Genomic DNA, 144,179 nt, shown 5'->3' on the forward strand with positions numbered 1-144,179 from the left:
CATGAAACCAACAGGACCAGTCTGAGGATAATCTGGTTACCAGCAGACAAACAAACCCTGCAGTCTGAGATGAAGATCAGGATGCTGAAAAGGCAGAGACGGACGTTTCAGCTGAACGGAGATCAGCTCAGTTTGGGCTAACGGTCAAAGGCAGTTCAGCTGGAAGGCAAACAATGCAGCAAAAAAAACAACAGACATCCATGAGCTCAGACGCACTCCAACACTGCGATCAAAGAAAAAAGGCACATGGCGAAAGCGATGATGTGAGGAAGAGGAGGAAGAGGAGGAAAGGTAGCTAAAGAAAGGACAGGGACAGACGGGAGAGTGGAGACTGTTTCAGGGTTTTCTTTTCCGTCTTTAGCAGCGGGCTCAGGTCATCACTGTCACTGTCGCTCTGGGTTTTGGCAGGAGACTACATTCTGGGGTCGGGTCAGCAAGATGAGGGGGCGGGGCCACTCTAGAGTCAGGCGTCACTTCCTGAAGGTCCACAACACCGACACGATCCCACTCCGAAACGATTGAAACCGTACAAACATCAAAAAAGAGACGTTTTCAAGGAGTGATTTAGGAGGGGGAGCTCCATCCTCCATGTTTGACAAATTAAGGTGCAACGCGCGGAGAAAAATAAAATCATGTCCTCTATGGCAGTCTCTTAAAAACAGAGCTGGAAGGAGCAGGAACGCCCCCACTCTCCCAACAACAACCCCTAACTTCTAGCCAAATCCTCCCAGTCCAATATGGTTCCAGCGCCGAGATGGAGAGGCGGGCTCAGAGGCAGGGACGCCCCGTCAGGTAAGGCCATATCTGGCTGTACGGCAGGCAGGCAGGCAGAGGGGAGGGGAGAGGGGGCGGGGTTAATGTACAAAGATGTGCCTCAGTAGCTCGTCAGCAGACGGACGCTGCTTGGTCTCTACGAAGATCCGTTTGAGGAAATCCCTGCAGTGGTCCGACACGTGGGCGGGCAGCACGGGGTTCGTGGGCTGGGTGGCGATCTTAAAGATGGCCGCCATGGCCTCGAACTCCGCCCAGGGGGGACGCTGAGTCAGCATCTCCACAACGGTGCAGCCAACACTCCTGAAAGAGAAACCATAATCAGGATGGAAAAGCTTCTTTTCAGAAATTTAAAGGGACATTTCTGTGTTTTTAGGGCTGGGTTGTATGAGGTACTCCAGAGACGTCAGTGAGCGCTGCACCTTTAAACAGGAGAGCTAGGCTACACAGCGTAGCAGACAGGTGCAGCCGCTCCCCGTCATTTAGCAAGTTTAGGTAGAGGTAGGACAACAAGCTGAATGCTTTTTACCCAGAATGCCCCTGTGTTTGGAACCATGCCAGTTTCAGCTGCGTGCTCTTCCACCTCAGAGCGTCTGATCAGCTGTTTGGGTCTGCAGGAAGACATGACTAAACTAAAACAGCGCTAAAATGAAGTTTAGACCCCAGTAATGATGGCACGGTATACGCCCAGCTTTAGGGCACATAGCTGGGTATTAAAAAAAATTAAAAAAACACACAAGAAAATGATTAACACAATCCCAGAGTTAAAAACTCTGACACGGTTTTGCAGAAAATCAAACGTACTGGAACCTGACGATTGCTAACAGAAGTCATAAAAACCGATTTCAGGTCTGATCGATTTGGTGAGAGGAATTCCCTCCATTATTTCTACACATATTCATTTATTTTTTATTTCCCAGCCCTAGCTCTTCTACTAACACGGCGGTCATAAACCTATCCAAGTCCAGGACTCACCAGATGTCGGCCTTTCTGCCGTAGCCCTCTCCGCTGATCACTTCAGGGCTCATCCAGTACGGGGTGCCGGTCACAGACATGATCCCTGTTCCTGACAGGCAGATGGTCTGCAGCCGCCGACTGGCCCCGAAGTCTCCGAGCTTCACGTTTCCCACCGAGTCACGGAGAATGTTGGCCCCTGAGCAAGAGGAGAAGGTCAACGAGCTGTTAACTGTAGAGCGGTGATACTCAACCTGTGGCTCTTTTATGTCTTCATTTCAGATATTATTCCACCACAAAACCTTACAAAAGGGAAACTATTTTGCACTTTTTCACAGTTTTTTGCCACTTTTATCCAATTTTTCACCCATTTAAGCTACTTGTTGCCATTAAATACTACTTTTTTGCCAATTTCTCCCCATTTTTGCCCAATTAAACTACCTTTTGCCATTAAATACTACTTTTTCCCTACCTTTTTTGCATATTTTTGCCCATTTAAGCTACCTTTTGCAATCACATACCACTTTTTTTCCTACTTTTTTGCCCTTTCTTTACCATTTTTTTCAGTTTTTTTGCTACCTTTATCCCATTTAAGCTACCTTTTGCCATTACATTCTACTTTTTTCATACTTTCTGCCCATTTTTGACACCTTTATGCCACTTTTTTGCCCTTTTTTGCCACTTCTATCCCATTTTTCACCCATTTAAGCTACCTGTTGCCATTAAATACCACTTTTTTCAAACTTTTTTGCCCATTTTTGCCACTTTTATCCCATTTTCTGCCCATTTAAGCTACTTTTTGTTGTGTAATACCACTTGTTCACTACTTTTCGCCTATTTTTGACACTTTTTTTGCAACTTTTCACCCTTTTTTTACCACTTCATCACATTTTTGCCCACTTCACAGTATTTCTCCCCATATTCACCCATATCAGCTATGTTTTGCCATTAAATACCACTTTATTCCTACTTTTTTGACCGTTTTTCCACTCGACTGCTTTTTGCCCACTTTAGTCACTTTTAACTCAGTTTTTTGCTGCTTTTGGACCATTTTTTTTGTTCCCTGTAACTCCTTTTTTTGTCACTTCTCACTCATTTCTGCTACTTTCTGACCCTTTTCTTCTCCATTTTCACCCATTTTTGTTGCTTTTTGACCATTTTTACCACCTTTAACTATTGTTATTGCTACTTCAAGCTGTTTTTTGCCTCTTTAACCACTGAGATTGAGGCTCTTGTAAAGGTATTTTCTAACAGTGTGGCTCTCTGGTTGAGTAACACTGCTGTAGATGCTGATTGTCTGAATTAATTTTATTAATTGCTTTGTTTTTCACTCTCTGTCTGCAGAAACAGGCCAGAATCAGTGACCAAAATCACCTTTGATGTCTCTGTGGACAATCATGTTGCTGTGCAGGTAAGAAACCCCCTCCAGGATCTGCCGGGTGTAGCGGCGCGTCACGTTTTCCGTCAGAGCCCCGTACGACTTCAGCTGGTCCTTGATGGAACCCTTAAAAACCACATTAGAATATCTATTACAATCAAACTACTTCTAATACCTTTAATTCCCTCCTAAAAGTGCCATCTCATGCCCCAGGTTTGACCCTAACGTTGTTGTGCAGACGGCATGAGCACTCACCCCGGGCATGTACTCCATGAAGATGGAGAGCGTTCGCTCCATGGTGTCCCGCAGACAGCCGTAGTACTGAACGATCCTCTCATTGCACAAATTCTTCAGGAGCTGGATCTCACACTCTAGCGCGCTCACCTCCTAAATAAGAGGAAAAGAGAACAAGCTTTGATTAGTTCCTGCTCTTCTCTTACTCTATCTTTGAGTAAACCATAATAACACTCTCACCTTGCTGGTCTCCGGACTATCTGGATCAAACTGGACCTGTTTGACCGCCAGTTCCCGCCCGGTATCAGCATCATAACAGAGAAAAACTCGTCCAAAAGCCCCCTGACCCAGGAGCTTACCGAGCCGCCAGTTAGTCGGGGCGCGCGGAGCTGAAACACATCGTTTGAATCAAACATCTGCAGGATAAACCCCTGACATGCTGTCTCAGGTAAAACCACAGGTGAACTCACAGCGGCTGGGCGGGCTGATGTCCATCACAGACAGGGTAGGAGGAGCAGCAGAGCTAGGGTTGGGTTCGATGTCGCTTCCCCTGCGTGGCCTCCTGGCGGGCCCCGGGGCCTCCTCCAGGTCAGGAGTGAAGACGCTGCTGCCGCTGCTGGTGCTGGGCGACTGCTCAGTGGGGCTGAAGTTCACCGGCGAGCGGAAGCCGTGGACTTGTGTTCGTCTGGCCCGAGGGAAGGTCTTCCTCCCTGCCGAGCAGAAGGAAGAAAGAAGAACGCAAACTCAGACAGATGTCACTCATTCAGCGTTTCTGCTGAGGGTTTTTAGAAGACGTTCCCACCGTCGCTGTAATCATGAAGGCCAAAAGGAATGCCGTATCGTCGAGGATAGGTTCCTCCTTTTCCTGACTTCTCAAACACGGGGATATCATACTCTAGAGGAAGAAAACAGAACACCCGGAACGATTAGAAGAGACGCAACAGTAATGGCTTCCAGCAGCTGCAGGAGCGTCATGTTAACCTGTGGCTGAATCTCCAAACAGAGACGTTACCTGGAAAGTCCTGGTGGTTGTCTGGGTAACTCTGCGCTCGAGGCATCCTGGACTTTGGGTAGTCGCTGCGCAGAAGCAAGAAAAAACAAGTGAAATCACACTGAGCCAATAAAAACATCTTAACAGGCCAAGTTCCATGTTACCATAGGAGCCCTTCTCTGATATCACCTTCACTATTCTTGCATCCATTGAACTTGTGAGTTTTTGGAGAGTTGCATGAGATGGAGCATTGTCATGCATGAAGATCATTTTGCTACAGAAGGCATGGTTCTTCTTTTTGTACCATGGGACTGTCAGCGTTAACGTGTTAATTATAAACCTTACATTCATCACAGTTAACCTATTTTCCCACCTTTTGCCAGTTTTCACCCACTTATGTCATGTTTGGCCACTTTTTTGCCCAAATTCCCTCATTTTTTCATTATAAACCCTTAACTGCATCACAGTTAACCCATTTTGTCACCTGTCCCCCACTTTTAATAATTTTTGGGTTTTTTGCCAGATTTTATTCATCATTTCTGACCCCTTTTGCCAACTTTTTTTTTTACACTTTTAACCAATTTTTGCCACCTTTTTCTCAATTTCCGCCCATTTTTGAATCTGTTTGGCTACTTCTTGCCCAAATTTGCCACTGTTTTTTTACACATCACTTCAACACCTTTTGCCACTTTTCGCCTGTGTTTTCAAATTAATAATTTTTAACCTATTTTTGCCACTTGTTACCCATGTTTGGCCAATTTTAGCCTAATTTTGGCAACATTAAATTAATAAAAAAATGTAACCCATTTTTACCACTTTTGCCTTATTTTGCTACATTAAAATTTTAAAAAGTCACAGTTCTTCTTTTTGTACCATGGAAGAAAGTGGTCAGTCAGAAACGCTATATACTTTGCCGAGGTCATTTTCACAACTTCAGGGACCCTAAAGGGGCCTATCAGCTCTCTCCCCATGATTAAGGCCCAGAACATGACTCCGCCCCCTCCTTGCTGACATCACAGCCTTGTTGGGACATGGTGGCCATCCACCAACCATCCACTACTCCTCCATCTGGACCATCCAGGGTTGCACGGCACTCATCAGTCAACAAGACTGTTTGAAAATGAGTCTTCATGTATTTCTGGGCCCACTGCAACCGTTTCTGCTTGTCCTACACCTTGAGGTTGGTGGGACTCCAGAGGCACCAGCAGCTTCAAATATCTGTTTGCTGCTTTGTAATGGTATTTTAGCATCTGCTCTCTTAATCTGATGAATTAGTCTGGCAGGAACCTTCCTCATTATGCCTTTATCTGCAGGAACCCGTCTGTGCTCTGAATCAGACACTAATGTCTTCACAGTACGATGATCACGCTGAAGTTTTCCTGAAATATCTCATGTTTTCATTCTTTGTCCAAGGCATTGCTCTATTTGAGGCTTTTCAGCAGCAGAGATCCTTTTCTCTCCCATACTGCTGAAACCTGTGGCCTGCTTAATAATGTGGAACATCAAATACAACGATGCAACAAACTAGTCCTCGACTCGGACCAGACCAGCCGAACTGGAGGCGTGGAAACCCCCTTAGGGTCAAGTGCTGTTGGATGCAGGCCTATGAAGCTCAATACTGTAGTCCTTACCTGTCCAGTGGGCTGTCTAAAGACGGACAACTTCCAGACGCAGAGTTTTCTGGACTGCTCATGGACAGCGGGTCCAGCATCTGAAGGAAAGACAGAAAACACATCATCACTGCAAACACAAGCCTCCACAGCGTGCCCTGCTGTATGGAGTCAACAGGGCACAAGAGGGGATTTATAGATTCATACAATCTATAAAACTGTTCTTGATTTATTATAATGACATTTAGAAACTAAAGCTCTGCTTCAGCAAAGCAGTAGCACAAGCCGGTCCCACGTGGACGTACCTGGTCCATGCTCTCAGGAATGAACTCTCCCTCGCTGTTGATGCTGGTGAAGGAGCCGTTCCTCGCCACTTGCTGGAGCGCGTCAGGAATGTATCCTGGAGGAGGAGAACTGCGGTCCGTGGAATGAGAGCCTGAGAATGGATGCAGATTATTGCCTGGTTAATAGACTAGTTTAAGAGTCCTTAGGATCATCTGAGTACATTTTTCTCTGTTTTTTTAACTCATTTAAACATTAATATTAAACATCTCAGCAGACATCAGTCACCTATCAAAGCCAGCATACTCTTCTTGTCAGCCACCCTGAACCCAGTGTTGTCCAGATCCTCATGGGACGGCAGGAGGTCCATGTTGGAGGACGAGTTCTGCAGAAACACATCCAAGAACAGCCTTAGGTGAACATTTAAAGGTCAAAGGGAAATCTAAAAGACTGAGTTAGGGGATGTTTACCACAGGAAGAAGAAAAGCAGCAGTCATGATGCTGTTATCAGTATAGAACTAGAACACCCAGACATGGTCTGAAAGCTGCTGACCTGAGATGAGGTCTGGAGCACCAGAAGGATCTTCAGACTCTTCATGTGGACGCTGCGATCCAGCAGCTCCACGGCCTTGTCCAGGTCATCCTGAGTGGTCAGAGGAATCACCAACTGCCAGAAAGAAAAACAAATTAGGTTTATTTCAATATCAGAGGAACAGAATGTGCTGGCAGCGAGGTTCTCTGGTCTTGTACCTCATTGTTGGTGTAGTGAAGGTCCATCATCTGACCAAAAGCCACCTTAGCTTTAGCCCTCAGGTCGTCCAGCTTGACAGGTCGAGGGAACTGCAAAATCCTGGAGAGGAAGAGCATCCAGAGGTCAACATCTAAAGGTCAGAGCTCCAGAGGTCAACAACTAAAGGTCAGAGCTCCAGAGGTCAACATCTAAAGGTCAGAGCTCCAGAGGTCAACAACTAAAGGTCAGAGCTAACAGCATTAGAGTGATAAATGCTGTTAAAACCTCACCTCTTCTCCCCTTTGAACTCGAACTTCACCCTCACATCGTTCTGTTGGACAGAGGGAACATTAGATTAGTGTTACTCAAAGAGCCAAATTATGAAAAATACCTTTACAAGAGCCTCAGTCTAAGAGGGGAAAGTGGCAAAAACAACTTCAAGTAGCAATAACAATGAGTTAAAGGTGGCAAAAATGGTCAAAAAGAAACAAAAATGGGTGAAAATGGGGAGGAAAAGGGTCAGAAAGTAGCAAAAATGGGTGAAAAGTGACAAAAAATGAGTTACAGGTAGAAACAAATGGTCCAAAAGTGGCAAAAACATGGCAAAAAATGAGTGAAAAGTGACTAAAATGGGCAAAAAGCAGTCAAGAGTGGCAAAACTGGGCAAAACAACAGGAAACAAGTGGTATTTAATGGAGAAAGATAGCTTAAATGGGCAAAAATGGGATAAAAGTGGTAAAAAGAAGTGGCTAATATGGGCAAAAAAAATGGAAAAAGTGGTATTTAACGACAAAAGGTAAATTAAATGGGTGAAAATGGGGAGGAAAAACTGTGAAAAGGGCAAATATGAGATAAAATTGGTAAAAAAGGGTAAAAGTAATAAAAAAGTGTCAAAAATGGGCAAAAAAGAAGGAAAAAAGTGTTTTTTAATGGCAAAAGGTAGCTTAAATGGATGAAACGTGGTGAAAAGAGCAAAAAAGTTTCTGTTTTTAAGGTTTTCTGGGGGAATAATATTAAAAATGAAGACATAAAGAGCCACAGGTTGAGTTTGGCTGGATTAGAGGAATAACGGCGTTAGACAACAAAAGACGAGACTCAGTGCAGAGGAACTGTTTCAGTGACAGGTGGTGGTGAACTTCAGAAACAATTACTACTATTTATTTTCTCACATTTTTAAAATGGTCACTTTTATTTGCAAGCATTGTAAGACCGGGGCTAAGAGCAAAAGCTCCTGTGTTCACAGTGCTACAGGATCTGTGACAGATGTCCGTTCTGCTTGATTTAGAGCAGTCTAAAGCATAAAGCAGGTTTTTAGAGCTCTGAGTTGGGTCAAACAGTAACTCTTACACGCTCCACCACCAGGGCGCTCTCAGAGCAACACTGGATGACGAATGATGATGATCAGAAAGATGATAAGGAACATTAACTCTGAATGGACCATAGTCAGGACAAACCGTCAGGGCAGAGAACCACCTCTCATTCCTCTCAGTGGCTCCTCATGTTCTAGAAGAACACAATGACTGCTTCAACAGAGAGCTTACCTGGTTCTTGGGGGAGGAGGCTTTGGGTTTGCCCAGGTCTGACAGGACCATAGCAGGACGGCTAGAGCGGTGCAGTTCGGCCAAGTCCTGCATGATTGAGTTCAGCGCCTCCTGCTCATCTAAACAACAAAAACATCAGGTTCAATGTTGATATACGGTCTGACAGAAGAGGAAGCCGTGAGACTACGTTAAAAACACACACATACCCATCATCATGGCACAGCGATTGACCCAGGAGGCCAGGAAAGAGGACTCTCCCATCAAAGGGACTCCTTTCTCCTGCAACAGCATAAGGACAACATAAATGCTGGCATGCATACGATCAGGACCCAGGCTAGAGCCTGGAGATACTGGCTGAGATCAGCTGATCAGTAACAGTGACTGGTTTCTGCTCAGAGCAAACAGGAGTGACACTAATGATGCACGGTTAGGTAATAATGTGGGACTGGGATTATACTGGGATCTGTGACTGCTATCATGAGTCTACTCGCTTAGTCATCAATAAAGATACTTTTAAAGTTCTCAACTCAAAACAGAAATGTCACGTAGCATAAAACACAACACCTGACGCTGTTACAGGAAAGAAAATCGATTTTCCTGTGATGACAATAAAGACTGTAAGGCCTTTCTCAGACATTTGTGTAAACCGTCTTTATGCCAGAATAACTGCAGCCTTACGTTATAATCTAACACTGGGCCTATAACGGTAAATTAAGAGATGCACAGATACCAATGCCTACGTTCTTGTAGATGATGTTCACCGACATAATGAGGATGACAGAAGTAGAGAAGAAAAAGACGCACTGATGAATCATCAAGAGGAGGACTAAGAAAACCTGAGGAAAATAAAATTATCTTTTGAAAATTGAAATATGTGGTATAGGTCAAGGATGAATGACATTATCGGCACTGGCAGATATTTGCTTAAAAGGCAAATATCACATTAGCAGATATGAACACGTCTGCTGAGATTACATCTGATAATCTGACTGTGGATTAGGGCTGAACAATCTGCAAAAATAATCTAAGAGCATTTTCTTTTCCCTTATATTGCAGTTTATTATGCAACTATTCTTAGGTCAATCTAAAACATTTTAAACAAATTCAGGCAAGAAATCATTCCATAAATTAGACCATGTGTGTCGAAAACAATGAAATTATTTAGTAACATGAATCTGATTATGAGGGTGCAACAGGGTTTAAGCTATAAAGGAGGAGGCTGGGGTGGAGGAGGGGAAGCTTTAGTCTATAAAGGAGGAGGCTGGGGTGGAGGAGGGGAAGCTTTAGTCTATAAAGGAGGAGGCTGGGGTGGAGGAAGGGAAGCTTTAGTCTATAAAGGAGGAGGCTGGGGTGGAGGAGGGGAAGCTTTAGTCTATAAAGGAGGAGGCTGGGGTGGAGGAGGGGAAGCTTTAGTTTATAAAGGAGGAGGCTGGGGTGGAGGAGGGGAAGCTTTAGTTTATAAAGGAGGAGGCTGGGGTGGAGGAGGGGAAGCTTTAGTGTATAAAGGAGGAGGCTGGGGTGGAGGAGGGGAAGCTTTAGTCTATAAAGGAGGAGGCTGGGGTGGAGGAAGGGAAGCTTTAGTCTATAAAGGAGGAGGCTGGGGTGGAGGAGGGGAAGCTTTAGTCTATAAAGGAGGAGGCTGGGGTGGAGGAAGGGAAGCTTTAGTCTATAAAGGAGGAGGCTGGGGTGGAGGAGGGGAAGCTTTAGTCTATAAAGAAGGAGTCTTTTTACTGAGCATAAGGACTGACAACAAGTTAGTTTTCTAAAATGCTTCAATGCAGCGTTGTCTGATATCACCTGTAAATATAAATTACCCAGCCCTATTAAAATCAACTCCATCTTACCCAGCCCTATCATAATAAACTCCATCTTACCAAGCCCTATTATAGTAAACTCCATCTCACCCAGCCCTATTAAAATCAACTCCATCTTACCCAGCCCTATCATAATCAAATCCATCTTACCAAGCCCTATTATAGTAAACTCCATCTTACCCAGCCCTATCATAATAAACTCCATCTTACCAAGCCCTATTAAATTCAACTCCATCTCACCCAGCCCTATCAAAATCAACTCCATCTTACCCAGCCCTATTATAATAACTCCCTCTTTCCCAGCCCTATCACAATAACGCCATTTTACCCAGCCCTATCATAATACCTCCGTCTTGCCCAGCCCTATCATAATAGCGCCGTCTTACCGAGCCCTCTCATAATAACGCCGTCTTACCCAGCCTTATCATAATTACTCCGTCTTGGCCAGCCCTATCATAATACCTCCGTCTTACCCAGCCCTATCATAATAAGGCCTTCTTGCCCAGCCCTATCATAATTACTCTGTCTTGCCAAGCCCTGTCATAATAACTCCGTCTTGTCCAGCCCTATCATATTAGCGCCTTCTTGCCCAGCCCTATCATAATATCTCCATCTTACCCAGCCCTATCATAATACCGCCGTCTTACCCAGCCCTATCATAATTACTCCGTCTTGCCCAGCCCTGTCATAATAACGCCGTCTTGCCCAGCCCTATCATAATATCTCCGTCTTTCCCAGCCCTATCATAATACCGCCGTCTTACCCAGCCCTATCATTATTACTCCGTCTTGCCCAGCCCTATCATAATTACTCCGTCTTGCCCAGCCCTATCATAAAACCGCCGTCTTGCCCAGCCCTATCATAATACCGCCATCTTGCCCAGCCCTATCATAATATCTCTGTCTTTCCGAGCCCTATCATAATACCGCCGTCTTGCCCAGCCCTCTCATAATAACGTCGTCTTACCCAGCCCTATCATAATACCCCCGTCTTGCCCAGCCCTATCATAATACCTCCGTCTTGCCCAGCCCTCTCATAATAACGTCGTCTTACCCAGCCCTATCATAATACCTCCGTCTTGCCCAGCCCTATCATAATAACTCCGTCTTGCCCAGCCCTATCATAATAACGTCATCTTGCCCAGCCCTATCATAATACGTCCGTCTTGCCCAGCCCTATCATAATAACATTGTCTTACCCAGCCCTATCATAATATCTCCATCTTTCCCAGCCCTATCATAATAACTCCGTCTTGCCCAGCCCTATCATAATAACGTCATCTTGCCCAGCCCTATCATAATACCCCCGTCTTGCCCAGCCCTATTATAATACCCCCGTCTTGCCCAGCCTTATCATAATAACGCCGTCTTGCCCAGCCCTCTCATAATACCTCCGTCTTGCCCAGCCCTCTCATAATAACGTCGTCTTGCCCAGCCCTCTCATAATACCCCCGTCTTGCCCAGCCCTATCATAATGCCGCCGTCTTGCCCAGCCCTATCATAATACCGCCGTCTTGCCCAGCCCTCTCATAATAACGTCGTCTTACCCAGCCCTATCATAATACCTCCGTCTTGCCCAGCCTTATCATAATAACTCCGTCTTGCCCAGCCCTATCATAATAACGTCATCTTGCCCAGCCCTCTCATAATACCTCCGTCTTGCCCAGCCCTATCATAATACCCCCGTCTTGCCCAGCCCTCTCATAATAACGTCGTCTTACCCAGCCCTATCATAACACCTCCGTCTTGCCCAGCCCTATCATAATACCTCCGTCTTGCCCAGCCCTATCATAATTACTCCGTCTTGCCCAGCCCTATCATAAAACCGCCGTCTTGCCCAGCCCTATCATAATGCCGCCGTCTTGCCCAGCCCTCTCATAATAACGTCGTCTTACCCAGCCCTATCATAATAACTCCATTTGCCCAGCCCTCTCATAATACCCCCGTCTTGCCCAGCCCTATCATAATACCCCCGTCTTGCCCAGCCCTATCATAATAATGCCATTTTACCCAGCCCTATCATAATAACGCCATTTTACCCAGCCCTATCATAATACCCCCGTCTTGCCCAGCCCTATCATAATAACTCCATTTGCCCAGCCCTATCATAATAACGCCGTCTTGCCCAGCCCTATCATAATACCCCCGTCTTGCCCAGCCCTACCATAATAACGCCATTTTACCCAGCCCTATCATAATAGCGCCATTTTACCCAGCCCTATCATAATAACGCCATTTTACCCAGCCCTATCATAATACCTCCGTCTTGCCCAGCCCTATCATAATACCTCCGTCTTGCCCAGCCCTATCATAATACCCCCGTCTTGCCCAGCCCTATCATAATAACGCCGTCTTGCCCAGCCCTATCATAATACCTCCGTCTTGCCCAGCCCTATCATAATACCCCCGTCTTGCCCAGCCCTATCATAATAACGCCGTCTTGCCCAGCCCTATCATAATAGCGCCATTTTACCCAGCCCTATCATAATAACGCCATTTTACCCAGCCCTATCATAATAAACCCTCTGCATGCTCTCTCCTGTCTGCCAGCTTTTATTGTCCATCCGGTCCTGTTTCTACCACAGACATGGACTTTGCTACTCTCTGATACCCCGGGTAAGGATCTATAAGCCAAGATGGCCTCTGCTGATTAGAGCTGATCGATTATTGATGATGTGAGAGTCTGATCATCACCTGATCAGTCTGACAGCTCCGTCCAGCAGTGACAGCAGGCTCACACATGTCCTGTAGATGTGGTAAGCTCCTAATAAAGAGGCTAGCATGCTCACTGTCTCTGCCCTCTCTCCTCAGAGTTGATAAACACTGACTCTGTGGCGGCCCGCTTTAATACATGATTAGCCTTCAATTAACGGGCTAGCGGTAGCTCAGTAGCGCAGGCTTACAACTGTTGCTAATCAGTGTAGCATGAGCAGAGAGGGGCTACATGAATGAGTCTACAGCCTGAGGCAATCACAGGCTCGGTTTAATGCCCGTATCTGACTGATAAGGTGAGCTACGTGCTAACTGATAGTTCCGTCTACAGCTAGCTGTCAGGCCAGGGAAGTTGTCAGCTAAGCTAATGCTAACCTAACTAGCCTCACAGCTAATCAGAGCTCTCCAGCACACCCAGCACGGCCGTCAAAGCAGCTCCGACTGGAAATGTTCTCACCAGTCCGGTCACCGGTCACTATCTCACCTGGTAGGTGAGCGAATCCGTGGTCTAGTCCTCCTTCACAGGGCCGGTGACAGGAGCCCCGGGCCCTGCGGAGGAAGCAGGAGGAAGCAGAAGTTTGGTGTTCAGCTCCCAACTTCACTCGAGTCCTGCTGGGCCACGACGACGAGGCCCGATGACTGTCCGCTCGGCCCGCTGGATCTTTGTTCCGGTGTGAGGCCGACAGAGTAACGGGCTTCCCAGCGACGGGTCTCGGCGTCAGTGCGGCGATTAAGGAACGGTTAATCCAGATCTTTGTTTTTGTTGTTCTCTACAGACTGGCTGACGGTGGCTTCGCTCGCTGTCCCCCTCCTGCTGTAAGCTAACGAGAAACACAACGACGGCTACCGGAAGTGGACACATTCCGCTGACAAAATAAAAGCTCAACGTTCCTCGTCGCCCTTATCGCGCGTTTCTTTGCTTTAGGTTGGCGGACATCAACCGGAAATGGAACCTTATCATTCTGGTAAACTTGACAGGTGTCTTCCCCGAAACCTCGTTGGAAAGGTCCAACAAAAACACAACCTGTGATGTCAGGGAAATGTATAAAAGTGCCCCTCTCAGATTTATACACTTTATTGGTTTTAAAAGGCCTTACTGCGACGGAGTGTTAGGGCCACACGAAGAGAAAAAGATAAAAGAATTAAACATTTTTATATATATTGCGGGAATAAAGTCGTAATGATACGAAAGTACTCGTAATATTACGAGAAAAAAAGTTGTAATATCATGAGAAAAAAAGGCGTAATATTACGAGTTTTTTTCTCGGAATATTACGACTTTATTCTCGTAATGTCAAAAAACAACACTTTTTTCCTCTCCGTGTGGCCCTAATACTCCGTCGTACCTTGCCATTAGAGCAAACTAGAAATTAGGCTTTCATCATAGCAACCTTTGACCCTGATACTGACTCGTTTGAACGCAACCTTAATTATTAACCTTAATTATCAAAGAGTATTGAAACACATTTTCTTAAATAAAAAAGCATTTATAATGTGGTGGACAGAATCAAAGCATTGGAGATCACTGAAATTAAAACAATACACAAAAAGAGCTTAAATAAAATATATAAACAGTCATTCCAGGAGGGTTTTGATTCATGATTACACCGAAATATCTACATAGATGGTGATTGTAAATAAAAAAATAAATTTTTCATATTCTTAAAAATATTCCAGGACGTGTTTATCTCTGTTAGGACAGCTGAGCTGAACACAAAAATACTAGCTATCTAAAGCTTTACGCTAGAAATGTTTTATTTTGAAAGGCGGGGCCAATGACGTCACTGCCGGTAGATGGCGATTTCTCATAACACCAAGCCTCGACTGGAAGCTAACGCTCGCTGCATCTACTGCCAGTTGGTTTTAAACGGCGCTCTCAGAGGAAAACCATGTCAGATACGGTGAGACGCCGGTGTAACTAGTCTCTAAGGCTGAAACTGTGCAGCCAATCAGAGCAGAGACAGCCTGGGGGGTTGTTGTTGCTACCTCGGAGCTGCTTATTAAAGATGCTAACTGTTAGCTCCTGTAGCTGCAGGCCCAGAGGCTCACTTCTTATTTAGCTGCTTAGCTTCGTAGCTAACAGTTCTCTGAGTTTATTTGAACAGAGCAGCAGAGAAAACCCGGTGGTGTGGCTAATCTGGGGCCGAAGCGGGCATGCTGTGTCCGGTGTTTGCTCGAGCAGCTAAACTGAGGCCTGTTTATTATTGTCTGTGGCGGTGATGCTTTCTCTTTCTGTTCTGTTCATTTAAGGAGACGAAACCATCCAGCCAGGACGGAGGGGACAAGAAGGACGGAGAGTACATCAAGTTAAAAGTGATCGGCCAGGTACGTCTGAGAGTATGGGCCGGAAATGTTAACCATAGGAGTCTGCAGGTTAGAGGAAGGTAGGGGTCTGTCAGGGACAGGTAAAACTGACATTAACAGTCATACTGTCAGTCATGGTGTTCATTCATGGACTGGCCTTTAAGGACCAACATTCATGCTTCAGTGCTGCAGCTGCACAGTCTCTCTGTCTGTGTTTCTTTAGAGAATCAAATCAAAACAAAGTCTGATGAAGACCAGGGGGGCAGAAACCACACATGCACTTCAGCTTTTCTCTTTCAACCGAGGATATTATCAGCACGACGGTATCATCAGATAGAAGTTGACCCTTAGATCAGGGGGTCAAACTCAGTCACAGCAGGGGCCCAAATCTGAATTTAAGTCTAACCTGGGGGCCTCACAGAGTCCAACCATAACCTGTTACCCTCATTTTCAGAGGTAATGCACTAGGGGGAGAAATACTGATGATAAATGAGTTTGAGATGTAAAATAAAGTCCAAATGCTGACTTTGGCATTTTGAGATGTTCAACGTCTGATGTGGCTGCTCTGTCCTCACCGTCCCACAGGACAGCAGTGAAATCCACTTTAAGGTGAAAATGACGACACATCTGAAGAAACTGAAGGAGTCTTACAGTCAGAGACAGGTAAAGATCTACCAACGATCTGCTTTTGTTGCGATGTCTCGTTAGCTGATTGCACAAGAAGACATGGCTGTGATTGGCTGCTGTGTTTCTCTAACAGGGCGTCCCAGCCAGCACGCTAAGGTTCCTGTTTGAGGGTCAGAGAATCTCAGACAACCAAACTCCAAAAGAGGTAAACTTGTCCCTGGCCCTTGGCTTCCCTGCGTTAGAGCACTGATGCGTCATTAAGATGCGAACTGTACTTTTACTTCCTGTTGGAAACATTTCAGAATGTACTTTAGACTCAGTAAGAGAAGTCCTTTATTATGGACTCATGATAAGACCTGGTCCACGGGGCCCAGACTAAACTTTAGACCAGTGATACTCATCCTGTGGCTCTGTTAGTCTTCATTTAAAGATTATTCCCCAGAAAACCTTTAAAAATGAAGCTTTAAAGATTTAAAGATTTTTGCCACTTTTCATCCATTTAAGCTACCTTTTGCCCTATAATACCACTTTTTTCCTCCTTTTTTGCCCATTTTCACCCACTTTTATTCCATCTTTGTCCATTTAAGCAAACTTTTACCATTAAATACCACTTTCCCCTATTTTATTCCCTGTTTTGCCACTTTTATTAAATTTTTGCCCTTTTTTCAGTTTTTTTTCCTCCCCATTTTCATCCACTTAATTTACCTTTTGTTATTAAATACCACTTTTTCCTAGTTTTTGCCCATTTTAGCCTCTCCTTTTTGCCACTTTAATCCCATTTTTGTCCTTTTTCACAATTTTTTTCCACCAATTTTCACCCTTTTAAGCTACCTTTTGCCATTGAATATCACTTGTTTCCTATTTTCGTTGCCCATTTTCACCACTCCTGACTGCTTTTTGTCCATTCTAGTCATTTTTCACTCATGTTTTTGCCTAGTTTGGACATTTTTTTGCTCCCCATAACTCCTTTTTTTGTCACTTCTCACCCATTTTTGCTACTTTCTGACCCTTTTCCTCCCCATTTTGGCCCATTTTTGCCACCTTTAACTTACTGTTATTGCTACTTCAGGCAGTTTTTGCCACTTGTATCCCTTCTTTTGTCCATTTAAGCTACCTTTTACCATTAAATGCCACTTTTTCTTTATTTTTTTCCAGTTTTTACCACTTTTATTCCATTTTCGACCCTTTACACAATTGCCCCCCCACACCCACCCATTTAAGCTACTTTTTGCCATTAAATACCACTTGTTTCCTTTTTTCTTTTGCTCATCTTAGCCACTCTTGACTGCTTTTTGCCCATTTTAGTCACTTTTTTCTCGTCTTTTTTGCCACGTGTTTGTCACTTTTGGACCATATTTTCTACCTGTAACTCATTTGTTGTCACTTCTCACCCATTTTTGCCGTGTGTTGACCATTTTTGCCACCTTTAACTTACTGTTATTGCTACTTTTAGCAGTTTTTGCCACTTGTAACCTCTTAGATTGCGGCTCTTGTAAAGGTATTTTCCAACAGGTTGGCTCTTTGGTTGAGTATCACTGGGTTAGAGGATGACATGAACCATGTTTTTAGAGAATGAGGGAATGCTGTGTCTCTGTCACTAAACCGTGCCTCACTGTTGTCTGTCTGTCAGCTGGGGATGGAGGACGAGGACGTCATCGAGGTTTATCAAGAACAGACTGGCGGACTTTGGAACGATTAAACCTCCCACATTTCTAAATCTCTTTTCTTATTTTATATTTTATTTTGTATGTATGTACGTATTTTTTGTTCCGTTTCAAACCATCTGGATCAAAACTGACTCTATCAGGGCTTCCATGGGAGAGGGCAGGTGGGTGAACAGAGTGAAGGGTGATGAAGGCAACAGCTGGTTTCTGTAGTGCAGGGATGCTGGTGGTGTTCACCACAGCAACAGCTTTTAAACATGAATTCACACCCACGTTCACATGCAAGTTTATGTTGATTATGTTTGCCTCTCATGTTGTCGTTTGGCGTTTCAGCTTAAGGTAGAACAATTTCCATTAAAGGAATAGTCCACTCAAAATTTAAGACTTGTCGACTCATCTAGGAGCTGTCAGGGATGTTTTCCTGATGTGAGTCAGATTTCTGCAAAGAAATTAAGTCATGTAAACGTCTGTGTTTGGCCATTTAAAGAGCCGTGGATTCTGCAGCTACACACAACCTCACCATCGATCAGGGTACCAGAGTAGAATTTATTCTGAAAGGGCATTTGACCGTATGGAAACCAAGATAACGGCCAGCTGCACTTGTTTTATGTTTCTGGACAGAAACCAAAAAAAACAACAGTGGCCGCCATTTTTCCTTTTCTGGTTTTTGAAATAAAACGAAGAAACACGTTTTTAAGAAAAAGGTTAATTTTGTTTTATGTCTTTTCCTTTTGTTGTTTCACAATAGAGCCGTAAAAAAGCCACAGGTGACAGTCACATGACCCAGAATTCAAGTAAACTTTTCAAAATAAAAACCTGAGTAAGAGAATGGGTGGATGGATGGATGATGGATGAGTGGATGCATTGATGGATGAAGGATGGATGGATGGATAGAGGATGAATGGATGGATGGTTGGATGGATGGATGGAGGATGGATGGATGGATGATGGAGGATGGATGGATGGATAGATGATGGATGGATGGATGGATGGATGAAGCATGGATGGAGGGTGGATGGATGGATGGAGGATGGATGGATGGATGAAGCATGGATGGAGGGTGGATGGATGGAGGATGGATGGATGACTGAAGGATGGATGGATGAAGGATGGATGGATGGATGATGGATGGATGGATGGATGGATGGATGGATGGAGGAAGCATGGATGGAGGGTGGATGGATGGATGGAGGATGGATGGATGGATGAAGCATGGATGGATGGATGGATGGATGGAGGATGGATGGATGGATGATGGAGGATGGATGGATGACTGAAGGATGGATGGATGGATGATGGATGGATGAATGAAGGATGGATGATGGATGGATGGAGGATGGATGGATAGATGGAGGGTGGATGGATGGAGGATGGATGGATGGATGAATGAAGGATGGATGATGGATGGATGGAGGATGGCTGGATGGATGAAGCATGGATGGATGAAGCATGGATGGAGGGATGGATGGAGGATGGATGGATGGATGGAGGATGGATGGATGGATGAAGGTTGGATGGATGGATGGAGGATGGATGGAGGATGGATGGAGGATGGATGGATGGATGGAGGATGGATGGATGGATGATGGAGGATGGATGGATGGATGGAGGATGGAGGATGGATGAAGGATGGATGAAGGATGGATGGATGGATGAAGGATGGATGGATGGATGATGGAGGATGGATGAAGGATGGATGAAGGATGGATGGATGAAGGATGGATGGATGGATGGATGAAGGATGGGTGGATGGATGAAGGATGGATGGATGGATGGATGGATGAAGGATGGATGGATGAAGGATGGATGGATGGATGGATGGATGGATGGATGGATGGAGGATGGATGGATGGATGAATGAAGGATGGATGATGGATGGATGGAGGATGGCTGGATGGATGAAGCATGGATGGATGAAGCATGGATGGAGGGATGGATGGAGGATGGATGGATGGATGGAGGATGGATGGATGGATGAAGCATGGATGGATGGATGGATGGATGGATGGAGGATGGATGGAGGATGGATGGAGGGTGGATGGATGGATGGAGGATGGATGAAGGATGGATGGATGGAGGGTGGATGGATGGATGGAGGATGGAGGATGGATGAAGGATGGATGGATGGATGAAGGATGGATGGATGGATGATGGAGGATGGATGAAGGATGGATGGATGAAGGATGGATGGATGGATGGATGAAGGATGGGTGGATGGATGAAGGATGGATGGATGGATGGATGGATGAAGGATGGATGGATGAAGGATGGATGGATGGATGGATGGATGGATGGATGGATGGATGGAGGATGGATGGATGGATGATGGAGTATGGATGGATGGATGGATGAAGGATGGATGGATTGATAGCATATAGATAATTTTACAGGAGTTCTGGTTAAATGCTGATTAGAACAGTTATAGAAACATGTATAATGTTCCGTAGATCATGCTTTTATTATTTTGACTTTATTTTGCATGTTTTTGTTTTAGCTGATAGAACTTTTCCCTGTCTAAAGTTTCAGAGGATGGATTCATTGGTTTAATGAAGAGGTACAGAGCTTAACAAACGTATTAGACCACCTGTCATATCTGTCTCAGAGACCATCCAGCATCATGAAGTGCTTTAATGTGGACTCTTTCATTTTCAGTCAGCTCTCCACGTTTTACCATTTTGAACAGGAATGAGGAATTTCAAACTGAATTCACCCAAATGTGAGCCGGCTCACTGGCTTCTCTGAGAAGTCAGAAATGAATCAAGCATAACATTCAACTACTAAAACTCATTTTTCTGTTCAGGAATGACAGTAAACTATAATCTGACACATTAATCAGAAATATTCATGTGCTTTACTATTTTTCAGTTTTTTTGTAAATCAGTAAATTGTAAAATTCATGGATAACAATAATAATTCTATTTCAGCATTAAAAATATCATTTGGGTTAAAGAGCTTCTACATGTTGGTGTATTAACCATTGCAGAAACATCAAAATGATGTTGGTAATTAGCAATGCTGTTAATTTAGGGCAGCTGTGGCAGAAACCTGACTGTGGTTAGGGTTAGGGTGGTCTAATATATTTGTTCAGCTCTGTACATTAAATATTTACAGAACTAAATATCATTTAAATCCACAGTAACAGAGCAGTTTAAGGTGAAGTCCAGCCATGAATGACCAGCAGATGGCGCCATGCGTCTCTGTCAGGGTTACCATGCTGCTGTAGTCCAGGACAGTTGTGATGGGGATATTCAGACTTTTACAGTTTAGACTAAAATGTATCAAATGTATTCTCTTACTCAGGCTTTTACTTTGAAAAGTTTAATTCTGGGTCACGTGACCGTCCCCTTTCCCTTCTTTACTGCTCTATTGTCAGACAACAAAAAGAGAAGACATTTAACAAAATTCAACTGTTTTCTCAGAGTTTGTTTCAGTTATAAAAACAAGAAAGGAAAAATGGCGGCCATCGTTGTTATTTTTTTGTTTGTGTCCAGAAATGAAAAATGAGGTCAGCTGGTCATTTCCTTGGTTTCCATATGGTCAAACGCCCTTTCAGAATAAAATCCACTCTGGTACCCTGACCATGACCTCAGTGTTTGGAGAGGATGAGGCAGGTAATCCCAACATTTCTGGAAGCTCCGTCTCTTCAGAGTAGCCTGTAGTGGTCATCTTTGAAGGATAGTAAACTAGTTTAACTGTTGATCATGAATCAGTGGGGACAGCTGCTCATTCCTGCATCTCCTCTTTGATTTCAGGGCATTTACTCTCTGCATCCTAACATTCTTTTCTGTGAATGTGCATGAACAGCCTCTGTGCTTCACATCTGAACAACCACGCCCTCACTAGACAGTAAAGTTGGGATAAAAAGTTGACCTGATACGGAAATCTTTGCGATTCCAACCCCATTTTCCCCGTGCTTTCCTGGTCTGTGTTGTGTTCAGTATTAGTGTGTTTGCCCCGTGTTCCTCCTCTGTGTCTTTTATTGATGTCTGAGGGAGTCTTTCTGTAGTGATATATAGATATATAGCCCTTATGCTTGCTGGCGGTCACTGTTGGAGCTGGGTGGTCCTCTCGTACTTGTTTTACTAACTTTTCTGTTTTTGGAACGAACTCTTCGTCTGCGTGCTGAAAGAAGTTCCTCTAAAGGTTAAGATCAGCAACAGCCCCAAACTCTGCCATCTTTGTGAGAGAAACGTTTGCATGATCAGATGCTGAACTCCTGCGGGAGGAAATAACCAGCCACGTCTGCAGGCAGCGGTTGTTCCTCCTTAGAAACGTCAGGTGAACCACGCCTCTGGGAGTCTCCGTGAAGACGCTCACAGCTGAGGGATCCTAGGAGAACCAGCAGATCCGGGCTCTTCCCAGAGGTGTGCACATAAATATTCCTGTTGCCCATAAAGATGAAACCTAATCTGAATTAGACTTTCCCAACCTGACTGTTCTCTTTCCAGAATGCATCAGGTAACGGCTCAGGTGGACTGGGCGGGGCCTGAGCCGCCGCACTGATCTCAGTGAGTGGGAGGGACTGTTCATATCAGAGGAACATTGATGCAGATGGTTTGAAATTCTGGAGATGAGCCTTTTGCTTTTTTGAATAAAATATTTAAGAAAACAAAAGCAGTGGTTGTTTTCTTACTGGATCTGTAGGAGGAGGTGAAACGTTAACGTCTACATGTAAACTACATGTTTAAAGTCTACATGTTAACGACATGTTTAAAGTCTACATGTTAACTACGGTTTAAAGTCTACATGTTTACAGAGTTAACTACATGTTTAAAGTCTACATGTTAACTACATGTTTAAAGTCTACATGTTAACTACATGTTTAAAGTCTACATGTTTACAGAGTTAACTACATGTTTAAAGTCTACATGTTAACTACATGTTTAAAGTCTACATGTTAACTACATGTTTAAAGTCTACATGTTAACAACAGTTTAAAGTCTACATGTTTATTACATGTTTAAAGTCTACATGTTAACTACAGGTTAAAGTCTACATGTTAACAACAGTTTAAAGTCTACATGTTTATTACATGTTTAAAGTCTACATGTTAACTACAGTTTAAAGTCTACATGTTAACAACAGTTTAAAGTCTACATGTTAACTACAGTTTAAAGTCTACATGTTAACTACATGTTTAAAGTCTACATGTTAACAACAGTTTAAAGTCTACATGTTAACTACATGTTTAAAGTCTACATGTTAATTACATGTTTAAAATCTACATGTTAACAACAGTTTAAAGTCTACATGTTTATTACATGTTTAAAGTCTACATGTTAATTACATGTTTAAAGTCTACATGTTAACTACATGTTTAAAGTCTACATGTTAACTACATGTTTAAAGTCTACATGTTAATTACATGTTTAAAGTCTACATGTTAACTACATGTTTAAAGTCTACATGTTAACTACATGTTTAAAGTCTACATGTTAACTACATGTTTAAAGTCTACATGTAAACTACATGTTTAAAGTTTACATGTTAACTACAGTTTAAAGTCTACATGTTAACTACATGTTTAAAGTCTACATGTCAACTACAGTTTAAAGTCTACATGTTAACTACAGTTTAAAGTCTACGTGTTTACAGAGTTAACTACATGTTTAAAGTCTACATGTCAACTACAGTTTAAAGTCTACATGTTAACTACATGTTTAAAGTCTACATGTTAACTACATGTTTAAAGTTTACATGTTAACTACAGTTTAAAGTCTACATGTTAACTACATGTTTAAAGTCTACATGTCAACTACAGTTTAAAGTCTACATGTTAACTACAGTTTAAAGTCTACGTGTTTACAGAGTTAACTACATGTTTAAAGTCTACATGTCAACTACAGTTTAAAGTCTACATGTTAACTACATGTTTAAAGTTTACATGTTAACTACAGTTTAAAGTCTACATGTTAACTACATGTTTAAAGTCTACATGTTAACTACAGTTTAAAGTCTACATGTTAACTACAGTTTAAAGTCTACGTGTTTACAGAGTTAACTACAATTTAAAGTCTACATGTTTACAGAGTTTACTACAGTTTAAAGTCTACATGTTTACAGAGTTAACTACAGTTTAAAGTCTACATGTTAACTGCAGTTTAAAGTCTACATGTTTACAGAGTTAACTACAGTTTAAAGTCTACATGTTTACAGAGTTAACTACAGTTTAAAGTCTACATGTTTACAGAGTTAACTACAGTTTAAAGTCTACATGTTAACTGCAGTTTAAAGTCTACATGTTAACTACAGTTTAAAGTCTACATGTTAACTACAGTTTAAAGTCTACATGTTTACAGAGTTAACTACAGTTTAAAGTCTACATGTTAACTACAGTTTAAAGTCTACATGTTAACTACAGTTTAAAGTCTACATATTTACAGAGTTAACTACAGTTTAAAGTCTACATGTTAACTACAGTTTAAAGTCTACATGTTAACTACAGTTTAAAGTCTACATGTTTACAGAGTTAACTACAGTTTAAAGTCTACATGTTTACAGAGTTTACTACAGTTTAAAGTCTACATGTTAACTACAGTTTAAAGTCTACATGTTAACTACAGTTTAAAGTCTACATGTTTACAGAGTTAACTACAGTTTAAAGTCTACATGTTTACAGAGTTAACTACAGTTTAAAGTCTACATGTTTACAGAGTTTACTACAGTTTAAAGTCTACATGTTTACAGAGTTAACTACAGTTTAAAGTCTACATGTTAACTACAGTTTATAGTCTACATGTTAACTACATGTTTAAAGTCTACATGTTAACTACATGTTTAAAGTCTACATGTTAACTACAGTTTAAAGTCTACATCTTAACTACATGTTTAAAGTCTACATGTTAACTACAGTTTAAAGTCTACATCTTAACTACATGTTTAAAGTCTAAATGTTTACAGTTTACTACAGTTTAAAGTCTACATGTTAACTACAATTTAAAGTCTACATGTTTACAGAGTTAACTACAGTTTAAAGTCTACATGTTTACAGAGTTTACTACAGTTTAAAGTCTACATGTTTACAGAGTTAACTACAGTTTAAAGTCTACATGTTTACAGAGTTAACTACAGTTTAAAGTCTACATGTTTACAGAGTTAACTACAGTTTAAAGTCTACATGTTTACAGAGTTAACTACAGTTTAAAGTCTACATGTTTACAGAGTTAACTACAGTTTAAAGTCTACATGTTTACAGAGTTAACTACAGTTTAAAGTCTACATGTTTACAGAGTTAACTACAGTTAAAGTCTACATGTTTACAGAGTTAACTACAGTTTAAAGTCTACATGTTTACAGAGTTTACTACAGTTTAAAGTCTACATGTTTACAGAGTTAACTACAGTTTAAAGTCTACATGTTTACAGAGTTAACTACAGTTTAAAGTCTACATGTTTACAGAGTTAACTACAGTTTAAAGTCTACATGTTTACAGAGTTAACTACAGTTTAAAGTCTACATGTTTACAGAGTTAACTACAGTTTAAAGTCTACATGTTTACAGAGTTTACAGTTTAAAGTCTACATGTTTACAGAGTTAACTACAGTTTAAAGTCTACATGTTAACTACAGTTTAAAGTCTACATGTTTACAGAGTTAACTGCAGTTTAAAGTCTACAAGTTTACAGAGTTAACTACAGTTTAAAGTCTACATGTTAACTACAGTTTAAAGTCTACATGTTTACAGAGTTAACTACAGTTTAAAGTCTTCATGTTTACAGAGTTTACTACAGTTTAAAGTCTACATGTTAACTACAGTTTAAAGTCTACATGTTTACAGAGTTAACTACAGTTTAAAGTCTACATGTTAACTGCAGTTTAAAGTCTACATGTTAACTACAGTTTAAAGTCTACATGTTTACAGAGTTAACTACAGTTTAAAGTCTACATGTTAACTACAGTTTAAAGTCTACATGTTTACAGAGTTAACTACAGTTTAAAGTCTACATGTTAACTGCAGTTTAAAGTCTACATGTTAACTACAGTTTAAAGTCTACATGTTAACTACAGTTTAAAGTCTACATGTTTACAGAGTTAACTACAGTTTAAAGTCTACATGTTAACTACAGTTTAAAGTCTACATGTTTACAGAGTTAACTGCAGTTTAAAGTCTACAAGTTTACAGAGTTAACTACAGTTTAAAGTCTACATGTTAACTACAGTTTAAAGTCTACATGTTTACAGAGTTAACTACAGTTTAAAGTCTTCATGTTTACAGAGTTTACTACAGTTTAAAGTCTACATGTTTACAGAGTTAACTACAGTTTAAAGTCAGTTTATAGTCTACAGTTATAGTCTACATGTTAAGTAGTCTACATGTTAACATGTTTAAAGTAGAACATGTCAGTTTAAAGTCTACATGTTTACTACAGTTTAAGTCTAGACTGAAGAAGCTGCTGGTTTGTCTACATGTTTAACTACAGTTTAAAGTCTACACTGTTTACAGAGTTTATTACATGTTTACATATAACTGTATGTTTACAGACGACTACACTGAGAAAAGCATCTACAGACTACATTTTTTTTTAAAGTCTACATGTTAACTACAGTTTAAAGTCTACATGTTAACTACAGTTTAAAGTCTGATTTTAACTACAGGATCCTTCTTTGATCTACAGTTTAAAGTTCTACAGTTTAACTACAGAGTTCTACATTTGATCTACAGAGTTCTACATGTTGATCTTAAAGTTCTACATGTTAATCTACAGAGTTTTGACATGTTAACTACTTAAAGTCTGACATTTAACTCTCAGTTTAAAGTCTGACATGTTTACAGAGTTAACTCAGAGTTCTACATGTTGATACAGAGTTAACTACAGTTTAAAGTCTAAAATTCTGACTTTAATTTCAGAGTTCTGACATGTTTGATCTCAGAGTTCTGACTTTGATCTCAAAATTCTACTTTAATTTCAGAGTTCTGACTTTGATGTCAGAGTTAACTACAGTTTAAAGTCTACATGTTTACAGATTCTACTTTACATGTTTACAGAGTTAACTGACAGTTTGATGTTTACAGAGTTAACTACAGTTTAAAGTCTACATAATTTCAGAGTTCTGACTTTGATCTCAGAGTTTGTTTACAGAGTTAACTACAGTTTAAAGTCTACATGTTTACAGAGTTAACCACAGTTTAAAGTCTACATGTTAACTACAGTTTATAGTCTACATGTTAACTACATGTTTAAAGTCTACATGTTAACTACATGTTTAAAGTCTACATGTTTACTACAGTTTAAAGTCTACATGTTAACTGCAGTTTAAAGTCTACATGTTAACTACAGTTTAAAGTCTACATGTTAACTACAGTTTAAAGTCTACATGTTTACAGAGTTAACTACAGTTTAAAGTCTACATGTTTACAGAGTTTACTACAGTTTAAAGTCTACATGTTAACTGCAGTTTAAAGTCTACAAGTTTACAGAGTTAACTACAGTTTAAAGTCTACATGTTAACTACATGTTTAAAGTCTACATGTTTACTACAGTTTAAAGTCTACATGTTTACTACAGTTTAAAGTCTACATGTTAACTGCAGTTTAAAGTCTACATGTTAACTACAGTTTAAAGTCTACATGTTAACTACAGTTTAAAGTCTACATGTTTACAGAGTTAACTACAGTTTAAAGTCTACATGTTAACTACAGTTTAAAGTCTACATGTTTACAGAGTTAACTACAGTTTAAAGTCTTCATGTTTACAGAGTTCACTACAGTTTAAAGTCTACATGTTTACAGAGTTAACTACAGTTTAAAGTCTACATGTTAACTACAGTTTATAGTCTACATGTTAACTACATGTTTAAAGTCTACATGTTAACTACATGTTTAAAGTCTACATGTTAACTACAGTTTAAAGTCTACATGTTAACTACAGTTTAAAGTCTACATGTTAACTACATGTTTAAAGTTTACATGTTAACTACAGTTTAAAGTCTACATGTTAACTACAGTTTAAAGTCTACATGTTAACTACATGTTTAAAGTCTACATGTTAACTACAGTTTAAAGTCTACATGTTTACAGAGTTAACTAGAGTTAAAGTCTACATGTTTACAGAGTTAACTACAGTTTAAAGTCTACATGTTTACAGAGTTTACTACAGTTTAAAGTCTACATGTTTACAGAGTTAACTACAGTTAAAGTCTACATGTTTACAGAGTTAACTACAGTTTAAAGTCTACATGTTTACAGAGTTAACTACAGTTTAAAGTCTACATGTTTACAGAGTTATCTACAGTTTAAAGTCTACATGTTTACAGAGTTAACTACAGTTTAAAGTCTACATGTTTACAGAGTTAACTACAGTTTAAAGTCTACATGTTTACAGAGTTAACTACAGTTAAAGTCTACATGTTTACAGCGTTAACTACAGTTTAAAGTCTACATGTTTACAGAGTTAACTACAGTTAAAGTCTACATGTTTACAGAGTTAACTACAGTTAAAGTCTACATGTTTACAGAGTTAACTACAGTTAAAGTCTACATGTTTACAGAGTTAACTACAGTTTAAAGTCTACATGTTTACAGAGTTTACTACAGTTTAAAGTCTACATGTTTACAGAGTTAACTACAGTTTAAAGTCTACATGTTTACAGAGTTAACTACAGTTTAAAGTCTACATGTTTACAGAGTTAACTACAGTTTAAAGTCTACATGTTTACAGAGTTAACTACAGTTTAAAGTCTACATGTTTACAGAGTTAACTACAGTTAAAGTCTACATGTTTACAGAGTTAACTACAGTTTAAAGTCTACATGTTTACAGAGTTTACTACAGTTTAAAGTCTACATGTTTACAGAGTTAACTACAGTTAAAGTCTACATGTTTACAGAGTTAACTACAGTTTAAAGTCTACATGTTTACAGAGTTAACTAGTTTACGGTGCTGGAGAAAAATCTTGGAGACGTCCCTGCAGCTATGGCTCTGTTAAAAAGTAGTGCCCCTTCCTAAGTTTTGATTGGTTGCACATTAGTCACATGCCTCTGAGTCACACCACACTCAGAGACCTTTACCACCACACAGCAGGAAATGAAAATGTGTTTATTGCTTCAGAGTAATGTTAAAATCAAGGTTATCATGGCTCAGATTTAGGACCCCTCCTATCCTTCTCGTCCTGCCAAGCCTCCAAATCAAACACACACTCCTTGTTTCTGTACAGCAGTGAGAACACACTTCCTGTTTATTTGCATGTACAGAACACTTGATTTGCATTAGAGAAATATTGAAAAATAACATGTAGTTATATAATATGATTGTACATGAGTAAGTCTGAATGTTAACAGTCCTTAATGACAGATACAACAGAACATCAGCTTTAGAGCTGCAGAAACAAACAGGAAGTTAGACTGAAGAAGCTGCTGGTTTGGAGGTTAACTGATCCCAGAATCATCACTGCAGAGTTTATTTACTAATATAACTGTATGTACGGAAGACGACTAGGGCCACTGAGAAAAAGCATCTGACAGACTTTTTTTTTTTCCTTGTGAGAAAAAAGTCAGAAGTCTGACTGTAATCTTAGGAGTCTGATTTTGATCTCAGGATCCTTCTTTGATCTCAGAGTTCTGACTTTGATCTCAGAGTTCTGACTTTGATCTCAGAGTTCTGACTTTGATCTCAGAGCTCTGACTTTGATCTCAGAGTTCTGACTTTGATATCAGAGTTCTGACTTTGATCTAAAAATTCTGACTTTAATTTCAGAGTTCTGACTTTGATATCAGAGTTCTGACTTTGATCTAAAAATTCTGACTTTAATTTCAGAGTTCTGACTTTGATCTCAGAGTTCTGACTTTGATCTCAAAATTCTGACTTTAATTTCAGAGTTCTGACTTTGATGTCAGAGTTCTGACTTTGATCTCATAATTCTGACTTTAATTTCAGAGTTCTGACTTTGATCTCAGAGTTCTGACTTAGATCTCAAATTCTGACTTTGATCTCAAAGTTCTGACTTTGATCTCAGGATTCTTCTTTAATCTTTGACTCTGATCTCAGACTTTTTTCTCACAAGAAAGCAAAAATGCATCTCAAATGTTATTTTTCTTTCGCCCTAACCGTCTTTCTTAAGTAAGAACATATCCATTCATGCTTTTACATTGATGTTTAAATTAACCTTTATTGACAGAGACAAGCGTTCAGGAAGTTTTACAGCTCCACAGTTACTGCAGATATAAAATCTGCCACCTGTGTCCTTTACGACATTTCCATAAACGGCCTTTGTCTTCCTTCCTTTATCCGTGTTATCTCAGTTTCTGGGTCAGTGGGTCTCAACTGATGGGTCAGGTCCAGGAGTGGGTATTGGAGCTGTTTTCAGGTGGTCATAAATGTACCAGGGAACACCTCTTAGTCTAAACACAGGTGTTCAGGAGACTCATACTCTGGGTTATCTTCACCTCTGAGGTGGTCTTAACACAGGTGTTCAGGAGACATACTCTGGGTTATCTTCACCTCTGAGGTGGTCTTAACACAGGTGTTCAGGAGACATACTCTGGGTTATCTTCACCTCTGAGGTGGTCTTAACACAGGTGTTCAGGGGACATACTCTGGGTTATCTTCACCTCTGAGGTGGTCTTAACACAGGTGTTCAGGAGACTCATACTCTGGGTTATCTTCCCCTCTGAGGTGGTCTTAACACAGGTGTTCAGGAGACTCATACTCTGGGTTATCTTCCCCTCTGAGGTGGTCTTAACACAGGTGTTCAGGAGACTCATACTCTGGGTTATCTTCCCCTCTGAGGTGGTCTTAACACAGGTGTTCAGGAGACTCATACGCTGGGTTATCTTCCCCTCTGAGGTGCTCTTAACACAGGTGTTCAGGAGACTCATACTCTGGGTTATCTTCCCCTCTGAGGTGCTCTTAACACAGGTGTTCAGGAGACTCATACTCTGGGTTATCTTCACCTCTGAGGTGGTCTTAACACAGGTGTTCAGGAGACTCATACGCTGGGTTATCTTCCCCTCTGAGGTGCTCTTAACACAGGTGTTCAGGAGACTCATACGCTGGGTTATCTTCACCCGTTGGAGCCCCCCGGTCATCAGTCTCAGGTTCTGCAGGTACAGATCTGTCCAGGTGAAGCTCCTCCCTCTGGCTGCTCTGAGGCGTCGGCCGTGACCTCACCGGTATTCTGTAGCTGCAGAAGATAATCCCAGAGATGACCATGAGGATGCTCCCCGCCATCCCCACCCTGATGCCGCCGCCCACTTGCTGAGAGTCAGGAGCCGGGGGCATTTTAAACCTAGCAGGAAAGTCTACCGTCTGATTGGTCACCACTGAGTGTATGTTCCACAGCAGAGGGATCAGCGCCATCACCGCCGCTAAGAGACTCAGCACGCCGGTGATGAGGAACGCCAGACGGATGAGCGAGTTCCTCTCCATCCCAAAGTAGATGTTCCTCATGGCATAAACCCCTCCGGCGTTTCCACAAAGCCCCACCAGGACAGAGAGGAGCATGAGGACCTGACCCGCCGCCATCTCCGGGGGCGTGAAGGCCTCGCTCAGCCTGATGTCCTCACAGTGCATGACCAGGAAGCCGGGGGTCACCACGGTGTGGCTGTTGAAGCACGCCCTCCAGATGCCCACCCAGGCCACCCCCGAGCTGATCACCTCCGTGTCGGAAACACGCCACACCCTCCACTGGACGAGTCCTGGCGCCACGGCCATGAGCGTCCAGCCCATGAAGCCCAGCCAGAGGGCAATGAGCTGGGCGTGGGCGGTGTGGGCCAGGTACGCCATATCAGCAGGGGCACTGAAGATCCTCAGGGGTGGGGGGTCCCACCATGATGGTCATCATCAGAGGAAAAGTCCAGAACACCACCTCAGATCCAGCCAGAGGATCACTGATGGAGGTCGTTTTTCCCCTGATGCTTCACTCTCCTGGTAACCCGGCAACCAAGCTCCTGCAGGTCCTCCTGGGACAGAAACACAGTTTATCAACTCCTAGTTTATCCAAAACCCTGTGGTGAGTCCTTAGTGCCCTTTATTGTCCCCTTTTATTGTCCTGCAGGAGGAAATGAGTGAGGCAGCAAAAGCACACAGAGGATAATCCACATGATGAGAACAGCAGCAGTAAAGTTAGCATGGCTCTGTCAGCTCAAGGTCTGAATTTATTCAACACTTCTACCTCCTCCTGAGCTTTATTCTGAAAATCATTTCAACACTTCTACCTCCTCCTGAGCTTTATTCTGAAAATCATTTCAACACTTCTACCTCCTCCTGAGCTTTATTCTGAAAATCATTTCAACACTTCTACCTCCTCCTGAGCTTTATTCTGAAAATCATTTCCTACTTCTTTAAGACCAGAGGGATCTGATCCATCTGAAAACCCAGACTTGTCTCTGGAAAGGAAGTAGTTCAGTCCAAAAGGATGTCCACTAATCTTCTGAAGGTCCTGATTCTGCAGAAAATCCAGACCTGGATCCGGTTTAGAGCAGGCGCTGGTCAGTCTAAGGGAGTCCGTTTATTTTGAAATTTCCACATAAATTTCTGAATTTATTGGATTTTTATCTCCAAAATTCACAAAAAGAAAAAAATCTGTGATGATTTTCAGACATCTTAAATATTCCATAAAAACATTCCTTCAAATTTCCCCAAAATTCCATCTAATAAAAGCAAATTTCCTCAAATTTCAAAGTAAATTTCCTCTAAAATTTCATATCAAATTCTCATATTTTCAAATGAAAATTTGGATTAAAAATGCCTTAAAATTCCCTGAAAAACCCCAAACATCCAGTCAAACTTCCAAACTGCCAGGAAAAATGCCTCAAAGTTTAATATTTCTTTCAAAACCTCCATGAAACTCTCAAAAAAATGTCCAAACACTTCCTAAAATTAGATCAAAAATTATCAAAAAAAAAATCCCTGAAATTTCCATGAAATTCCTGACCAATTCTTAGAGAATTCTCCTTATTTCAAAACAAATTCCCACCTTAAACTCCTTATCAAATTCCCAAGAATTCCGTTTACTTTTCCCCCCAAATGTCCAGAAATTGTCTGAAATGTCCACCTACCTGTGTTCCTCAGATCCTGGATCTGGACTTGGCCCCGGCCTTGAGCACAGACTGAACCTCTGAAACTGACGGTTTTTAAAGGCAGCACTTCCTCCACTAACCCGGCTCAGCTCCTAGTCCTGCTGTCAATGATTAACAGTTTTTATGCTCCGATGGAGGAGGAAGGACTTTTGTTACAGTAATACTGTTGACATGGATACGCTTCCTGCTTCCAGCCCTCCAGGTTCTCCTGGTTCCACTGAGGAACAATAAAGCCTTAGACACCTCCAGGTTCTCCTGGTTCCACTGAGGAACAATAAAACCTTAAACACCTCCAGGTTCTCCTGGTTCCACTGAGGAACAATAAAACCTTAAACACCTCCAGGTTCTCCTGGTTTCAATGAGGAACAATCAAACCTTAGACACCTCCAGGTTCTCCTGGTTCCACTGAGGAACAATAAAACCTTAAACACCTCCAGGTTCTCCTGGTTCCACTGAGGAACAATAAAACCTTAAACACCTCCAGGTTCTCCTGGTTCCACTGAGGAACAATAAAACCTTAGACACCTCCAGGTTCTCCTGGTTCCACTGAGGAACAATAAAACCTTAGACACCTCCAGGTTCTCCTGGTTCCACTGAGGAACAATAAAACCTTAGACACCTCCAGGTTCTCCTGGTTCCACTGAGGAACAATAAAACCTTAGACACCTCCAGGTTCTCCTGGTTCCACTGAGGAACAATAAAGCCTTAAACACCTCCAGGTTCTCCTGGTTCCACTGAGGAACAATAAAACCTTAAACACCTCCAGGTTCTCCTGGTTCCACTGAGGAACAATAAAACCTTAAACACCTCCAGGTTCTCCTGGTTCCACTGAGGAACAATAAAACCTTAAACACCTCCAGGTTCTCCTGGTTTCAATGAGGAACAATAAAACCTTAAACACTTCCAGGTTCTCCTGGTTTCAATGAGGAACAATCAAACCTTAAACACCTCCAGGTTCTCCTGGTTTCAATGAGGAACAATAAAACCTTAAACACTTCCAGGTTCTCCTGGTTTCAATGAGGAACAATCAAACCTTAGACACCTCCAGGTTCTCCTGGTTCCACTGAGGAACAATAAAACCTTAGACACCTCCAGGTTCTCCTGGTTCCACTGAGGAACAATAAAACCTTAGACACCTCCAGGTTCTCCTGGTTCCACTGAGGAACAATAAAACCTTAAACACCTCCAGGTTCTCCTGGTTCCACTGAGGAACAATAAAACCTTAAACACCTCCAGGTTCTCCTGGTTCCACTGAGGAACAATAAAACCTTAAACACCTCCAGGTTCTCCTGGTTTCAATGAGGAACAATAAAACCTTAAACACCTCCAGGTTCTCCTGGTTTCAATGAGGAACAATCAAACCTTAAACACCTCCAGGTTCTCCTGGTTTCAATGAGGAACAATCAAACCTTAGACACCTCCAGGTTCTCCTGGTTCCACTGAGGAACAATAAAACCTTAGACACCTCCAGGTTCTCCTGGTTCCACTAAGGAACAATAAAACCTTAGACACCTCCAGGTTCTCCTGGTTCCACTAAGGAACAATAAAACCTTAGACACCTCCCAGGTTCTCCTGGTTCCACTGAGGAACAATAAAACCTTAGACACCTCCAGGTTCTCCTGGTTCCACTGAGGAACAATAAAACCTTAAACACCTCCAGGTTCTCCTGGTTCCACTGAGGAACAATAAAACCTTAAACACCTCCAGGTTCTCCTGGTTCCACTAAGGAACAATAAAACCTTAGACACCTCCAGGTTCTCCTGGTTCCACTGAGGAACAATAAAACCTTAAACACCTCCAGGTTCTCCTGGTTCCACTGAGGAACAATAAAACCTTAGACACCTCCAGGTTCTCCTGGTTCCACTGAGGAACAATAAAACCTTAAACACCTCCAGGTTCTCCTGGCTCCACTGAGGAACAATAAAGCCTTAGACACCTCCAGGTTCTCCTGGTTCCACTGAGGAACAATAAAACCTTAGACACCTCCAGGTTTTCCTGGTTCCACTGAGGAGCAATAAAACCTTAAACACCTCCAGGTTCTCCTGGTTCCACTGAGGAACAATAAAACCTTCGACACCTCCAGGTTCTCCTGGTTCCACTGAGGAACAATAAAACCTTCGACACCTCCAGGTTCTCCTGGTTCCACTGAGGAACAATCAAACCATGCAGAGACAGAGAAGCAGCAGGCTGACGTTAGAATAATAAAGGACTCAAACTAAAATCCTCTCCTGGTCTGTAGAAAGGAAGTCCAGCTGTCACGCCCTCCTTACCTCCCACTCCTCCGCTGTCTGATGAGGCGAGGATTCCTTTCTGCTCGTCTCTTCTCTTAAACCTTGCCCAACCAAAGCAGTCAGGGACGAGTGTGGGTCAAAGGTCACAGGTGGATCTAAGGATGAGAATGGGAACCAGGGGCCCTGAATGCATCTCAGCATGAGGGTATGGACCAAATGTCCAGAAACTTCCAATGAAACTCCAAACATATCCCCAAAGTTTCCATGAAAATACATGAAGATTTACAAGCAAATTCCCCAAAATATTCAAACAAAATTCCCTAAAAGTTCTGTGTATAGTTCCTAAAATTTCTTGGCAAATTCTCCCAATATAAAAACAAATTCCCGCCTAAAACTCCTTATCAAATTCCAAAGAATACCATTTATTTTTTCCTCTCCAATTCCCAAACGTATTCCCCGAACATCTCCCCAAAGTTTAAAATTTCTCCCAAAACATCCAGTGAAACTCAGAAGTATCACACTTCTTTATCCCACTGAAAACTTCCATAAATAAGCCCTAAAATTTCCATGAAAATTCCTGAAAAATTCAAGGCAAATTCTCCTAATTTAAAAGGAAATACCCACTTAAAACTCCTTATCAAATTCCCAAGAATTACATTTACTTTCCCCCCTCAAAGTTCCCCAAAAATTTGTTTGAAAAATTTCAAGCAAATCCCACAAAATAATCAAATTCCTTAAAAGTTCCATGTAAATTCCCTAAAATTTCCATGTAAATTCTCTAAAATTTCCATGTAAATTCCCTAAAATTTCCGTGTAAATTCCCAAAAGTTTCCACATTAATTCCCTAAAGTTTCCATGTAAATTCCTGAACAATTCAGAGCAAAAAAACCCAAAAGCATTCAACTAAAGCCGTCTGTAAGACCTGAACATTCATTGTCATCCTCCTTACTAAATCCACAGAAACAGCGTGGAGTGTGGATGAAATCCTACTAACCTGTGGATATACACGCAGCCCTGGCCTCAAAAATCTACTCAGGGAAAATAAAGACAGCATCACACCAGTGCTGAGTTAACCCTTTATTGCTCTGACAGTTGTTGTAAGTTTGCACTGCATACATGATGAGTGGGCCGTACACGGTACCCAGAGGCACGTCTTTAACTGTTTCTGTAGGGCTCCAGATCTCAGAGGAAAGTTCAAACACTAACACCTCAGTAGAAAAGCTCCATCAGCCTGGAGACGCTCAGACCATCCTGAGGTTTGAGGATGGAGCTCAAGCTAAAAGCACCAGCTGATGTTCAACCTGCAGGCTCATCCACACATGACCAGCAGGGTTCTCATGTTCTAGTGTAAATGTAAGACTCTCACTCCAAAACCATCAGCCTGTCCATGTAGATCTGCAGAGTCTCACTCCAAAACCATCAGTCTGTCCATGTAGATCTGCAGAGTCTCACTCCAAAACCATCAGTCTGTCCATGTAGATCTGCAGAGTCTCACTCCAAAACCATCAGTCTGTCCATGTAGATCTGCAGAGTCTCACTCCAAAACCATCAGTCTGTCCATGTAGATCTGCAGAGTCTCACTCCAAAACCATCAGTCTGTCCATGTAGATCTGCAGTCTCAGTCCAAAACCATCAGTCTGTCCATGTAGATCTGCAGAGTCTCACTCCAAAACCATCAGTCTGTCCATGTAGATCTGCAGAGTCTCACTCCAAAACCATCAGTCTGTCCATGTAGATCTGCAGAGTCTCACTCCAAAACCATCAGTCTGTCCATGTAGATCTGCAGTCTCAGTCCAAAACCATCAGTCTGTCCATGTAGATCTGCAGTCTCAGTCCAAAACCATCAGTCTGTCCATGTAGATCTGCAGTCTCAGTCCAAAACCATCAGTCTGTCCATGTAGATCTGCAGAGTCTCAGTCCAAAACCATCAGTCTGTCCATGTAGATCTGCAGAGTCTCACTCCAAAACCATCAGTCTGTCCATGTAGATCTGCAGTCTCACTCCATCAGTCTGTCCATGTAGATCTGCAGTCTCACTCCAAAACCATCAGTCTGTCCATGTAGATCTGCAGTCTCAGTCCAAAACCATCAGTCTGTCCATGTAGATCTGCAGAGTCTCAGTCCAAAACCATCAGTCTGTCCATGTAGATCTGCAGAGTCTCACTCCAAAACCATCAGTCTGTCCATGTAGATCTGCAGAGTCTCACTCCAAAACCATCAGTCTGTCCATGTAGATCTGCAGTCTCAGTCCAAAACCATCAGTCTGTCCATGTAGATCTGCAGTCTCAGTCCAAAACCATCAGTCTGTCCATGTAGATCTGCAGAGTCTCACTCCAAAACCATCAGTCTGTCCATGTAGATCTGCAGTCTCAGTCCAAAACCATCAGTCTGTCCATGTAGATCTGCAGAGTCTCACTCCAAAACCATCAGTCTGTCCATGTAGATCTGCAGTCTCAGTCCAAAACCATCAGTCTGTCCATGTAGATCTGCAGAGTCTCACTCCAAAACCATCAGTCTGTTCATGTAGATCTGCAGTCTCAGTCCAAAACCATCAGTCTGTCCATGTAGATCTGCAGAGTCTCACTCTAAAACCATCAGTCTGTCCATGTAGATCTGCAGTCTCACTCTAAAACCATCAGTCTGTCCATGTAGATCTGCAGTCTCACTCTAAAACCATCAGTCTGTCCATGTAGATCTGCAGTCTAAGTCCAAAACCATCAGTCTGTCCATGTAGATCTGCAGTCTAAGTCCAAAACCATCAGTCTGTCCATGTAGATCTGCAGAGTCTCACTCCAAAACCATCAGTCTGTCCATGTAGATCTGCAGAGTCTCACTCTAAAACCATCAGTCTGTCCATGTAGATCTGCAGAGTCTCACTCCAAAACCATCAGTCTGTCCATGTAGATCTGCAGTCTCAGTCCAAAACCATCAGTCTGTCCATGTAGATCTGCAGTCTCAGTCCAAAACCATCAGTCTGTCCATGTAGATCTGCAGAGTCTCACTCCAAAACCATCAGTCTGTCCATGTAGATCTGCAGTCTCAGTCCAAAACCATCAGTCTGTCCATGTAGATCTGCAGAGTCTCACTCCAAAACCATCAGTCTGTTCATGTAGATCTGCAGTCTCAGTCCAAAACCATCAGTCTGTCCATGTAGATCTGCAGAGTCTCACTCTAAAACCATCAGTCTGTCCATGTAGATCTGCAGTCTCACTCTAAAACCATCAGTCTGTCCATGTAGATCTGCAGTCTCACTCTAAAACCATCAGTCTGTCCATGTAGATCTGCAGTCTAAGTCCAAAACCATCAGTCTGTCCATGTAGATCTGCAGTCTAAGTCCAAAACCATCAGTCTGTCCATGTAGATCTGCAGAGTCTCACTCCAAAACCATCAGTCTGTCCATGTAGATCTGCAGAGTCTCACTCTAAAACCATCAGTCTGTCCATGTAGATCTGCAGAGTCTCACTCCAAAACCATCAGTCTGTCCATGTAGATCTGCAGTCTCACTCCAAAACCATCAGTCTGTCCATGTAGATCTGCAGTCTCAGTCCAAAACCATCTGTCTGTCCATGTAGATCTGCAGTCTCAGTCCAAAACCATCAGTCTGTCCATGTAGATCTGCAGAGTCTCACTCTAAAACCATCAGTCTGTCCATGTAGATCTGCAGTCTAAGTCCAAAACCATCAGTCTGTCCATGTAGATCTGCAGTCTAAGTCCAAAACCATCAGTCTGTCCATGTAGATCTGCAGTCTCAGTCCAAAACCATCCGCCTGTCCATGTAGATCTGCAGTCTCAGTCCAAAACCATCCGCCTGTCCATGTAGATCTGCAGTCTCACTCCAAAACCATCCGCCTGTCCATGTAGATCTGCAGTCTCAGTCCAAAACCATCCGCCTGTCCATGTAGATCTGCAGTCTCAGTCCAAAACCATCCGCCTGTCCATGTAGATCTGCAGTCTCACTCCAAAACCATCCGCCTGTCCATGTAGATCTGCAGTCTCACTCCAAAACCATCCGCCTGTCCATGTAGATCTGCAGTCTAAGTCCAAAACCATCAGTCTGTCCATGTAGATCTGCAGAGTCTCACTCCAAAACCATCAGTCTGTCCATGTAGATCTGCAGTCTCACTCCAAAACCATCAGTCTGTCCATGTAGATCTGCAGTCTCAGTCCAAAACCATCTGTCTGTCCATGTAGATCTGCAGTCTCAGTCCAAAACCATCAGTCTGTCCATGTAGATCTGCAGAGTCTCACTCTAAAACCATCAGTCTGTCCATGTAGATCTGCAGTCTAAGTCCAAAACCATCAGTCTGTCCATGTAGATCTGCAGTCTAAGTCCAAAACCATCAGTCTGTCCATGTAGATCTGCAGTCTCAGTCCAAAACCATCCGCCTGTCCATGTAGATCTGCAGTCTCAGTCCAAAACCATCCGCCTGTCCATGTAGATCTGCAGTCTCACTCCAAAACCATCCGCCTGTCCATGTAGATCTGCAGTCTCAGTCCAAAACCATCCGCCTGTCCATGTAGATCTGCAGTCTCAGTCCAAAACCATCCGCCTGTCCATGTAGATCTGCAGTCTCACTCCAAAACCATCCGCCTGTCCATGTAGATCTGCAGTCTCACTCCAAAACCATCCGCCTGTCCATGTAGATCTGCAGTCTAAGTCCAAAACCATCAGTCTGTCCATGTAGATCTGCAGTCTCACTCCAAAACCATCCGCCTGTCCATGTAGATCTGCAGTCTCACTCTAAAACCATCAGTCTGTCCATGTAGATCTGCAGAAACGTCACTGAGAGGGGAGGATGCTCGTAGACAGCAAAGGTTTAAACAATGATCCTAAAACAGACTTTAAGAATCAAACTCTTCATTTTAGAACAAAATACGTCAGGAGAGGAAATAAATTAGTCAGCATTAAAGCTTCAAAAATACTACAATAAATAATCTAAAAGTTTAAAAACAAAGAAAATTCAATAGAAACCCGTCCAGAGTCAGCAGTGAGCAGTAACAACGACAAACAGCAGATCATTCCAGGGTGGAATCCTGTAGATCATTCCAGGGTGGAATCCTGTAGATCATTCCAGGGTGGAATCCTGTAGATGAAGATGCTTTTATAATATCATTGGTTTAAACTTTAGCAGAGGGTTCAGAGGTCAAAGAGGCGTGTCTTTGATCAGGATGGTCATTATTCTAAACAGAGAGGGTCCTGTAAACTCTGAGTCTGCTAGATGAAGTAGAAAGACTAACTTTTAGAGTTTGACATCAGATTTTGGCCAAAAATGGTCAAATGGATGTGAAGTCTGAGCTGTGAGCTTCAGTGGTAACAGTAGCATTAGCGTGCTACATGTAGCATCCCCTCAGTAGCAGCTGTCCTCTAACCATCGGACCAGCGGCCCGCTCAGACTACGACAGCGTGGGTCTCTGGTCCAGAGGCACACGGACCGGCGGCCCGCTCAGACTACGACAGCGTGGGTCTCTGGTCCAGAGGCAGACTGTCCACCAGGCACTTCAGCTGCTCCTCGCCCAGCTTGATCTTGTCCTCTAGCTTGCGCTGCTCGATGATGAGGGCCGACTTCATCTTGACAAAGTGGCGGTAGTCGTCCAGGCTCTCTGGGTCCAGGTGCTCCTCCATGATGCCGGACACCAGACGCTCACGCCGGTCCAGGTTCTCCTTCAGCTCCTTGGCGTCTTCGTGCTGCCGCATCAGCAGCTTACGCTTCTCAGTCAGGGTTCGCTGAGGAACGACAACAAACACTGTGATAAACGAAGTTCTTCTTTTGTTTTGTTTATGATTATTATTGTTTATTTTGTGTCTTATTTTTGATGTAATCAATCAGATTTATCATTAGACGTTGATTATTTGTGGAATTATTTAATATGCAAATGTATATTATGTGTAAATATGTAACGCATGCTAACAGTTAGCATGCTAACAGTTAGCATCAATATTGAGAACTGCCTGGTACTGGTACCTTCTCCTCCGGCGGGGCCTCGTCCTCCAGGCTGTTGAGGGCGTTCTCCACCCGGGCGAGCCGCCCCGACAGCGACAGCAGCAGGCTCACCACCTTGTCCAGGTCGCCAACGAACATGCGGAACTTGTCGAGCTGGTTGGGCTGACAGAGACGCTGCACGGTGGCCTCCACCTCGCGGCCCAAAGCCTCGTTGTCCTCCACGTCCTCCTGCAGGCTCTGCCGCGCCTCCCGCAGCACCTCCAGCTTCCCCGCCAGGCTGGCGATCAGCTCGTGCTGCAAAGCAACGGAGCAAAAGCATGCCATAAGGAGACAGGAAGTCATCCTGAGGGAGGCAGCTTTTATATGGACAAAAGTATGTGGCCACACCTGTCAGACCCACAGGTGTATAAATCATCCCCTAGACCAGTGGTTCTCAACATGGGGGTCACGAGACACTCAGAGGGTCTCCGGAATATTTTTAAGATTACACAGTTGCCAAATTTTCCCTGCTTTCATCACTTTTACACACAGATTTTGACGATATTGCCACATTTTTGCCACTTTAAAGCCATTTTTTGTCCACTTTAAACCTTTCCACCAAATTTATGCCACTTCCACCTATTAATGCCTCCGTTAACCCATTAATGCCACTATCAACCACTGTTTACGACAATTATTAGCCATTTTAACCACATTTCACCCTTTGCTATGCACATTTTCTGCCACTTTAATCCCGTTTAGGACACTCTTGTATCCCCTTTTACCACTTCTTATGCCAGTTTCTGCCACTTCAACCCATTTCGCCAAAATTTTTTGTTCCTTTTTTGCCACTTCAATCTTGTTTTTGCCACTTTAACCCATTTCGCCAACTTTATTTGCGTATTTTTTGCCACTTTTATCTGATTTTTGCCACTTTAACCCATTTCGCCAGCATTTTCTGTTTATTTTTTTGTCATGTTTATCAAATTTTTTGCCACTTTTATCTAAATTTTGCCACTTTTATCTCATTTTTGCCACTTCAACCCATTTCTGCTACTTTCAGAATCCCATTTCACCTCCTTTTGCCATGTTTAACCCATTTTAATTCTGTTTTAAGGAAAAGGGATTTACATTTTTTGAGAAGGCTGTTTACCACAGCACAAAAGAATAAAAACAATTTTTAAAAATTTGATAAGGGATGTTGTTATCCAGGTTAAATATCAAATATGGTTATCACAGCTTAACTTTTCAATAGACCATGGTTTTGTTGACCTCCATGGGTCCCCAGTTTGGCTGGGTCCCAGTAAGCTCCCCCCGTATGGACGGCCTTGTCTCCACATGACTACTCTATAATATTCATGGCTGTGTTCAGCCACCTGCAGGTCCAGTGGGGGTCCCTGGTCTCTGGCACCTTTATTTTGGGGGTTGCTGGCTGGAGAGGTTGAGAACCCCTGGTCTAGACATGCACTCTCCATTTACAAACATCTGTGATCCTAAATGGGTCACTCTGAAGAGCTCAGTGGGGGCCTCCATATGGATCTGAATACGGTCTCCTTACAGTCCCTTCGGCTGAGTGAGTTCTACCTTTTTACTGGCCAGGTCCACGTCCAGCTCGTCCTCCGAGTCCTGCTCCTCCAGCTGCTCCTGCATGTCCTTCATCTTGATGAGGAGCTCGGCTTTGGGAGCAGACGTGTTGTAGTAGGAGGAACTGGGGACCAGGGAGGATGTGGCTGATACAGACAGGTCCTCCTCCTCCCTCCTGACACATGCACAGGGCAGAAGAAGAAGAAGAAACAGCTGAGCAGGGTTCTGACGCTTCTTCTTTGTGGTAAAAGCAGTTCAAGTTATTACTAGTATGAAAAACTAGTATGAGATTCTATGACACATCTGTCCACTAGAGGGCAGGGTGGTCTGGAGAACAAACCTTAAACCTTCCTCACCTGTCCATGCTCCTGGGGGATGAGGTGGGCAGTCTGGACCCTGCAGAGGCCCTCCTGCGCTGGTGGGCCCCCTCCAGGATCTGCTCCTCTGAGGGGAAGAGTCCCTCCATCAGGTCCATGGTGGTCATCCTGCCACTTTGGTCCAGGATATCCACCAGGGACTTGTCTTTACCCATGATGTCCCTGGCCAGCTCCTCTCTCTTGGCGTCCTCCTCCGAGCTCGTCTCAGCGAGGGGCTCTCGGACCGCCGTCGGAGCCGAGTCCTGGACGGCCCGCTGGCTGTGGGCGGTGAACGGAGACGAGGCGGGGCGCTCTGTGAGGCTGAGGGTGGGGATGTGAGGCAGCAGGTCTAGGACGCTGCAGGTCTCCAGGCTCTGAGGGAGGTAGGCCCGGCCCTGTCGCTCCAAGCTGCTCTCGGTGTGGATGATCTTAACGGGGACTTTCCTGACCGGACTGTTCACGTCCATCTCAGCTGGAGGCTTCAGGTCATCGTCTGACCTGGAAAAATGTCAACATTAGAGCGGATAATAATCTCATCTTCATCTTTTATTTCCTGTCTGGATATTTCTGGTCTTTCTAGAGTTTCTTTTCCCTCGCTGGTGGGATAGCAGCAGTTATTCAGAGTAAATTCTAACAAAGCTGTGTGAGGCGTAAACATCAAACATCTCGCCTCTCTAAACTTGTTTCCCTCCATGCTGAACTTGTTTATCTGCAACGATTATTCAAAGCCTTCCCGGTGAAACAGAAGAGAAAGGCTTACATAACGAGGGGCGCTGAGGAGACCTGAAGCACTCGGTCTAAGCAGCTTACCTCAGCTGTGAGTCCTCCTGCACGAACAAGGCCGGCGGTTTGTCCGTGAGTCTCAGCGGTGCGAACTGAGGCGAGGGAGACCGCGCTCCATCTGCCGGCGTCCAGGAGGAAGACTGGGACATGGAAGACAGCGTCTGCTCCTTCTCCTCCTCCTTGCTCTCCACGATTTCTCCTCTCGAGTCTGCTCTGACGGGGACAGGGGAGCTGGCCAGGGCGGGGCCGCCAAACGCGGCGTGCTGCTTGGTGTCGGAGCCGGGGGTGGCCAGAGGCTGCAGGTCTGCCGGGGCGCCAGGGAGAAATTCCTGGGAGCAGGATGTGGTTTCCGGGCCTAAATGGGACTTGGGCGGCGGCAGGAGGCTCTTAGTTTGTGGAGGCTGGGATGGGAGCTGGGAGCCTGGGCTGGGACTGAGGCCGCGAGGGCCTGTGGGGAGCGCGGTGTGGGAGGGACTGGCAGTGTCTGCTTTGGTCCCGTGGTCAGAGAGGCCTGGGACTTGGCCCTCCGTCCTGGGGACTGACAGGGCAGACTGCAGGCTGTGGTCAGGCTGGTACCGGAGCTTGCTCTCTGACGTTCCTCTGAAAGTCAAATAGAGAGAAAAATCAGTCTAACCTCTGAACAACACGTTCCCTCCACAGTCTAACCCAGAGTCACTCAACCCTGCTCAACCAAAGAGAGCAAGACCCGCAATCTGAGAGGTGAAGAGTGGCAGAAACAGCCTGAAGTAGCAAGAACAGTAAGTTAAAGGTGGCAGAAACAGCCTGAAGTAGCAAGAACAGTAAGTTAAAGGTGGCAGAAACAGCCTGAAGTAGCAAGAACAGTAAGTTAAAGGTGGCAGAAACAGCCTGAAGTAGCAAGAACAGTAAGTTAAAGGTGGCAGAAACAGCCTGAAGTAGCAAGAACAGTAAGTTAAAGGTGGCAGAAACAGCCTGAAGTAGCAAGAACAGTAAGTTAAAGGTGGCAGCAATGGTCAAAAAGCAACAAAATGGGTGAAAATAGGGAGGAAAAGTGGTAAAATTGGTGAAAAGGTAATAAAAAAGTAGTATTTACTGACAAAAGGTAGCTTAGATGGGCGAAAATGGGATAGAAGTGGAAAAAAAATGGTCAAAAAGCAACAAAATGGGTGAAAATGGGGAGGAAATGGGTCAGAGAAAATGAGTTACAAGTAGCAAAAAATGGTCCAACAGTGGCAAAAACATGGCAAAAAAAGAGAGAAAGTGACTAAAATGGGCAAAAACTAGGAAACAAGTGGTATTTAATGGCAAAAGGTAAATGAAGTGGGTGAAAACGGGGAGAAAACCTGGTGGATAAGGGCAAAAAATGGATAAACGTGGTAAAAAAGGGTAAAAGTTGCAAAAAAAAGTTTCAAAAATGGGGAAAAAGTAGTAACATAGTGGTAAATGATGGCAAAAGGTAGCGAATAGAGCCAAAAAAAGGATAAAAGTGGTAAAATTGGGCAAAAAGGTAATAAAAGTGGTATTTAATGACAAAAGGTAGCTTAAATGCTTAAATGGGTGAAAAGTGGTAAAACAGGTGAAAGAGGGCAGAAAGGTTTCTCTCTCTTAGGTTTTCTGGGGGAATAACATTTAAATTCAGACATTAAAGAGCCACAGCTTGAGTTTCACTGCTCTAAACTCTTGACTTGTTCTCTGGAGAGCCTCTCAGCCTCGCGTGAAGCCGTGTCCTGTAATTTCAGACAAGCTTCTCTCGTCTTTGTTGACGTTCCCAGAAGTTAGAAGCTTTTTTTCTGAACAGGAGCTTTCAAACATGACATCTATGAAATTATATTTGAACCGTTTCCCAGAAGAATGCCAAGAGTTGTACTGCTCCTGTTTAACAGGAGGAAATGAGGCATCAACCCGACCTCACCAAACAGCAGCTGTGCAGGAAAACAGGCCTGGATCTGAGCATGCTCACTGACACCAGCCTGACTGGTTCACTCTAAAAGCCAACAGAACAGAAACAACACAGAAGAGACGCTAGACCCTCTTCAGAAATATGAGCTCATTTTTAATTTGATGGCAGCAACACTTCTCAGAAGTGTTTTTAACGCAGTGGCCCCTGAGGGCCCCCATGGGCCCCTGAGGGCCCCTCCAGCCTTGGCCCTTCCTCTCAGACTCTGTTGATGATATTATGGACTGGAGATGGAGGAGATTCAGAGTCTTCAGGAACATTTTTCTGAAATTGTTCCTCAGTTTTTAGACTCAGTTTCTCAGGTTGGTGAACCTCTGCCCATCTTTACTTCTGAGACACCCTGCCTCTCTAAAATGCTCCTTTTATACCCAGTCATGTCACTGACCTGTTGCCAGTTAATGTTATTAGCTGTAAAACGCTCCTCCAGCTGTTTTTCACCAGTAACACTGAACTTTTCCGGTATTTCGTGGCCCCGTCCCAACTTTTCTGAGATGTGTTGTGCAGCTTTGAGGAGACGTTATTCTCAAAATTGTACTGAGTGGACTAAGAAGTTGTTCTCTACTCCAGGAAAGGCCATGAGTCATGACTTATTCATTCAAACAGTCAGACTGATGTTCGCCATGAAACAGGAAGTAGTTTTTCCAGCGTAGAACCGTGAATCTTAGCAGAGTGGATCGGAATGTAATGTAAATAAATCACACACAGAAGTCATTAAGCCACATCCATGTCCAGAAAGGGGTGGAGTCAGACAGCTCATTACCATTTAAAGCCACAGACACAGAAACAGCTGGTTCAGAGGTTTACAGACATGCAGAAATAAAATACTGGAGTGTTTCTACAGCAGGCATGTTTCAGGACCTCTGAGACGATACAAACTGGTCCTTAAGGGTCAAACATGTGACCTTTAAAAGGCAGAGCAAGCACAGCTTTGTCTTGTGAGTTTTGATCCCATGCAGAAAAAGTTCTGTCTTATCAAAAGGTTCTAAAAGTTAAAGTTAAAAGTTCTTATCAGCTCTCTGTGAACTGTAAATTTACATATTTATGGATCAGATTAACCCCATGAAGGCCTGACTCATGCAGAACTTTACTAAGTTGATATCAATCCCCTCCTTTCTCATTCAAACATTGTGCTAAGACTCATGGCTCTATGAGTGTTTTCATGCTCTGGAATACACTTCCTGTTTCCTGGCGAACAAAAAAACGCCATGACTGTTGAAGGGTTTATTATATTAGGATCTGCAGATCGTGTTAGGTTTAGTGACAGAGGTCACTGCTAGCTCAGAGAACGCTCCCTGAGCTCCGCCAACAAAGAAGAAAACGTGCGTTAAGGTCATCATTGAGCTAAGAACGCCATATTAGAACACTGCTCTCAGTTCCTCCAGCAGCTGAAGGATCTCTGACCCACCCTGTAAACCTGGGAGTTGTTTACTGTTGACTTAAACATGATCTCTGACTGATGCAGGTTAGTTTGAGGAGGGAGCTAGAGTTACAGAAGATGAGGTTATCCTTTTAGCTGAAGGAAACTGAGACAGGCTCCCTCTTTGCCCTGGAGTCTCACCACTCCAACAGATTCCACCTTCACATGCTACTCGCCACTGTTCCTGTGTGATGGATGCTCAGAAACCAGCTGTGTTCCCTGTTTTATTAGGTTTCATTTACATGTACACTGGAGGTTACACTCACCTGCTGTGGCCGCTCTGCTGGCTCTGAGGGTCTCTCCATGAAGAGGCATTATTCTGCAAAAACAAAATCAAGAGTGAAAACATCAGAGAGAAGCTCCCTGTTATCTACGGACTCATCTCTACAGGGGTTGGCATTTTTAGCATAAGTCTTAGTCTGTAGTCTGAGCTGTATTGACCAATCAGGGAGCAGCAGGGCCCTCAGGTGTTGACAACAATAAACGCTGTTTGATCGCTGACTTCCTGTTGATGGTGTTCTTCTGATTTATCCGTCCACATAAACAGAAACTAGCTCCAGATAAAAACAACATTTAAAAAACTGCTCTTTTCTGCTGCGTTTCCCACAGAATGACGCAAAACCCTGGGTGGTAGGGGCGGGTCATTCTGGGTGGTAGGGGCGGGTCATTCTGGGTGGTAGGGGCGGGTCATTCTGGGTGGTAGGGGCGGGTCTTTCTGAGTGGTAGGGGCTGATAATTCTGGGTGGTAGGGCTGGGTCATTCTGGGTGGTAGGGGCGGGTCATTTTGGGTGGTAGGGGCGGATCACTCTGGGTGGTAGGGGTGGATCATTCTGGGTGGTAGGGGTGGGACATTCTGGGTGATATCGGAGGATCACTGTGGGTGGTAGGGGCAGGTCATTCTGGGTGGTAGGGGCGGATAATTCTGGGTGGTAGGGGCGGGTCATTCTGGGTGGTAGGGGCAGATAATTCTGGGTGGTAGGGGAGGGTCATTTTGGATGGTAGGGGCGGGACATTCTGAGTGGAAGGGGCGGGTCATTCTGCGTTGTAGGGGCGGGACATTCTGAGTGGTAGGGGCAGATAATTCTTGGTGGTAGGGAAGGGTCATTCTGGGTGGTAGGGGTGGATAATTCTGGGTGGTAGGGGCGGGTCATTCTGGGTGGTAGGGGCGGGTCATTCTGGGTGGTAGGGCTGGACCATTCTGGGTGGTAGGGGCGGGTCATTCTGGATGGAAGGGGCGGGTCATTCTGAGTGGTAGGGGCGGGTCATTCTGGGTGGTAGGGGCAGATAATTCTGGGTGGTAGGGGAGGGTCATTTTGGATGGTAGGGGCGGGTCATTCTGGGTGGTAGGGGCGGGTCATTCTGGGTGGTAGGGGCGGGTCATTCTGGGTGGTAGGGGGGGTCTTTCTGAGTGGTAGGGGCTGATAATTCTGGGTGGTAGGGCTGGGTCATTCTGGGTGGTAGGGCGGGTCATTCTGGGTGGTAGGGCTGGGTCATTCTGGGTGGTAGGGCGGGTCATTCTGGGTGGTAGGGCTGGGTCATTCTGGGTGGTAGGGCTGGGTCATTCTGGGTGGTAGGGCGGGTCATTCTGGGTTGTATCGGCGGGTCATTCTGGGTGGTAGGGCTGGGTCATTCTGGGTGGTAGGGGAGGGTCATTCTGGGTGGTAGGGCGGGTCATTCGTGGTGGTAGTGGCGGGTCATTCTGGGTGGTAGGGCTGGGTCATTCTGGGTGGTAGGGGCGGGTCATTCTGGGTGGTAGGGCGGGTCATTCGTGGTGGTAGTGGCGGGTCATTCTGGGTGGTAGGGCTGGGTCATTCTGGGTGGTAGGGCTGGGTCATTCTGGGTGGTACGGCGGGTCATTCTGGGTGGTAGGGCTGGGTCATTCTGGGTGGTAGGGCTGGGTCATTCTGGGTGGTAGGGGAGGGTCATTCTGGGGGGTTGGGGTGGGTCATTCTGGGTGGTAGGGCTGGGTCATTCTTGGTGGTAGGGCTGGGTCATTCTGGGTGGTAGGGCTGGGTCATTCTGGGTGGTAGGGCTGGGTCATTCTGGGTGGTAGGGCGGGTCATTCTGGGTTGTATCGGCGGGTCATTCTGGGTGGTAGGGCTGGGTCATTCTGGGTGGTAGGGCTGGGTCATTCTGGGTGGTAGGGGCGGGTCATTTTGGGTCAATCTATGTTGATTGTAAATGGCACTGTGTCACTTCTTCTCTTTCAGGTCCTGGGGGGGGTGGGGGTGGTGGTGGTGGTGGTGGTGGTGGTGGTTTGGGGCTTTGCTTTTCTTATGTACGTGGGGGGGGGTGGGGGGGCTCCAAGTAAAAAATAGATGGAAAACACTGATTTTGAGCAGTGGTTCTCAACCTTGGGGTCGGAACCCCATTGGGGGTCGTGAGACACTGACAGGGGGTCTCCAGATGCCTTAAAAACAACTAAGAATATCTTTTAAATTACACTGTTGCCACTTTACACCATTTTTGTCAAATTTTAACCCTTTTTCATGAATTTTTAACACCATTTTGACATTTTAAACTCATATTTTCCATTTAAAGCCCATTTGTGTCAATTTTAAGTCCTTTCCACCATTTTTTTCTGCCATTTTTTGTCACTTCTTAACCAATTCCTGCCACTTTATTTCCACTATTAACCACTTTTTACCCCCCTTTTTGCTCATTTTAACCACAGTTATCCCATTTTTGCCAGTTTATATCAATTTTTCATCCCAGTCCACTTAATTTCCCTAAATTTTTTGCACTTAAAAGCAATTTCAGCCACTTTGTAATCCACTTTAACCACTTTTTTCTGCCAATTTAATCAATTTCTGATTGTTATTTTTGGCCAATTTTATCTAATTCTTGCCACTTTTAACCCATTTTTGTCCTTTAAAAACCCAATTTCAACATATTTTCCACCATTTTTTGCCATTATTCACTAATTTAAGCAAACGTTCACCCATTTTTAATGTTTTCAAAAAAAGTTGTTTTCATTTATAGAAGGCTATTTACTACACAAATGAAGAGAAAGATAGATAACCTCCCCCTTTGTCCCTCTTTATGGACGCCTTGTCTCCTCATGACTGTTCTAGGATGTTCATGGCTGTTCAACCACCTTCAGGTACCCCGGTCTCTGCCACCTTTATTTTGGGGGTCCCGGGCTGAAAAGGTTGAGAACCACTGATTTAGAGGAGGCCTCCCATGCATGGATGCTGATGGATTTAAAGAAGAAGAAGAACAAAATAGCTGCAAATATACCTGGGCAACCAACCCAAGTTTGGTCAGTAACTAGCGAGCACATTTACCGAGAAATGCTACTTCACCTTCTGGACGTTTAGCATTTCTGAGTTCCACTAGAGAGAATTAAAATGTTCTACTTTCCATCTATTTTAATAAATCCCTGGATCTTTATGGTGTCGTGTGTTTTTAAAGAAGCTTATTTAGATCATAGGGACTCTCTCTGATGCAGGACCATTTAGTTGGAATTCTATGATCTGGAGATGTGAGTAAACCTACTGGGAAGTTAACCCTTAACAGTAAGCAAAGCTAACTACTCCATTTAAGTCCATGCTAAGTTTGTAAATAAAGACTTGTCTGAGTGGGTTCTACCTCTACAGCATGCTGTTGTTCTCACCTGTGAATAGAAATCTGCAGACGGAGAGGATCGAGATCTCTCGTGGATGCACACCGCCTTCTCTTCAGCATCTGTGTCTAAGATGTTCTCCGCTGAGTGGTACCTTCCTTGCGTCCTGGCCTCCGATGACTTCTTCTGTTTATTCCACGTGGCCTGGTACTCAGCGAAGGTCCCGAGCCTCTGCTGATCCAGTGGGACCCGTGTCTGTCCAGGGCTGAGGAGAACGTGGTCTAAGACTGGCTCAGGTTCTCCAGAGGGAACTCCCTCCTGTTTGCCCGTCTCTTCAAGGTCTGTGTTTGAGTTTGTGCCCTGACTAGACTTCAGCACGGGTCGAGAAAAAGCAGGTTTGGAATCAAAGAACCTCCTCGGCTCTCCTAAAGACCCTGTTTGAGGTTCCCCCTCCACTCCTACTTTGTCTATCTTATCCGGCTCTGAGAAGGAGTGCGTCCTCTTGGCCAGGGGAAAGCGCTTGCGTCCTCTTATGCGTCCATTGAAGGCTTTAACCACCGGCGCCTCTGGTCCAAGAGGCTCCAGGTCTCGTCTCTGGAAGGAGGTAGCCTGGAGGACTCTGGCTTGTGCCTCTTTCAGGTGGTCTTTGTAGGTGTTGGAGAAGGAGACACCTGAAGATGTGGAATTCTCTTTGGATCTCCACTCCTCCGTCTCCTCATCCTCGGCGTCACATGTCAGGGTTGCGGCACTGCGGCTCTTTTGGAGCTGCGCTCTTTTCTGCTGGATCTCGTTGCGCAGGGTGGTGGCGTACCGGTCACTGCGTCGGTTTGTTTTTCCGTTACCGCCGGCCATGGCGTCACTGGTCTCCTGGTTGGGTATGACGCCTGCGCCTGGGGCTGGCGGCCTTTCAGCCAGAGTCCGACTCTCCTGGGCCAAAGAGTGAAGAAGGGGGGTTTTCAGGGGGGATATTCTGTGGTCCTCCTGAGGCACCCACGGGTCTTGGTGCCTTGGAAAACTGACCTTATAGTCATTATTTGGAGGTACTGGGAAGTTTCCCTCAGTTGCCTGTGCAGCATCTTCAGGGCTGTGACTCTGAGCAGATAAATCAGAGGTTTTGTGGTCAAAATAAATGCTGTTCCCCACATGGGAGGCACTGTTGCGCTCCTTGTTTTCAGTATAAGGCATCTGGGCCTGAGGTAGAGAGTACTTCGCCTTACTGCTTGTCTTTAAGGAACTTGGGAAGCCTGGTTCGTTGCTGTTGGGCCAGTAGGGTTTTTCCCGCCTTGCATGGAGCTCAGCAGCCTGAATTGAACGCTTGCTCGTCAGGTAGCTCCTGCCGTGTCCTCCGTTCTCCAGGTTTTGGTTTGTGGCTGAACTTGCCATTGATGCTGTTGAATGTCGGGCATGTTTCCGACTGAAGGTGTTAGTGGGCAAATCCTGCAGGCTGCGATAGTAGCTTCCTACACTCTGGATCTTGGTTGGTGGAGCTGACCTGGTCTGCAGATAGAGGGGGCTTTCATCACTGTATTGCCTCTGGTGTGCAGGTAGACTGGTGTAGGTAGACTGTCGGATGTCGTTGCTGGACAGAGAGAAGAGTTTGTTGGGATAAAGCTGGTTGTGGTTGAGATCAGCTGCTGTGCTAGGATGGAGAAAGTCTTTGGTTGGCAGGGGGTTGAAGCTCCGTCTGGCCTCTGACGTTTTGTCCTGTTGGGCTCTGAGGCTGTTCTGGTTGGGGTTTTCCGTTAGTTTTTCAAAAGACCTGCCATGGGCTTTAGTTAGGCTGCTGGGCCCTTCAGAGTACGGGAACACCTTCGTTGCAGCAAAACTGTCGCTACGCAGGGGAGGCGGTGGCGGAGGAGGAGACTGGGACTTCTTCTTCTCTGGGACCTGCCACACTGGGCCGATGCTGGCTTTCCCTGCAATAGACACCCTGCAGGCAGGCTGCTCCTCCCTCGGCCCCTCCCAGCCGCCGCTACCCAGCGTGGGCTGAAGGTACCTGGGCCGCTCGGCGTGCTGCGGCCCCTCACTCAGAAAGCCTTTAAAGAAAATGCTTTCAGTGCTGGTGCCCTTCCTGGCAGATGTGCCCTGCTCATGAAAAGGAGGGCTGGAGCCGCTAGAGAAACAGCTCAACGCAGCGTCCCGCTTTCCTCCCGGCTCTGCACAGCTGTTGTATTTATTCGGCGAGAGACGACCTGGAGGGAAGGGATGAGACGGACGCTCTAGTTTCTCCATGAGGTTCACTGAGCTGGTCTGGCTGGTTAGCTGCTGGTTTTCCTGGTTCCCTGAAGTCGTCGAATCTTTTGGCCTGAAGAGTCATCAAGTAAAGAAGAAAATCAGCAACTTATAAGGTTTGCACTGCATACATCCACCTTATTAAACTCATAGATGAGCTAAAACTCACCCAGCTTCATGTTTTGGCTGCCACACTGGTGCTGGAGAGGCCTCTTTCCTGGCTGGCTCTGACTCCTCTTCTGTCAGCTTGGACGAGTGCCAAGACTGGGGCCGTGAGCCCGGATCATTCTTCCTGAAAGACAGAGAGGCAACAAACACTTTCAGCAATCACAGGAATTATCTGACAAAGCAGCTTCTTTTCCAGCCTCTCTTATGAGCTGACAGGTTTGTGTAGGTTTTAGTAATCCCAGTGGAGTTCATCAAACCATGCATTATCAGGGATTAACAACCAATTTAAGGCATTTAGATACCAAATGACTGCACTTTACCACATGTGTGCAGACTCTGCATCAACAATGTGTCTTCTGTGACGACCTGATATCAGGACATGAGCCCGCCTCTTATGCAAACAACAGCCCCTACATCGTTTCTCTGTATCCCCACATGCTGTGTGCAGTGACGCTGCTGCTGATAACAATGAATAAAGGCCAATTAGCAACAGGCTAACAGGCTAGCAATGCCTCTTTAACAGCTTTTCTCCCTTACTCTGTCATTAACATGCTTTAAAAGAAAGATTCGATTAACTGTTGAGCAAATCTATCTTGTGGGGAACAGGTTAGACTGTGATGACAACTGGGGCCAAGACTGGTCTGTATATAAAAGGAAAGGATGGAATGTCATCCTTAAAAAAAATGAAGGGCTTTAAGTATGACATCATCTTCAAAAAGTAAAAGGCTTTAAGGATGACATCATCTCCAAGGATGGAATGTCGTCCTTTGAAGATGATGTCATTTTTTTAAAAAACATAAAAAGGTTTTAAGGATGATATCATCTTCAAAGAATGACATTCCATCCTTTGAAGATGACATCTTCCTTCAAAAAAACGTAAAAGGCTTTAGTATGACATCATCTTCAAAGGATGGAATGTGTCCTTTGAGATGACATCATCCTTCAAAAAAAGTAAAAGGCTTTAAGGATGACATCATCTCCAAGGATGGAATGTCCTCTTTTGAAGATGATGTCATCCTTTAAAAACATTAAAAGGCTTTAAGGATGACATCATCTTCAAAGACAGAGGATGGAATGTTCAGTAAGCTGGGAATGTTGGGGGCTGTTTACCTCCATTTTTGCCCAATAGTAAGTATAGAGGAGCCTTTTGAACAGCTTTTCTCCCTCATGTTGTCACAACTTTTGAAGGACACACTGATAATGTTTAGGCAAACACATCTGTGAGGACTGGTTGAATTAAAATGACAATTCAAGACGACGGGTTATGAAGGAGTCGTTATGTCCTGTTATGCTTCTGTTTCAGAGACAGTTTCCTTTCTTCATATTTTTGTTGTTTTTTTACATGGTTTTTATTGTGAGCCAGCACATGTTGCACCAACATAACCAGTCTAGTCCAAATGGAGGCATCCCAGATCACCTCCACCTGCAGTCTAAGCTAATAGATATCAAACCGTGTTTAGAGCACAATGAGGTGCGTTCACACAAAGCAGTAAGGATGGTATCTGAATGCACAAATCAGACATAAATCCCTGATAATGCATTGTCTAAACAGGGTCATAATTTTCCCTCAAGCGTGTGGCATATAAAATGTCACATTTTTCATCCTTCAGATACCCAAATATATGTGCAAAAATTTAGAGAAAGTGTGATATTAATGATAAATCCTCCTTCCAACACCCATTTGTAGATTAACCACTGACGTTCATGTTCTGCTTTACTCACTCCAAACTTGTACCTACCCTTTGAAGCGGTTTTTCCTGGAGAGCATGTAAAAGAAAAACAGCATGTTTATAAGAGTATACACCTCCACAGAGCTCAGGATATCAGAAATACCAATATGAGTCAGTTTAATGACATTTGAGCATAAAAAACTGCACTTTTCATCTGTGAAGGATAAGTCCAGCTACATGCTAATCACAGCTAAATGATATTTGGATCTGACAACCAGCTAAGCACGACAGGAGACTACATAACCACAGCTCACTAAGGCTCTCTACAAACCACATCAGGGTAAGGCTAGCTGACGGTACCTCATGGAGCTTCGCAAAATCTTGGTGAGAAAGCTCCTCGCTACGTGAACCTCGGTTTCTGACGGCATGGTGCGTGGCGATACAACATCAACCATTTTAGCCCTGAGCAACGTGAGCGGAGGAAGAGGAAGAAGGAAAGAGCAGAACACGTTAGTCAAAGAGATGGAAACAGAGTTAAAGATGAGCAATAAAGCCTTAAAAGAAAACTAGATAAAGAGTTATTTCACTGCTCTGATTTCCTGTCAGCTGCAGCCTGTGAGCCGTCTCTTATTGTGAAGGAGACAGAGCTGTCACGGCCATATGGCCCAGATGGAGATTAGCCGATTAGCTTTCAGAAAAATTAGACAGATGGGAGACAGATCTACATGTGGCTCTAAAGACCACCAAGACCCTCCTCTCTCTCTCTGACCTAAAGCTTTACTGTGGAAATAGAAAGAAGCAGTCCATGCTGGATAACAAATCCACTCTCTAAGATTATCAGAACATTAAATACTGGGTAACACGGATTCATTTACACTGATGTAGTTTATGTTAGCACTGATTCATTTACACTGATCTAGTTTAACACTGATTCATTTACACTGATGTAGTTTATGTTAGCACTGATTCATTTACACTGATCTAGTTTAACACTGATTCATTTACACTGATGTAGTTTATGTTAGCACTGATTCATTTACACTGATGTAGTTTAACACTGATTCATTTACACTGATGTAGTTTAACACTGATTCATTTACACTGATCTAGTTTAACACTGATTCATTTACACTGATGTAGTTTAACACTGATTCATTTACACTGATGTAGTTTATGTTTGCACTGATTCATTTACACTGATGTAGTTTAACACTGATTCATTTACACTGATGTAGTTTAACACTGATTCATTTACACTGATGTAGTTTAACACTGATTCATTTACACTGATGTAGTTTATGTTAGCACTGATTCATTTACACTGATGTAGTTTATGTTAGCACTGATTCATTTACACTGATGTAGTTTATGTTAGCACTGATTCATTTACACTGATGTAGTTTATGTTAGCACTGATTCATTTACACTGATGTAGTTTATGTTAGCACTGATTCATTTACACTGATGTAGTTTAACACTGATTCATTTACACTGATGTAGTTTAACACTGATTCATTTACACTGATGTAGTTTAACACTGATTCATTTACACTGATGTAGTTTATGTTAGCACTGATTCATTTACACTGATGTAGTTTATGTTAGCACTGATTCATTTACACTGATGTAGTTTAACACTGATTCATTTACACTGATGTAGTTTATGTTAGCACTGATTCATTTACACTGATGTAGTTTAACACTGATTCATTTACACTGATGTAGTTTATGTTAGCACTGATTCATTTACACTGATGTAGTTTAACACTGATTCATTTACACTGATGTAGTTTAACACTGATTCATTTACACTGATGTAGTTTATGTTAGCACTGATTCATTTACACTGATGTAGTTTATGTTAGCACTGATTCATTTACACTGATGTAGTTTATGTTAGCACTGATTCATTTACACTGATGTAGTTTATGTTAGCACTGATTCATTTACACTGATGTAGTTTAACACTGATTCATTTACACTGATGTAGTTTATGTTAGCACTGATTCATTTACACTGATGTAGTTTAACACTGATTCATTTACACTGATGTAGTTTATGTTAGCACTGATTCATTTACACTGATGTAGTTTAACACTGATTCATTTACACTGATGTAGTTTATGTTGATTCTAGAAAAAAAGGCTCAGTAAAAACAGTTTACAGTAAGAACCACTAACTAATAACCACTAGATAATTCAAACCTTTCCACAGAATGGGCCAGTCCTTTTAAGGGCATGTGATTGGGCCCTCCCCATGTGTAATGGACCAGTAGCATTTTAGCTAGCATCCTGGCTAACAGATCTCTTATTCTGGACTGAAATGGTGTATATATTAAGCTACTATTTGGTCTGGTGTTGAAACTGTTTAATTGTGCCACTTTTTAACTGCTTTTCACCGTTTTTAAAACTAATTTTTGTCACTCGTAACCCATTTTTGACCCTTTTGACCTATTTTCAACACTAATCTACGTTTATTGGCACTTTTGATTCAATTTTGTTTATTTCAACCTGATTTCTTTATGTCTTTTACCACGTTTCACTCTTTTTTAAAAACTTTTAACCCATTTGCACCCTCCTTTTTTGCCACTAATCACTAATGTTCCTCTTTTTTTAAACAAATAACCACTTTTTGCCACTTATTTGTAACTTTTAACCCATCTCAGCCTCTGTTCCACTTACTTCTTATTTTCAGCAGATTCACTGCCACCTTTAACACCTATTTATCACTTCTAACCCACATCCACCCCTTTTTTCACCACCATGAGCTCATTGTTGCTACTTTTATCCTCTTTTTATCTCTTTAAACCAAGTTAAACAACTGTCTTTGTACCACTTTTAACCCATTTGACTTTTTTGGGCCATTTTTGCATTATTTTGTAAAGTTGTTACAGCTTCTTCTCATATTTATAATGGTATCCTGACATCATACATTACTTTCCATATGGATTAGTTCAGTGTACCCATCCACGTTGTTATCATTTACTAAACAAGGTTAATTCAGTTTGATCAACAGGGCTTTAACGATGACATCATCTTTAAAGGATGGATCATGTCCTTTGAAGATGATGTGATCCTTTTAACAACATAAAAGGCTTTTAGTATGACATCATCTTCAAAGGATAGAATGTTGTCCCTTGAAGATGATGTCATCCTCTAAACAACATAAAAGGCTTTATGGATGACATCATCTTCAAAGGATGGAATGTTGTCCCTTGAAGATGATGTCATCCTTTTAACAACATAAAAGGCTTTATGGATGACATCATCTTTAAAGGATGGAATGTCGTCCTTTGAAGATGATGTCATCCTTTTAACAACATAAAAGGCTTTATGGATGACATCATCTTCAAAGGATGGAATGTTGTCCCTTGAAGATGATGTCATCCTCTAAACAACATAAAAGGCTTTATGGATGACATCATCTTCAAAGGATGGAATGTTGTCCCTTGAAGATGATGTCATCCTCTAAACAACATAAAAGGCTTTATGGATGACATCATCTTCAAAGGATGGAATGTTGTCCCTTGAAGATGATGTCATCCTTTTAACAACATAAAAGGCTTTAAGGATGACATCATGTTTAAAGGATGGGTCGCGACCTTTGAAGATGTGTTTACATCATGAAAAAAGCTACGTTACTACAGCATTAATAAAAAACATTATTATTCATCTTGATTTAGAGTAATAAACTGAATTATACAGTCCTTTTTGTTGTATGTGTAATTTGTTGGTATTTCACCCTAACCTAACCCTCGTAATACTCTGGCAGTTGTTCAGTAATTGGGTTGTATTTTTTACCATACAGTCATGGACAAAAGTATTGGCACCCCTGGAATTTTTAAATACGCCATTTCTCCCATAATTTGTTGCAATTGCAAATGTTTTTGGTATACACGTTTATTTCATTTACGTACGTTGGAAAAACACAAAAAAGCAGAAGAAAAAAGCCAAAATTGTCATAATTTGGTCTGGATTTTCTGGAAACACTCCAGGGGTGCCAGTACTTTGGTCCATGACTGTAACTTAACCCCTGATATACTGTAGTGATTGTCTGGTAGTTTGGTGGTATTTTACCATTAAGGTAACCAGAGGATTTCCACAGATTAAAAACAGATACTTTGTTATTATTACTAGGTAAAACTCCCTAAACATGACCATATTTCTGAGTTATTTCTTGGTAAAATGACATTACTAGTTAATTTCCACATGATAATGAGAAGTTTCTATATTTTTTAATAAACTACATTCATTACTACTGTACAGGACTATTATTATCTTAAAAGTAGGTAATTAGGCCCACTAAAATTAACCAAATAAACCTTGACTGAATGACTGAGTGTTTTTCTTAATTCCATGGTCTCTGTTTCTCAGACGATGGCGTTCACAGTCCCCTGAGTTCACACACAGTCACATTTCTCAGCAGAATGAAACTGGGGTTGCCCTGATCAAACTTTAACCCTGTCCTGCCAGGACGGAGACAGCATTCTTTCAGCAGAGGAATGCTGGGAGGAATTCCCTCTCTTCTATGTTTGCTATCGTCAAGGATTCTGAGAATCAGCGAGTATCTGGAACGATGACAGGGGGCACATTCTTCAGACTTTCTCACCAAACTTCACCTGCTAAAGATCTCTTATCAGTGGGAGTATGTGTTCAAACATCTCTGAAGGAACACTGCCTTCATCCACAGGGGCTGGACGGTACCAAAACTCCCACCCTGGTATCTCATGTCGTATAGAAACACATAAGAACAGAACAGAGGCAGTGAAAGTCAAACCCACAGTGTAGCAAAAATGGTGAAAACAGTCAAAGAAGTTTCCCTTTTTTAAGGTTTCTGGGGAATAATATTAAAGATTGAGACGTAAAAGAGCCACAGGCTGAGTATCTCTGATTTACATAATAATGTTGACCGAAATAGATCATCGACACGAATGCTTCTTCTTCTATTGTTTTCTAATAAAGCAAAGAGCTTTTAGCTGCGCCACCTGGTGGTAGAACCACATTAACATGAGGGTAAAACACACCTTTAGAAGCTGATAATCGTTGCTCGGGTTCTTTAAAGGAATAATGAACACATTGCCCATCCCTAGCTCAGCTTTCCTAGGTGCAGTTTGAAGCAGAGCCTTGTAAACATCAGTTCTCCAGCTAAATGGAGCGTTTTCTGCTGGTCTAACTGGTCAAAGAGAGAGAGGACTTTCAGCCCCTCCTCTTTGATTTTAGCCAAACAGAGAAAAATGTGAGCTGTAGGTGTGAGAGCCAGTTTAAGAAGCTTTAGACTCATATTTAACCTCTGAATGTTCCCTCCCTCCGCTCAGGCTGACACACATACGGCCGCTCCTGTTGCCTCCAAACAAACTGGTCAACAATGAAAATGCAAATGTCACTCTTTCTAAAGCGCTGAGGGGCTATTGTCAGGGGATACAGCTGGTCTGTCACAGATATGCCAGAGGAGAGGGGGCGCCACCGTCCTCTCCCAGGATAAACCAGCTGAAATAAGGCCGGGTTCATCGCAGAGACCACCTAAACACAGCAGACCAAGCACACCTGTCCCCACACCACTGATAGACCACCTAAACACAGCAGACCAAGCACACCTGTCCCCACACCACTGATAGACCACCTAAACACAGCAGACCCAGCACACCTGTCCCCACACCACTGATAGAGACCACCTAAACACAGCAGACCCAGCACACCTGTCCCCACACCACTGATAGAGACCACCTAAACACAGCAGACCCAGCACACCTGTCCTCACACCACTGATAGACCACCTAAAAGCAGTCAAACTCTACCTGTACCAGCTCCTTAGAGAGTTTGGTTGGTTCTGAGAGAGACTTCCTCAGAAAGGGTTCAGAGCACCTAAACACAGCAGACCAGAGCACACCTGCTAACTCCATGACCTAGACCACCTAAACACAGCAGACCTAGCACACCTGTCCCCACACCACTGATAGACCACCTAAACACAGCAGACCCAGCACACCTGTCCCCACACCACTGATAGAGACCACCTAAAACAGACCCAGCACACCTGTCCCCACACCACTGATAGAGACCACCTAAACACAGCAGACCCAGCACACCTGTCCCCACACCACTGATAGAGACCACCTAAACACAGCAGACCCAGCACACCTGTCCCCACACCACTGATAGAGACCACCTAAACACAGCAGACCCAGCACACCTGTCCCCACACCACTGATAGAGACCACCTAAACACAGCAGACCCAGCACACCTGTCCTCACACCACTGATAGAGACCACCTAAAACAGACCCAGCACACCTGTCCCCACACCACTGATAGAGACCACCTAAAACAGACCCAGCACACCTGTCCTCACACCACTGATAGAGACCACCTAAAACAGCATACCCAGCACACCTGTCCTCACACCACTGATAGAGACCACCTAAAACAGACCCAGCACACCTGTCCCCACACCACTGATAGAGACCACCTAAACACAGCAGACCCAGCACACCTGTCCCCACACCACTGATAGAGACCACCTAAACACAGCAGACCCAGCACACCTGTCCCCACACCACTGATAGAGACCACCTAAAACAGACCCAGCACACCTGTCCCCACACCACTGATAGAGACCACCTAAAACAGACCCAGCACACCTGTCCCCACACCACTGATAGAGACCATCTAAACACAGCAGACCCAGCACACCTGTCCTCACACCACTGATAGAGACCACCTAAAACAGACCCAGCACACCTGTCCCCACACCACTGATAGAGACCACCTAAAACAGACCCAGCACACCTGTCCCCACACCACTGATAGAGACCACCTAAACACAGCAGATCCAGCACACCTGTCCTCACACCACTGATAGAGACCACCTAAAACAGACCCAGCACACCTGTCCCCACACCACTGATAGAGACCACCTAAAACAGACCCTAATACCATGTTCACACCACTGCCAGTTAAAATGAGACCACCTAAATACAGACCCAGCTGATCCTGGACATCTCTGCACTGGTTTCTGACTCATCTGTTCAACACCTGTCCCACACCACTGATAGATACCACCTAAAACAGACCCAGCACACCTGTCCCCACACCACTGATAGAGACCACCTAAACACAGCAGACCCAGCACACCTGTCCCCACACCACTGATAGAGACCACCTAAACACAGCAGACCCAGCACACCTGTCCCCACACCACTGATAGAGACCACCTAAAACAGCATACCCAGCACACCTGTCCTCACACCACTGATAGAGACCACCTAAAACAGACCCAGCACACCTGTCCCCACACCACTGATAGAGACCACCTAAAACAGACCCAGCACACCTGTCCCCACACCACTGATAGAGACCACCTAAAACAGACCCAGCACACCTGTCCCCACACCACTGATAGAGACTACCTAAACACAGCAGACCCAGCACACCTGTCCCCACACCACTGATAGAGACCACCTAAACACAGCAGACCCAGCACACCTGTCCTCACACCACTGATAGAGACCACCTAAACACAGCAGACCCAGCACACCTGTCCTCACACCACTGATAGAATAAAAGCAGTCAAACTCTACCTTACCAGCTCCTTAGAGAGTTTGGTTGGTTCTAAAGAGAGGAGACTTCCTCAGAAAGGGTTCAGAGCAGAAACAACAGAGCCAGAGAGGACTCTGCTAACTCCATGACCTCCCAGTATGGACGCACACAAACACTCTCCTCCGTGTGCTGTGGAGGAGATTTCCTCGGGGATTATAAAGGGGGATTTCAGGCTAGAGGGAGGAGTTATTGTCCTGCTCAGCGTCCTTGCTGTAATCTTGTGTTTGGGCTGTAAGTGGCTCGACCTGCAGAGCTGCTGGAGCATGATCAGGCACAGCGGCTCATATCACAGTGGCTTAAAACCAGAGCTGGAAAACTGAAATATTCAGAGGTAAAACTATAATTCAAATGATCTTGATTGGCCGGTTTGCATGCAGGAGAGAAAGTCAGAGGATCAGGAATGAATATCTGCTGAAGTAAACAATGTGATCCCTGAGTGTTAGACCAGATACCCATGCTAACTATGACTTAAGACCAGTTTATATTGGTCTCAGAGGTCCTGAAAACATGTCTGCAGTAAAAACTCTCCAGTATTGATGTCTGCATGTCTAAAACCTCCTCAGTTTCAGCCCTGCTCAGGACCAGCTGTTTCTGTGTCTGTGGCTTTAAATGTTAATGAGCTGTCTGACTCCGCCCCTCTCAGGAAATGCATGTGTCTCTCCTGATCCTCCTCTCAGCTGATCAGGAGAGGAGGGCGGAACTTCTTCCAAGCAGGGAGGGCCAACTGAACCTGGGGGCGGGGCTAACTCCCCACATGACATCATGAGGGAAAATCTGAGAACGGCTTGTTTCAGCAGATTTTCTGAAAGCTGGGGAAAGAGAGGAGGATTATTCTGAGTCTTGGGGGGACTGTGGACAGACCAGGGACACACAGAGTTCTGTGAGCTTTAATGTGCAGTCCCAGAGAGTCCAGAATGATGGCTGACCCCCTTTTTCAGGAAGCTGTGTACTTTATTTGCTGGGTTGGTTTAACTTCATTTCATCTGAGCGTAACAAAGCATGGATATGACCCTCAGTGCTGATGCCTCTACCTGCTGAAGGTGAGGTCTCTACTGTCTCTACTGTGGCTGTGAGTGGTGGTCAAAGGAGCAGCTGTAAAAACTGGAACTCTAGCTAAGCTCTCTTAATGTGATGATCACATTAAAGCACCTAGTTCATAGTTCAGTTTCAGGCTTTTATTGTGAAAGAGCCATGTCACAAATGAACATGTATGACTTAAACATGCTAATATTCCATGTTCACAATGCTGCCAGTTAAAATGAAAAGCAGACTGAGAATAAGAATCCAAGCCTGATCCTGGACATCTCTGCACTGGTTTCTGACTCTTATCTGTTCAAACCAGGCCGATATGAAACCTGAAACCACCACAACACATTCCATCACCGCTGTTTATTTCACTACGCTGTTTTTCTGCTGAACATCTACTTCAGTCAGGAAACACAGACAGGAATGTTTGGCTTTGAGAGATACCAGCCAATGTCAGGCTGAGGACGGGGAGGAGGGAGGCACGGACCGGGGGAGGGACTCCTCCACGGAACAACTCCTCCACCTGGGGACGAGGCAACCTCTGAGAGTCCAGAATACAAATCAGGACTGTTTGACATGAAGCTAAAGTTCACGTTATCCAGAGCTGAGTGAAGGTGGAGCTCAGACCCATCATCTAAAATCACTGCGAGCTAGGGCTGGGCCACATGGACCAACAAATACACAGCTCTGTTTCTACTGATACACAACATGGACCAACAAATACACAGCTCTGTTTCTACTGATACACAACATGGACCAACAAATACACAGCTGTGTGTTTCTACTGATACTTGTTCATACATTTCTCTTTCATCATAGAGTCATCCTTTAACCAGCACCAGCCTGTTGTTAGAATTACCTCTCCTATAATAAAACAGCTACCTGTTGCCATTAAACGTTTTTCATTTTACGTTTTTCCTTCTTTTTAGCCCATTTTTGTTTCCTAAGGAGAAGGAGTCCATGCAATGATTCCCCATCCAGGCTTAATACTGTAAACATTTTACCCTGTGGTCTAGACCTATTTTAGTGTTGGCAGCTCTAACCGTGACATTTTACTGAGCATTCAGACATTAAAAAAATCAACCAAACAAACTACATTTTCTTACCTTTAATCTCATATATACATGAAAAAAACAGTATCTAGAAAAAGTGACATATTCCCAAGGGGGAGTCCATCTAGGTTAGCTCTGGAGTGTTTACTGGAGTTTTAACATCAGTTTATCACTGTGATTGATTTCATCCATTACCTGGATGTTAATGTCTGAACTCAGACAAGAGCAGAAATTCTTGACACCCTGCCTCATCCCTTTCCTCTGTTGAAACTGTTTACATATAAAAGACATCACAATAAACCTTCACTCCTCCAACAGAAAAGTCACCATCTTTAGCTCTTATACACCTTCCTCTCTCCATCACTGCTCCGTCTCCTCATCCTCCAATCAGAGCGCTCCGTGTTGACACGTCTTGCCAACTCACCAACAGCAGCCTGTGGGGCCATTTGTGGCCCCGTGACCTCTAAACAGCACAACACAATAGAAAGTGCCAGAGTCATCACAGCTGGGCTTATCAGTGTGTCACTGCAGGCCGGGAACACGACAACAAAACCAGGACAGAACCACACATCCTGGATGGAACACAGGAACCATGAGACATGTAGAACCTGAGAGAACACAGGAACTATGAGTCATCTAGAACCTGAGAGAACACAGGAACTATGAGACATCTAGAACCTGAGAGAACACAGGAACTATGAGACATGTAGAACCTGAGAGAACACAGGAACCATGAGACATGTAGAACCTGAGAGAACACAGGAACTATGAGACATCTAGAACCTGAGAGAACACAGGAACTATGAGACATCTAGAACCTGAGAGAACACAGGAACTATGAGTCATCTAGAACCTGAGAGAACACAGGAACTATGAGACATCTAGAACCTGAGAGAACACAGGAACTATGAGACATCTAGAACCTGAGAGAACACAGGAACTATGAGACATCTAGAACCTGAGAGAACACAGGAACTATGAGACATCTAGAACCTGAGAGAACACAGGAACTATGAGACATCTAGAACCTGAGAGAACACAGGAACTATGAGACATCTAGAACCTGAGAGAACACAGGAACTATGAGACATGTAGAACCTGAGAGAACACAGGAACCATGAGACATGTAGAACCTGAGAGAACACAGGAACTATGAGTCATCTAGAACCTGAGAGAACACAGGAACTATGAGACATCTAGAACCTGAGAGAACACAGGAACTATGAGACATCTAGAACCTGAGAGAACACAGGAACTATGAGACATCTAGAACCTGAGAGAACACAGGAACTATGAGACATCTAGAACCTGAGAGAACACAGGAACTATGAGACATCTAGAACCTGAGAGAACACAGGAACTATGAGACATCTAGAACCTGAGAGAACACAGGAACTATGAGACATCTAGAACCTGAGAGAACACAGGAACTATGAGACATCTAGAACCTGAGAGAACACAGGAACTATGAGACATCTAGAACCTGAGAGAACACAGGAACTATGAGACATCTAGAACCTGAGAGAACACAGGAACTATGAGACATCTAGAACCTGAGAGAACACAGGAACTATGAGACATCTAGAACCTGAGAGAACACAGGAACTATGAGACATCTAGAACCTGAGAGAACACAGGAACTATGAGACATCTAGAACCTGAGAGAACACAGGAACTATGAGACATCTAGAACCTGAGAGAACACAGGAACTATGAGACATCTAGAACCTGAGAGAACACAGGAACTATGAGACATCTAGAACCTGAGAGAACACAGGAACTATGAGACATCTAGAACCTGAGAGAACACAGGAACTATGAGACATCTAGAACCTGAGAGAACACAGGAACTATGAGACATCTAGAACCTGAGAGAACACAGGAACTATGAGACATGTAGAACCTGAGAGAACACAGGAACTATGAGTCATCTAGAACCTGAGAGAACACAGGAACTATGAGACATCTAGAACCTGAGAGAACACAGGAACTATGAGACATCTAGAACCTGAGAGAACACAGGAACTATGAGACATCTAGAACCTGAGAGAACACAGGAACTATGAGACATCTAGAACCTGAGAGAACACAGGAACTATGAGACATCTAGAACCTGAGAGAACACAGGAACTATGAGACATCTAGAACCTGAGAGAACACAGGAACTATGAGACATCTAGAACCTGAGAGAACACAGGAACTATGAGACATCTAGAACCTGAGAGAACACAGGAACTATGAGACATCTAGAACCTGAGAGAACACAGGAACTATGAGACATCTAGAACCTGAGAGAACACAGGAACTATGAGACATCTAGAACCTGAGAGAACACAGGAACTATGAGTCATCTAGAACCTGAGAGAACACAGGAACTATGAGACATCTAGAACCTGAGAGAACACAGGAACTATGAGACATCTAGAACCTGAGAGAACACAGGAACTATGAGACATCTAGAACCTGAGAGAACACAGGAACTATGAGACATCTAGAACCTGAGAGAACACAGGAACTATGAGACATCTAGAGCCTGAGAGAACCCAGGAACTATGAGACATCTAGAACCTGAGAGAACACAGGAACTATGAGACATCTAGAGCCTGAGAGAACACAGGAACTATGAGACATCTAGAGCCTGAGAGAACACAGGAACTATGAGACATCTAGAACCTGAGAGAACACAGGAACTATGAGACATCTAGAACCTGAGAGAACACAGGAACTATGAGACATGTAGAACCTGAGAGAACACAGGAACTATGAGACATCTAGAACCTGAGAGAACACAGGAACTATGAGACATGTAGAACCTGAGAGAACACAGGAACTATGAGACATCTACAACCTGAGAGAACACAGGAACTATGAGACATCTAGAACCTGAGACAGCACAGGAACTATGAGACATGTAGAACCTGAGAGAACACAGGAACTATGAGACATCTACAACCTGAGAGAACACAGGAACTATGAGACATCTAGAACCTGAGAGAACACAGGAACTATGAGACATCTAGAACCTGAGAGAACACAGGAACTATGAGACATCTAGAACCTGAGAGAACACAGGAACTATGAGACATCTAGAACCTGAGAGAACACAGGAACTATGAGACATCTAGAACCTGAGAGAACACAGGAACTATGAGACATCTAGAACCTGAGAGAACACAGGAACTATGAGACATCTAGAACCTGAGAGAACACAGGAACTATGAGACATCTAGAACCTGAGAGAACACAGGAACTATGAGACATCTAGAACCTGAGAAAACACAGGAACTATGAGACATCTACAACCTGAGAGAACACAGGAACTATGAGACATGTAGAACCTGAGAGAACACAGGAACTATGAGACATCTACAACCTGAGAGAACACAGGAACTATGAGACATCTAGAACCTGAGAGAACACAGGAACTATGAGACATCTACAACCTGAGAGAACACAGGAACTATGAGACATGTAGAACCTGAGAGAACACAGGAACTATGAGACATCTACAACCTGAGAGAACACAGGAACTATGAGACATGTAGAACCTGAGAGAACACAGGAACTATGGGACATCTAGAACCCTGAGAGAACACAGGAACTATGAGACATCTAGAACCTGAGAGAACACAGGAACTATGAGACATCTAGAACCTGAGAGAACACAGGAACTATGAGACATCTAGAGCCTGAGAGAACACAGGAACTATGGGACATCTAGAACCTGAGAGAACACAGGAACTATGAGACATCTAGAACCTGAGAGAACACATGAACTATGAAACATCTAGAACCTGAGAGAACACAGGAACTATGAGACATCTAGAACCTGAGAAAACACAGGAACTATGAGACATGTAGAACCTGAGAGAACACAGGAACTATGAGACATCTAGAACCTGAGAGAACACAGGAACTATGAGACATGTAGAACCTGAGAAAACACAGGAACTATGAGACATCTAGAGCCTGAGAGAACGCAGGAACTATGAGACATCTAGAACCTGAGGGAACACAGGAACTGTGAGACATCAAGAACCTGAGAGAACACAGGAACTATGAGACATCTAGAACCTGTGAGAACACAGGAACTATGAGACATCTAGAACCTGTGAGAACACAGGAACTATGAGACATCTACAACCTGAGAGAACACAGGAACTATGAGACATCTAGAACCTGAGAGAACACAGGAACTATGAGACATCTAGAACCTGAGGGAACACAGGAACTATGAGACATCTAGAACCTGAAAGAACACAGGAACTATGAGACATCTAGAACCTGAGAGAACACAGGAACTATGAGACATGTAGAACCTGAGAGAACAAAGGGACTATGGGACATCTAGAATCTGAGAGAACGCAGGAACTATGAGACATCTAGAACCTGAGAGGACACAGGAACTATGAGACATCTAGAACCTGAGAGAACACAGGAACTATGAGACATCTAGAACCTGAGAGAACACAGGAACTATGAGACATCCAGAACCTGAGAGAACACAGGAACTATGAGACATCCAGAACCTGAGAGAACACAGGAACTATCAGACATCTAGAACCTGAGAGAACACAGGAACTATGAGACATGTAGAACCTGAGAGAACACAGGAACTATGAGACATCTAGAACCTGAGAGAACACAGGAACTATGAGACATCTAGAACCTGAGAGAACACAGGAACTATGAGACATCTAGAACCTGAGAGAACACAGGAACTATGAGACATCTAGAACCTGAGAGAACACAGGAACTATGAGTCATCTAGAACCTGAGAGAACACAGGAACTATGAGACATCTAGAACCTGAGAGAACACAGGAACTATGAGACATGTAGAACCTGAGAGAACACAGGAACTATGAGACATCTAGAACCTGAGAGAACACAGGAACTATGAGACATCTAGAACCTGAGAGAACACAGGAACTATGAGACATCTAGAACCTGAGAGAACACAGGAACTATGGGACATCTAGAACCTGAGAGAACACAGGAACTATGAGACATCTAGAACCTGAGAGAACACAGGAACTATGAGACATCTAGAACCTGAGAGAACACAGGAACTATGAGACATCTAGAATCTGAGAGAACTCAAGGAACTATGAGACATCTAGAACCTGAGAGAACACAGGAACTATGAGACATCTAGAACCTGAGAGAACACAGGAACTATGGGACATCTAGAACCTGAGAGAACACAGGAACTATGAGACATCTCTTACCTGAGAGAACCCAGGAACTATGAGACATCTAGAATCTGAGAGAACTCAAGGAACTATGAGACATCTAGAACCTGAGAGAACACAGGAACTATGAGTCATCTACAACCTGAGAGAACCCAGGAACTATGAGACATCTAGAACCTGAGAGAACACAGGAACTATGAGACATCTAGAACCTGAGAGAACACAGGAACTATGAGACATCTAGAACCTGAGAGAACACAGGAACTATGAGACATCTAGAACCTGAGAGAACACAGGAACTATGAGACATCTAGAACCTGAGAGAACACAGGAACTATGGGACATCTAGAACCTGAGAGAACACAGGAACTATGAGACATCTCTTACCTGAGAGAACACAGGAACTATGAGACATCTAGAACCTGAGAGAACACAGGAACTATGAGACATCTAGAACCTGATAGAACACAGGAACTATGAGACATCTAGAGCCTGAGAGAACACAGGAACTATGGGACATCTAGAACCTGAGAGAACACAGGAACTATGAGACATCTAGAACCTGAGAGAACACAGGAACTATGAGACATCTAGAACCTGAGAGAACACAGGAACTATGAGACATCTAGAACCTGAGAGAACACAGGAACTATGAGACATCTAGAGCCTGAGAGAACACAGGAACTATGGGACATCTAGAACCTGAGAGAACACAGGAACTATGAGACATCTAGAACCTGAGAGAACACAGGAACGATGAGTCATCAAGAACCTGAGAGAACACAGGAACTATGAGACATCTAGAACCTGAGAGAACACAGGAACTATGAGACATCTAGAACCTGAGAGAACACAGGAACGATGAGTCATCAAGAACCTGAGAGAACACAGGAACTATGAGACATCTAGAGCCTGAGAGAACACAGGAACTATGAGACATCTAGAGCCTGAGAGAACACAGGAACTATGGGACATCTAGAACCTGAGAGAACACAGGAACTATGAGACATCTAGAACCTGAGAGAACACAGGAACGATGAGTCATCAAGAACCTGAGAGAACACAGGAACTATGAGACATCAAGAACCTGAGAGAACACAGGAACTATGAGACATCTAGAACCTGAGAGAACACAGGAACTATGGGACATCTAGAACCTGAGAGAACACAGGAACTATGAGCCATCTAGAACCTGAGAGAACACAGGAACCATGGGACATCTAGAACCTGAGAGAACACAGGAACTATGAGACATCTAGAACCTGAGAGAACACAGGAACTATGAGACATCTAGAACCTGAGAGAACACAGGAACTATGAGACATCTAGAACCTGAGAGAACACAGGAACTATGAGACATCTAGAACCTGAGAGAACACAGGAACTATGAGACATCTAGAACCTGAGAGAACACAGGAACGATGAGACATCTAGAACCTGAGAGAACACAGGAACCATGAGACATCTAGAACCAGAGAGAACACAGGAACCATGAGACATCTAGAACCTGAGAGAACACAGGAACTATGAGACATCTAGAACCTGAGAGAACACAGGAACTATGAGACATCTAGAGCCTGAGAGAACACAGGAACTATGAGACATCTAGAACCTGAGAGAACACAGGTCCTGTTCTTATTTTTTATGACTACAAAAACAGAAATGGTCTGATCCATCAATCGCTGTCATCATCTTGAAGCATCAACTCTTCAGCTCCATCAGCGCTGACAGATGTATAGAGTTTCTGACTGACCACTTTATTCATGGTACAAAAAGAAGAACCGTGCCTTCTGTAGCAAAATGATCTTCTTGCATGACAATGCTCCATCTCATGCTGCAGAGAATCCCTCTGTGTCATTGGCTGTTATGGGCATAAAAGGAGAGAAACTCATGGTGTGGCCCCCATCCTCCCCTGACCTTTAACGCTACTGAGAACCTTTGGAGCATCCTCAAGCTAAAGATCTATGAGGGTGGGAGGCAGGTCACATCAGAACAGCGGCTCTGGGAGGATATTCTGACATCTGAGAAAGATGAAATATTCTTCATATTAATGGGATGATCACAGCCTTAAATATGATAATACTGACCAGCATATTTTATCGTTAGGTTTTTTTAAATTTAATGAATAGTTATTATAGCGCCCCTACAGGAAACGAGGAAAACGCTGACATTTATAGCAAAACTATTTCCATGAACATCCAAACAAATTTCCATGAATATTCCTAACATTTCAAACGACCAAATCCCTCGTCAGTTCCTAAAAATGTACAAATATATTTCCAAAATCTCCATGAAAATACCTCAAAGTTTCAAAGTAGAAAAAAACAAATGTACACACATTTTCAAACTTTCCATGAATATGCCTTAAACTTTTCACCAATTCTAAAAATCATCAAACAAAAAAAAATATCCTATAACTATCCAAACTACCTATGAGAGTCTCAGCAGTATTCTAAGTTAGCCACAAAATTTCCATAAAAAATTCCAAGCAAATTCCTCAAAATATCCAAATTCCTTAAAATTTCCATTAAAATTTTTGAACATTTTCAAGAAAATTCCCCAAAATTTCAAAGAAAATTCCTCCAAACACAGCTAAAAGAACAAACAATTCCCCCAAGCATGCAAAGAAACTCCTAGAAATTTCCATGAACATTCTTGGACATTTGACAGGACCAACCCAACCTAAAGCCCGGTCAGAAATCTACAAATACATTTCCAAAATTTCCATGAAAAAAAAAGTCTCATAGCAAATTCCCCCCAAACATTCCAATCAAATATCCAAAAATTAAATTTTCATGAAATTTCCCAAAAGTTTAAAGCAAAAAATCAAATCAGTTTTTGAGAAATTATAAATGAATTTCCCAAACTTACATGGAAATGCCTAAAATTCCAAACAAATTCTCCTAAACATTCAACTAATTTCCTAAATTCCAATGGAAACACTAAAATAATTTATATAATACTTTCCCCCAACATTCCAATAAAACTCTCCGCAAGATTGGAGTATAAGTCTAAAATTTCCATGAAAACCTCACAGTTTCAGCAAACGCTCCAAAACATCCAAACAAATACCCACAATTCATTGCTCCCCAAAATACTGATGGAAACGTCAACATTATTCCAAGGCAAATGATTGAAAATCTTAAAGAAAATTCCACCCAAACGTTCTCATTCATTTTACAAAAACATTCCCTAAACTCCATGAAAAGAACAAACAATTCCCCTTAAGCATCCAAAGAAATTCCCTGAAATTTCCATGAACATTCCTGAACATCTGAAAGGACCAACCCGAGCTAAACCCCTGGTCAGAAATCTACAAATAAATGTGAAAAATCGTAAAAGCGTGATAATGTGTGGTTTTAGTGGGTTTAAAGGGGCATTCTTGGTCCCAGACAGACTGAGTGGGTAGAGAAGGTCCACAGAGATGATTCTAGATCCGTTACAGGTTCTGATGTTAAAATGTTCTAGTTCTATTCCAGAACATCTTCCTTCAACATTTCAGTAGTTAGCACTGAGAGGGTCAAAACAAACAAAAAGGAGCTGAAAAGCCTTAAAACGGCCTCAGCGCCCTCTGTGGGTTAAAGACGAGGTGAATCACAGCGTCCCAGTTATTCTGGTATTTTGACACAAAGGTCCCTGAGTGAACAGGTCTGGTCTAGACCAACGCTGGACCAGCCTGATGAAAACATTAGCTCACACCTGTGGATCATGGACTCCTCTGACCAGCTCTTTAAATCTGCAGCAGCCGTGGTTTCACTTTTAATCTCCTGTCTACTGAAACTGTAAAAATCTGCCTGAACACATGCAAACATTCAGCTCCATGGGCATTCCCATGCTGACACTGCTGTTCTATGAAAACTGGAGGATAAATCTCAGATCCAGACACTCACGTACATCATTCTACCTACAGACTCAGGCCGTGTTTTCTGCTTCTTAAATCTTAAACTGAGATGTTGATCTGGACGTTTACAGTAAATGTGACTTTAGAAAAGAAGAACAGGATGTTTTTGAGAACAAGCTCTGAGAATAACGGCCTTCAGGGTCACCTCGACAAAGCTAGAACCCACTGACTGCTCCTCATCTAATCCCATTGGTCAGAATCTGAATGACTGAATCTGAGGACAGGAATAAAGCGGCGTTCGGGATGGAGGTAAAGAGAGGAGGAAATACCTGGCCGTGAAAAGGTGCTCTCTATGGTCTAAAGTCCCGACATGTCCAGAGAAAGAGCGCAGACTGAGGGCCCACTCTGCTCTGAAGCCAAAGCCCCTGAAAACAATGAGCTCTGCTGATACGGCCTATCCCAGTAAGCAGAGTCACCTCACCTAGGCAACATGGACCGTACCACTTCTTCTGGCACGGGGGAGGACCAGTGGGCCGTGGCAGCTCTGAGGGGGACTCCACTATGTCTCACAGCAGCATTTTAACAGTGCCACTATGGATAAGAGCCAGCGTCTCCTCTCTGAGCCCGTTTCTGCTCAGAGCTTTCCAGAACACACTCCAACACTTCTAAAGGCCACCTCTCCCTCCTGTGGACTCTGCCCACTCTGCAAAGCTGAGCACACGCCTGTGGCTTTGCAGCTAGTAATTGGATTCAGGCTTTAAGACTCTGCTGGTGAGTATATAATTCTGACAGGACGGGACATGAGCTGCACATGTAGTAAAAAGGCTTTAAGAAGCATCAGGTTATTCCTGGACACAGGCCCAGAATAAAACTTTCTGTAATGGACTCATCCATGCAGCTGTCAGCATGAGGGCTGAAGATTTCATCAGAAATCAGGAGTCTGAGATGTGATCACCTCTAAAATGTAAAAAACGACAGCACAGCATGGGCCAAAAGTCACAAACCATTAAAAACAGCAGCACAGCATGGGACAAAAGTCACAAAAACAACAGCACAGCATGGGACAAAAGTCACAAACCATTAAAAACAACAGCACAGCATGGGACAAAAGTCACAAAAACAACAGCACAGCATGGGACAAAAGTCACAAAAACGACAGCACAGCATGGGACAAAAGTCACAAAAACGACAGCACAGCATGGGACAAAAGTCACAAAAACAACAGCACAGCATGGGACAAAAGTCACAAAAACAACAGCACAGCATGGGACAAAAGTCACAAACCATTAAAAACAACAGCACAGCATGGGACAAAAGTCACAAAAACAACAGCACAGCATGGGAAAAAAGTCACAAACCATTAAAAACAACAGCACAGCATGGGACAAAAGTCACAAACCATTAAAAACAACAGCACAGCATGGGACAAAAGTCACAAAAACAACAGCACAGCATGGGACAAAAGTCACAAACCATTAAAAACAACAGCACAGCATGGGACAAAAGTCACAAACCATAAAAAACAACAGCATAGCATGGGACAAAAGTCACAAAAACGACAGCACAGCATGGGACAAAAGTCACAAACCATTAAAAACAACAGCACAGCATGGGAAAAAAGTCACAAACCATTAAAAACAACAGCACAGCATGGGACAAAAGTCACAAACCATTAAAAACAACAGCACAGCATGGGACAAAAGTCACAAAAACAACAGCACAGCATGGGAAAAAAGTCACAAAAACGACAGCACAGCATGGGACAAAAGTCACAAACCATTAAAAACAACAGCACAGCATGGGACAAAAGTCACAAAAACAACAGCACAGCATGGGACAAAAGTCACAAAAACGACAGCACAGCATGGGACAAAAGTCACAAAAACGACAGCACAGCATGGGACAAAAGTCACAAAAACAACAGCACAGCATGGGACAAAAGTCACAAAAACAACAGCACAGCATGGGACAAAAGTCACAAAAACAACAGCACAGCATGGGGCAAAAGTCACAAAAACAACAGCACAGCATGGGACAAAAGTCACAAAAACAACAGCACAGCATGGGACAAAAGTCACAAACCATTAAAAACAACAGCACAGCATGGGACAAAAGTCACAAAAACAACAGCACAGCATGGGACAAAAGTCACAAAAACAACAGCACAGCATGGGACAAAAGTCACAAACCATTAAAAACAACAGCACAGCATGGGACAAAAGTCACAAACCATAAAAAACAACAGCACAGCATGGGACAAAAGTCACAAAAACGACAGCACAGCATGGGACAAAAGTCACAAACCATTAAAAACAACAGCACAGCATGGGAAAAAAGTCACAAACCATTAAAAACAACAGCACAGCATGGGACAAAAGTCACAAACCATTAAAAACAACAGCACAGCATGGGACAAAAGTCACAAAAACAACAGCACAGCATGGGAAAAAAGTCACAAAAACGACAGCACAGCATGGGAAAAAAGTCACAAACCATTAAAAACGACAGCACAGCATGGGACAAAAGTCACAAAAACAACAGCACAGCATGGGACAAAAGTCACAAAAACAAAATCACAGCATGGGACAAAAGTCACAAAAACAACAGCACAGCATGGGACAAAAGTCACAAAAACAACAGCACAGCATGGAACAAAAGTCACAAAAACAAGAGCACAGCATGGGACAAAAGTCACAAAAACGACAGCACAGCATGGAACAAAAGTCACATACCATTAAAAACAACAGCACAGCATGGGACAAAAGTCACATACCATTAAAAACAACAGCACAGCATGGGACAAAAGTCACAAAAAAAACAGCACAGCATGGGACAAAAGTCACAAACCATTAAAAACAACAGCACAGCATGGGACAAAAGTCACAAAAACAACAGCACAGCATGGGACAAAAGTCACAAACCATTAAAAACAACAGCACAGCATGGGACAAAAGTCACAAAAACAACAGCACAGCATGGAACAAAAGTCACAAACCATTAAAAACAACAGCACAACATGGGACAAAAGTCACAAAATTGACAGCACAACATGGGACAAAAGTCACAAAAACGACAGCACAGCTAGAACAAAAGTCACAAAAACAACAGCACAGCATGGGACAAAAGTCACAAAAACAACAGCACAGCATGGGACAAAAGTCACAAAAACGACAGCACAACAAGGGACAAAAGTCACAAAAACAACAGCACAGCATGGGACAAAAGTCACAAAAACGACAGCACAACAAGGGACAAAAGTCACAAAAACGACAGCACAACAAGGGACAAAAGTCACAAAAACGACAGCACAGCATGGGACAAAAGTCACAAAAACAACAGCACAGCATGGGACAAAAGTCACAAACCATTAAAAACAACAGCACAGCCTGGGACAAAAGTCACAAAAACGAGAGCACAGCATGGAACAAAAGTCACAAAAACGACAGAACAGCATGGGACAAAAGTCACAAAAACAACAGCACAGCATGGGACAAAAGTCACAAACCATTAAAAACAACAGCACAGCATGGGACAAAAGTCACAAACCATTAAAAACAACAGCACAGCATGGGACAAAAGTCACATACCATTAAAAACAACAGCACAGCATGGGAAAAGTCACAAAAAAAACAGCACAGCATGGGACAAAAGTCACATACCATTAAAAACAACAGCACAGCATGGAACAAAAGTCACAAAAACGACAGCACAACAAGGGACAAAAGTCACAAAAACGACAGCACAGCATGGGACAAAAGTCACAAACCATTAAAAACAACAGCACAGCATGGGACAAAAGTCACAAACCATTAAAAACAACAGCACAGCATGGGACAAAAGTCACAAAAACAACAGCACAGCATGGGACAAAAGTCACAAAAACAACAGCACAGCATGGGACAAAAGTCATAAACCATTAAAAACAACAGCACAGCATGGGACAAAAGTCACAAACCATAAAAAACAACAGCACAGCATGGGACAAAAGTCACAAACCATTAAAAACAACAGCACAACATGGGACAAAAGTCACAAAAACGACAGCACAGCATGGGACAAAAGTCACAAAAACAACAGCACAGCATGGGACAAAAGTCACAAAAACAACAGCACAACATGGGACAAAAGTCACAAAAACGACAGCAAAGCATGGGACAAAAGTCACAAAAACAACAGCACAGCATGGGACAAAAGTCACAAAAATGACAGCACAGCATGGGACAAAAGTCACAAAAATGACAGCACAGCATGGGACAAAAGTCACAAAAACAACAGCACAGCATGGGACAAAAGTCACAAACCATTAAAAACAACAGCCCAGCATGGGACAAAAGTCACAAACCATTAAAAACAACAGCACAGCATGGGACAAAAGTCACAAACCATTAAAAACAACAGCACAGCATGGGACAAAAGTCACAAAAACAACAGCACAGCATGGGACAAAAGTTACAAACCATTAAAAACAATAGCACAGCATGGGACAAAAGTCACAAAAACAACAGCACAGCATGGGACAAAAGTCACAAACCATTAAAAACGACAGCACAGCATGGGACAAAAGTCACAAACCATTAAAAACAACAGCACAGCATGGGACAAAAGTCACAAACCATTAAAAACAACAGCACAGCATGGGACAAAAGTCACAAACCATTAAAAACAACAGCACAGCATGGGACAAAAGTCACAAACCATTAAAAACAACAGCACAGCATGGGACAAAAGTCACATACCATTAAAAACAACAGCACAGCATGGGAAAAGTCACAAAAAAAACAGCACAGCATGGGACAAAAGTCACAAAAATGACAGCACAGCATGGGACAAAAGTCACAAAAACAACAGCACAGCATGGGACAAAAGTCACAAACCATTAAAAACAACAGCACAGCATGGGACAAAAGTCACAAACCATTAAAAACAACAGCACAGCATGGGACAAAAGTCACAAACCATTAAAAACAACAGCACAGCATGGGACAAAAGTCACAAAAACAACAGCACAGCATGGGACAAAAGTCACAAACCATTAAAAACAACAGCACAGCATGGGACAAAAGTCACAAAAACAACAGCACAGCATGGGACAAAAGTCACAAACCATTAAAAACGACAGCACAGCATGGGACAAAAGTCACAAACCATTAAAAACAACAGCACAGCATGGGACAAAAGTCACAAACCATTAAAAACAACAGCACAGCATGGGACAAAAGTCACAAACCATTAAAAACAACAGCACAGCATGGGACAAAAGTCACAAACCATTAAAAACAACCGCACAGCATGGGACAAAAGTCACAAACCATTAAAAACAACAGCACAGCATGGGACAAAAGTCACATACCATTAAAAACAACAGCACAGCATGGGACAAAAGTCACAAACCAACACTGTTTTTAGTTTTAAGTTGTTAAAATCAGAGACAAACTCTGACAGTACGGTGTTTTAGGTCAGAGAGAATACAAACTAACAGTCATGGCTGATTCTGAAGCTTCATGAGACGTTAAGACTGTATCCTTCTTCATATTTTATTTTTAACTCCTGAGAAGCCAGCCTTAACTTTCCTAAACCATCCCACCTTTGTTTCAGTGTGGATGTAGTACCACAAACACCCAGAGGGTGGCGCTAACTGCACCATGATTAGCCTCAGCTAACACTGATGGAGCAGACAGAGACCTGATATGACCTGGTAAATTATTAAAAAATTTAATACTATAGTTAATAAAAACATTTTTTTAAGTATTCCATAAAAATAACCCCAAATTCCTTCATAAATTCCAAAAATATTTCAGTTAAACGTTTTTTAATAAAGCCTGAACATTCCACTAAAAATCTCCCCAAATTTACAATCATCCAAATTAATTTCCATGAATATTCCCAACATGTCAAATGAATGAATCCCTTGTCAATTCCTAAAAATGTAAAAAATAAATTTCCCAAATCTCCATGAAAATACCACAAAGTTTAAAAGCAAAAAAAAAAAAAAAAATCTCAAAAGTTATGAATACACCTCAAAATTTTCCTGAAAATGCCTTTAACTTTCCAAAAGCATCCTAAGGTCCTATACCTACCCAAACCACCTTTGGAAGTCTCAAAACTATTCTAAGAAAGCCCCAAAATTTCCATTAAATTGTTTTAAGAATTCCAAGCACATTCCTCAAAATATCCAAACAAATTCCCCAAAATCTCCATGAAAACTACTGTAAAATTCCCCAAATTTCCATGAAAATTCCTCAACATTTGAAAGGATCAACCTGACCTAAACTCCTGGTCAGAAAATCTACCAATACTGAAATACCCATGAAAAAAACCTGAAAATTCCCCCAGAAAATTTGAATCAAATACTCAAAAATTGCAAATAAATTTCCCCAACTTCTATGAAAATGCCTTTAAATTTCCACATAAATTTCCCAAATGCCGACCTTTTCCCAACCTCTCCCAATAATTCAGACATACAGTACGTCCAAAATTCTCATGAAAATCCCTAAAAACTTGAGAGCAAATTCCCCAAACATCTAATCAAATTCTAAAATGTCCCTAAAATTCCTGGACATGTCAAAGCAGATTTAAACAAAATACTTTAACCTTCAACATTGTTTCTGGAGAATTCTGCCAACAGTTCTGAACGATCGCTGTGTTGTAGAAACTCTAACGTCCTCATCACCCGTGCAGGGTCAGGGGAGGTTAATGGATCACTGTGGAGCAGGCTGTTATTCCTGTAATATAAATAAAGTATAATTTAATTTAATTTTAGGTATTACATTTTATATTATAAATTATATTATGAATTTAATATCTATTATCATTTATTTATTCAGTATTATTTTTTGAATTTATTATTTTTGTTTATTATTTATGTATTATAAATTGATCAATGTAATATTCACTTATTTAATATTATAAATTATATTTTTATAAATATATTTACTAATATTATAAATATAAAATTAAAAATACTGTAAAGCAAAATCTCTAATATTCTATTTCTGTAATAAAGTATATTTAAATATTAATTTAGCCTGCATGGATTCTTGGGTAATCTGCTGAATAATAAATAGTAACATCTCCAGCTGTGCTTTGGAGAGCCTTTGGTCTGACTGCTTCATGTTAAAGTTCAACAATAACGCTGGTGAATATTGAAGCGTGTAATAAATCCTCTCCTCCTGGGTCTAACGTCCTCTGACTACAGTCTAACAGAAATCTAGACCCGGAGGACGGCCTGGTCCAGGACTCTGAGCTAAAGTGGGGCTGCTCTGAGGCTGTGAATGTTTGGTCTAACGTCCTCTCAGACTACAGATATCAAGACATGGAGGACGGCCTGGTCCAGGACTCTGAAGTAAAGAGGACGGCCTGGTCCAGGACTCTGAAGTAAAGAGGACGGCCTGGTCCAGGACTCTGAAGTAAAGAGGACGGCCTGGTCCAGGACTCTGAAGTAAAGAGGACGGCCTGGTCCAGGACTCTGAGCTAAAGCGGGGCTGCTCTGAGGCTGTGAATGTTTGGCAGGTCAGTCTCCTACCAGCTGACAGAGGGGACTCCTCTCTGTCTCATTTAGGAGTCATTATCTCCACTCTGAACTAACACTGTTGGCTGCAGCTCCCCCGCCTCCACAAAAGCCTCTTTTGTTTCAGCCCGAGGGGCGAGCGAGGCGCCGGGGGCCTTCTGAGAGGCTGCCAGGCTCCGTCTGGACCCTCTCTAGTATCTACTGTCAGGGTACCTGCGAACCACCAGGGTCAGCGTCTTATGAGAGCTCTTCACCAGGCAGATGGCTTCCTGTCGGGAGCCGCCGAGGGGAACGGCGTTCACGCTCACCATCTGATCGCCGGCCTGGAGGCGGGCCGATGCTGCCACGCTGCCCTCCTCCACCTGAGAACACAGATCAGAGCACAGGTGTTTGAGACTATTACATAAGAGCCGTAAACATTCATGCTGAGGTGAAGCAGAGCATATTTGTGCTCCCAGCATCAGCTCAGTCAAACCTCTGCTGTCCTCCTCACAGATCAACTCTTCTTTGTTGGTGTTTATCTGCTGCAGAGCCTCAGGACGCGCTGGCTCTGCTTCAGACACTCAGGCTTTTCTGTTTTCATTCTAAGTTTCTTCAGCAAACTTTGTTGGACTCTTAGCTTCAGGTGATGAAGATAGAAATATTAATTTAACACGTAGCTCCTGTGGATCCTGTTCCACCCTCATCATCAGCCGACGGCAACCTGAGCTCTCATTAAAAATTAAACCCTGCAGTGCCTGTAACCTGATGTAGCAGCCAGGTAGCGCTCAGGTAAAACACGTCTATGACTCCAGCAAGGACAGATAGGGGCAAAAACTAGGAAAAAAGTGGTATTTAATGGCAAAAGGTAGAATAAATGGGCAAAAACTAGGAAAAAAGGGGTATTTAATGGCAAAATGCAAATTAAGTGGGTGAAAATGGGGAGAAAAAACTATGAAAAAGGGCAAAAATGGGGTAAAACTGGTAAAAAAAAATGGGTAAAAAGGTTTTAAAAAATTGTTAAAAATGGGAAAGTAGGAAGCTAGTGGTATTTAAGGTCAAAACATAGCTAGAATGGGCCAAATGGGATAAAAGAGGCAAAAATTGGAAAAAAGTGGCAAAATTGGGCAAAAAGGTAGGAAAAAGTGGTATTTAATGGCAAAAGGTAGCTTAAATGGATGAAAAGTGGCAAAAAATGGTGAAAAGGGGAGAAAAGTTTCCCTTTCTAAGGTTTTCTGGTGAAAAAAAAAAATTAAAATTAGGACATAGAAGAGCCACAGGTTGAGTATCAGTGGATTAGACCATCTGTACGAATCTCATGTCAAAGGGAGCAGATACCGATACAGATATCACTCATATTTTTAAATATCATGGAGTGTTTATTTTCTCACATACTGAAGAATGAATATTTTACCAAAGACGGACTTCGTTATAAGCATGCCTCCTCTGTCCACACCTATCCCTACTGGCTAGGATCAAAAGCATCATCTCTACATTTATTTGGAAAGGAGACCAGGATTGAAAATCACATCCTAGCCAATCAGACCCTGCTGTGGGCGGGACTTAGGTGAGACTGTGAAGAGAGTAGACACATCTCACAGTGGTGCCGAAAAAGTCTTTTTAACAGTTAATCTTGTGAATGGTTTTTTTAAAATAAGCAATAAAGATAACTGGCAAAATTTTAACAATCAGCCAATAATCCGCCAATAATCAGCAAATAATGCACCAAAAACAAGAAAATAACCAGTCAATAATCAGTTAATAATCAGCCAATAATCCACCAAAAACTAGAAAATAACCAGTCAATAATCAGTCAATAATCAGCAAATAATCCACCAAAAACCAGAAAATAACCAGTCAATAATCAGCCAATAATCCACCAAAAACCAGAAAATAACCAGTCAATAATCAGTCAATAATCAGCAAATAATCCACCAAAAACCAGAAAATAACCAGTCAATAATCAGTCAATAATCAGCCAATAATCCACCAAAAACCAGAAAATAACCAGTCAATAACCCGCCAATAATCAGCAAATAATGCACCAAAAACCAGAAAATAACCAGTCAATAATCAGTCAATAATCAGCAAATAATCCACCAAAAACAAGAAAATAACCAGTCAATAATCAGCCAATAATCCACCAAAAACCAGAAAATAACCAGTCAATAACCCGCCAATAATCAGCAAATAATGCACCAAAAACCAGAAAATAACCAGTCAATAATCAGTCAATAATCAGCAAATAATCCACCAAAAACCAGAAAATAAACAGTCAATAATCAGTTAATAATCAGCCAATAATCCACCAAAAACCAGAAAATAACCAGTCAATAACCCGCCAATAATCAGCAAATAATGCACCAAAAACAAGAAAATAACCAGTCAATAATCAGTTAATAATCAGCCAATAATCCACCAAAAACCGGAAAATAACCAGTCAATAATCAGCCAATAATCAGCCAATAATCCACCAAAAACCGGAAAATAACCAGTCAATAATCAGCCAAAAATCCACCAAAAACCGGAAAATAACCAGTCAATAATAAGCCAATAATCCACCAAAAACCGGGAAATAATCAGCCAATAATCAGTCAATAATCCACCAAAAATCAGAAAAGAACCAGTCAATAACCAGCCAATAATCAGTCAATAATCCACCAAAAATCAGAAAATAACCAGTCAATAATCAGCCAATAATTAGCCAATAATCCACCAAAAACCAGAAAAAAACCAGTCAATAATCAGTTAATAATCAGCCAATAATCAGTCAATAATCCACCAAAAATCAGAAAATAACCAGTCAATAATCAGCCAATAATTAGCCAATAATCCACCAAAAATCAGAAAATAACCAGTCAATAATCAGATAATAATCAGTCAATAATCAGCCAATAATCCACCAAAAACCAGAATATAACCAGTCAATAATCAGCCAATAATTAGCCAATAATCCACCAAAATCAGAAAATAACCAGTCAATAATCAGATAATAATCCGTCAATAATCAGCCAATAATCCACCAAAAATCAGAAAATAACCAGTCAATAATCAGCCAATAATTAGCCAATAATCCACCAAAATCAGAAAATAACCAGTCAATAATCAGATAATAATCAGCCAATAATCAGCCGATAATCCACCAAAAACAAGAAAATAACCAGTCAATAATCAGCCAATAATCCACCAAAAACCAGAAAATAACCAGTCAATAATCAGTCAATAATCAGCCAATAATCAGTCAATACATAATAAATAACCAGCAAATAATAAGTCAATAATAAGTCAATAACCCGCCAATAATCAGCAAATAATGCACCAAAAACCAGAAAATAACCAGTCAATAATCAGTCAATAATCAGCAAATAATCCACCAAAAACCAGAAAATAAACAGTCAATAATCAGGCAATAATCAGCCAATAATCCACCAAAAACCAGAAAATAACCAGTCAATAACCCGCCTATAATCAGCAAATAATGCACCAAAAACAAGAAAATAACCAGTCAATAATCAGTTAATAATCAGCCAATAATCCACCAAAAACCGGAAAATAACCAGTCAATAATCAGCCAATAATCAGCCAATAATCCACCAAAAACCGGAAAATAACCAGTCAATAATCAGCCAAAAATCCACCAAAAACCGGAAAATAACCAGTCAATAATAAGCCAATAATCCACCAAAAACCGGGAAATAATCAGCCAATAATCAGTCAATAATCCACCAAAAATCAGAAAATAACCAGTCAATAACCAGCCTATAATCAGTCAATAATCCACCAAAAATCAGAAAATAACCAGTCAATAATCAGCCAATAATTAGCCAATAATCCACCAAAAACCAGAAAATAACCAGTCAATAATCAGTTAATAATCAGCCAATAATCAGTCAATAATCCACCAAAAATCAGAAAATAACCAGTCAATAATCAGCCAATAATTAGCCAATAATCCACCAAAATCAGAAAATAACCAGTCAATAATCAGATAATAATCAGTCAATAATCAGCCAATAATCCACCAAAAACCAGAATATAACCAGTCAATAATAAGCCAATAATCAGCCGATAATCCACCAAAAACAAGAAAATAACCAGTCAATAATCAGCCAATAATCCACCAAAAACCAGAAAATAACCAGTCAATAATCAGTCAATAATCAGCCAATAATCTACCAAAAACCAGAAAATAACCAGTCAATAATCAGTCAATAATCAGCAAATAAGCCACCAAAAACCAGAAAATAACCAGTCAATAATCAGTCAATAATCAGCCAATAATCGACCAAAAACAAGAAAATAACCAGTCAATAACCCGCCAATAATCAGCAAATAATGCACCAAAAACAAGAAAATAACCAGTCAATAATCAGTTAATAATCAGCCAAAAATCCACCAAAAACCAGAAAATAACCAGTCAATAATCAGTCAATAATCAGCAAATAATCCACCAAAAACCAGAAAATAACCAGTCAATAATCAGCAAATAATCCACCAAAAACCAGAAAATAACCAGTCAATAATCAGTCAATAATCAGCAAATAATCCACCAAAAACCAGAAAATAACCAGTCAATAATCAGTCAATAATTAGCAAATAATGCACCAAAAACCAGAAAATAAACAGTCAATAATCAGTCAATAATCAGCAAATAAGCCACCAAAAACCAGAAAATAACCAGTCAATAATCAGTCAATAATCAGCCAATAATCCACCAAAAACCAGAAAATAACCAGTCAATAACCCGCCAATAATCAGCAAATAATGCACCAAAAACAAGAAAATAACCAGTCAATAATCAGTTAATAATCAGTCAATAATCCACCAAAAAACGGAAAATAACCAGTCAATAATCAGCCAATAATCAGCCAATAATCCACCAAAAACCGGAAAATAACCAGTCAATAATAAGCCAATAATCCACCAAAAAACGGAAAATAATCAGCCAATAATCAGTCAATAATCCACCAAAAATCAGAAAATAACCAGTCAATAACCAGCCAATAATCAGTCAATAATCCACCAAAAATCAGAAAATAACCAGTCAATAATCAGCCAATAATTAGCCAATAATCCACCAAAAACCAGAAAATAACCAGTCAATAATCAGTTAATAATCAGCCAATAATCAGTCAATAATCCACCAAAAATCAGAAAATAACCAGTCAATAATCAGCCAATAATTAGCCAATAATCCACCAAAATCAGAAAATAACCAGTCAATAATCAGATAATAATCAGCCAATAATTAGCCAATAATCCACCAAAAACCAGAATATAACCAGTCAATAATAAGCCAATAATCAGCCGATAATCCACCAAAAACCAGAAAATAACCAGTCAATAATCAGTCAATAATCAGCAAATAATCCACCAAAAACCAGAAAATAACCAGTCAATAATCAGTCAATAATCAGCAAATAATCCACCAAAAACCAGAAAATAACCAGTCAATAATCAGTCAATAATCAGCCAATAATCAGTCAATACATAATAAATAACCAGCAAATAATAAGTCAATAATAAGCCAATAACCAGCCAATAAGCAGCAAAAATTTAGCCAATAATCAGCCAATAATCCACCAATAACCAGCCAATAAGCAGCAAAAATTTAGCCAATAATCCACCAATAACCAACCAATAAGCTGCAAATAATCGGCCAATAATCAACCAAGACCCGGCCAAGAACTGACAAATTACAGGCCAATAATCAGCCAAGTTCGATTTCTTAGATCTAACATACCTGGATTAAAACAATGCCTGATCTGAATTCACGCTCTCTATCGGACGTCTGAATTCACTCTCTCCATCGGACGTCTGAATTCACGTTCTCAATCGGAAATCTGAGTTCACGCTCTCTATCGGACGTCTGAATTCACGCTCTCTATCCGAACATCTGAATTCACGCTCTCTATTGGAGACGTCTGAATTCACGCTCTCTATTGGACGTCTGAACTCACGCTCTCTATGGGACGTCTGAACTCACGCTCTCTATTGGACGTCTGAACTCACGCTCTCTATCGGACGTCTGAACTCACGCTCTCTATCGGACGTCTGAACTCACGCTCTCTGTTGGACGTCTGAACTCACGCTCTCTATCGGACGTCTGAACTCACGCTCTCTATCGGACGTCTGAACTCACGCTCTCTATCGGACGTCTGAACTCACGCTCTCTGTTGGACGTCTGAACTCACGCTCTCTATCGGACGTCTGAACTCACGCTCTCTATCGGACGTCTGAACTCACGCTCTCTGTTGGACGTCTGAACTCACGCTCTCTATCGGACGTCTGAACTCACGCTCTCTGTTGGACGTCTGAACTCACGCTCTCTATCGGACGTCTGAACTCACGCTCTCTGTTGGACGTCTGTACTCACGCTCTCTGTTGGACGTCTGAACTCACGCTCTCTATCGGACGTCTGAACTCACGCTCTCTATCGGACGTCTGAACTCACGCTCTCTGTTGGACGTCTGAACTCACGCTCTCTGTTGGACGTCTGAACTCACGCTCTCTATCGGACGTCTGAACTCACGCTCTCTGTTGGACGTCTGAACTCACGCTCTCTATCGGACGTCTGAACTCACGCTCTCTGTTGGACGTCTGAACTCACGCTCTCTATCGGACGTCTGAACTCACGCTCTCTGTTGGACGTCTGAACTCACGCTCTCTATCGGACGTCTGAACTCACGCTCTCTGTTGGACGTCTGAACTCACGCTCTCTGTTGGACGTCTGAACTCACGCTCTCTATCGGACGTCTGAACTCACGCTCTCTATTGGACGTCTGAATTCACGCTCTCTATCCGAACATCTGAATTCACGCTCTCTATTGGAGACGTCTGAATTCACGCTCTTTCAGACGTCTGAATTCACGCTCTCTATCGGACGTCTGAATTCACGCTCTCTATTGGACGTCTGAACTCACGCTCTCTATTGGACGTCTGAACTCACGCTCTCTGTTGGACGTCTGAACTCACGTTCTCTATTGGACGTCTGAACTCACGCTCTCTATCGGACGTCTGAACTCACGCTCTCTATCGGACGTCTGAACTCACGCTCTCTGTTGGACGTCTGAACTCACGCTCTCTATCGGACGTCTGAATTCACGCTCTCTATTGGACGTCTGAACTCACGCTCTCTATTGGACGTCTGAACTCACGCTCTCTATTGGACGTCTGAACTCACGCTCTCTACCGGACGTCTGAATTCACGCTCTCTATCGGACGTCTGAATTCACGCTCTTTCAGACGTCTGAATTCACGCTCTCTATCGAAAGTCTGAATTCACGCTCTCTATCGGACGTCTGAATTCAAGCTCTCTATTGGACGTCTGAACTCACGCTCTCTATTGGACGTCTGAACTCAAGCTCTCTATTGGACGTCTGAATTCACGCTCTCTACCGGACGTCTGAATTCACGCTCTCTATCGGACGTCTGAGTTCACGCTCTCTATCGGACGTCTGAGTTCATGCTCTCTATCGGACGTCTGAATTCACACTCTCTATCGGACGTCTGAATTCACGTTCTCTATCGGACGTCCGAGTTCACGCTCTCTATCGGTAGTCTGAATTCACGCTCTCTATCAGACGTCTGAGTTCATGCTCTCTATCGGACGTCTGAGTTTGTGCTCTCTATCGGACATCTGAATTCACGCTCTCTATCAGACGTCTGAGTTCACGCTCTCTATCAGACGTCTGAGTTCATGCTCTCTATCGGACGTCTGAGTTCGTGCTCTCTATCGGACATCTGAATTCACGCTCTCTATCGGACGTCTGAATTCAAGCTCTCTATTGGACGTCTGAACTCACGCTCTCTATTGGACGTCTGAACTCAAGCTCTCTATTGGACGTCTGAATTCACGCTCTCTACCGGACGTCTGAATTCACGCTCTCTATCGGACGTCTGAGTTCACGCTCTCTATCGGACGTCTGAGTTCATGCTCTCTATCGGACGTCTGAATTCACGCTCTCTATCGGACGTCTGAATTCACGTTCTCTATCGGACGTCCGAGTTCACGCTCTCTATCGGTAGTCTGAATTCACGCTCTCTATCAGACGTCTGAGTTTACGCTCTCTATCGGTAGTCTGAATTCACGCTCTCTATCAGACGTCTGAGTTCACGCTCTCTATCGGTAGTCTGAATTCACGCTCTCTATCAGACGTCTGAGTTCATGCTCTCTATCGGACATCTGAATTCACGCTCTCTATCAGACGTCTGAGTTCATGCTCTCTATCGGACGTCTGAGTTCGTGCTCTCTATCGGACATCTGAATTCACGCTCTCTATCAGACGTCTGAGTTCACGCTCTCTATCAGACGTCTGAGTTCGTGCTCTCTATCGGACGTCTGAGTTCATGCTCTCTATCGGATGTCTGATTGGATGTCAGAGTCTGAAGCGACTGGTCGACACAGAGGGATTCAAACAGAAGCTAAAAGTGACCCTGAGGTGTAATATGTCACACTTCTGTGAGGTATAAAAAGGCGCTGACATGTTCTGGCGTGGCGTTCCCATGAGGTCAATGTTTCGGACACAGGTGAGAGGCCCTGAATTCTGCACCACAGCTCTAATTGACCTGAAGCTCAGAGCACACAGGCTTTAAAACAGGAAGTCATCATTTGAACCCTACACTGGTGTTATCATTCTGGTTTATATTTATATTAATCTGGTTAAATTAATATAATATCAGGGATTGCTGTTTTCAAACCTCTACATTTGCAGGAATTTCTCTAAAAACGTCCACATGCTGAGTACGAGTCAAGGCGTTTTTGCCTAAAATGGTTTATCTGTTTGTTGCAGTGCTGATAAACTCTGATGTTCTGCAGTCCTACTTTCAGTGACCCTCCGTGCTCGTGCCTGAAACGATCACCGACTAAAGACTCTTCCACACCTTGGTGATGACCAGAGGCTCTCGGTGCTCGGTGCCCCCCCTCAGGGTGAAACCCCAGGGTGCGTTTCCTCTGAGCGACACCTCCACCAGCTCTTCACCCTCCTCCTCGTCTTCCTCGTCTCTCCTCTGCTGCCCCGTCCCTCTCCACGTGTCCGCCTCTCTCCACCACCTCATCCTTCCTGCTGAAACCCTCAGATGGTCCCGGTAGTCCACGGCATCCATGGTGCTTCTGGTCGGCTCTCCATCAGCATGAGGCCGGTCTGAAACACAGAGTTTTTACCCGTTTATCAAGTGTTTATCGAGCGTTTCTAACCCTCAGGGGGAGTAGAGGAAATAGTTCACCTCAGGCTGTTAGGGACCAGAAATGGCCGCGTACATAAATAACAATAACAACAATAAACATTCATATTGTTCCAGATTATTCTGCATTATTAAAAAAATCTGATCATAAATATCACATATGATTAATTTTTTAGAAATGCCAGTTAAGTGCAAAAACCCTTGATGCCAAAAACACCCCAAATATGTCAGATTTGTCATATTCTGCAGGTAAATTAGATTTCTGATTATCACAGCAGTGGATATGTAATAATGAGCAACTTTAATTATTGTGTATTTTATTTCAACATTTAAGTAAATTGTTACACTAAGGTTGTTCATGATTAACAATGGACACCATACATAAATAACAATAAAGATAATTTACTTTTCAAAAGGAGAAAACACTTTCTTTGTATTAATTTAAACCCATAGGAGCCCACAGCTGTTTCTCCTCATAACTGAATTAAAGGAGGATGTACCACAGACTCAGTGGAGCACAGACATCTGACCTAAAATATCCTATCTGTAATGTCAGGATAGCAAATGTTACTTACACGGTTCATTTATTATCTATTACTGGAAACAAACGTATTTATTTATACAGCACAAGTCAAAATCAATGAGATTTAACAACCTACATCATTTTAAGGTTTTTTTTTCCAACACATGGGCCCTCCACAGTCCTGATTTATTGATGGCATCAATGCATGCATGCTGAATCAGCAAAACGGGTGCTTTTTAACCACTTTTCACCACTGTTCATTTATGACACGTTTGACACTCTATGCCCATTTTTTACACTTTTATTTCACTTTTGAACCCAATTTTCCTACTTCATCTAGCCATTTTTACAACCTTTTGCCATTTTCCACCCACTTTTGCCACTTTTCTCCTTTTCTGCCTGTTTAAAAAATGTCTGCTAATGTGTTTTGCTTTTAACCGTTTTTCCCCACTTTGAACACATTTTCGCCACTTTTTGACCTGTTTTTATGAGTTTAATGGCTCTTTAACATATTTTCGCCACTTTTTGACCTGTTTTTATGAGTTTATTTGGCTCTTTAACATATTTTCGCCACTTTTTGACCTGTTTTTACGAGTTTAATGGCTCTTTAACACATTTTCGCCACTTTTTGACCTGTTTTTACGAGTTTAATGGCTCTTTAACTCATTTTCACCACTTTTTGACCTGTTTTTATGAGTTTATTTGGCTCTTTAACATATTTTCGCCACTTTTTGACCTGTTTTTACGAGTTTATCTGGCTCTTTAACACATTTCACCACTTTTTGACCTATTTTTACGAGTTTATCTGACTCTTTAACATATTTTCGCCACTTTTTGACCTGTTTTTACGAGTTTATCTGGCTCTTTAACACATTTTCACCACTTTATTACCTGTTTTTACGAGTTTATCTGGCTCTTTAACACATTTTCACCACTTTTTGACCTGTTTTTACGAGTTTATCTGGCTCTTTAACATATTTTCGCCACTTTTTGATCTGTTTTTACGAGTTTATCTGGCTCTTTAACACATTTTCACCACTTTTTGACCTGTTTTTACGAGTTTATCTGGCTCTTTAACATATTTTCGCCACTTTTTGACCTGTTTTTACGAGTTTATCTGGCTCTTTAACACATTTTCACCACTTTTTGACCTGTTTTTACGAGTTTATCTGGCTCTTTAACATATTTTCGCCACTTTTTGACCTGTTTTTACGAGTTTATCTGGCTCTTTAACACATTTTCACCACTTTATTACCTGTTTTTACGAGTTTATCTGGCTCTTTAACACATTTTCACCACTTTATTACCTGTTTTTACGAGTTTATCTGGCTCTTTAACACATTTTCACCACTTTATTACCTGTTTTTACGAGTTTATCTGGCTCTTTAACACATTTTCACCACTTTTTGACCTGTTTTTACGGGTTTCAGATTGGACCTGATCATAAATACCGACTACTGATTAATTTTTGAGACATTTAACCCTTTAAATGCCAGTTTAAGTGCAAAAAAGGATTTTTTTTCATACAATTTTAAGATCACAGCAGTTACTTTAATGTCCTCTGGTTGAATAATTGATGATGCTGAACATTTTCTTGTTAGATTTGTTAAATTGAACCATTCTGATATTTTATTATGAAGATGGGGACTATTAGAAACCAGTAACAGAGCTTTAAAGTGCAGGAGCTGGTATTAAACAGTGATAGCATTCATTATTAAAAAAGTAAAAAGCATCCTTCTTTAAGAAGTTGAAGTTTGAAATATAAATAAATAATCCTCTGACAGAACAGCAGCAGTAATAATGCTAAAAACAGCAGGTTAACAGCCCTTTAAGCTAGCTTACATTATATTTATTTTAATATTTTATTACATTTAATAATTTAACAAACACAGAGCCGATTAAAGCCACTCACAGATGTTACACTCAGTTTAATTCTGATAACGAACCTCAGGCTGGAGACCGGAGAGAGGAGACGGAGAGGACGGGTACCGCTGTCAGCTCCAACAGGTTAGAGTTAGTCCAGAGACCAGGTTAGAGTTAGTCCAGAGACCAGGTTAGAGTTAGTCCAGAGACCAGGTTAGAGTTAGTCCGGAGACCAGGTTAGAGTTAGTCCGGAGACCAGGTTAGAGTTAGTCCAGAGACCAGGTTAGAGTTAGTCCGGAGACCAGGTTAGAGTTAGTCCAGAGACCAGGTTAGAGTTAGTCCGGAGACAAGGTTAGAGTTAGTCCGTGTTACAGGTTAAAGTTAGTCCGTGTTACAGGTTAAAGTTAGTCCGCGTTACAGGTTTAAGTTAGTCCGTGTTGCAGGTAAAAGTTAGTCCGTGTTGCAGGTTAAAGTTAGTCCGTGTTGCAGGTAAAAGTTAGTCCGTGTTGCAGGTTAAAGTTAGTCCGTGTTGCAGGTTAAAGTTAGTCCTAGTCTTCACTCAGACAGCTCTAAATTCAGCCTTACAGAGTAGAAGTGTGCCTCCTCCTCGGCAGAGATCCAGACCCTCTATCCTCCCCACATCACCGTCTGTTTCTCAGCTCCATCACCACTCCGTCTGCAGCTGCAGCTGATGATGTCACCGCGCCATCTAGCGGTGACGTGCTGCGTCATCAAGCTAAGTGTTGCCTTCAGGTGCTCCTTTCGGTGTTTGACTTTGTGGTGAAGTTTAAAAAAATCGGAATATTTTTCACTCACGTCTCCTTTGTCCTCTGGGCCAAGATTATTATAGTTAACTAAAAATAACTAAATAACTCAAACTAACATGATAAAAACATTTTAACTTAAACTGAATAAAAACTAAAACTTCAACAAAAAACGAAAAATCACCTTATTCCTAGCCCCCATGATTCTTTGCGTGAAATATGGGCGCACAAACATTCAATCATTTTTAGAATTTTAACCCTTTTAATGCCAGTTTGATTATTTGAAATATTTCATTTTTTTACTGCAAACAAACAAACAAACAAACAAAACAAACAAACAGAAAAAGTGAATTATTTTCCATATAATAAACAGTAGAAAGATGGGGCTTTGGGGGTGATGAGAGTCTTGGATGGGTCAAAGATTAGCAACAAAACTGAATTAATTGCATTAATATTTTTTAGGTAATGTCAGAAACACCCTCACACCTTGGAGGCTAAAATGCCCCCATTGACTTCCATTAAAACCAGGTTTTATAATCTCACTGTCACTGCAGTATAAAATCATGCATTCTTTAATGTCAGCATTTCAATGTGAAGGAGTCTAGTGAAATTTGACATTTTTACCGTATTCCACCAGATTCAACCGTTTCCTCATTGTAGGACCATGCACCACATTCTTTGATTTTTGCCCGTTATTTTATGGAGAGTTTTGTGTGAGTTTAAAGGGTTAAAATTCTGAGAATTATTGAATGTTTGGTAGTTTTGAGCAGGTCTGAAGTTGTTAAAGAGATTTATTTAAAAAAGTAGAAAAAATACTGATGTATGGTGATTTAATGACCGTTATTTATATGTGTACATTTTTGCCTTGAAGATGTCCAGAGGGTAGAAAACTAGAGGAGGGTTAAAGGGGTCAAATACGTGACCTTTAACACCCGTCTCTTCAGCGTTGACGTTTTAACCCAGAGAAATCTAAAGGAGACAATCAGATGTTTGCAAATGTTTGATTTATGAACCTCCAACATTCCTGCTCTCAGAAGAGGAAATATGAACACATCTAATAAATAAATGTTCCTCCTGGTCTGACTCAGGTCTACAGGAGTGAGAGTCTGAGTGAGTGAGTGACTCTGCAGCCTCAGAGAGGACCTGGGTGTGAGTGACTCTGTTTTCATGTACACAGGAGCTCAGACCTGAAGTGTAAACATGACAAGGCCGTCCTGTTGAACAGGTGTCAGAAACCTGTGATTTTCTCACTGAGACATGGCTGTTGGAGCGTCTCTGTGCTCCAGTCACTCTTTAAACCATCAGCAGAGACTTTCAGCATCCTAGACATGCCAAACCAGACTGACATCCCTGGAAACATCCTAGAGTCTGTTTGGATTAATGAAGAGCATGGAGAGGCAGAATTCTTCCTCATCAAAGGATCAAAATGATTTTATTTTAACGTTATTGTCTGAACCAGCTTTGGATCTAAAAGTCTAACAGTCCTCTATGACATATTCACTCTCAGAGTCCATGAAAGGCAGCTCTTTAAACTGGATCTCCATCTCCCAGCAGACCTGCAGGACCTGGATCAGGATGTCCTCCGACATCTTCTGGGCAAAATCCACCATGGGTTTGTTGAGCGGCTCTGCTGGACTGACGGGGCTCGGTCCTTCTAGGACCTCCTGTAGAAAGTTCTCTGTTTGGTGTTTGTCCACGATGTTCTCCTTCTGCTGGTCTGAACAGGCTGGAAACCAGCACCTGGATTCTTTAGCTCCCATTCTCACCAGATACTGGAGGAAGAGTCTACTCTTCAGTAGCATCTCACCATCATCATCTTCACGGCTGCAGAATCATCAAAACAGACATAAATGTGAGGTTTATGGTGTTTCTGATTTCCAACAGCTCCACGTAGAAACACCTTCACTGAGCTCACCATTCAGAGACGGACGCACTAAAACCAACATAAACATTAGACATGTTTGTGATTGTTTACCTCCTGCTCTGTGCTGCAGCTCCTCTCTGGACGTCCAGACGCTCATTTAGAGGATTCTTCAGCCATCAGCAGCCGATCAACAAGCAGCTGAACCAGTTTCCTCTGGGTGCAGGCTGGAGGGAGGAGCAGTCCATCCAGTACCACCCAAAACACAACAGAGACCGCCCTCATTGTCCCTCGCTCTCCACCTCACCTGCAGAGACTGTGGAGGAACTCAGCTGTGTAGGAAGGTATGTGAAAAAGGGGGTGGGGCCTCCAGGACCCTGACAGAAAGGGTTTATCAGCGTCCAGTCTCTGGTTTATCAGGGTCCAGTCTCTGGGTTTATCAGGGTCCAGTCTCTGGGTATATCAGGGTCCAGTCTCTGGTTTATCAGGGTCCAGTCTCTGGTTTATCAGCGTCCAGTCTCTGGTTTATCAGGGTCCAGTCTCTGGGTTTATCAGGGTCCAGTCTCTGGTTTATCAGGGTCCATTCTCTGGGTTTATCAGGGGCCATTCTCTGGGTTTATCAGGGTCCATTATCTGGTTTATCAGGGTCCATTATCTGGTTTATCAGGGTCCATTATCTGGTTTATCAGGGGCCATTATCTGGTTTATCAGGGGCCATTATCTGGTTTATCAGGGTCCAGTCTCTGGTTTATCAGGGTCCAGTCTCTGGTTTATCAGGGTCCAGTCTCTGGTTTATCAGCGTCCAGTCTCTGGTTTATCAGGGTCCAGTCTCTGGGTTTATCAGGGTCCAGTCTCTGGTTTATCAGGGTCCAGTCTCTGGTTTATCAGCGTCCAGTCTCTGGTTTATCAGGGTCCAGTCTCTGGGTTTATCAGGGTCCAGTCTCTGGGTTTATCAGCGTCCAGTCTCTGGTTTATCAGGGTCCAGTCTCTGGGTTTATCAGGGTCCAGTCTCTGGGTATATCAGGGTCCAGTCTCTGGTTTATCAGGGTCCAGTCTCTGGTTTATCAGCGTCCAGTCTCTGGTTTATCAGGGTCCAGTCTCTGGGTTTATCAGGGTCCAGTCTCTGGTTTATCAGGGTCCATTCTCTGGGTTTATCAGGGGCCATTCTCTGGGTTTATCAGGGGCCATTATCTGGTTTATCAGGGTCCATTATCTGGTTTATCAGGGTCCATTATCTGGTTTATCAGGGTCCATTATCTGGTTTATCAGGGGCCATTATCTGGTTTATCAGGGGCCATTATCTGGTTTATCAGGGTCCAGTCTCTGGTTTATCAGGGTCCATTATCTGGTTTATCAGGGTCCATTATCTGGTTTATCAGGGTCCATTATCTGGTTTATCAGGGTCCATTATCTGGTTTATCAGGGGCCATTATCTGGTTTATCAGGGGCCATTATCTGGTTTATCAGGGTCCATTATCTGGTTTATCAGGGTCCAGTCTCTGGTTTATCAGGGTCCATTATCTGGTTTATCAGGGTCCATTATCTGGTTTATCAGGGGCCATTATCTGGTTCATCAGGGGCCATTATCTGGTTTATCAGGGGCCATTATCTGGTTCATCAGGGGCCATTATCTGGTTTATCAGGGGCCATTATCTGGTTCATCAGGGGCCATTATCTGGTTTATCAGGGGCCATTATCTGGTTCATCAGGGGCCCATGGTGACCCCCTTAAAGCCTGTTGTATCATATTTGATACAGACAATTATGAATAGTCTATCTAATCAATATGATCATCAGTTACTAAAAAAATTCGAAACACAATCTGATAAATGATAAAAATGCCCTAAAGTAGATTATCAGTTACCAAGAACACCTAGTGTCAAATACGATTCAACCAAATAAATATGTTAAATTTTACGGAAATTTGGATTTTTTTTATTTCAGTAGAAAGTTAAATAAACATTTCATTTCCTAAAAATGAGATTTTCTAGCTCTAATTTGTGTTCTCAAGCTTTAATGGGTTCAACGTAACAACTAAGAATTCTTAAAAGACTAAAAACTAAGTTCTTGTTGCAGTCAGGACAGTGACAGTGGGAAAAATGTGTTCTGAATAAGTATTATGATATGCATTGTTATGTCTTGTTAACTAAGTAATTGTCTTTTTCTGTTTAAAATATCTAAATCACATTCATTTAAATCTCCTCATTAATGTGAGTCAGATCTGGTCATAAATGTGAGTCAGATCTGGTCATAAATGTGAGTCAAATGTCATAAATGTGAGTCAAATGTCATAAATGTGAGTCAAATCTGGTCATAAATGTGAGTCAGATCTGGTCATAAATGTGAGTCAGATCTGGTCATAAATGTGAGTCAGATCTGGTCATAAATGTGAGTCAGATCTGGTCATAAATGTGAGTCAGATCTGGTCATAAATGTGAGTACATTTGCTGTTTCTCTCCAGGTCTTCATGAATGAAATGGTTTTTGAAGCTGCTTTCTCTTTAAATCTCTCCTCTGATAGAAAAAAAAAAGGGCCTCCTAGCAGCCAATCATAGAGTCCTGTTCTGCAGGGACAGACTCATATCAGCCAGCGTCACTGCACTGACCTCTTCTTCTCTCCAGGATGCTCCTCTTCCTCGGCCTCTTCGTCTCCTTCTCTGCGACTTTCTCCATGGAGATGAACCAGACCTCCAGGCTGCTGGCGGAGAGCGGGGAGCAGTGTTCGGCCTGCGACTTCCGGGAGCACAGCAAGCAGATGAGGCTCCACAGCATCAAGTCCCAGATCCTGAGCATCCTGCGGCTCGAGCAGGCTCCCAACATCAGCCGGGACATGATCCGCCAGCTGCTGCCCAAAGCGCCTCCTCTGACGCAGCTGCTGGACCAGTACGACCCGCGGGTGGAGGACGAGGACCACGCCACGACGGAGACCATCATCACCATGGCCACGAAGCGTAAGATAACCTGAAGTCAAGGTTTTCATCCTGTGTTTGAGACTGTACTAGACGTGCGTAAAAAGATGATCCGTGTGTAAAACCTGTGCGTAAAGTTGGTTTCCATGTCGGCTGGTGGAGGCTGTTTCACTCTGAATGGACCTGTTTGTCTGTTTATTTATTTACAGACCATGAAAAACGTTTCCTTTCAAAGTAAAAGCTTGCTTTAGTTTGGTCTGTTAGAATATTTTTATGACTGGAGACCATAAATGGAGCTTTTTTCATGGTCCACAACAACCTTTATGTCTGGAGCTCTGCAGTAAAGGTCATAAGGTCAGGCTGTATTCTCCCTGGATCATCTCTGTTTTCTGAATGATTAATGCTGAAATGTTTTCAAGTTCTAGACCAGTGTTACTCAGCCTGTGGCTCTTTATGTCTTCATTTAAATAATCCTCAGACCTTTAAAAAGGGCATTTTTCTCCCATTTTCACCATTTTTGCCACTTTTCATCCATTTAAGCTACCTTTTGTCATTAAATACCACCTTTTCCTACTTTTGTCCAATTTTGATGGCTTTTTTGCTACCTTTTTCAAATTTTTGATGATTTTTTTGGTAACTTTTTTTTCATTTTTTTGACCACTTTAATCCCATTATTGCCCTTTTTCATTTTTTTCTCCCCATTTTCACCTTCTTAATTCACCTTTTGTCATTAAAAACACATTTTTCTACTTTTTTGTCCAATTTCTGGCACTTTTATCCCAATTATTGCCACGTTTAGCCCATTTTCACCCATTTAAGCTACCTTTTGCCATTAAACAACACTTTTTCCTGTTTTTTGCCAATTTTTGTCACTTTTTTCCAATTTTTTGACCACTTTAATCCCATTATTGCCCTTTCTCATTTTGTTCTCCCTGTTTTCACCCACTTAATTTAATTTTTGCCATTAAATAACACTTTTTCCTACTTTTTTGCCCATTTTTGCCATTTTTTCCCCAATTATTGCCACATTTAGCCCATTTTCACCCATTTAAGCTACATTTTGCCATTAAATACCACTTTTTTTCAACTTTTTTCCAATTTTTGACACTTTTTCCAACCATTTACCCATTTTTTTTTACCACTTTTGTCCCATTTTTGCCCTTTTTCACAGTTTTTCTCCCAATTTTTAGCCACTTAATTTACCTTTCGTCATTAAATACCACTTTCTGGCCATTTTAGTCATTTTCCTCTCATTTTTTTTGCCACTTTTGGACTATATTTTGCTCCCTGTAACTCATTTGCCACCTTTCCTCCCCATTTTCACCCATTTTTTTGCTTTTTGACCATTTTTGCCTCCTTTAACTCATTGTTATTGCCTCTCTAACCTCTTAGATTGTGGCTCTTGCAAAGGTATTTTTATTTTTAGGGTTGAGTAACTCTGACTTAGACAGATCCACCAGCTGGGTCATTCATGTCTTCTCCTTTCTAGCCAATCCGGTAGCCCAGGACGACTTGTCCTCCTGCTGTCTCTTCAGCCTCAGCCCAAAGATCCAACCCAAGAACATCCTGCGTGCTCAGCTGTGGGTCCACCTGCGGCCTGCCGACATGGTCACCACCGTCTTCCTGCAGATCTCGCGCCTTAAACCGGGGAGGGAAGGGAACAACACGCGGGTGAGAGTCCGTTCTCTGAAGATCGACACGGACGCCGGCGAGGGCTCCTGGCAGAGCATTGACATCAAGTCCCTGCTGCAGGCGTGGCTGCGACAACCAGAGACCAACTACGGCATCGAGATCAACGCCTACGACTCCAATGGAGAAGATCTGGCGGTCACCTCAGTGGAGCCTGGGGAGGAGGGACTGGTGAGTGCAGGGCGCCATCTTACATTAAGATGATCCAATAAAAGCCTTCCTGCTGCTTTAAAGATGATTCGCTTTTCTTCCCAGCAACCGTTCATCGAGGTGAAGATCCTCGACAGCCCAAAGAGATCGCGCCGAGACTCGGGCCTAAACTGCGACGAGGAGTCTGCAGAAACTCGCTGCTGTCGCTACCCGCTCACTGTGGACTTTGAGGAGTTCGGCTGGGACTGGATCATCGCACCCAAACGCTACCGGGCCAACTACTGCTCCGGAGAGTGTGAATTCATGCACCTGCAGCAGTACCCGCATGCTCACCTGGTGAACAAGGCCAACCCCCGGGGCACGGCGGGACCCTGCTGCACGCCCACCAAAATGTCCCCCATCAACATGCTCTACTTCAACCGCAAGGAGCAGATCATCTACGGGAAGATCCCGTCCATGGTGGTGGACCACTGCGGCTGTTCCTGAGGAGGATGGGAGCTGATCAGAACCATCCCCTTCAACCCGGGGGTCAGGGATAAACCAGAGGATAGGCCTGCTTAGGTTGTCTCTAAATATGCATGGCTTTAGCCCATTTACTCTAGAAAAGACTCAGAAATAAGGGGCCAGCTATACTAAACTTATATTTCCACACATCATGCATGACTTAAACCCTCAATAAGAACCAATCCTGCTCCGAGCACATGTTCCAGAGTGGAGGATACCCAGACTCCTGCTGCCCCTGCCCTCCTGTCTTATGAAAACGTGTCCTGACTTGAGCCTTGACCAGAACAAACCCTGCAGGGCGTCTTCCATGTGTGCCTTTATTTTAAAAAACATGAACCGTTTGACTCTGAGCTGCCAGATCATCCTGCCCTGCTCCCAACGCTTGTTTGCAAACTCCTCGCTGTGATCTGTGCTCAAAAGCAACACGCTGATAGAAGAGAAAAAAGCCGTCTTTAAGGAGGAAGCTGGGTTTGACAGAGCCTTCTGGAAGAGGAAGGCTAAGGGACGTAACAATCCTTCAGAATAAAGCTGGCCATAACCGAGAACTTAGTGTTTGAGGTCAAAGGTTGTAGCATCAGTCACATGTCCATCCCATTATCAGGATGATTCTAACAACATCTCTAACCAGCGTCCTCATGAATAAACGAGACAGGAACGTCTGAAGAAAATACTTTTCTGATGTCTGAGGAAGATTAAAGGCCTTTACTTTCATTTTAGACAGTTCTTTTGTAAAGTTGAAATGTTTTTCACATGAAGAAGTAGTAACAGCGTGGTGATGGATCAGAAAACCTAGAGAATGGACCCCTAAAACCCCAGAGAATGGGCCTGTAAAACCCTAGAGAATGGCCCCCTAAAAGCCAGAGCATGGCCCCTAAAATCCCAGAGAATGGGCCCCTAAAACCTGGAGGAAGGGCCCCTAAAACCTAGAGAATGGGCCCTAAAACCTAGAGAATGGGCCCCTAAAACCCAGAGAACAGGCCCCTAAACCTAGAGAATGGACCCCTAAAACTCCAGAGAATGGGCTCATAAAACTCCAGAGAATGGACCCCTAAAACCCAGACAATGGGGCCCTACAACCCCAGAGAATGGGCCCATAAAAACCCAGTGAACGGGCCACAAAATCCCAGACAACTGGCCCCTAAGAACCCAGAAATTGGACCCCTGAAACCCCAGAGAATGGCACTTAAAACCCCAGAGAATGGACCATAGAACCCCTTTGAATGGGCCCATAAATCCCCAGAAGATGGGCCCATAAAACCCCAGACAATGGGCCTGTAAAACCCTAGAGAATGGCCCCCTAAAAGCCAGAGCATGGCCCATAAATCCCCAGAGAATGGGCCCGTAAAAGACAGAGAATGGGCCCCTAAAACCCCAGAGAATGTGCCCCTAAGACCCAGAGAACAGGCCCTTAAAACTCTAACCCTACCCCTAAAACTCCAGAGAATGGGCTTGTAAAAGACAGAGAATGGGCCCATTAAACCCCAGAAAATGGGCCTGTAAAAGCCAGAGAATGGCCCATAAAACCGCAGAGAATGGGCCTGTAAAACCCCAGAGAATGGGCCTGTAAAACCCCAGAGAACAGGCCCATAAAAGCCAGAGAATGGACCATAAAACCCCAGAGAATGGGTCCATAAAAGCTAGAGAATTGGCCATAAAACCCCAGAGAATGGGCCCATAAAAGCCAGAGAATGGGCCTGTAAAACCCAGAGAATGGGCCTGTAAAACCCTAGAGAATGGCCCCCTAAAAGCCAGAGCATGGCCCATTAAACCCCAGAGAATGAGCCTGTAAAACCTAGAGAATAGGCCCATAAAACCCCAGAGAATGGGCCTGTAAAACCCAGAGAATGGGCCCATAAAACCCCAGGGAATGAGCATGTAAAACCCAGAGAATAGGCCCATAGTACCCCAGAGAATGGGCCTGTGAAACCCAGAGAATCGGCCCATGAAACCCCAGATAATGGTGCCCTAAAACCAAGAGATCAGGCCTCTAAAATCCCAGAGAATGGGCCCATTAAACCCCAGAGAATTGGCCCGTAAAACCCCAGAAGATGGCCTCCATAAAACCCTAGAGAATTGGCCTGTAAAACCCAAGAGAATGGGCCTGTAAAACCCCAGAGAATGGCCCCCCTGAAAGCCAGAGAATGGGCCATAAAACCCCAGAGAATGGGCCCTTAAGAACCCAGAGATTGGACCCCTGAAACCCCAGAGAATGGACCATAAAACCTCTTAGAATGGGCCCATAAATCTCCAGAAGATGGGCCCATAAAACCCTAAACAATGGGCCTGTAAAACCCTAGACAATGGGCCCCTAAAACCCAGAGAACAGGCCCCTAAAACTCTAACCCTACCCCTTAAACCCCAGGGAATGGGCCCGTAAAAGACCGAGAATGGGCCCATAACACCCCAGAGAATGGGCCTGTAAACCCCAGAGAATGGGCCATAAAACCCCAGAGAATGGGCCCATAAAACCCCAGAAGATGGCCCCCATAAAACCCCAGCGAATTGGCCTGTAAAACCCCAGAGAATGGGCCTGTAAAACCCCAGAGAATGGGCCTGTAAAACCCCAGAGAATGGGCCTGTAAAACCCCAGAGAATTGGCCTGTAAAACCCCAGAGAATGGGCCTGTAAAACCCCAGAGAATGGCCCCATAAAAGCCAGAGAATGGGCCTGTAAAACCCCAGAGAATGGGCCCATAAAAGCCAGAGAATGGGCCATAAAACCCCAGAGAATGGGCCTGTAAAACCCAGAGAATGGGCCCATAAAAACCCCAGAGAATGGGCCTGTAAAACCCAGACAATGGGCCCATAAAACCCCAGAGAATGGCCCCATAAAAGCCAGAGAATGGCCCATAAAACCCCAGAGAATGGTCCTGTAAAACCCAGAGAATGGGCCCATAAAAACCCCAGAGAATGGTCCTGTTAAACCTAGAGAATGGGCCCATAAAACCCCAGGGAATGAGACTGTAAAACCCAGAGAATGGGCCCATAAAAACCCCAGAGAATGGTCCTGTAAAACCTAGAGAATGGGCCCATAAAACCCCAGGGAATGAGCCTGTAAAACCCAGAGTATAGGCCCATAAAACCCCAGAGAATGGGCCTGTGAAACCCAGAGAATGGGCCCATGAAACCCCAGATAATGGTGCCCTAAAACCCAGAGATCAGGCCCCTAAAATCCCAGAGACTGGGCCTGTGAGACCCAGAGAATGGGCCCATAAAACCCGAGAGAATGGGCCTGTAAAACCCAGAGAATGGGCCTGTAAAACCCCAGAGAATAGGCCCATAAAACCCCAGAGATAAGGCCTGTTAAACCCAGAGAATGGGCCCATAAAACCCTAGGGAATGAGCCTGTAAAACCCAGAGAATAGGCCCATAAAACCCCAGAGAATGGGCCTGTAAAACCCAGAGAATGGGCCCATGAAATCCCAGATAATGGTGCCCTAAAACCCAGAGATCAGGCCCCTAAAAACACAGAAAATGGACCCCTACAACCCCAGAGAATGGGCCCATAAAACCCCAGAGAATGGGCCAATAAAACCCCAGAGAATGGACCCCTAAAACCCAGACAATGGGCCCCTACAACCCCAAAGAATGGGCCCCTAAAACCCAGTGAACGGACCACAAAATCCCAGAGAACTGGCCCCTAAGAACCCAGAGATTGGACCCCTGAAACCCCAGAGAATGGCACTTAAAACCCCAGAGAATGGACCATAAAACCCTTTAGAATGGGCCAATGAATCCCCAGAAGATGGGCCCATAAAACCCCAGACAATGGGCCTGTAAAACCCTAGAGAATGGCCCCCTAAAAGCCAGAGAATGGCCTATAAAACCCCAGAGAATGGGGCCGTAAAAGACAGAGAATGGGCCCATAAAACCCCAGAGAATGGGCCCCTAAAAACCAGAGGAAGGGCCCCTAAAACCTAGAGTATGGACCCCTAAAACTCCAGAGAATGGGCCTGTAAAACCCAGAGAATGGGCCCATAAAACCCCAGAGAGTGGGCCTGAAAAAGCCAGAGAATGGCCCATAAAACCCAGAGAATGGGCCTGTAATACCCCAGATAATGGTGCCCTAAAACACAGAGATCAGGCCCCTAAGATCCCAGAGAATGGACCTGTAAAACCCAGAGAATGGGCCCATGAAACCCCAGGTAATGGTGCTCTACAACCAAGAGATCAGGCCCCTAAAAACACAGAGAATGGACCCCTTAAACCCAGAGAACGGGCCCCTAAAACCCAGAGAATGGACCCCTAAAAACCCAGACAATGGGCCCCTACAACCCCAAAGAATGGGCCCCTAAAACCCAGAGAACAGGCCCCTAAAACTCTAACCCTACCCCTAAAACCCCAGGGAATGGGCCCATAAAAGACAGAGAATGGGCCCATAAAACCCCAGAGAATGGGCCTGTAAACCCCAGAGAATGGGCCATAAAACCCCAGAGAATGGGCCCGTAAAACCCCAGAAGATGGCCCCCATAAAACCCCAGAGAATAGGCCTGTAAAACCCCAGAGAATGGGCCTGTAAAACCCCAGAGAATGGGCCTGTAAAACCCCAGAAGATGGCCCCCATAAAACCCCAGAGAATTGGTCTGTAAAACCCCAGAGAATGGGCCTGTAAAACCCCAGAGAATGGGCCTGTAAAACCCCAGAGAATGGGCCTGTAAAACCCCAGAGAATGGGCCTGTAAAACCCCAGAGAATTGGCCTGTAAAACCCCAGAGAATGGGCCTGTAAAACCCCAGAGAATGGCCCCCTAAAAGCCAGAGAATGGGCCATAAAACCCCAGAGAATGGGCCTGTAAAACCCAGAGAATGGGCCCATAAAAACCCCAGAGAATGGGCCTGTAAAACCCAGAGAATAGGCCCATAAAACCCCAGAGAATGGCCCCCTAAAAGCCAGAGAATGGCCCATAAAACCCCAGAGAATGGTCCTGTAAAACCCAGAGAATGGGCCCATAAAAACCCCAGAGAATGGGCCTGTAAAACCCAGAGAATAGGCCCATAAAACCCCAGAGAATGGCCCCCTAAAAGCCAGAGAATGGCCCATAAAACCCCAGAGAATGGTCCTGTAAAACCCAGAGAATGGGCCCATAAAAACCCCAGAGAATGGTCCTGTTTAACCTAGAGAATGGGCCCATAAAACCCCAGGGAATGAGCCTGGAAAACCCAGAGTATAGGGCCATAAAACCCCAGAGAATGGGCCTGTAAAACCCAGAGAATGGGCCCATGAAACCCCAGATAATGGTGCCCTAAAACCCAGAGATCAGGCCCCTAAAATCCCAGAGAATGGGCCGGTAAAACCCAGAGAATGGGCCCATAAAACCCCAGAGAATGGGCCTGTAAAACCCAGAGAATGGGCCCATGAATCCCAGATAATGGTGCCCTAAAACCCAGAGATCAGACCCCTAAAAACACAGAAAATGGACCCCTACAACCCCAGAGAATGGGCCCATAAAACCCCAGAGAATGGGCCAATAAAACCCCAGAGAATGGACCCCTAAAATTCAGACAATGGGCCCCTACAACCCCAAAGAATGGGCCCCTAAAACCCAGTGAACGGACCACAAAATCCCAGAGAACTGGCCCCTAAGAACCCAGAGATTGGACCCCTGAAACCCCAGAGAATGGCACTTAAAACCCCAGAGAATGGACCATAAAACCCCTTAGAATGGGCCCATGAATCCCCAGAAGATGGGCCCATAAAAACCCAGACAATGGGCCTGTAAAACCCTAGAGAATGGCCCCCTAAAAGCCAGAGAATGGCTTATAAAACCCCAGAGAATGGGCCCATAAAAGACAGAGAATGGGCCCATAAAACCCCAGAGAATGGGCCCCTCAAACCCAGAGAATAGGCCCCTAAAACCCAGAGAACAGGCCCTTAAAACCCCAGAGAGTGGGCCCCTAAAAACCAGAGGAAGGGCCCCTAAAACCTAGAGTATGGACCCCTAAAACCCCAGAGAATGGGCCTGTAAAACTCATAGAATGGGCCCATAAAACCCCAGAGAATGGCCCTTAAAACCCCAGAGAATGGACCATAAAACCCCTTGGAATGGGCCCGTACATCCCCAGAAGATGGGCCCATAAAACCCCAGATAATGGGCCTGTAAAACCCTAGAGAATGGCCCCCTAAAACCCAGAGAATGGCCCCTAAAACCCCAGATAATGGGCCCTCCAAGGTTCTGATCTATTTACCATTTCAGTAATGTGTGTTGGATCAGTAGCATTGGTGCTAGCACCCTGGCTAACAGTTAGCTCATGTTTTAGCTCTAGCGTGTCAGACTAGTTTTGAGTTTGATGTTGAAATCGTTTGATTTGATGACTTTTTGACACCTTTTCACCACTGTTTCCAACAGTTTTTACCCCTTGTAACTAATTTTGACCATGCTTTTTTCCACTCTAACCTAACTCGCCAATTATCTTCTCTTTTAAACATTTTGGACTTTTTTTTGCCACTTTTAGTCTTTTTTTGCAATGTTTAACTTATTTGCACACATTTTGTTCACTTTAAATACAAATTGTGAATTTTTTTTACCACTTTCCTCCTTCTTTGCCAATATGTGCCACTCTTAGCCCATTTCAGCCATTTCTTGCTACTGTCAATCCAAATACAACACTTCCAATCATTTTTGGCTGCTTCTTTAATATTTTTAGCCCATTTTTGCAGCCTTGGTTGCTAATGTCAGCCCTTATTTTGCATCTTTTTAGGGCTAATTTTAGCCCATTTTTGCAGCCTTGGTTGCTAATGTCAGCCCTCATTTTGCATCTTTTTAGGGCTAATTTTAGCCCACTTTTGGCACTCTCTGGTCCAGCCTCAGGTGGAGGTGTGTGGAATCAAATACTCTAGTACCAAAAAGATTCTGATTTTAATATTTTTTCAGAGATTCTGTTTACATCACCCCTCTAATGAACAAAGCCTCCGTTCCTAGTCAGGATGTGGTCTCAGGTCCAGTCCTCCAGGATGTGGTCTCAGGTCCAGTCCTCCTCACTGGTTAAAGAGAACATGCTGCAGGCTCCAGGAGGGTTTTTTTAATCCATCAGCTGATGACAATGTGAGGGCAGGACCTGTGATCTCAGAGGGAGGTTTGATCTGGATTTGAAGCTGCGTGCAGATGTCCTGAGTGTTGATGTGCTTCACGGGGGTTTCTGACCCAAAAGTCTTTGTTGGAACAGAACATCACGCTCATGTTTGTCATCCTGCCTCGTGAACAAAATGTCCAACAAGCTAACGGGGCTCTCTTTGCTTAGCTGTCCTGCTGTAAAGCTTCAGATGTTTAGGGAATGTTTGTTGAGATTTTAGAAATGGAGAGTGAATCCGCTTTGTGTGAAAAACTGAAGATGGAGACCTCCACAAGGACCAGGTCTGACGATGCCCAGGGTTTGGCTGTTAACATATACTCCAAAACTGCAGAATAGTCTTTATGCAACTTTATGATATTAGTGCCTTCATCAGTGATGATGATGATGATGGTGATGATGGTGCCACAGCATCACTAATAAAACTAGAATTAAGGTTTAATGTGACCTAATGTAAACCTGGATTGTAAAGGGTGTCTTTGGACAGTCTTTTAAGGAAATGTTTCAGCAGTGGACTGATCCAGTGATGTTAAAAAACACTACATACATTAAAAAAGAAGGGTTAAAGGGATTTTTGGAAATATTCCTGCTTATCAGTGCAGCAGCAGATCTACATTCACATTAGAGGAGAGTGGACAAAAGGCTTTCATATTGTTTTTAATGTCAACTTTCTGCCACAGGGTGGCGTCAGTGTAACAATGTTTCCAACTGGTGTAAATTAAACTCTGCATTTATGTACAGAAGATGATTAGGGCCAAAACTACAAAACTTTTTGTTTTTGTATTCTCAGGAAAAAGTCAGATTTCAGAGTGAATTTTAAAAACTCAACTAATGTTTCAGGATTCTGAAGAAAAAAAGTGACAGAACTCTAAGTTTGATATCAAAACTCTGACTTTGATCTCATAATTCTGACTTTGATCTCAGAACTCATACTGTGATCTCAGAATTCTGACTTTCATCTCATAATTCTGACTTTGATCTCAGAACTCTAAGTTTGATGTCAGAATTCTAACTTTCATCTCATAATTCTGACTTTGATCTCAGAACTCAGACTTTGATCTTAGAGTTCTGACTTTGATCTCAGAACTCATACTGTGATCTCAGAATTCTGACTTTCATCTCATAATTCTGACTTTGATCTCAGAACTCTGACTTTGATCTTAGAGTTCTGACTTTGATCTCAGAACTCATACTGTGATCTCAGAATTCTGACTTTCATCTCATAATTCTGACTTTGATCTCAGAACTCTGACTTTGATCTCAAAATTCTGACTTTGATCTTAGAGTTCTGACTTTGATCTCAGAACTCATACTGTGATCTCAGAAGTCATACTGTGATCTCAGAATTCTGACTTTCATCTCATAATTCTGACTTTGATCTCAAAACTCTGACTTTGATCTTAGAATTCTGACTTTGATCTCAGGATTCTGACTTTGATCTCAAAACTCTGGCTTTGATCTTAGAATTCTGACTTTGATCTCAAAATTCTGACTTTGATCTCAGGATTCTGACTTTGATCTTAGAATCCTGACTTTGATCTCATAATTCTGACTTTATCACAGAACTCTGACTTTGATCTCTGAATTCTACTTTGATCTCTGAATTCTGACTTTGATCTCATAATTCTGACTTTGATCTCATAATTCTGACTTTGATCTCATAATTCTGACTTTGATCTCTGAATTCTGACTTTGATCTCATAATTCTGACTTTGATCTCTGAATTCTGACTTTGATCTCATAATTCTGACTTTGATCTCAGAACTCTGACCTTGATCTCATAATTTTGACTTTGATCTCATAATTCTGGCTTTGATCTCATAATTCTGACTTTGATCTTTGAATTCTGACTTTGATCTCATAATTCTGACTTTGATCTCAGAACTCTGACCTTGATCTCATAATTCTGACTTTGATCTCATAATTCTGGCTTTGATCTCATAATTCTGACTTTGATCTCAGAACTCTGACTTTGATCTCAGGATTCTGACTTTGATCTCATAATTCTGACTTTGATCTCATAATTCTGACTTTGATCTCAGAACTCTGACTTTGATCTCAATTCTGACTTTATCACAGAATTCTGACTTTGATCTCTGAATTCTACTTTGATCTCTGAATTTTACTTTGATCTCTGAATTCTGACTTTGATCTCTGAATTCTGACTTTGATCTCAGAATTCTGACTTTGATCTCTGAATTCTGACTTTGATCTCATAATTCTGACTTTGATCTCTGAATTCTGACTTTGATCTCATAATTCTGACTTTGATCTCTGAATTCTGACTTTGATCTCATAATTCTGACTTTAATCTCTGAATTCTGACTTTGATCCAAGAATTCTGACATTTCTCTGTCAGAATTTAAGAAAAAGTTGAATCTCAAACACATTGATTTTCAGTGGCTCTAATCGTCGTCATTTATTGATCCCTTTTGTGTTTAGGCTTTTGCATCCTTTGAAACACAGACCCACCCCCTGACTGTTTCTTATACAGTCTGTGGTTCATTCCTCGTATTTGTGTATGAATGATCACACTTATATAAAAGACACTTATCTGTGAGCATGTTTATAGCTCTAGATGACTTGTACTTTTATAAATCATAACTCATTTATGTAAGTAACTAACCTTGCAAAGCAGATGGACACGCCCGTTTCCATGTTTCTCTCTGGTGAATCCATCTTCTTAAGCTCCCATCTGAAACGTTTTGGCCCAGTTAGAAAGTGACAGGACCAATCAGTGATGAGGGGCGGTACTTTCAGGCGCAGCAGAGTCGTGACGTAAACAAGCAGCAGGAAGAGCTGGAGGAAGAGATTAGCGTGGATGCTGCTAAAGCGCCAGTTTATCAGAACTTGACGACATTTCTCTGTTAAAAGAAGAACAAAGAACAGCAGTGAGCTGATTTCTTTAAGAACCACAAAAGTAGAGTACTGACATGTCTATAGTCGCCATGTTTCCCCTTAATCCTTAGTAGCTGCGCACGCGCAGCTCCATAACTGCTACGTCACGTGTTTGTTGCTCTTATTGGCCCGTAGGGCTGTGATAGACAGGATGTCCATCCAATCACACTCCGGATTTTTTCAACTCCTCTGCCTTTTCTCAAACGTTTCCTATTGAAGCTTTCCCATCCGTCTGGGCTGTCAGGTTAGTAAGTTACAGGATTTATATACGTTTAAAATGTTCCTGTTCTCAGACTAACTGTTAATGAGGCATTTGTAAATAGTTCCTTTTTATGTGTTGTCCAAACTCTTACACTTTATTTCTTTTCTGCTGAATAAAAAGTTATTTTCTTGTCAACATTTAGTTGTTCATTCTAACTCTATAGTAGTTATGGATTTCAAAATATCATTTTATTACATGTTCAAACAAAGTGACAATACAACCTCTTGGATTTATCTTATTTATTTACTTTTTATTATCGTTATTGTTATTATTATTATCATCATTATTATTGTAGTTGTTGTTATTATTACTACTTCTTTTCTTAAAACCAAAGATTAAAATGAATATAATCACACATTAGCAACAAAGAAGGCCGCCAAGGTGACTCTATTAATGGAAATGAAGAAGAAGAAGAAGAATGCGACAGCAACAAACGGTGACGTCTGATGGAAAAGGTAAATCTGATCAGATATTCTGGAGGATTTCTCTAGAAGACCACGTGTTTGGGTGTTTAAAGTCTTATTTGTTCGTTCTGAGTCTGTCTGACTCGGTTAAACTCGTGCTAGTTGTATTTTAAATGGAGACATGCTCGGACTTTGGCTTTACCGACAGGTGTCGGCAGTTAGCTAGCCTCCTCTTCTTCGTTGGTGTTTGCCGCTCTTGTTCGTCTCGTCGTTGACTGTGTTGACAGCTCGCCGGAAGTCAGCAGCGGCTTTGTGTTTTCCTCCCATCAGCGTCGCTTCTATCTGACACTTTTACCCGAAATACATTCCTGTCCGAGCATTTGGACACCCTAGAATCAGAGATAAATGCCAGGAATGGAGGAATTCCACAACGGAAACGAGGTTTGTCCTGGAGCTGATGTGTTTTTAGAGGAGCGATGGAAATCAGCGAGCTAGGAGAAGTTAGCCTCCCTGCTAGCCTCCATCATTCAGACTCAGCCAGTCTGGATGAAGAAGCGTTTAAAAACACCTCAGATTTATGTCAGACTGAGTCAGAGTGCTGTCTCAGTGTTCAGAGTATTAATAGAGCAGTGATAATGATAGTTTATCTATAATCATTGTTAGTGTCAGAGTGCTGTCTCAGTGTTCAGAGTATTAATAGAGCAGTGATAATGATAGTTTATCTATAATCATTGTTAGTGTCAGAGTGCTCTCTCAGTGTTCAGAGTATTAATAGAGCAGTGATAATGATAGTTTATCTATAATCATTGTTAGTGTCAGAGTGCTGTCTCAGTATTCAGAGTATTAATAGAGCAGTGATAATGATAGTTTATCTATTGTCATTGTTAGTGTCAGATCTGCTGTCTCAGTGTTCAGAGTATTAATAGAGCAGTGATAATGATAGTTTATCTATCATCATTGTTAGTGTCAGAGTGCTGTCTCAGTGTTCAGAGTATTAATAGAGCAGTGATAATGATAGTTTATCTATAATCATTGTTAGTGTCAGATCTGCTGTCTCAGTGTTCAGAGTATTAATAGAGCAGTGATAATGATAGTTTATCTATCATCATTGTTAGTGTCAGAGTGCTGTCTCAGTGTTCAGAGTATTAATAGAGCAGTGATAATGATAGTTTATCTATCATCATTGTTAGTGTCAGAGTGCTGTCTCAGTGTTCAGAGTATTAATAGAGCAGTGATAATGATAGTTTATCTATAATCATTGTTAGTGTCAGATCTGCTGTCTCAGTGTTCAGAGTATTAATAGAGCAGTGATAATGATAGTTTATCTATCATCATTGTTAGTGTCAGAGTGCTGTCTCAGTGTTCAGAGTATTAATAGAGCAGTGATAATGATAGTTTATCTATAATCATTGTTAGTGTCAGATCTGCTGTCTCAGTGTTCAGAGTATTAATAGAGCAGTGATAATGATAGTTTATCTATAATCATTGTTAGTGTCAGAGTGCTGTCTCAGTGTTCAGAGTATTAATAGAGCAGTGATAATGATAGTTTATCTATAATCATTGTTAGTGTCAGATCTGCTGTCTCAGTATTCAGAGCATTAATAGAGCAGTGATAATGATAGTTTATCTATAATCATTGTTAGTGTCAGAGTGCTGTCTCAGTATTCAGAGTATTAATAGAGCAGTGATAATGATAGTTTATCTATAATCATTGTTAGTGTCAGATCTGCTGTCTCAGTATTCAGAGTATTAATAGAGCAGTGATAATGATAGTTTATCTATAATCATTGTTAGTGTCAGATCTGCTGTCTCAGTATTCAGAGTATTAATAGAGCAGTGATAATGATAGTTTATCTATAATCATTGTTAGTGTCAGATCTGCTGTCTCAGTATTCAGAGTATTAATAGAGCAGTGATAATGATAGTTTATCTATAATCATTGTTAGTGTCAGATCTGCTGTCTCAGTGTTCAGAGTATTAATAGAGCAGTGATAATGATAGTTTATCTATAGTCATTGTTAGTGTCAGATCTGCTGTCTCAGTGTTCAGAGTATTAATAGAGCAGTGATAATGATAGTTTATCTATAATCATTGTTAGTGTCAGAGTGCTGTCTCAGTATTCAGAGCATTAATAGAGCAGTGATAATGATAGTTTATCTATAATCATTGTTAGTGTCAGAGTGCTGTCTCAGTATTCAGAGTATTAATAGAGCAGTGATAATGATAGTTTATCTATAATCATTGTTAGTGTCAGATCTGCTGTCTCAGTATTCAGAGTATTAATAGAGCAGTGATAATGATAGTTTATCTATAATCATTGTTAGTGTCAGATCTGCTGTCTCAGTATTCAGAGTATTAATAGAGCAGTGATAATGATAGTTTATCTATAATCATTGTTAGTGTCAGATCTGCTGTCTCAGTATTCAGAGTATTAATAGAGCAGTGATAATGATAGATTATCTATCATCATTGTTAGTGTCAGATCTGCTGTCTCAGTGTTCAGAGTATTAATAGAGCAGTGATAATGATAGTTTATCTATAGTCATTGTTAGTGTCAGATCTGCTCTCTCAGTGTTCAGAGTATTAATAGAGCAGTGATAATGATAGTTTATCTATAATCATTGTTAGTGTCAGATCTGCTGTCTCAGTGTTCAGAGTATTAATAGAGCAGTGATAATGATAGTTTATCTATAGTCATTGTTAGTGTCAGATCTGCTCTCTCAGTGTTCAGAGTATTAATAGAGCAGTGATAATGATAGTTTATCTATAATCATTGTTAGTGTCAGATCTGCTGTCTCAGTGTTCAGAGTATTAATAGAGCAGTGATAATGATAGTCTATCTATAATCATTGTTAGTGTCAGAGTGCTGTCTCAGTGTTCAGAGTATTAATAGAGCAGTGATAATGATAGTTTATCTATCATCATTGTTAGTGTCAGAGTGCTGTCTCAGTGTTCAGAGTATTAATAGAGCAGTGATAATGATAGTTTATCTATAATCATTGTTAGTGTCAGAGTGCTGTCTCAGTGTTCAGAGTATTAATAGAGCAGTGATAATGATAGTTTATCTATAATCATTGTTAGTGTCAGAGTGCTGTCTCAGTGTTCAGAGTATTAATAGAGCAGTGATAATGATAGTTTATCTATAATCATTGTTAGTGTCAGAGTGCTGTCTCAGTGTTCAGAGTATTAATAGAGCAGTGATAATGATAGTTTATCTATAATCATTGTTAGTGTCAGATCTGCTGTCTCAGTGTTCAGAGTATTAATAGAGCAGTGATAATGATAGTTTATCTATAATCATTGTTAGTGTCAGATCTGCTGTCTCAGTGTTCAGAGTATTAATAGAGCAGTGATAATGATAGTTTATCTATAATCATTGTTAGTGTCAGATCTGCTGTCTCAGTATTCAGAGTATTAATAGAGCAGTGATAATGATAGTTTATCTATAATCATTGTTAGTGTCAGATCTGCTGTCTCAGTGTTCAGAGTATTAATAGAGCAGTGATAATGATAGTTTATCTATAATCATTGTTAGTGTCAGAGTGCTGTCTCAGTATTCAGAGTATTAATAGAGCAGTGATAATGATAGTTTATCTATAATCATTGTTAGTGTCAGAGTGCTGTCTCAGTGTTCAGAGTATTAATAGAGCAGTGATAATGATAGTTTATCTATAGTCATTGTTAGTGTCAGAGTGCTGTCTCAGTGTTCAGAGTATTAATAGAGCAGTGATAATGATAGTTTATCTATAGTCATTGTTAGTGTCAGAGTGCTGTCTCAGTGTTCAGAGTATTAATAGAGCAGTGATAATGATAGTTTATCTATAGTCATTGTTAGTGTCAGAGTGCTGTCTCAGTGTTCAGAGTATTAATAGAGCAGTGATAATGATAGTTTATCTATAATCATTGTTAGTGTCAGATCTGCTGTCTCAGTGTTCAGAGTATTAATAGAGCAGTGATAATGATAGTTTATCTATAATCATTGTTAGTGTCAGATCTGCTGTCTCAGTGTTCAGAGTATTAATAGAGCAGTGATAATGATAGTTTATCTATAATCATTGTTAGTGTCAGATCTGCTGTCTCAGTTACCGAGTATTAGTAGAGCATTGATAATGATAGTTTATCTATAGTCATTGTTAGTGTCAGAGTGCTGTCTCAGTATTCAGAGTATTAATAGAGCAGTGATAATGATAGTTTATCTATAATCATTGTTAGTGTCAGATCTGCTGTCTCAGCTGAGTTTTAATGATGACCCTGTTAACATGACTTAGACCCATCAGATAAAGCTGCAGTGACTCACTGGTGTCTGTTGTTTCCTTCAGGGCTCCTTTAACTCAGATGAGGCTGAAGGCATCGTCAAAGAGGTGAGTTATTCCAGTGATACTCTCCCTGTGGCTCTTTTATGTCTAAATCTCAAATATTATTCCCTGGAAAACCTTAAAAAGGAGACTTTTCCTCAGGATTATTCATCGCAGTTTGTTTCCCAAACTTCAGCAGCAGGCTTTAATTGTCAGCCTTTATTTTTGTCTGTATATGTCCATCGCCTCTGTTTGCAGGTTGTTTTTTTTTTACCCTTTTTGCCACTTGAATCCCCCCTAATCCTAACCCTTTTTCACCAGTTTTTGCCACTTTTATCCTGCTTTTTGCAAATTGCATGTTTTCCCTTTTGCCACTTTTTCCCCATGTTTTTTGCCATTAACCTGCATGTCACTTTTCACTCATTTTCCCTCCTTTTTGCTGCTTTTTGACAATTTAAGTCACTTTTCACTCATTTTCCCTCCTTTTTGCTGCTTTTTGACAATTTAAGTCACTTTTCACTCATTTTACAACCTTTTTGCTGCTTTTTACTAATTTCAGTTATTTTTCACTCATTCCTTACCAAGTTTTTGATGCTTTTTTACCATTATTGCCACTTACAAGTCATTTTTTTGTCACATCTCACCCATTTCTGCCACTTTTTCTCCCCATTTTTGTCACTTTTCACCCAGTTTTTTCCACTTTCTGCCCATTTTTCCCCTGTTCGCCCATTTTTGGCTACTTTTTGCAGCTTTTTCACCTACTTTTCCAGTTATAGCTTATTTTATTGCCACTTTCACCCACTTTTCACCTCTTAGATTGTAGATTATGGCTCTTGAGTTTCCCTTTGAGTTGGGGTTGAGTAACACTGATCTATAACATCGTTATTCAGAGTATTAGCTTCACTCTAACTTTGAATAATTGAATATATACTGTGCATATGATGTTATTATTTTTTTAACTAGTATTTTTCCTGTAAGGACGGCTTTTTCCATGAGTTCTGTGGAAAAACCTTCACTTTCAGCCTATCCAGACAGTATTTCAGTTTTGTGATTATATTGACTCTAAATGCAGATCACTGACTCTTAAATGTTTGCACAACGTGTAGAGCAGAGCATCCCTGCTGCTTAAAGGTGGTGTTAAACTGGTATTATGACTCATGGATGGAGGAGTACATGGAGGACCAGTCTACATGAACATCAGAGGACCAGTCTACATGAACATCAGAGGACCAGTCTACATGAACATCAGAGGACCAGTCTACATGAACATCAGAGGACCAGTCTACATGACCATTAGAGGACCAGTCTACATGAACATTAGAGGACCAGTCTACATGACCATTAGAGGACCAGTCTACATGAACATTAGAGGACCAGTCTACATGACCATTAGAGGACCAGTCTACATGAACATTAGAGGACCAGTCTACATGACCATTAGAGGACCAGTCTACATGAACATTAGAGGACCAGTCTACATGAACATTAGAGGACCAGTCTACATGACCATTAGAGGACCAGTCTACATGAACATTAGAGGACCAGTCTACATGACCATTAGAGGACCAGTCTACATGAACATTAGAGGACCAGTCTACATGACCATTAGAGGACCAGTCTACATGAACATTAGAGGACCAGTCTACATGACTATTAGAGGACCAGTCTACATGACCATTAGAGGACCAGTCTACATGAACATTAGAGGACCAGTCTACATGACCATTAGAGGACCAGTCTACATGACCATTAGAGGACCAGTCTACATGAACATTAGAGGACCAGTCTACATGGCCATTAGAGGACCAGTCTACATGAACATTAGAGGACCAGTCTACATGACCATTAGAGGACCAGTCTACATGAACATTAGAGGAGCAGTCTACATGACCATCAGAGGACCAGTCTACATGAACATCAGAGGACCAGTCTACATGAACATTAGAGGACCAGTCTACATGAACATCAGAGGACCAGTCTACATGAACATTAGAGGACCAGTCTACATGAACATTAGAGGACCAGTCTACATGACCATTAGAGGACCAGTCTACATGACCATTAGAGGACCAGTCTACATGAACATTAGAGGACCAGTCTACATGACCATTAGAGGACCAGTCTACATGGCCATTAGAGGACCAGTCTACATGAACATTAGAGGACCAGTCTACATGACCATTAGAGGACCAGTCTACATGAACATTAGAGGACCAGTCTACATGAACATTAGAGGACCACTCTACATGAACATTAGAGGACCAGTCTACATGACCATTAGAGGACCAGTCTACATGACCATTAGAGGACCAGTCTACATGACCATTAGAGGACCAGTCTACATGAACATTAGAGGACCAGTCTACATGAACATTAAAGGACCAGTCTACATGACCATTAGAGGACCAGTCTACATGACCATTAGAGGACCAGTCTACATGAACATTAGAGGACCAGTCTACATGGCCATTAGAGGACCAGTCTACATGACCATTAGAGGACCAGTCTACATGACCATTAGAGGACCAGTCTACATGACCATTAGAGGACCAGTCTACATGAACATTAAAGGACCAGTCTACATGACCATTAGAGGACCAGTCTACATGACCATTAGAGGACCAGTCTACATGGCCATTAGAGGACCAGTCTACATGACCATTAGAGGACCAGTCTACATGACCATTAGAGGACCAGTCTACATGACCATTAGAGGACCAGTCTACATGAACATTAGAGGACCAGTCTACATGACCATTAGAGGACCAGTCTACATGACCATTAGAGGACCAGTCTACATGACCATTAGAGGACCAGTCTACATGACCATTAGAGGACCAGTCTACATGACCATTAGAGGACCAGTCTACATGACCATTAGAGGACCAGTCTACATGACCATTAGAGGACCAGTCTACATGACCATTAGAGGACCAGTCTACATGAACATTAGAGGACCAGTCTACATGAACATTAGAGGACCAGTCTACATGAACATTAGAGGGCCAGTCTACATGACCATTAGAGGACCAGTCTACATGAACATTAGAGGGCCAGTCTACATGACCATTAGAGGACCGGTCTACATGACCATTAGAGGACAGAGGACCAGTCTACATGACCATTAGAGGACCAGTCTACATGAACATTAGAGGGCCAGTCTACATGACCATTAGAGGACCAGTCTACATGAACATTAGAGGGCCAGTCTACATGACCATTAGAGGACCGGTCTACATGACCATTAGAGGACCAGTCTACATGAACATTAGAGGGCCAGTCTACATGACCATTAGAGGACCAGTCTACATGAACATTAGAGGGCCAGTCTACATGACCATTAGAGGACCGGTCTACATGACCATTAGAGGACAGAGGACCAGTCTACATGACCATTAGAGGACCAGTCTACATGAACATTAGAGGACCAGTCTACATGAACATTAAAGGACCAGTCTACATGACCATTAGAGGACCAGTCTACATGACCATTAGAGGACCAGTCTACATGAACATTAGAGGACCAGTCTACATGACCATTAGAGGACCAGTCTACATGACCATTAGAGGACCAGTCTACATGGCCATTAGAGGACCAGTCTACATGAACATTAGAGGACCAGTCTACATGACTATTAGAGGACCACTCTACATGAACATTAGAGGACCAGTCTACATGACCATTAGAGGACCAGTCTACATGACCATTAGAGGACCAGTCTACATGGCCATTAGAGGACCAGTCTACATGACCATTAGAGGACCAGTCTACATGACCATTAGAGGACCAGTCTACATGACCATTAGAGGACCAGTCTACATGACCATTAGAGGACCAGTCTACATGACCATTAGAGGACCAGTCTACATGACCATTAGAGGACCAGTCTACATGGCCATTAGAGGACCAGTCTACATGAACATTAGAGGACCAGTCTACATGACCATTAGAGGACCAGTCTACATGACCATTAGAGGACCAGTCTACATGAACATTAGAGGACCAGTCTACATGACCATTAGAGGACCAGTCTACATGACCATTAGAGGACCAGTCTACATGACCATTAGAGGACCAGTCTACATGACCATTAGAGGACCAGTCTACATGACCATTAGAGGACCAGTCTACATGAACATTAGAGGACCAGTCTACATGACCATTAGAGGACCAGTCTACATGACCATTAGAGGACCAGTCTACATGACCATTAGAGGACCAGTCTACATGACCATTAGAGGACCAGTCTACATGACCATTAGAGGACCAGTCTACATGAACATTAGAGGACCAGTCTACATGAACATTAGAGGACCAGTCTACATGAACATTAGAGGACCAGTCTACATGAACATTAGAGGGCCAGTCTACATGACCATTAGAGGACCAGTCTACATGAACATTAGAGGGCCAGTCTACATGACCATTAGAGGACCGGTCTACATGACCATTAGAGGACAGAGGACCAGTCTACATGACCATTAGAGGACCAGTCTACATGAACATTAGAGGGCCAGTCTACATGACCATTAGAGGACCAGTCTACATGAACATTAGAGGGCCAGTCTACATGACCATTAGAGGACCGGTCTACATGACCATTAGAGGACCAGTCTACATGAACATTAGAGGGCCAGTCTACATGACCATTAGAGGACCAGTCTACATGAACATTAGAGGGCCAGTCTACATGACCATTAGAGGACCGGTCTACATGATCATTAGAGGACAGAGGACCAGTCTACATGACCATTAGAGGACCAGTCTACATGACCATTAGAGGACAGAGGACCAGTCTACATGACCATTAGAGGACCAGTCTAGTCTACATGAATGTTTTCTCCTGTGTTCTGGTCTCAGAGGGATTTTTAGAAAAGTGCAGAGCAGTGTTTACTCTTTAGTTCGTCTCCTCAGGCTGAGCAGCACCCTGTGACTTTCACATGACTGTAAACTTTGAGCCTCTGTCTTATGAAATTGTGTGTGTGTGTGTGTGTGTGTGTGTGTGTGTGTTCCTCAGTGTATCGAGGGCGTGGTCGGCAGTGACGACTACAGCCAGAGTCAGGTGAACAAATGGACCGCCAGCATCGTGGAGCGCTGCCTCACTCAGCTGGTCAAACAGGGGAAACCCTACAAGTACATTGGTACGTGTAGAAGCTGTCCTGGAGACGCTTTTATTTAGACGGGGAATGAAATCAGCTGATTATATCAAAGCGTTATACAAGTGTTTGTGTAAGACATTTAAAAATAGAGTCACGGTTAAAGCCAGTGTTTGTTGTGGCTGTTTCTCTGCAGTGACGTGTGCTGTGATGCAGAAGACAGGAGCAGGCCTCCACACAGCTAACTCCTGTTACTGGGACACGACCATGGATGGTAAGCTCCCATCAGGATCTCAGGCTCCTCCCTAAACCCTAAACCCTAAACCCTGAGCCTGAGCCATGACCCTGAGCCCTGAGCCTGAGTCCTGAGCCCTGGTTGACTCCACTGACTGCACCTGGAAAGTGACTGAGTCCAGGATTCTGCAGGGCTGAGGTGGTAGAGACAGGAATGGGACAACCCCGTGTTTCTGGTTGACAGTGGCCATCTTGCAGAGCTAAAAACAAAGATAAATCCTCACCTTCAGACCCGTTTAGTCACTGTTTTATATAAATACTTACAGGAAAAATACATATTTTTTGCGATGCCAACCCCTGTTGTGCCTTACACGTTTTTTGTTTTCAGTTTTGCTCTTTTCACTTCACTTTTATAGGGTCATGTCACAATGCAATGAACTCTGGGTAATTCCCTCCTGCTAAGTCTGCAGAGATGCCCTCTCATGTAAAGGCTGCATTAAGGGCTCAAAGGTCTGTGAGAGATCCCTCACACACTTTAAGATCTGACAGTGGGACGGTCCTAAGCGGTCTAAAGTCAGCGAGTGTGGACATTAAACCTGGGCCATCATTCACTAAATACACAGGGTGAACTCTGCCACTAGGGGGCACTGTCTCCTAACTAAAGCAGATGATGGATCGGTTTAAAATCCCCTTTTCTTTAGCCCTGATGAAAACCTCACAGAGAAGATTCAGACTGTGCTTACACTAGGGCTATGGATGTGACGTGGCTTAAACTAGGAGGCAGCAAGGAATTCTGGGTCATATTTTCCTCCCACCTTTGGTAAGAGCTGGTCCAGTGCAGAGGTCACGTTAACTGAAAATTCTCTGTTAATGATGGAGTTTTTGAAAGGATGATGGTAAATTTAGTAGGCTGTCTGTCATCCTGATGGACGGAGGATCCCAGCACACTCTCACACACACCCACACACACACACACCCACACACACACACACACACAGCTTTTCTATTCTGATGTTATTGAGCCTATCAGGATGATTGCTCTCACAGCCTGCAGAGTCCGTCCCTCACTTAGACTCTGTAGATTGGGCCTGGTGGAGGAGCTTCAGAGGGATCCAGCTCTGGTCTTGGTCGGCACGCTTTGACTTAGTTCAGCTTTAAGCATAGCCCACGATGCACCATCAGCTGTTTACCTTATCACCTAAGGAGTGACAGTCACTGAGCAGATGGATGTTCTAGACCAGTGATACTCAACCTGTGGCTCTTTTGTCTTCATTTTAAATGTTCCCCACAAAAACTTTATAAAGAAACTTTTTGCCCTTTGTCACCACTTTTGCCACTTTTCACCGATTAAAGCTACCTTTTGCCATTAAATACCACTTTTTCCCTACTTTTTCTACCTTTTGCCATTAAATACCAATTGTTTTATACTTGTTTACCCCTTTTTCTTACCACTTTTATACCATTTTGCCCTTTTTCACAGCTTTTTCTCCCCATTTTCACCCACTTAATTTACCTTTTGTTATTAAATACCACTTTTTCCTAGTTTTTGCCAACTTTAGCCACTTCTTTTTGCCACTTTTATCCCATTTGTGCTATTTTTCACCATTTTTTCACCGCTTTTCACACATTTATGCTACCTTATGCAATTAAATCCCACTTATTTCCTGTTTTTTTGCTCATTTTTATCACTCTTGACTGCTTTTTGCCCATTTTAGTGACTTTTTACTCTTTTTTGCCATGTTTTTGCCTTTTTCATTAATTTAAGCTACTTTTTGCCATTGAATACCACTTGTTTTCCTACTTTTTTGCCCATTTTGCCCTTTTTCAGTGTTTCTCCCCATTTTCACTCACTTAATTTACCTTTTGTCATTACATACAACTTTTTTCCTATTTTTTTTCCCATTTTTGCCTCTTCTTTTTGTCACTTTTATCCCTTTTTTTTGCTATTTTTCACTATTTGTTACCATTTTTCACCCATTTATGCTATCTTTGCCATTTAATACCACTTGTTTCCTATTTTTTCCCCATTTTTGCCACTCTTAACTGATTTTTGCCCATTTTAGTCACTTTTCACTCTTTTTTGCCATATTTTTGCTACTTTTGGACAGTTTTTTGCTACCTGTAACTCATTATTTTGTCACTTCTTACCCATTCTTGCTACTTTCTGACCCTTTTCCTCTCCATTTTCACCCATTTTTGTTGCTTTTTGAGCATTTTTGCCACCTTTAACTCATTGTTATTACTACTTTGAACTGTTTTTACCATTTCCACCACTTAAATTGTGGCCCTTGTAAAGGTATTGTTCATCATTTGGCTCTTGGTTGAGCAGGCTTGAGTAACACGGGTGTAGACCATCAGATGTGGAGCTGAGACACTGAACCTTCACGTGTTTAGCTCTTGGTGCTGAACCCTCTGCTGTTAGATTCTCTAGTTTACTGATCGTGATTATTCCTGTGTTGATGAAATCTTTGTCTGCGTTGACAGGAAGCTGCACGGTGAGATGGGAAAGCCGCACCATGTACTGCGTGGTCAGCGTGTTCGCTGTGGCCGTGGCATAAACGCGCGCCCACGCCATCACTACCACCAAAGGAGGGGTGCAGGGTGTTCCTGCGACCAGCAGGGGGCCACCAAGTGCCACAGAGTCCACACCCACACAGCTGAGAGGAAGAGGAGCTGTGTGTCCAGCCTTCAGATGCATGTAAACATCCTCATCATGTTAATGTATTTATCTTGTTATGTCACTGCAGTGCTTTAAACCTTCACATTCAGCCTGACAGCACGCAGCAGTCTGCACAATCAGCCTCATTCTTCTTCTGCATCTTTATCTGCATCATGCCAACCAGGAAAGGAGAGAATTTTTTAACAGAGCGGGAAAATAAACATGAAGAGATTTATCAACTAACGGCTGGAGACTCTTCTTTCATCCCTTCCTCTTTATGACTCGTGTTTTTGTCTTTGTCCCTCTTGTCAGAAAGGTAAACCCATATATTAGACCTGTCACACATGGAGTGAAACCTTTCAGCCTTTATTTCTTGAAATGTTGATGATTATGGCTTACAGATGAGAAAACCCTCAGGAAATGAGAGAGTTGTGAAAAAGAAGGTGTCACACCCTAACCAGCTGATGAACTCCAAACACCTGCAAAGGTTCCTGAGCCTTTAGATGGTCTCAGTCTGGGCCAGTAGGATCCACAATCATGGGGAAGACTGCAGACTGGACAGATGTCCAGAAGACAGTCACTGACACCCTCCACAAGGAGGGTAAGGTCAAAGGTCATTGGAGCCCTCCACACAGGTGAGTCAGAGCCTGCAGGGATGAATGTAGAAGCTACAAACAAAGAACAGATCTGTCTGTGGCTCCTTTTTCACACGTCAGTCCCACTTTCTCCACCCACAGTCCTGTCTCAAAGGTGTAAAACTGTCAGTAAAGCTTTAAGCAGAAGGAAAGCTCCAGCTGAAACAGAGCTGCTGCTCCCTCTTTAACCCCTTAGACCCTGCATGCACATACCAGGACTCTCCATCTTAGCTTCCCTACAGCAGAGGAATTGTTTCTACTGTGAGAATATTTCAGATGACTGTCTGGAATTCTCTGATGTTTGGGATAACTCAACATGTTGGGACAATTTGCTGTGTGGATATTTTGGAGAAATCATCCATCCTCATCTGCTTATCCAGAGCCGGGTCGGGGGCTGAGCAAGTCCACCCTTTTGGGATTTTTTTGGAATTTGTTTCAGCTAAAGGGTGGGGATTTCCTTTTTAAATTTTTAGGAATTTTCACGGATATTTCCTGGAATTTGGGGGACTGTTTTTGTAAAATCTTTCATGACTTTGCTGTGAAATTTTGGGAAATGCGCAGGAATTTGGGGAATTTGGTTGACTTTTTTTCAAAATTTACACAGAATTTTTAATACAATTTCAATTATACAATATGGTTTTCCTGAAATAGGATAATTAAAGTCAATTTTGGAATACTTATCACTGGATACTTTGAAAATACATTAAAGATTTTTCATGGAAATTTCTTGGAATTTCGGGTGAATATATTTGTAAATTCTTTTATGAATTTGTTGTGAAATTTGCACTAGAATTCAGGGAATTTTGCTGACTTTTTCAGGAATTTACATGGATTTTTTTGTATAATTTTAATTATATGATATGGTTTTACTGAAAAATTTGAGGATAATTAAAATACATTTTGGGGTTCTTATGACAGAATACTTTGAAAATACATTTGAGGATTTTCATGGAAATTTGAGGGAATTTCTTTGAAATATTTTAGAATTTCTTAGGATGTTGAAAAGGAAAATTTCCCATAAATATCTTTTAAAAGACAAAAATCTGTGCCCCTGTCCACAGTCCCCTCAGGAATCAGAAAACTCCCGCCTCTCTTTCTCCAGCTTTCAGAAAATGTGTGCTGAAACAAGCCGGTCTCAGATTTTCCCCTCATGATGTCATGTAGGGAGTTAGCCACGCCCCCAGGTTTGGTTGGCCCTCCCTGCTTGGAGGAAAGTCCCGCCCCCCTCTCCTGATCCTCTTCTCAGCTGCCAGCTCAGGAGAGCCACATCCATTTCCTGAGAGAGGCGTGGTCAGGGGCGGAGTCAGTAAACATTTAAAGCCACAGACACATATACGGTTCGTTCTGAGCAGGGCTGAAACAGAGGGGTTTATAGACATGCAGACATCAGTACTGGAGAGTTTTTACTGCAGGCATGTTTCAGGACCTCTGAGACCAATATAAACTATATTTGTCTTAAAGGGTCAAATATGTGGAGAGGCATCTGGCTGCAGCCCTCGGGCAAACCTCTACGCTGGGGCGAAACCTCTATGCTGGGGCGAAACCTCTACGCTGGGGCGAAACCTCTACGCTGGGGCGAAACCTCTACGCTGGGGCGAAACCTCTACGCTGGGGCGAAACCTCTACGCTGGGGCGAAACCTCTACGCTGGGGCGAAACCTCTATGCTGGGGCGAAACCTCTACGCTGGGGCGAAACCTCTACGCTGGGGCGAAACCTCTACGCTGGGGCGAAACCTCTACGCTGGGGCGAAACCACTACGCTGGGGCGAAACCACTATGCTGGGGCGAAACCTCTACGCTGGGGCGAAACCTCTACGCTGGGGCGAAACCTCTACGCTGGGGCGAAACCTCTACGCTGGGGCGAAACCTCTACGCTGGGGCGAAACCTCTACGCTGGGGCGAAACCTCTACGCTGGGGCGAAACCTCTACGCTGGGGCGAAACCTCTACGCTGGGGCGAAACCACTATGCTGGGGCGTGATGTATATTACCCACTACAAAATTTCAGCTCTATCCGCTTGCCGACAGGCTGATCCTAAACCTAACCAGTCGGATTTAAACGCTTAAACCGAACCAGTCGGGGTTTAATAGCGCCGACCCAGCGTATGGGTCGGCGATTGTTACTGCACGGTCCAGTGTACGGGTCGGCGTCTGAACGGTCCAGCGTAGGGGTCGGGGTGTGTTGCTGAACGCCCAAATATAGCCCCGTACGCTGGGGCGAAGGCTATGCTAATGTGTCATAAGTACAGCGTTGTAGTCATGCTAACAACAGCTAGGTCATGCTAACAACAGCTAACACGCTGCACGCCTTAGCGTAGGCTTGGGCAGTGACATCACGCCCTAGCGTAGAGGTTTCGCCCCAGCGTAGAGGCAGCCAGACCCTCTTGAATATGTGACCTTTAACTTATCCTAGATAAGTTTGAACAGTGCAGAATTCTTTCCGGTCAAAAGCTCAGGTTAGAGGAGAAAGATTCTGACATTTGTTTCAGGATTCTCGCCCTCTTTAGAGTGTTTTTGTCTCCCGCCAGACCCTGTAGCCATGAAAACCAGAACAGCCTGGTTCTGAAGTTTCCCAGAAGATCTGAAGCAGCTGAGAGCCTCGTGATCTCCATCCATAGATGTTCCTCTAAACGCACCAATAAAAACGCTGCTGTCTACAGCCTCAGTGTTGTTGTCCTAGACCATGACCTCTGACCCCTCCTACAGTCTTTCCCGCTAATCATTAAAGCTGTCAGAGTCTGAATGAAAACATCCTCTGATAGATGCATCATGGGATTTCATTCTCACATTATGCAACGTTCAAGAAAGAGCTGCAAGTCAGAGCGTCTCTGAGATTTCCTGAAACTGATAAGGAGAATAAAGAGCCTATTCTGATGATGATGATGATGATGATGAAGGTTTCAGTCATGTCTGAACAGGAACATGTGAACCATGCCGGCACACCCCGCAAGGCCTCACTTTAAATCATACCAGATTAAGGTTAGGTAACATGTTTGGTGTCATACTTCCCATTTTGGTTTAAAAATACTCCTTATGAAACCTGTGAGGGTGAAAATCCTCACAAGAGTCCAGTGAGATGAAGTTTGTGATCCACAGAGAGAAGAGTTTGGTCTCAGTTTAGAGAAAACTTCCCCAGCAGCCTCAAAATAGCAGACATTCAAACCATTGTCCTTTAAAACTCCCATTATTAGATCAGAGTGTCTGCGTCTATAAAACCTAAGGCTGCTCTCCTTCCTGCCTGTCTGACCTCAGCTGCACCGCCTGGTTACAATGACCCACTACCAACCAGTTTAGGTAAAATAAACCAGTTTAGGTAAAAAAACCCCCACTACCAACCAGTTTAGGTAAAATAAACCAGTTTAGGTAAAATAAACCACTATCAACCAGTTTAGGTAAAATAAACCACTACCAACCAGTTTAGGTAAAATAAACCACTACCAACCAGTTTAGGTAAAATAAACCACTACCAACCAGTTTAGGTAAAATAAACCAGTTTAGGTAAAATAAACCACTACCAACCAGTTTAGGTAAAATAAACCACTACCAACCAGTTTAGGTAAAATAAACCAGTTTAGGTAAAATAAACCACTACCAACCAGTTTAGGTAAAATAAACCACTACCAACCAGTTTAGGTAAAATAAACCAGTTTAGGTAAAATAAACCACTACCAACCAGTTTAAGTAAAATAAACCAGTTTACTTAGAATAAACCACTACCAACCAGTTTAGTTAGAATTAACCACTACCAACCAGTTTAGTTAGAGTAAACCACTACCAACCAGTTTAGTTAGAGTAAACCACTACCAACCAGTTTAGGTAAAATAAACCACTACCAACCAGTTTAGGTAAAATAAACCACTACCAACCAGTTTAGGTAAAATAAACCAGTTTAGGTAAAATAAACCACTACCAACCAGTTTAGGTAAAATAAACCAGTTTAGGTAAAAAAACCCCCACTACCAACCAGTTTAGGTAAAATAAACCAGTTTAGGTAAAAAAAACCCCCACTACCAACCAGTTTAGGTAAAATAAACCACTACCAACCAGTTTAGGTAAAATAAACCAGTTTAGGTAAAATAAACCAGTTTAGGTAAAAAAAACCCCACTACCAACCAGTTTAGGTAAAATAAACCACTACCAACCAGTTTAGGTAAAATAAACCACTAACAACCAGTTTAGGTAAAATAAACCAGTTTAGGTAAAAAAAAACCCACTACCAACCAGTTTAGGTAAAATAAACCACTATCAACCAGTTTAGGTAAAATAAACCAGTTTAGGTAAAATAAACCACTATCAACCAGTTTAGGTAAAATAAACCACTACCAACCAGTTTAGGTAAAATAAACCAGTTTAGGTAAAATAAACCAGTTTAGGTAAAAAAAACCCCACTACCAACCAGTTTAGGTAAAATAAACCACTAACAACCAGTTTAGGTAAAATAAACCACTAACAACCAGTTTAGGTAAAATAAACCAGTTTAGGTAAAAAAAAACCCACTACCAACCAGTTTAGGTAAAATAAACCACTATCAACCAGTTTAGGTAAAATAAACCAGTTTAGGTAAAATAAACCACTATCAACCAGTTTAGGTAAAATAAACCAGTTTAGGTAAAATAAACCACTACCAACCAGTTTAGGTAAAATAAACCAGTTTAGGTAAAATAAACCACTATCAACCAGTTTAGGTAAAATAAACCAGTTTAGGTAAAATAAACCACTACCAACCAGTTTAGGTAAAATAAACCAGTTTAGGTAAAATAAACCACTATCAACCAGTTTAGGTAAAATAAACCACTACCAACCAGTTTAGGTAAAATAAACCAGTTTAGGTAAAATAAACCACTATCAACCAGTTTAGGTAAAATAAACCACTACCAACCAGTTTAGGTAAAATAAACCAGTTTAGGTAAAATAAACCACTATCAACCAGTTTAGGTAAAATAAACCAGTTTAGGTAAAATGAACCACTATCAACCAGTTTAGGTAAAATAAACCACTATCAACCAGTTTAAGAAAAATAAACCAGTTTAGGTAAAATAAACCACTACCAACCAGTTTAAGTAAAATAAACCAGTTTAGGTAAAATAATCCACTACCAACCAGTTTAAGTAAAATAAACCAGTTTAGGTAAAATAAACCACTACCAACCAGTTTAGGTAAAATAAACCATTACCAACCAGTTTAGGTAAAATAAACCAGTTTAGGTAAAATAAACCACTACCAACCAGTTTAGGTAAAATAAACCACTACCAAACAGTTTAGGTAAAATAAACCACTACCAACCAGTTTAGGTAAAATAAACCAGTTTAGGTAAAATAATCCACTACCAACCAGTTTAAGTAAAATAAACCAGTTTAGGTAAAATAAACCACTATCAACCAGTTTAGGTAAAATAAACCAGTTTAGGTAAAATAAACCACTATCAACCAGTTTAGGTAAAATAAACCAGTTTAGGTAAAATAATCCACTACCAACCAGTTTAGGTAAAATAAACCAGTTTAGGTAAAATAAACCACTATCAACCAGTTTAGGTAAAATAAACCACTAACAACCAGTTTAGGTAAAATAAACCACTACCAACCAGTTTAGGTAAAATAAACCACTAACAACCAGTTTAGGTAAAATAAACCAGTTTAGGTAAAAAAACCCCCACTACCAACCAGTTTAGGTAAAATAAACCAGTTTAGGTAAAAAAAACCCCCACTACCAACCAGTTTAGGTAAAATAAACCACTACCAACCAGTTTAGGTAAAATAAACCAGTTTAGGTAAAAAAAACCCCCACTACCAACCAGTTTAGGTAAAATAAACCACTACCAACCAGTTTAGGTAAAATAAACCAGTTTAGGTAAAAAAAAACCCACTACCAACCAGTTTAGGTAAAATAAACCAGTTTAGGTAAAAAAACCCCCACTACCAACCAGTTTAGGTAAAATAAACCAGTTTAGGTAAAAAAACCCCCACTACCAACCAGTTTAGGTAAAATAAACCAGTTTAGGTAAAATAAACCACTATCAACCAGTTTAGGTAAAATAAACCAGTTTAGGTAAAATAATCCACTACCAACCAGTTTAGGTAAAATAAACCAGTTTAGGTAAAATAAACCACTATCAACCAGTTTAGGTAAAATAAACCACTACCAACCAGTTTAGGTAAAATAAACCACTACCAACCAGTTTAGGTAAAATAAACCAGTTTAGGTAAAATAAACAACTACCAACCAGTTTAGGTAAAATAAACCAGTTTAGGTAAAATAAACCACTACCAACCAGTTTAGGTAAAATAAACCACTACCAACCAGTTTAGGTAAAATAAACCACTACCAACCAGTTTAAGTAAAATAAACCAGTTTACTTAGAATAAACCACTACCAACCAGTTTAGGTAAAATAAACCACTACCAACCAGTTTAAGTAAAATAAACCAGTTTACTTAGAATAAACCACTACCAACCAGTTTAGGTAAAATAAACCACTACCAACCAGTTTAGGTAAAATAAACCAGTTTAGGTAAAATAAACCACTACCAACCAGTTTAGTTAGAATTAACCACTACCAACCAGTTTACTTAGAATAAACCACTACCAACCAGTTTAGGTAAAATAAACCACTACCAACCAGTTTAGGTAAAATAAACCAGTTTAGGTAAAATAAACCACTACCAACCAGTTTAGTTAGAATAAACCACTACCAACCAGTTTAGTTAGAATTAACCACTACCAACCAGTTTAGTTAGAGTAAACCACTATCAACCAGTTTAGGTAAAATAAACCACTACCAACCAGTTTAGGTAAATTAAACCAGTTTAGGTAAAATAAACCACTACCAACCAGTTTAGTTAGAATTAACCACTACCAACCAGTTTACTTAGAATAAACCACTACCAACCAGTTTAGTTAGAGTAAACCACTATCAACCAGTTTAGGTAAAATAAACCACTACCAACCAGTTTAGTTAGAGTAAACCACTATCAACCAGTTTAGGTAAAATAAACCACTACCAACCAGTTTAGTTAGAGTAAACCACTATCAACCAGTTTAGGTAAAATAAACCACTACCAACCAGTTTAGGTAAAATAAACCACTACCAACCAGTTTAAGTAAAATAAACCAGTTTACTTAGAATAAACCACTACCAACCAGTTTAGGTAAAATAAACCACTACCAACCAGTTTAAGTAAAATAAACCAGTTTACTTAGAATAAACCACTACCAACCAGTTTAGTTAGAGTAAACCACTACCAACCAGTTTAGGTAAAATAATCCACTACCAACCAGTTTAGTTAGAGTAAACCACTATCAACCAGTTTAGGTAAAATAAACCACTACCAACCAGTTTAGGTAAAATAAACCACTACCAACCAGTTTAGTTAGAGTAAACCACTATCAACCAGTTTAGGTAAAATAAACCACTACCAACCAGTTTAGGTAAAATAAACCACTACCAACCAGTTTAAGTAAAATAAACCAGTTTACTTAGAATAAACCACTACCAACCAGTTTAGGTAAAATAAACCACTACCAACCAGTTTAAGTAAAATAAACCAGTTTACTTAGAATAAACCACTACCAACCAGTTTAGTTAGAATTAACCACTACCAACCAGTTTAGGTAAAATAAACCACTACCAACCAGTTTAAGTAAAATAAACCAGTTTACTTAGAATAAACCACTACCAACCAGTTTAGTTAGAGTAAACCACTACCAACCAGTTTAGGTAAAATAAACCACTACCAACCAGTTTAGTTAGAGTAAACCACTATCAACCAGTTTAGGTAAAATAAACCACTACCAACCAGTTTAGTTAGAGTAAACCACTATCAACCAGTTTAGGTAAAATAAACCACTACCAACCAGTTTAGGTAAAATAAACCACTACCAACCAGTTTAAGTAAAATAAACCAGTTTACTTAGAATAAACCACTACCAACCAGTTTAGGTAAAATAAACCACTACCAACCAGTTTAAGTAAAATAAACCAGTTTACTTAGAATAAACCACTACCAACCAGTTTAGTTAGAATTAACCACTACCAACCAGTTTAGGTAAAATAAACCACTACCAACCAGTTTAAGTAAAATAAACCAGTTTACTTAGAATAAACCACTACCAACCAGTTTAGTTAGAGTAAACCACTACCAACCAGTTTAGGTAAAATAAACCACTACCAACCAGTTTAGTTAGAGTAAACCACTACCAACCAGTTTAGGTAAAATAATCCACTACCAACCAGTTTAAGTAAAATAAACCAGTTTAGGTAAAATAAACCACTATCAACCAGTTTAGGTAAAATAAACCACTATCAACCAGTTTAGGTAAAATAAACCAGTTTAGGTAAAATAAACCACTATCAACCAGTTTAGGTAAAATAAACCAGTTTAGGTAAAATAATCCACTACCAACCAGTTTAGGTAAAATAAACCAGTTTAGGTAAAATAAACCACTATCAACCAGTTTAGGTAAAATAAACCACTACCAACCAGTTTAGGTAAAATAAACCACTACCAACCAGTTTAGGTAAAATAAACCACTACCAACCAGTTTAGGTAAAATAAACCAGTTTAGGTAAAATAAACCACTACCAACCAGTTTAGGTAAAATAAACCACTACCAACCAGTTTAGGTAAAATAAACCAGTTTAGGTAAAAAAAACCACTACCAACCAGTTTAGGTAAAATAAACCACTACCAACCAGTTTAGGTAAAATAAACCAGTTTAGGTAAAATAAACCACTACCAACCAGTTTAAGTAAAATAAACCAGTTAACTTAGAATAAACCACTACCAACCAGTTTAGTTAGAATTAACCACTACCAACCAGTTTAGTTAGAGTAAACCACTACCAACCAGTTTAGTTAGAGTAAACCACTACCAACCAGTTTAGGTAAAATAAACCACTACCAACCAGTTTAGGTAAAATAAACCACTACCAACCAGTTTAGGTAAAATAAACCAGTTTAGGTAAAATAAACCACTACCAACCAGTTTAGGTAAAATAAACCACTACCAACCAGTTTAGGTAAAATAAACCACTACCAACCAGTTTAAGTAAAATAAACCAGTTTACTTAGAATAAACCACTACCAACCAGTTTAGGTAAAATAAACCACTACCAACCAGTTTAAGTAAAATAAACCAGTTTACTTAGAATAAACCACTACCAACCAGTTTAGTTAGAATTAACCACTACCAACCAGTTTAGGTAAAATAAACCACTACCAACCAGTTTAAGTAAAATAAACCAGTTTACTTAGAATAAACCACTACCAACCAGTTTAGTTAGAGTAAACCACTACCAACCAGTTTAGGTAAAATAAACCACTACCAACCAGTTTAAGTAAAATAAACCAGTTTACTTAGAATAAACCACTACCAACCAGTTTAGTTAGAGTAAACCACTATCAACCAGTTTAGGTAAAATAAACCACTACCAACCAGTTTAGTTAGAGTAAACCACTATCAACCAGTTTAGGTAAAATAAACCACTACCAACCAGTTTAGTTAGAGTAAACCACTATCAACCAGTTTAGGTAAAATAAACCACTACCAACCAGTTTAGGTAAAATAAACCACTACCAACCAGTTTAAGTAAAATAAACCAGTTTACTTAGAATAAACCACTACCAACCAGTTTAGGTAAAATAAACCACTACCAACCAGTTTAAGTAAAATAAACCAGTTTACTTAGAATAAACCACTACCAACCAGTTTAGTTAGAATTAACCACTACCAACCAGTTTAGGTAAAATAAACCACTACCAACCAGTTTAAGTAAAATAAACCAGTTTACTTAGAATAAACCACTACCAACCAGTTTAGTTAGAGTAAACCACTACCAACCAGTTTAGGTAAAATAAACCACTACCAACCAGTTTAGTTAGAGTAAACCACTACCAACCAGTTTAGGTAAAATAAACCACTACCAACCAGTTTAGGTAAAATAAACCACTACCAACCAGTTTAGGTAAAATAAACCAGTTTAGGTAAAATAAACCACTACCAACCAGTTTAGGTAAAATAAACCAGTTTAGGTAAAATAAACCACTACCAACCAGTTTAGGTAAAATAAACCACTACCAACCAGTTTAGGTAAAATAAACCACTACCAACCAGTTTAGGTAAAATAAACCAGTTTAGGTAAAATAAACCACTACCAACCAGTTTAGGTAAAATAAACCAGTTTAGGTAAAATAAACCACTACCAACCAGTTTAGGTAAAATAAACCACTACCAACCAGTTTAGGTAAAATAAACCACTACCAACCAGTTTAGGTAAAATAAACCAGTTTAGGTAAAATAAACCACTACCAACCAGTTTAGGTAAAATAAACCACTACCAACCAGTTTAGGTAAAATAAACCACTACCAACCAGTTTAAGTAAAATAAACCAGTTTACTTAGAATAAACCACTACCAACCAGTTTAGGTAAAATAAACCACTACCAACCAGTTTAAGTAAAATAAACCAGTTTACTTAGAATAAACCACTACCAACCAGTTTAGTTAGAATTAACCACTACCAACCAGTTTAGGTAAAATAAACCACTACCAACCAGTTTAAGTAAAATAAACCAGTTTACTTAGAATAAACCACTACCAACCAGTTTAGTTAGAGTAAACCACTACCAACCAGTTTAGGTAAAATAAACCACTACCAACCAGTTTAAGTAAAATAAACCAGTTTACTTAGAATAAACCACTACCAACCAGTTTAGTTAGAGTAAACCACTATCAACCAGTTTAGGTAAAATAAACCACTACCAACCAGTTTAGTTAGAGTAAACCACTATCAACCAGTTTAGGTAAAATAAACCACTACCAACCAGTTTAGTTAGAGTAAACCACTATCAACCAGTTTAGGTAAAATAAACCACTACCAACCAGTTTAGGTAAAATAAACCACTACCAACCAGTTTAAGTAAAATAAACCAGTTTACTTAGAATAAACCACTACCAACCAGTTTAGGTAAAATAAACCACTACCAACCAGTTTAAGTAAAATAAACCAGTTTACTTAGAATAAACCACTACCAACCAGTTTAAGTAAAATAAACCAGTTTACTTAGAATAAACCACTACCAACCAGTTTAGGTAAAATAAACCACTACCAACCAGTTTAGGTAAAATAAACCACTACCAACCAGTTTAGTTAGAGTAAACCACTATCAACCAGTTTAGGTAAAATAAACCACTACCAACCAGTTTAGTTAGAGTAAACCACTATCAACCAGTTTAGGTAAAATAAACCACTACCAACCAGTTAAGTTAGAGTAAACCACTACCAACCAGTTTAGGTAAAATAAACCACTACCAACCAGTTTAAGTAAAATAAACCAGTTTACTTAGAATAAACCACTACCAACCAGTTTAGGTAAAATAAACCACTACCAACCAGTTTAAGTAAAATAAACCAGTTTACTTAGAATAAACCACTACCAACCAGTTTAGGTAAAATAAACCACTACCAACCAGTTTAAGTAAAATAAACCATTTTACTTAGAATAAACCACTACCAACCAGTTTAGTTAGAGTAAACCACTATCAACCAGTTTAGGTAAAATAAACCACTACCAACCAGTTTAGTTAGAGTAAACCACTATCAACCAGTTTAGGTAAAATAAACCACTACCAACCAGTTAAGTTAGAGTAAACCACTACCAACCAGTTTAGGTAAAATAAACCACTACCAACCAGTTTAAGTAAAATAAACCAGTTTACTTAGAATAAACCACTACCAACCAGTTTAGGTAAAATAAACCACTACCAACCAGTTTAAGTAAAATAAACCAGTTTACTTAGGATAAACCACTACCAACCAGTTTAGTTAGAGTAAACCACTATCAACCAGTTTAGGTAAAATAAACCACTACCAACCAGTTAAGTTAGAGTAAACCACTACCAACCAGTTTAGGTAAAATAAACCACTACCAACCAGTTTAAGTAAAATAAACCAGTTTACTTAGAATAAACCACTACCAACCAGTTTAGGTAAAATAAACCACTACCAACCAGTTTAAGTAAAATAAACCAGTTTACTTAGAATAAACCACTACCAACCAGTTTAGGTAAAATAAACCACTACCAACCAGTTTAAGTAAAATAAACCATTTTACTTAGAATAAACCACTACCAACCAGTTTAGTTAGAGTAAACCACTATCAACCAGTTTAGGTAAAATAAACCACTACCAACCAGTTTAGTTAGAGTAAACCACTATCAACCAGTTTAGGTAAAATAAACCACTACCAACCAGTTTAGGTAGAGTAAACCACTACCAACCAGTTTAGGTAAAATAAACCACTACCAACCAGTTTAAGTAAAATAAACCAGTTTACTTAGAATAAACCACTACCAACCAGTTTAGTTAGAATAAACCACTACCAACCAGTTTAAGTAAAATAAACCAGTTTACTTAGAATAAACCACTACCAACCAGTTTAGGTAAAATAAACCACTACCAACCAGTTTAAGTAAAATAAACCAGTTTACTTAGAATAAACCACTACCAACCAGTTTAGTTAGAGTAAACCACTATCAACCAGTTTAGGTAAAATAAACCACTACCAACCAGTTTAGTTAGAGTAAACCACTATCAACCAGTTTAGGTAAAATAAACCACTACCAACCAGTTAAGTTAGAGTAAACCACTACCAACCAGTTTAGGTAAAATAAACCACTACCAACCAGTTTAAGTAAAATAAACCAGTTTACTTAGAATAAACCACTACCAACCAGTTTAGGTAAAATAAACCACTACCAACCAGTTTAAGTAAAATAAACCAGTTTACTTAGGATAAACCACTACCAACCAGTTTAGTTAGAGTAAACCACTACCAACCAGTTTAGGTAAAATAAACCACTACCAACCAGTTTAGTTAGAGTAAACCACTACCAACCAGTTTAGGTAAAATAAACCACTACCAACCAGTTTAAGTAAAATAAACCAGTTTACTTAGAATAAACCACTACCAACCAGTTTAGGTAAAATAAACCACTACCAACCAGTTTAGTTAGAGTAAACCACTATCAACCAGTTTAGGTAAAATAAACCACTACCAACCAGTTTAGGTAAAATAAACCACTACCAACCAGTTTAAGTAAAATAAACCAGTTTACTTAGAATAAACCACTACCAACCAGTTTAGGTAAAATAAACCACTACCAACCAGTTTAAGTAAAATAAACCAGTTTACTTAGAATAAACCACTACCAACCAGTTTAAGTAAAATAAACCAGTTTACTTAGAATAAACCACTACCAACCAGTTTAGGTAAAATAAACCACTACCAACCAGTTTAAGTAAAATAAACCAGTTTACTTAGAATAAACCACTACCAACCAGTTTAGTTAGAGTAAACCACTATCAACCAGTTTAGGTAAAATAAACCACTACCAACCAGTTTAGTTAGAGTAAACCACTATCAACCAGTTTAGGTAAAATAAACCACTACCAACCAGTTTAGGTAAAATAAACCACTACCAACCAGTTTAAGTAAAATAAACCAGTTTACTTAGAATAAACCACTACCAACCAGTTTAGGTAAAATAAACCACTACCAACCAGTTTAAGTAAAATAAACCAGTTTACTTAGGATAAACCACTACCAACCAGTTTAGTTAGAGTAAACCACTATCAACCAGTTTAGGTAAAATAAACCACTACCAACCAGTTTAGGTAAAATAAACCACTACCAACCAGTTTAAGTAAAATAAACCAGTTTACTTAGAATAAACCACTACCAACCAGTTTAGGTAAAATAAACCACTACCAACCAGTTTAAGTAAAATAAACCAGTTTACTTAGGATAAACCACTACCAACCAGTTAAGTTAGAGTAAACCACTACCAACCAGTTTAGGTAAAATAAACCACTACCAACCAGTTTAGGTAAAATAAACCACTACCAACCAGTTTAAGTAAAATAAACCAGTTTACTTAGAATAAACCACTACCAACCAGTTTAGGTAAAATAAACCACTACCAACCAGTTTAAGTAAAATAAACCAGTTTACTTAGGATAAACCACTACCAACCAGTTTAGTTAGAGTAAACCACTACCAACCAGTTTAGGTAAAATAAACCACTACCAACCAGTTTAGTTAAAAAACCACTACCAACCAGTTTAGGTAAATAAACCACTACCAACCAGTTTAGTTAGAGTAAACCACTATCAACCAGTTTAGGTAAAATAAACCACTACCAACCAGTTTAAGTTAAAATAAACCAGTTGAGGTAAAATAAACCACTACCAACCAGTTTAGTTAGAGTAAACCACTATCAACCAGTTTAGGTAAAATAAACCACTACCAACCAGTTTAGTTAGAGTAAACCACTATCAACCAGTTTAGGTAAAATAAACCACTACCAACCAGTTGAGGTAAAATAAACCACTACCAACCAGTTTAGTTAGAGTAAACCACTATCAACCAGTTTAGGTAAAATAAACCACTACCAACCAGTTTAGTTAGAGTAAACCACTATCAACCAGTTTAGGTAAAATAAACCACTACCAACCAGTTGAGGTAAAATAAACCACTACCAACCAGTTTAGTTAGAGTAAACCACTACCAACCAGTTTAGTTAGAGTAAACCACTACCAACCAGTTTAGTTAGAGTAAACCACTATCAACCAGTTTAGGTAAAATAAACCACTACCAACCAGTTTAGGTAAAATAAACCACTACCAACCAGTTTAGGTAAAATAAACCAGTTTAGGTAAAATAAACCACTACCAACCAGTTTAGGTAAAATAAACCACTACCAACCAGTTTAAGTAAAATAAACCAGTTTACTTAGAATAAACCACTACCAACCAGTTTAGTTAGAGTAAACCACTACCAACCAGTTTAGGTAAAATAAACCACTACCAACCAGTTTAAGTAAAATAAACCAGTTTACTTAGAATAAACCACTACCAACCAGTTTAGTTAGAGTAAACCACTATCAACCAGTTTAGGTAAAATAAACCACTACCAACCAGTTTAGTTAGAGTAAACCACTATCAACCAGTTTAGGTAAAATAAACCACTACCAACCAGTTTAGTTAGAGTAAACCACTATCAACCAGTTTAGGTAAAATAAACCACTACCAACCAGTTTAAGTAAAATAAACCAGTTTACTTAGAATAAACCACTACCAACCAGTTTAGGTAAAATAAACCACTACCAACCAGTTTAAGTAAAATAAACCAGTTTACTTAGAATAAACCACTACCAACCAGTTTAGTTAGAATTAACCACTACCAACCAGTTTAGTTAGAGTAAACCACTACCAACCAGTTTAGGTAAAATAAACCACTACCAACCAGTTTAGTTAGAGTAAACCACTATCAACCAGTTTAGGTAAAATAAACCACTACCAACCAGTTTAGTTAGAATTAACCACTACCAACCAGTTTAGTTAGAGTAAACCACTACCAACCAGTTTAGTTAGAGTAAACCACTACCAACCAGTTTAGGTAAAATAAACCACTACCAACCAGTTTAGGTAAAATAAACCACTACCAACCAGTTTAGGTAAAATAAACCACTACCAACCAGTTTAGGTAAAATAAACCAGTTTAGGTAAAATAAACCACTACCAACCAGTTTAGGTAAAATAAACCAGTTTAGGTAAAATAAACCACTACCAACCAGTTTAGGTAAAATAAACCACTACCAACCAGTTTAGGTAAAATAAACCACTACCAACCAGTTTAGGTAAAATAAACCAGTTTAGGTAAAATAAACCACTACCAACCAGTTTAGGTAAAATAAACCACTACCAACCAGTTTAGGTAAAATAAACCACTACCAACCAGTTTAAGTAAAATAAACCAGTTTACTTAGAATAAACCACTACCAACCAGTTTAGGTAAAATAAACCACTACCAACCAGTTTAAGTAAAATAAACCAGTTTACTTAGAATAAACCACTACCAACCAGTTTAGTTAGAATTAACCACTACCAACCAGTTTAGGTAAAATAAACCACTACCAACCAGTTTAAGTAAAATAAACCAGTTTACTTAGAATAAACCACTACCAACCAGTTTAGTTAGAGTAAACCACTACCAACCAGTTTAGGTAAAATAAACCACTACCAACCAGTTTAAGTAAAATAAACCAGTTTACTTAGAATAAACCACTACCAACCAGTTTAGTTAGAGTAAACCACTATCAACCAGTTTAGGTAAAATAAACCACTACCAACCAGTTTAGTTAGAGTAAACCACTACCAACCAGTTTAGGTAAAATAAACCACTACCAACCAGTTTAGTTAGAGTAAACCACTATCAACCAGTTTAGGTAAAATAAACCACTACCAACCAGTTTAGGTAAAATAAACCACTACCAACCAGTTTAAGTAAAATAAACCAGTTTACTTAGAATAAACCACTACCAACCAGTTTAGGTAAAATAAACCACTACCAACCAGTTTAAGTAAAATAAACCAGTTTACTTAGAATAAACCACTACCAACCAGTTTAAGTAAAATAAACCAGTTTACTTAGAATAAACCACTACCAACCAGTTTAGGTAAAATAAACCACTACCAACCAGTTTAAGTAAAATAAACCAGTTTACTTAGAATAAACCACTACCAACCAGTTTAGTTAGAGTAAACCACTATCAACCAGTTTAGGTAAAATAAACCACTACCAACCAGTTTAGTTAGAGTAAACCACTATCAACCAGTTTAGGTAAAATAAACCACTACCAACCAGTTTAGTTAGAGTAAACCACTATCAACCAGTTTAGGTAAAATAAACCACTACCAACCAGTTTAGGTAAAATAAACCACTACCAACCAGTTTAAGTAAAATAAACCAGTTTACTTAGAATAAACCACTACCAACCAGTTTAGGTAAAATAAACCACTACCAACCAGTTTAAGTAAAATAAACCAGTTTACTTAGGATAAACCACTACCAACCAGTTTAGTTAGAGTAAACCACTACCAACCAGTTTAGGTAAAATAAACCACTACCAACCAGTTAAGTTAGAGTAAACCACTACCAACCAGTTTAGGTAAAATAAACCACTACCAACCAGTTTAGTTAGAGTAAACCACTATCAACCAGTTTAGGTAAAATAAACCACTACCAACCAGTTTAGTTAGAGTAAACCACTATCAACCAGTTTAGGTAAAATAAACCACTACCAACCAGTTGAGGTAAAATAAACCACTACCAACCAGTTTAGTTAGAGTAAACCACTATCAACCAGTTTAGGTAAAATAAACCACTACCAACCAGTTTAGTTAGAGTAAACCACTATCAACCAGTTTAGGTAAAATAAACCACTACCAACCAGTTGAGGTAAAATAAACCACTACCAACCAGTTTAGTTAGAGTAAACCACTACCAACCAGTTTAGTTAGAGTAAACCACTACCAACCAGTTTAGTTAGAGTAAACCACTATCAACCAGTTTAGGTAAAATAAACCACTACCAACCAGTTTAGTTAGAGTAAACCACTACCAACCAGTTTAGTTAGAGTAAACCACTACCAACCAGTTTAGGTAAAATAAACCACTACCAACCAGTTTAGGTAAAATAAACCACTACCAACCAGTTTAGGTAAAATAAACCAGTTTAGGTAAAATAAACCACTACCAACCAGTTTAGGTAAAATAAACCAGTTTAGGTAAAATAAACCACTACCAACCAGTTTAGGTAAAATAAACCACTACCAACCAGTTTAGGTAAAATAAACCACTACCAACCAGTTTAGGTAAAATAAACCAGTTTAGGTAAAATAAACCACTACCAACCAGTTTAGGTAAAATAAACCACTACCAACCAGTTTAGGTAAAATAAACCACTACCAACCAGTTTAAGTAAAATAAACCAGTTTACTTAGAATAAACCACTACCAACCAGTTTAGGTAAAATAAACCACTACCAACCAGTTTAAGTAAAATAAACCAGTTTACTTAGAATAAACCACTACCAACCAGTTTAGTTAGAATTAACCACTACCAACCAGTTTAGGTAAAATAAACCACTACCAACCAGTTTAGGTAAAATAAACCAGTTTAGGTAAAATAAACCACTACCAACCAGTTTAGTTAGAGTAAACCACTACCAACCAGTTTACGTAAAATAAACCACTACCAACCAGTTAAGTTAGAGTAAACCACTACCAACCAGTTTAGGTATAATAAACCACTACCAACCAGTTTAGGTAAAATAAACCACTACCAACCAGTTTAGTTAGAGTAAACCACTACCAACCAGTTTAGGTAAAATAAACCACTACCAACCAGTTTAGGTAAAATAAACCACTACCAACCAGTTTAGGTAAAATAAACCAGTTTAGGTAAAATAAACCACTACCAACCAGTTTAGGTAAAATAAACCAGTTTAGGTAAAATAAACCACTACCAACCAGTTTAGGTAAAATAAACCACTACCAACCAGTTTAGGTAAAATAAACCACTACCAACCAGTTTAAGTAAAATAAACCAGTTTACTTAGAATAAACCACTACCAACCAGTTTAGGTAAAATAAACCACTACCAACCAGTTTAAGTAAAATAAACCAGTTTAGTTAGAGTAAACCACTACCAACCAGTTTAGTTAGAATTAACCACTACCAACCAGTTTAGGTAAAATAAACCACTACCAACCAGTTTAAGTAAAATAAACCAGTTTACTTAGAATAAACCACTACCAACCAGTTTAGTTAGAGTAAACCACTATCAACCAGTTTAGGTAAAATAAACCACTACCAACCAGTTTAGTTAGAGTAAACCACTACCAACCAGTTTAGTTAGAGTAAACCACTACCAACCAGTTTAGGTAAAATAAACCACTACCAACCAGTTTAAGTAAAATAAACCAGTTTACTTAGAATAAACCACTACCAACCAGTTTAGTTAGAGTAAACCACTACCAACCAGTTTAGGTAAAATAAACCACTACCAACCAGTTTAAGTAAAATAAACCAGTTTACTTAGAATAAACCACTACCAACCAGTTTAGTTAGAATTAACCACTACCAACCAGTTTAGGTAAAATAAACCACTACCAACCAGTTTAAGTAAAATAAACCAGTTTACTTAGAATAAACCACTACCAACCAGTTTAGTTAGAGTAAACCACTACCAACCAGTTTAGGTAAAATAAACCACTACCAACCAGTTTAAGTAAAATAAACCAGTTTACTTAGAATAAACCACTACCAACCAGTTTAGTTAGAATAAACCACTACCAACCAGTTTAGGTAAAATAAACCACTACCAACCAGTTTAAGTAAAATAAACCAGTTTACTTAGAATAAACCACTACCAACCAGTTTAGTTAGAGTAAAACCACTATCAACCAGTTTAGGTAAAATAAACCACTACCAACCAGTTTAGTTAGAGTAAAACCTACCAACCAGTTTAGTAAAAATACCAACCAGTTTAGTTAGAGTAAACCACTACCAACCAGTTTAGGTAAAATAAACCACTACCAACCAGTTTAGTAAAATAAACCAGTTTACTTAGGTAAACCACTACCAACCAGTTTAGTTAGATAAACCACTATCAACCAGTTTAGGTAAAATAAACCACTACCAACCAGTTTAGTTAGAGTAAACCACTAAACCAGTTTAGGTAAAATAAACCACTACCAACCAGTTTAGTTAGAGTAAACCACTACCAACCAGTTTAGGTAAGTAAAATAAAACCAGTTTACTTAGAATAAACCACTACCAACCAGTTTAGGTAAAATAAACCACTACCAACCAGTTTAGTAAAATAAACCACTATCAACCAGTTTAATCAAAATAAACCACTACCAACCAGTTTAGTTAGAGTAAACCACTATCAACCAGTTTAGTAAAATAAACCACTACCAACCAGTTAGGTAAAATAAACCACTACCAACCAGTTTAGTTAGATAAACCACTACCAACCAGTTTAGGTAAAATAAACCACTACCAACCAGTTTAGTTAGAGTAAACCACTATCAACCAGTTTAGGTAAAATAAACCACTACCAACCAGTTTAGTTAGCAATAAACCACTACCAACCAGTTTTTAGAGTAAACCACTACCAACCAGTTTAGTTAAGTAAACCACTACCAACCAGTTTAGGTAGAAATAAACCACTACCAACCAGTTTAGTTCAGTTTACTTAGAATAAACCACTACCAACCAGTTTAGGTAAAATACTACCAACCAGTTTAGGTAAAATAAACCACTACCAACCAGTTTAGTTTGTTTAGTTTAAACCACTACCAACCAGTTTAGTTAGAGTAAACCACTACCAACCAGTTTAGGTAAAATAAACCACTACCAACCAGTTTAGTTTAAACCACTACCAACCAGTTTAGGTAAAATACCAGTTTAGGCACTACCAACCAGTTTAGGTAAAATAGTACCAACCAGTTTAAATGATTGCAGTAAAATAAAAAATAGGAAGAGGAGTTTTGAAAGCAGCAGATTTACTGACTGATGTAACAGAAAAAGAGAAGAGAGGAATGTGGAAAACACAGACGCATTATTTCCTCACTCTTTGAGCAACAACGGGCGCTTTGCACAA

At 41.6% G+C, this 144,179-nt stretch overlaps 6 protein-coding genes and 1 long non-coding RNA gene across 10 annotated transcripts in view; 3 read left to right on the plus strand and 4 right to left on the minus strand.

Moving 5' to 3' along the window:
- The window catches only part of map3k2 (mitogen-activated protein kinase kinase kinase 2), a 14,816-nt gene extending 911 nt beyond the window's left edge, over positions 1-13,905 (minus strand). Inside the window, exons 1-17 of the mRNA XM_041781786.1 lie at positions 13,501-13,905; positions 8,698-8,770; positions 8,492-8,610; positions 7,241-7,281; positions 6,971-7,070; positions 6,774-6,887; positions 6,509-6,605; positions 6,244-6,374; positions 5,960-6,039; positions 4,350-4,414; positions 4,140-4,232; positions 3,808-4,047; positions 3,578-3,726; positions 3,359-3,490; positions 3,100-3,229; positions 1,747-1,924; positions 1-1,074 (exon numbers count right to left, since the gene is read on the minus strand). The exon at positions 1-1,074 is cut by the window's left edge and continues 911 nt beyond it. Coding sequence (XP_041637720.1) covers positions 855-1,074; positions 1,747-1,924; positions 3,100-3,229; positions 3,359-3,490; positions 3,578-3,726; positions 3,808-4,047; positions 4,140-4,232; positions 4,350-4,414; positions 5,960-6,039; positions 6,244-6,374; positions 6,509-6,605; positions 6,774-6,887; positions 6,971-7,070; positions 7,241-7,281; positions 8,492-8,610; positions 8,698-8,752 — 1,944 coding nt within the window. The 5' untranslated portion in view covers positions 8,753-8,770; positions 13,501-13,905 and the 3' untranslated portion in view covers positions 1-854. The remainder of the gene's footprint in view (positions 1,075-1,746; positions 1,925-3,099; positions 3,230-3,358; positions 3,491-3,577; positions 3,727-3,807; positions 4,048-4,139; positions 4,233-4,349; positions 4,415-5,959; positions 6,040-6,243; positions 6,375-6,508; positions 6,606-6,773; positions 6,888-6,970; positions 7,071-7,240; positions 7,282-8,491; positions 8,611-8,697; positions 8,771-13,500) is intronic.
- An 887-nt stretch (positions 13,906-14,792) lies between these two features.
- sumo1 (small ubiquitin like modifier 1) lies at positions 14,793-18,503 on the plus strand. Its single transcript, XM_041782003.1, has 5 exons — positions 14,793-14,917; positions 15,267-15,341; positions 15,906-15,983; positions 16,081-16,152; positions 17,578-18,503. Exons 1-5 carry the CDS (start codon positions 14,906-14,908, stop codon positions 17,644-17,646), a joined length of 306 nt encoding a protein of 101 aa, XP_041637937.1. The 5' UTR covers positions 14,793-14,905; the 3' UTR covers positions 17,647-18,503.
- Positions 18,504-30,568: 12,065 nt separating this feature from the next.
- Positions 30,569-32,689, minus strand: LOC121506514 (claudin-34-like). Its single transcript, XM_041782358.1, has 2 exons — positions 32,605-32,689; positions 30,569-31,506 (listed from the first exon to the last, which is right to left on the minus strand). The coding sequence occupies exon 2, from the start codon at positions 31,328-31,330 to the stop codon at positions 30,569-30,571; it is 762 nt and encodes a 253-aa protein (XP_041638292.1). The 5' UTR covers positions 31,331-31,506; positions 32,605-32,689.
- A 4,185-nt stretch (positions 32,690-36,874) lies between these two features.
- LOC121506154 (protein Shroom2-like) lies at positions 36,875-92,854 on the minus strand. Of its 4 annotated transcripts, none has more exons than XM_041781778.1 (11): positions 92,333-92,854; positions 89,564-89,823; positions 80,915-81,063; positions 52,819-52,941; positions 50,469-52,722; positions 47,119-47,171; positions 43,527-44,099; positions 42,717-43,214; positions 42,361-42,535; positions 40,819-41,091; positions 36,875-40,580 (listed from the first exon to the last, which is right to left on the minus strand). In XM_041781778.1, the coding sequence occupies exons 2-11, from the start codon at positions 89,783-89,785 to the stop codon at positions 40,305-40,307; spliced, it is 4,596 nt and encodes a 1,531-aa protein (XP_041637712.1). In that variant the 5' UTR covers positions 89,786-89,823; positions 92,333-92,854; the 3' UTR covers positions 36,875-40,304. The 4 variants fall into 4 exon arrangements, with proteins under 4 accessions (XP_041637712.1, XP_041637713.1, XP_041637715.1 ...); XM_041781779.1 differs by having other exon boundaries at positions 92,299-92,854; XM_041781781.1 differs by lacking the exons at positions 80,915-81,063; positions 89,564-89,823; positions 92,333-92,854 and adding an exon at positions 62,063-62,195.
- On the minus strand, positions 61,339-62,021 carry LOC121506156. Its single transcript, XR_005991617.1, has 3 exons — positions 61,892-62,021; positions 61,545-61,696; positions 61,339-61,399 (listed from the first exon to the last, which is right to left on the minus strand). It is a non-coding gene; the product is annotated as an uncharacterized LOC121506156 (long non-coding RNA).
- A 4,641-nt stretch (positions 92,855-97,495) lies between the features above and the next one.
- LOC121506239 (growth/differentiation factor 8-like) lies at positions 97,496-100,106 on the plus strand. The gene is made up of 3 exons (XM_041781949.1): positions 97,496-97,823; positions 99,271-99,641; positions 99,726-100,106. The coding sequence occupies exons 1-3, from the start codon at positions 97,496-97,498 to the stop codon at positions 100,104-100,106; spliced, it is 1,080 nt and encodes a 359-aa protein (XP_041637883.1).
- A 10,920-nt stretch (positions 100,107-111,026) lies between these two features.
- LOC121506269 (dynein light chain Tctex-type 3-like) lies at positions 111,027-123,277 on the plus strand. The gene is made up of 5 exons (XM_041781992.1): positions 111,027-111,194; positions 115,073-115,114; positions 120,067-120,190; positions 120,342-120,419; positions 122,864-123,277. The coding sequence occupies exons 1-5, from the start codon at positions 111,159-111,161 to the stop codon at positions 122,935-122,937; spliced, it is 354 nt and encodes a 117-aa protein (XP_041637926.1). The 5' UTR covers positions 111,027-111,158; the 3' UTR covers positions 122,938-123,277.
- Positions 123,278-144,179: the final 20,902 nt, after the last annotated feature.

Source organism: Cheilinus undulatus, linkage group 24 (genome assembly GCF_018320785.1).
Source record: "Cheilinus undulatus linkage group 24, ASM1832078v1, whole genome shotgun sequence".
Classification (NCBI taxonomy): Eukaryota; Metazoa; Chordata; class Actinopteri; order Labriformes; family Labridae; genus Cheilinus; species Cheilinus undulatus.

Coding starts and splice junctions, on each gene's coding strand:
- sumo1 (XM_041782003.1), top strand. Junction 15,984..16,080: donor AGTCTTACAGTCAGAGACAG/GTAAAGATCTAC, acceptor TTTCTCTAACAG/GGCGTCCCAGCCAGCACGCT. Junction 16,153..17,577: donor ACAACCAAACTCCAAAAGAG/GTAAACTTGTCC, acceptor TCTGTCTGTCAG/CTGGGGATGGAGGACGAGGA.
- LOC121506514 (XM_041782358.1), bottom strand. CDS start 31,330: ATGGCGTACCTGGCCCACACCGCCCACGCCCAGCTCATTGCCCTCTGG.
- LOC121506154 (XM_041781778.1), bottom strand. CDS start 89,785: ATGGATGCCGTGGACTACCGGGACCATCTGAGGGTTTCAGCAGGAAGG. Junction 52,723..52,818: donor CAGCCAAAACATGAAGCTGG/GTGAGTTTTAGC, acceptor ATGACTCTTCAG/GCCAAAAGATTCGACGACTT. Junction 40,581..40,818: donor AGGCCCCGCCGGAGGAGAAG/GTACCAGTACCA, acceptor GTCGTTCCTCAG/CGAACCCTGACTGAGAAGCG.
- LOC121506239 (XM_041781949.1), top strand. CDS start 97,496: ATGCTCCTCTTCCTCGGCCTCTTCGTCTCCTTCTCTGCGACTTTCTCC. Junction 97,824..99,270: donor CATCACCATGGCCACGAAGC/GTAAGATAACCT, acceptor TCTCCTTTCTAG/CCAATCCGGTAGCCCAGGAC. Junction 99,642..99,725: donor AGCCTGGGGAGGAGGGACTG/GTGAGTGCAGGG, acceptor TTTTCTTCCCAG/CAACCGTTCATCGAGGTGAA.
- LOC121506269 (XM_041781992.1), top strand. CDS start 111,159: ATGCCAGGAATGGAGGAATTCCACAACGGAAACGAG. Junction 111,195..115,072: donor AATTCCACAACGGAAACGAG/GTTTGTCCTGGA, acceptor TGTTTCCTTCAG/GGCTCCTTTAACTCAGATGA. Junction 120,420..122,863: donor CTGGGACACGACCATGGATG/GTAAGCTCCCAT, acceptor CTGCGTTGACAG/GAAGCTGCACGGTGAGATGG.